Below are 144,179 nucleotides of genomic sequence, written 5' to 3'. Positions count from 1 at the left end.
GCAGTCTACAGAGATTCCACGTCTCAGAGCTCGTCCTATTGTTTTTGGTTATTGCCAGATCTCTGTATGTGCGCTGATTACTGCACGCTGTGTTGCCTGATTGCCAGCCATAACAGTACAAGGAGCCACACCAATGATTCCCAATAGAGGGAAAAAAGAAATCCTGACATCATTTTTTTTTCTTAGCTCTGTCTTCAGTCTTTTTTTTCCCCTAGACATTAGAGTGCTTCAGGACACAGCTGTGGACATGGATATTCAGGCTCTGTGCTCCTCAATGGATAATCTCGTTGTAAATGTACAAAAGATTCAAGATACTATTGATCAGAAATCGATGCTAGAACCAAGAATTCCGATTCCTGATTTGTTTTTTGGTGACAGAACTAAGTTCCTGAGCTTCAGAAATAATTGTAAGCTATTTTTGGCCTTGAAACCTCATTCTTCTGGTAATCCTATTCAACAGGTTTTGATTATTATTTCTTTTTTGCGCGGCGACCCACAGGACTGGGCGTTTTCTCTTGCACCAGGAGATTCTGCATTGAGTAATGTTGATGCATTTTTCCAGGCGCTGGGATTGCTTTACGATGAGCCTAATTCAGTGGATCAGGCTGAGAAAAAACTGCTGGCTTTATGCCAGGGTCAGGATGATGTAGAAGTATATTGTCAGAAATTTAGAAAGTGGTCAGTACTCACTCTGTGGAATGAATCTGCACTAGCGGCTTTGTTCAGAAAGGGTCTCTCTGAAGCTCTTAAGGATGTAATGGTGGGATTTCCTATGCCTGCTGGTTTGAATGAGTCTATGTCCTTGGCCATTCAGATCGGTCGTCGCTTGCGCGAGCGTAAATCTGTGCACCATCTGGCGGTATTGTCTGAGAGTAAACCTGAGCCTATGCAGTGCGACAGGACTATGACTAAAGTAGAACGGCAAGAACACAGACGTCTGAACAGACTGTGTTTCTATTGTGGTGATTCTACTCATGCTATTTCTAATTGTCCTAAACGCACTAGGCGGTTCGATAGCTCTGCCGTTATTGGTACTGTACAGTCCAAATTCCTTTTGTCCATTACCTTAATGTGCTCTTTGTCATCGTATTCTGTCATGGCATTTGTGGATTCAGGCGCTGCCCTGAATCTGATGGATTTGGATTATGCTAAACGTTGTGGATTTTTCTTGGAGCCTTTGCGGTGTCCTATTCCGTTGAGAGGAATTGATGCTACACCTTTGGCCAAGAATAAGCCTCAGTACTGGGCCCAGCTGACCATGTGCATGGCTCCTGCACATCAGGAGGTTATTCGCTTTCTGGTACTGCATAATTTGCATGATGTGGTCGTGTTGGGGTTGCCATGGCTACAAACCCATAATCCAGTATTGGATTGGAACTCTATGTCGGTAACCAGCTGGGGTTGTCAGGGAGTACATGGTGATGTTCCATTTTTGTCTATTTCGTCATCCATTCCTTCTGACATCCCAGAGTTCTTGTCGGACTTTCAGGATGTATTTGAAGAGTCCAAGTCTGATGCCCTACCTCCGCATAGGAATTGTGATTGTGCTATCGATTTGATTCCTGGTAGTAAATTCCCTAAGGGTCGTTTATTTAATTTGTCCGTACCTGAACACACCGCTATGCGCAGTTATGTGAAGGAGTCCCTGGAGAAGGGACATATTCGCCCATCGTCGTCACCATTGGGAGCAGGGTTCTTTTTTGTAGCCAAGAAGGATGGTTCGCTGAGACCGTGTATTGATTACCGCCTTCTTAATAAGATCACTGTTAAGTTTCAGTATCCCTTGCCATTGATTTCTGACTTGTTTGCTCGGATTAAGGGGGCTAGTTGGTTCACCAAGATAGATCTTCGTGGTGCGTATAATCTGGTGAGAATCAGGCAGGGAGATGAATGGAAAACGGCATTTAATACGCCCGAGGGTCATTTTGAGTATCTGGTGATGCCGTTCGGACTTGCCAATGCTCCATCTGTTTTTCAGTCTTTTATGCATGACATTTTCCGTGAGTATCTGGATAAATTCTTGATTGTTTACTTGGATGACATTTTGATCTTCTCAGATGATTGGGAGTCTCATGTGAAGCAAGTCAGAATGGTTTTCCAGGTACTGCGTGCTAATTCCTTGTTCGTGAAGGGATCAAAGTGTCTCTTCGGTGTGCAGAAAGTTTCATTTTTGGGGTTCATCTTTTCCCCTTCTACTATCGAGATGGATCCGGTTAAGGTTCAGGCCATCCAGGATTGGACTCAGCCGACATCTCTAAAAAGTCTGCAGAAATTCCTGGGCTTTGCTAATTTTTATCGTCGCTTCATCTGTAATTTTTCTAGCATTGCCAGACCATTGACCGATTTGACCAAGAAGGGTGCTGATTTGGTTAATTGGTCTTCTGCTGCCGTGGAAGCTTTTCAGGAGTTGAAGCGTCGTTTTTGCTGTGCCCCTGTGTTGTGTCAACCTGATGTTTCTCTTCCGTTCCAGGTCGAGGTTGATGCTTCTGAGATTGGTGCAGGGGCGGTTTTGTCACAGAGAGGTTCTGGTTGCTCAGTGTTCAAACCATGTGCTTTCTTTTCCAGGAAATTTTCTGCTGCTGAGCGTAATTATGATGTGGGCAACCGAGAGTTGCTGGCCATGAAGTGGGCATTCGAGGAGTGGCGTCATTGGCTTGAGGGTGCTAAGCATCGCGTGGTGGTTTTGACTGATCATAAGAACCTTACTTATCTTGAGTCTGCCAAGCGCTTGAATCCTAGACAGGCCCGTTGGTCGTTATTTTTTGCTCGTTTTGATTTTGTGATTTCATACCTTCCGGGCTCTAAAAATGTGAAGGCGGATGCTCTGTCTAGGAGTTTTGTGCCCGACTCTCCGGGGTTATCTGAGCCGGCGAGTATCCTCAAGGAAGGAGTCATTGTGTCTGCCATCTCCCCTGATTTGCGGAGAGTGTTGCAGAAATTTCAGGCTAATAAACCTGATCGTTGTCCGGCCGAGAAACTGTTCGTCCCTGATAGGTGGACTAGTAAAGTTATCTCTGAACTTCATTGTTCGGTGCTGGCTGGTCATCCAGGAATCTTTGGTACCAGGGAGTTGGTTGCTAGATCCTTCTGGTGGCCATCTCTGTCACGGGATGTGCGTGCTTTTGTGCAGTCCTGTGGAATTTGTGCTAGGGCTAAGCCCTGCTGTTCACGTGCCAGTGGGTTGCTTTTGCCCTTGCCGGTCCCGAAGAGGCCTTGGACACATATTTCGATGGATTTCATTTCTGACCTTCCCGTTTCTCAAAAAATGTCGGTCATTTGGGTGGTCTGTGATCGCTTTTCTAAAATGGTCCATCTGGTGCCCTTGGTTAAATTGCCTTCCTCCTCTGATTTGGTGCCTTTGTTCTTCCAGCATGTGGTTCGTTTACATGGCATTCCTGAGAATATTGTTTCTGACAGAGGTTCCCAGTTTGTCTCGAGGTTCTGGCGAGCCTTTTGTGGTAGGATGGGCATTGACCTATCTTTCTCCTCGGCCTTCCATCCTCAGACTAATGGCCAGACCGAACGAACCAATCAGACCTTGGAAACATATCTGAGATGTTTTGTTTCCGCTGACCAGGATGATTGGGTGTCATTTTTGCCGTTGGCTGAGTTCGCCCTTAATAATCGGGCCAGCTCGGCTACCTTGGTCTCTCCATTTTTCTGCAATTCTGGGTTCCATCCTCGTTTCTCTTCAGGACAGGTTGAGTCTTCGGACTGTCCTGGTGTGGATTCTGTGGTGGACAGGTTGCAGCAGATCTGGACTCAGGTAGTGGACAATTTGACCTTGTCCCAGGAGAAGGCTCAGCTTTTCGCTAATCGCAGACGCCGTGTGGGACCCCGACTTCGTGTTGGGGATCTGGTTTGGTTATCTTCTCGTCATATTCCTATGAAGGTTTCCTCTCCTAAATTTAAACCTCGTTTTATTGGTCCGTATAGGATTTCTGAGATTCTCAATCCGGTGTCTTTTCGTCTGACCCTCCCAGACTCCTTTTCCATACATAATGTATTCCATAGGTCGTTGTTGAGGAGATACGTGGCACCTATGGTTCCATCTGTGGAGCCTCTTGCCCCTGTTTTGGTGGAGGGGGAATTGGAGTATATTGTGGAGAAGATTTTGGATTCTCGTGTCTCTAGACGGAAACTCCAGTATCTGGTCAAATGGAAGGGTTATGCTCAGGAAGATAATTCCTGGGTTTTTGCCTCTGATGTCCATGCCCCAGATCTTGTTCGTGCCTTTCATGTGGCTCATCCTGGTCGGCCTGGGGGTTCTGGTGAGGGTTCGGTGACCCCTCCTCAAGGGGGGGGTACTGTTGTGAATTCTGTGGCTGAGTTCACTTCTGTGGTCACAAGTGGTATTGCAGTCTCTGGGCTTCCTCCCTCAGGTGTTTTGGTGAGCTCGTTGGCTGCCTTGCTATTTAGCTCCACCTGAGTCTGTCTTCCTTGCTCCTTGTCAATGTTCCAGTGTTGGATCTGAGCTACTGCATCTTTCCTTGGGCCTGCTGCTCTGCTAGATAAGTGCTTCTAGTTTGTTTTCTGTTTTTTCTGTCCAGCTTGCTATTAACTTTTGCTGGAAGCTCTGAGAAGCAAAGGGGTGCACCGCCGTGCTGTTAGTTCGGCACGGTGGGTCTTTTTGCCCCTTTGCGTGGTTTTCGTTTTAGGGTTTTCTGTAGACTGCATAGTTCTCTTTGCTATCCTCGCTCTGTCTAGAATATCGGGCCTCACTTTGCTGAATCTATTTCATTCCTACGTTTGTCTTTTCATCTTGCTAACAGTCATTATATGTGGGGGGCTGCCTATTCCTTTGGGGTATTTCTCTGAGGTAAGTCAGGCTTGTATTTCTATCTTCAGGCTAGTCAGCTCCTCAGGCAGTGCCGAGTTGCATAGGTAGTTATAGGCGCAATCCACTGCTGCTTATAGTTGTGTGAGGATAGATCAGGTACTGCAGTCTACAGAGATTCCACGTCTCAGAGCTCGTCCTATTGTTTTTGGTTATTGCCAGATCTCTGTATGTGCGCTGATTACTGCACGCTGTGTTGCCTGATTGCCAGCCATAACACTATCCCAAGCCAGACAAAAACAAGAGAGAGACTAAAACCAACGTGCTCTTGCAATTCCCTTGTCACCAGGTGAACAAGAGTTAAAGCGTAAAAGGAGAATGCACAAACTTGATGATCAGTGGGAAGCAGACACATACTGTATACCATCTTGCAGTCCAACTTTGATAATACTAAAGTCTGTCTTATCAGCAAAGATGGAGGAGAAACTTCAACTGCAGTATCCAGAGACCATCTCAAGAAATGCCCTGATAAACTGAGGAACAAAGAAACAGATCCAGGAACATCTCCACCCATGGAAACAGAAGAAAAGAAGATTCACACTGTTCTTGGAGATTTTCCTCAGTCTTGGACTCAAGTACATCAGGCCATAGAGATACCTGTCTTGACGTTTCCCCAACTGGAAATACCAGAACAAAATGTGATTCCAGACCATCCTGAACCAGAAGAGATTCTGCACCAACAGGTTCAAGCAGCAAATGTCACCCCAGCAGTGGAACCAGAAAATCCACCCTCTGCTATTGGTGAATCTGTCAGATCTATGGTAAATCTAAGAAGATGCAGACTCTTGCCCAACTTACCTATGTAATGCAGGCCTACAGATAGTACACACACTAGTGGGTCCATTAAAGTAACCGCAGACGTGTTAGACCAGGAACTGCGCAGGTCTACTCATAGTACCAAAGGTCAAATCCCAGCTCGTTACAGGGATTAAAAATGTCAATAATTGCTATTACATGTTTGAATTGCTTGCTTATCTTTGCTACAGGTTTAAAAAAAAATGGACATTGCGGTAATGGACAATGCTTACCCAAAGACTTTCCTTGTAAATAGTTTGGCACCCCCATGGTGCACACTGGTTCTGCCCACTTTGCCGACGTGGGTAGAGCCTTTCTTTGTTTCATCTGACCAAAGACTATACCAGATGTACTTTTATAAACATATTTTGCAACATTCAAGTGTCCTCACCTCCCATAAAAGGAAGCCTAAGTTTTATAATTGCTGAAATGTCTTTCAAAAATGTTCTTCAAAATGTTTGCATTTTTTAACTTGTAAATTGTTGTTTTCTTTTCCCAGTCCGGGAGTACTGGATTTAATGGGGTGAAGGGGAGTGCGGCGCCCCAGAGTCCTGGTCATCGCAGTGGTATTGCTTTCCTCTTGGGGAGAGTGATGCTACGTTTGGAGGCAAAGAAGCATAACTGCACCCAGGTACCACAAACATGCAACATGTTCACACTCCAGACCAAAAGGGGGAGCTCTAAGCCTGTTTAAGGTGAACTCCCCTATAAGAACATCCTGATCTGGAGGGAAAGAGTTCAGTTCCTAACAGAGGGACAGAGGGAAAGGAAGCAGAGGAGCCGTGTAGCCTAAAGTGCTACAGCTCCTGGAAAGAGACATTGAAAGGCATAACTGTATTGCAGCGAGCGTGAAGGAAGTCAGAGCAAAGGAGAGGATACCAGAAGGGGATCAGCCCTGCACAGGCTGCCTCCTTCTGAGGCGCAGAATCCCGGTAGCCGGAACACCGAGGGAGTAAGGACCTTTATGCTTTACTTCAGAGACCGGCAGGACAGCTAATTGCCAGTTACCTGTCCGCACCAACACCCAGGAGTCACGGTGGCACCTCTCAGAGGCCGGGGCATGCTAGAGTCCCTATAAACAGCCTCAAGCCACCAGTCATACGGGTTTTGTCCTATTGGACTACGGGGGACAGAGAGAGAGAGAGACACCACGTCTGTGAGACCCTTATGTGAAGCCATAGGCAGTAAGGGACTACACCATTGCAGCGCAAGGGAAGGCTACTGATTTCCAAATGGACAAGGGGACTCTGGACTTGCCTCCAAACCGGACGGACTCTGCCTGCCCTGTGATCTGGTGCCCTGGACTGTGGATGCTGAAGTCTTCAGTAAAGGTAAAGAGACTGCAACCTTGTGTCCTCGTTCTTCTCTGTGCCTCTCACCATACCACCATCTACACACTGGGGATATACTTCACCTGTGGGAAGGTATACCATCTAGCTGCCATAACATCACCCCAGCGGACCCCTTAACCCCTTTCTGCCAGCTGACGGAATAGTACATCAGCTGGCAGATCCCCTGCTTTGAGGTGGGCTCCAGCGGTGAGCCCACCTCAAAGCCGCGACATGTCAGCTGTTTTGTACAGCTGACATGTGCGCGCAATGAGCGCGAGCGGAATCGCGATCCGCCCGCGCCCATTAACTAGTTAAATGCCGCCGTCAAGCGCTGACAGCGGCATTTAACTAGCGCTCCCGGCCGCGCGGCCGGAAGTACTCGCACTGCGGACCCCCGTCACATGATCAGGGGTCAGCAGTGCATCGCCATAACAACCAGAGGTCTCCTTGAGACCTCTATGGTTGTTGATGGCCGATTGCTTTGAGCGCCACCCTGTGGTCGGCGTTCAAAGCAACCCTGCATTTCTGCTACATAGAGGTGATCTGTACTTCACCTCTATGTAGCAGAGCCGATCGAGTTATGCATGCTTCTAGCCTCCTATGGAGGCTATTGAAGCATGCCAAAATTTTAAAAAAAGTGATTAAAAATATAAAAAAAATAAAAAATATATAAAAGTTCAAATCACCCCCCTTTCGCCCCAATCAAAATAAAACAATTAAAAAAAATTCAAACATACACATATTTGGTATCGCCGCGTTCAGAATCGCCCGATCTATCAATAAAAACAAAGGATTAACCTGACCGCTAAATGACGTAGCGAGAAAAAAAATCAAAACGCCAAAATTAAGTTTTTTTGGTCGCCACGACATTGCATATTTTAGCAATAACGGGTGATCAAAAGAACGTATCTACACCAAAATGGTATCATTAAAACGCCAGCTCGGCACGCAAAAAATAAGCCCTCACCTGACCCCAGATCACGAAAATTGGAGACGCTACGGGTATCGGAAAATCGCGCATTTTTTTTTTTTAGCAAAATTTGGAATTTTTTTTCACCACTTAGATAAAAAATAACCTAGACATGTTTGGTGTCTATGAACTCGTAATGACCTGGAGAATCATAATGGCAGGTTAGTTTTAGCATTTAGTGAACCTAGCAAAAAAGCCAAACAAAAAACAAGTGTGAGATTGCACTTTTTTTGCAATTTCATCACACTTGGAATTTTTTTTCCCATTTTCTGTTACATGGCATGGTAAAATCAATGGTATCTTTCAAAAGTACATCTCGTCCCGCAAAAAATAAGCCCTCACATGGCCATATTGACAGAAAAACAAAAAAGTTATGGCTCTGGGAAGGAGGGGAGCAAAAAACGAAAATGAAAAAGCGGAAAAAGCTCCGGGGGTGAAGGGGTTAAAGCAGCGTCGGTCACCCTGACCAAATACCACAGGTGGCGTCATGAACATAAACTCTATCCCTTTAAAAACCTTTCCCTTTTACATGGACGCCCCAGGGCCACGGACCCGGTCAGCCACCATGACATCCCCCTGTGAACCGCAGAACCCGGTACCGAGTACCCCATGGCCCCATGGTGGCGATCCAACTTTAATGATCAAATCATCAACCATTAGGCTGTGTGCACACGTTATGTTAGTGCTGTGCTTTTTTTTTAGAGCAGATCTGTCACAAAACTTGAGAGATTTCCTGATGCCAGCAAAGTGAATGGGAATCCTTAGGTCTCATGAACATGTTGCTTATTTGTGATTTGCAGATTTGCGGCAGATTTAAATCTGAAGCAAGACAAGTCTTTTAGTGTTTTTTTGCTGTAGATTTCACCAGCAAAAACACGTTTTTTTTTTTGCCCCTGAATTTTTCCTACAAAGAAATGCAGATATGGTGCAGAAATGCACCAAATACTTCACGCGTGCACATACCCTTACAGTATAAATCACATTATATTAGGCAAACCTACCAATCATAAGGGTTTGTTTCAAAATTAAAAAAAAAAATCAAAATGCGCTGTTCCAAATTATTATACACAACAGCATTTCCAAACATTTTATAGGTTGTGTAAAACTGAAAATGGTCAGTGTTGAATTTGGAGCATTAAGAGGGAACATTTACTGAAATCAAAGGGTATGTGCACACGTTGCAGATTTGCCTGCAGAATTTTCTGCACTGAATCTGCATTTCTTGGCAGAAAACGCACGTGCATTTTTGACACTTTTTTTCATGCGTTTTTGAAATCTAAATAAAGATGTATTATTGAACAAAAAAATAAAAATTTGTGATGTAATTTCTTGTCCAACGTCCTCTTTTACATTTGTCCAACCCACACTCCATTACGCACACAGATAGATAGATAGCAATAAATATAGATAGATAATAGATCAATATTTAGATAGATAGATCTATAGATAGAAGGAATGAGATAGACAGATATAAATATAGGTAGAAGGAATGAGATAGATAGATGAGATAGATCTATAGATAGATAGATCTATGCATAGATCGATAAATATTATCTATCTATAGATCTATCTGTCATCTATCTATCTAGCTCATTCCTTCTATCTATCTATCTATCTATCTATCTACCTATTCTATCTATCTAATTCCTTCTATCTATCTATCTATCTCTCATTCCTTGTATCTATCTATATATATAATTGCCTAAGGGTTTTTCCGTCTGTCTGTCTGTCTGTCCTGGAAATCCCGCGTCTCTGATTGGTCGAGGCCGCCAGGCCTCGACGAATCAGCGACGGGCACAGCGACGATGATGTCATAAAGGACGTAGACATCCCGCGTCTGATTGGTCGAGGCCCGGCGGCCTCGACCAATCAGCAACGGGCACAGCAACGATGATGTCATAATGGTTGCCATGGCGACGATGATGTCATAAAGGTTGCCTCGACCAATCAGCGACGGGCACAGCGACGATGTCATAATGGTTGCCAAGGCGACGATGATGTCATAAAGGTTGCCTCGACCAATCAGCAACGGGCACAGCGACGATGATGTAACATACATAGTAACATAGTAACATAGTTAGTAAGGCCGAAAAAAGACATTTGTCCATCCAGTTCAGCCTATATTCCATCATAATAAATACCCAGATCTACGTCCTTCTACAGAACCTAATAATTGTATGATACAATATTGTTCTGCTCCAGGAAGACATCCAGGCCTCTCTTGAACCCCTCGACTGAGTTCGCCATCACCACCTCCTCAGGCAAGCAATTCCAGATTCTCACTGCCCTAACAGTAAAGAATCCTCTTCTATGTTGGTGGAAAAACCTTCTCTCCTCCAGACGCAAAGAATGCCCCCTTGTGCCAGTCACCTTCCTTGGTATAAACAGATCCTCAGCGAGATATTTGTATTGTCCCCTTATATACTTATACATGGTTATTAGATCGCCCCTCAGTCGTCTTTTTTCTAGACTAAATAATCCTAATTTCGCTAATCTATCTGGGTATTGTAGTTCTCCCATCCCCTTTATTAATTTTGTTGCCCTCCTTTGTACTCTCTCTAGTTCCATTATATCCTTCCTGAGCACCGGTGCCCAAAACTGGACACAGTACTCCATGTGCGGTCTAACTAGGGATTTGTACAGAGGCAGTATAATGCTCTCATCATGTGTATCCAGACCTCTTTTAATGCACCCCATGATCCTGTTTGCCTTGGCAGCTGCTGCCTGGCACTGGCTGCTCCAGGTAAGTTTATCATTAACTAGGATCCCCAAGTCCTTCTCCCTGTCAGATTTACCCAGTGGTTTCCCGTTCAGTGTGTAATGGTGATATTGATTCCCTCTTCCCATGTGTATAACCTTACATTTATCATTGTTAAACCTCATCTGCCACCTTTCAGCCCAAGTTTCCAACTTATCCAGATCCATCTGTAGCAGAATACTATCTTCTCTTGTATTAACTGCTTTACATAGTTTTGTATCATCTGCAAATATCGATATTTTACTGTGTAAACCTTCTACCAGATCATTAATGAATATGTTGAAGAGAACAGGTCCCAATACTGACCCCTGCGGTACCCCACTGGTCACAGCGACCCAGTTAGAAACTATACCATTTATAACCACCCTCTGCTTTCTATCACTAAGCCAGTTACTAACCCATTTACACACATTTTCCCCCAGACCAAGCATTCTCATTTTGTGTACCAACCTCTTGTGCGGCACGGTATCAAACGCTTTGGAAAAATCGAGATATACCACGTCCAATGACTCACCGTGGTCCAGTCTATAGCTTACCTCTTCATAAAAACTGATTAGATTGGTTTGACAGGAGCGATTTCTCATAAACCCATGCTGATATGGAGTTAAACAGTTATTCTCATTGAGATAATCCAGAATAACATCCCTCAGAAACCCTTCAAATATTTTACCAACAATAGAGGTTAGACTTACTGGCCTATAATTTCCAGGTTCACTTTTAGAGCCCTTTTTGAATATTGGCACCACATTTGCTATGCGCCAGTCCTGCGGAACAGACCCTGTCGCTATAGAGTCACTAAAAATAAGAAATAATGGTTTATCTATTACATTACTTAGTTCTCTTAGTACTCGTGGGTGTATGCCATCCGGACCCGGAGATTTATCTATTTTAATCTTATTTAGCCGGTTTCGCACCTCTTCTTGGGTTAGATTTGTGACCCTTAATATAGGGTTTTCATTGTTTCTTGGGATTTCACCTAGCATTTCATTTTCCACCGTGAATACCGTGGAGAAGAAGGTGTTTAATATGTTAGCTTTTTCCTCGTCATCTACAACCATTCTTTCCTCACTATTTTTTAAGGGGCCTACGTTTTCAGTTTTTATTCTTTTACTATTGATATAGTTGAAGAACAGTTTGGGATTAGTTTTACTCTCCTTAGCAATGTGCTTCTCTGTTTCCTTTTTGGCAGCTTTAATTAGTTTTTTAGATAAAGTATTTTTCTCCCTATAGTTTTTTAGAGCTTCAATGGTGCCATCCTGCTTTAGTAGTGCAAATGCTTTCTTTTTACTGTTAATTGCCTGTCTTACTTCTTTGTTTAGCCACATTGGGTTTTTCCTATTTCTAGTCCTTTTATTCCCACAAGGTATAAACCGCTTACACTGCCTATTTAGGATGTTCTTAAACATTTCCCATTTATTATCTGTATTCTCATTTCTGAGGATATTGTCCCAGTCTACCAGATTAAGGGCATCTCTAAGCTGTTCAAACTTTGCCTTCCTAAAGTTCAATGTTTTTGTGACTCCCTGACAAGTCCCCCTAGTGAAAGACAGGTGAAACTGCACAATATTGTGGTCGCTATTTCCTAAATGCCCAACCACCTGCAGATTTGTTATTCTGTCAGGTCTATTAGATAGTATTAGGTCTAAAAGTGCTGCTCCTCTGGTTGGATTCTGCACCAATTGTGAAAGATAATTTTTCTTGGTTATTAGCAGAAACCTGTTGCCTTTATGGGTTTCACAGGTTTCTGTTTCCCAGTTAATATCCGGGTAGTTAAAGTCCCCCATAACCAGGACCTCATTATGGGTTGCAGCTTCATCTATCTGCTTTAGAAGTAGACTTTCCATGCTTTCTGTTATATTTGGGGGTTTGTAACAGACCCCAATGAGAATTTTGTTACCATTTTTCCCTCCATGAATTTCAACCCATATGGACTCGACATCCTCATTCCCTTCGCTAATATCCTCCCTTAAAGTGGACTTTAGACAAGACTTTACATAGAGACAAACCCCTCCTCCTCTCCGATTTTTACGATCCTTTCTAAACAGACTGTAACCCTGTAAGTTAACTGCCCAGTCATAGCTTTCATCTAACCATGTCTCGGTTATTCCCACTATGTCAAAGTTACCTGTAGATATTTCTGCTTCTAGTTCTTCCATCTTGTTTGTCAGGCTTCTGGCGTTTGCGAGCATGCAGTTTAGAGGATTTTGTTTTGTTCCAATCTCCTCACTGTGGATTGTTTTAGAAATGTTCTTACCTCCCTTCTGAGTATGTTTTCCTGGGTCGTCTTTGTTCGAGTCTAATGTTTTTCTTCCCGTCCCCTCTTCTTCTAGTTTAACCATTAATGTCATAATGGTTGCCATGGTGACGATGATGTCATAAACATTGCCTCGACCAATCAGCGACGGGCACAGTCTGCCGCGAATTCTGGAATCATCATTGTCCATATACTACGGGGACATGCATATTCTAGAATACCCGATGCGTTAGAATCGGGCCACAATCTAGTCTATTATATCTATCATCTATCTCATTCCTTCTATCGATAGATAGATAGATGGAAGGAATGGGATAGATAGATACTGTAGAAGGAATGAGATAGATAGATGACAGATCTATACATAGATCAATATATATATTCTATCTATAGATCTATCTGTCATCTATCTATCTAGCTCATTCCTTCTATCTATTATATCGATCATGTATCTATCTATCTATCTATCTATCTCATTCCTTCTAATAGATAGATGGAAGGAATGGGATAGATAGATAGATAGATAGATAGATAGATAGATAGATAGATAGATAGATAGAAGGAATGAGAGATATATCTATCAAAAAACGGCCATCAGGCGCAATCTGGTGCTAATACAACTCTATGAGAAAAAAACTGATCCGGCAGAAAAAAAAACTGATCCGTTTTTTTCAAAACTCACTGGATTGTGCCTGACGGCAGAAACCTGTTGTATGAAAGTAGCCAGATAGATATATGGATATATCTATGTATCTTTAAATATATCTATAGATAGATATATCCATAGTTATATCTATAGATATATCCATAGATATCCATCTATTGATATATAGATTTATCCATTGATATACTGTATAATAGCAAGGCCGATGTTGATTAATGAACGTTTAAAAAAAAAAAAAAAAAACGGAAAAAAATGGCGTGGGCTCCCGTGCAATTTTCTGCGCCAGAGGGGAAAAGCCGACGGCCGGGGGTTAATATTTGTAGCCTGGGAAGGGGGTAATAATCATGGCCCCCTCCCAGGCTATGAATATCAGCCAGAAAGGCTACGCAGACAGCTGCGGGCTGATTTTCATAGCCTAGAGAGAGGCCATGGATATTCCCCCCCCCCAGCTACAAACACCAGCCCCCAGCCTCCCCAGAAATTACGCATCTGTAAGATGCGCCAATTCCGGCACTTAGCCCCTCTCTTCCCACTCCCCTGTAGCGGTGGGATATGGGTTAATAAGGGGTTAATGTCACTTTGCTAATGTAAGTAATGGAGAGGTGTCAAAAAGATGCCTATCCATTACTAATCCTATAGTAGTGAAAGAGTTAAATTTAAAAAGACACAGCCAGAAAAAGTATTTTAATATTCGTAATTTCACCATACTCGATCGCCTGCAAAAAATTAAAAATAATAAACCAACCGTATACTACCTTTCCACCATAGTCCAATTAATAACGAGTGTCCCACGACGATCTCCCCTATAGAACAGTGACATCGGGTTATGTCACTGCTCTATAGGGCCTCCAGTGACACACTGACAGGAGACAATGGCTCCTGCAGTGCATCACTGAAGAGGTTACCTGAGTTCATTAGTCTCTCTTTATGGGAATTTTCCCACACAGCAGTGCCACAAGTGAGAGTAGGAACTATTTCTCACAAAGGCGGAGGGATTCAGTGCGGAAGGATACCTTCCGTCATTGTATCCTGGAGCCCCTAGAGAGTGGTCGCATCAGCTGATGTGGCAGCTCTCCACGGGAGATCATCGTGTGACACTCATATTAATTGGTTTTCTGAGGATCTTGGAGTATATTGTTTGTTTATTATTTTAATATTTTTACAGGTGAGCAATGGCTTTGGGGAACAAGGTGATGGTGAGTAGGTACTGTATGTTGTATGTACTGTATGTGTTGTGTATATGTACTGTATGTTGTATGTACTGTAAGTGTTGTGTATATGTACTGTATGTTGTATGTACTGTATGTGTTGTGTATATGTACTCTATGTCTATATGTATATGTTGTATGAATGTACTGTATGTACTGTTGTATGTCATATGTTCTATGAACTGTTGTATGTACTGTATGTCATATGTTGTATGGACTATTGTATGTGCTATATGTTCTGTTGTATGTACTGTTTTCTGTACTGTATGTCATATGTTGTATGTAATGTTGTATGTTATTTGCTGTATGTTCTGTTGTATGTACGGTATGTACTGAATGTTGTATGTACTGTTGTGTGTTCTGTATGTCATATGTTGTATGTAGTATGCTTTGTATGCTGTATGTACTGTTGTATGTTCTGTATGTCATGTTGTATGTACTGTATTTATATCTTGTATGTACTGTCTTATATGTACTAGTTATGTTGTATGTACTGTATGTTATATGTACTTGTTATATGTTGTATGTACTGCATGTTATATGTACTTGTTATATGTTGTATGTACCGTATGCTATATGTTGTATGTACTGTATGTTGTATGTACTTGTTATATGTTGTATGTACTGTATGTTGTATGTACGTGTTATATGTTGTATGTACTGTATGCTGTATGTACTGTATGTGTTGGGTTTTTTTTACATTCAACACATTAGCCGGATGATGGGACTACTACTGTCCCATCATTGGCTAATGTGTCAATCACTGTCACAGGCATAGACCGATGGGAGTTGTAGTCCCATCGGACAATGCCTGCACGCACACACATACCCAAAAACACTCCCACACAGCTCCGCAGACCCCCGACAGCCCCACAGAGACCCCCAACAGACCCCTGACAGCCCAGGCAGCCCCACACAGACACAGCAGACCCCCAAGAGCCCCGCACAGACCCTCGACAGCCCCGCACAGATCCCCAACAGCCCTGCACATACCCCCGACAGCCCCTCAGACTCCTGACAGCCCCGCACAGACCACCAACAGCCCAGCACAGACCCTCGATAGCCCTGGAAGACCACCAACAGCCCCACACAGACCCCTCACAGCTCCGGCAGACCCCGACAGCCCTGCACAGACTCCTGACAGCCCCGCAGACCCACAAACAGCCCACAGACCCCGCCCACACACACATGCAGTCTCCGCCCACACACTTCCCGAAAAGAAAAGAAAGAAGATTTCCTCCTCCCGATCTGCAGCATTTCCACCGCAGCTAAACCACAGATCTTTCTTACATCTGCGGTTTTGCTGCGCATGTGCCCGACTCAATGCAAGTCTATGGGTGCAGAAACACTCGAGATCCTCACAAAGAATTGACATGCTGCCGAAAACACAACGCTGCGTTCCCGCACGTTTTTTTCCGCAGCATGTGCACAACGGATTTGGTTTTCCATAGGTTAACATGCTACTGTTAAATGCATGGAAAACTGCTGCAGATCCGCAGCATCGAAAACGCTGTGGATCCGTGGGAAAATCCGCAACGTGTGCACATGTCCAAAAGCTTTTTACATTTGACACTTTTCAACAGCAGAGAGATCCTTTTTCTTTCCCATATTGCTTGAATTCTGTGGCCAAATAAATAATGTGGAACAACCTTCTTAAGTATTTTTCCTTTAATTGGAGGCACCTGGCAAACTAATAGTCACAGGTGTTTGAGATTGATTTCAGTGATCCAAATAGCCGAGCCACAATATCATCCATGAATTTATTTGAAAAACAAAAGAAATTCATCTTTATGATACTTCAATCTAATTTACATTATAATTTGGAACGCAGTGTACAGTATATCACAAAGGTGAGTACATCCCTCAATTCTTTGTAAATATTTCATTATATCTTTTCATGAAACAACACTCAAGGTATGACAAGTTGATATAATTTAAAGTAGTCAGTGTACAGCTTGTAAACAGTGTAAATTTGGTGTGCCCTCTAACTCAACACACAGCTATTAATGTTTAACCCCTTTCTGACATTGGGCGTATTAGTACGCTTAGTCGCACTCCCTCCCTTTGATGTGGGCTCTGGCTGTGAGCCCACATTTTTCCTAGCACATATCAGCTGTTTTGAACAGCTGACATGTTGCCCAGAATAGCCGTGGGTGGAATCATGATCCACTCACGGCTATTAACCCCATAAATGCCGCAGACAGCGGCATTAAAATCGCACTTCCAGCAATCGCGCTGGAAATACGCACACTGGTGACCCCCATCACGTGATTGCGGGTCACCGGTGTGTTGGCATGACAACCGGAGGTCTCCTGGAGACCTCAATGGTTGTCAGTGCCAGCTTGCTGTGAGCGCCACCCAGTGGTCGGCGCTAACAGCAAGAGAGTAAATCTGAAATATAGAGGCGATCTGATCATCGTCTATTTGTAGCTGAGCCGATCGGGCTATGGCAGCTTCTAGTCTCCCATGGAGACTATTGAAGCATGCCAAAGTAAAAAAAAGTTTTTAAAAATATAAAAAATAATTAAAAAAAAATAAAAGTTCAAATCACTTCCCTTTCCCGCATTCAAAATAAAAATTAAATCAAACATACACATATTTGGTGTCGCCGCGTTAAGAATCACCCGATCTATCAACAACAAAAAAAGAATTAACCTAATCACTAATCGGCGTAGCGAGATAAAAAGTCAAAACACCAGAATTACGTTTTTTTGGTTGCCCCGACATTGCATTAAAATGTAATAATGGACAATCAAAAGATTGTATCTGCACCAATATAGTATCATTAAAAACATCAGCTCAGCACGTGAAAAATAAGCCCTCACCTAACCCGTGATCACAAAAATAGAGACGCTACGGGAATCGGAAAATGACACAATTTTTTTTCACCACTTAGATAAAAAAGAAACTAGGCATGTTTGGTGTCTATGAACTCATAATGACCTGGAGAATCACAATGGCAGGTCAGTTTTAGCATTTAGTGAACCTAGTAAAAAAACCAAATAAAAAACAAGTGTGGGATTGCACTTTTTTCGCAATTTCACAGCACTTGGAAATTTTTCCCTTTTCTAGTACATGACATCGGAAAAACAATGGTGTCATTCAAAAGTACAACTCGTCCCGCAAAAAACAAGCCCTCACATGGCCATATTGACAGAAAAATAAAAAAGTTATGGCTCTGGGAAAATGAGGAGCGGAAAAAAAACCGCAAGACCAAAAAAAGCTCCGGGGGTTAAGGTAGTCAGTGTACAGCTTGTACAACAGTGTAAATTTGGTGTGCCCTCTAACTCAACACACAGCTATTAATGTTTAACAGCTGGCAATAATAGTACACCCCTAATTGAAAATGGACAAATTGTGCCAAATTGACCCTCCCTGCTGTCATGTGACTTATAAGTGTTACAAGGTGTTACTGGTCACTGAAAATTCAACATGGCATCTCATGGCAAAGACCGTCTGAAAATCTGAAAAAAGAATTGTTGCTCTACATGAAGATGGTGTAGACTACAAGATTGCCAACACCCTGAGGCCGGCGTCACATTAGGCGTAGGGAAATACGGTCCGTATTTTACAGGCGTAATACGCAGAAATTACCCCAAAACAGTGTTCCGTATGTCATCCGTAGGCAGGGTGTAACTGCGTATTTTACAATTTAACCTCCGTATGTATCCGTACTGCATTTTTTTTTCACGCAACCTTACAAAATGGACATTTTAACGGTTTTGAGGCCTGAATAGAATTTAAATCATCAGCATAATCCTATTTAAGGCCTCTGCAACAGGTGGAACCCTCCCATACGGCCATTTTGTTGCTGTGCTTGTGTAGGTGTTTTGGTGGTGCTTGGGCAACATGTGTGACCTCCTGCAATTCACACCAACTCAGCAGGTGTTATTTAATTGGGTCTTGTCACGCCGCTTTGGCCAGCCATACCCCGTGATAGTTGATCCGCGTAGGAGAATGTGGGTGCGTCCACTTTTGCGGCAACGCCTCACTAAAGGGCATTTTCACAGGCTTTATTCAGCTCTGCGGACACATCCGGACAAATTCTTTCAGTACTGTCGCATGACAATACCCACCTTTGATATCTTGTTGGAGACAGTACGTCCAGGAATAACGTTATCAGGATACCAGGATGCGGAAATGCATATCCGCAGAGGAGCGTCTTCTCCTTACCTTACGGTATGTATTCACCATCCTCACATACTGTATGTTGATGTTGTTTTTTGTACTATTTTTTATTTTCATAGCATCTTATTTAAATTATATTAATACATTTTTACTAAATCCTATACAAATATGTATTAAATGTTAGCATCCAGTGTAAATTTATGAAGGTACACAGGTCTCCTGCCTTTTTATATCCTTATATTACTTTGGGTTACTAGGTTTTTTAAAAGCATTGTAACATAGCTAATTTTTCTTTTGTGTGCTTTCAGATTCCTGTCAACTGGATTATCTTATGCGGGAATACATCTTGAATTTCTAATAGGGAGGTCCACTATTTCAGGCATTGTGCGTAATACATGTGTTCAAATATGGAACAAACTACTGTACATGAACTTGTGATGTTGGAGCCCAGAATGGAGGATTGGCTGAAAATAGCCCATGGATTTTCTGACTGTTGTCAATTTCCACACTGCATAGGAGCCCTAGATGGGAAACATATCAGGGTGTGTATGCCCCCGAACTCGGGCACCCAATTCTATAATTATAAGCAGTTTTTCTCTGTAGGTCTGTTAGCTGTAGTTGACAGTAAATACAGGTTTATAATTGTAGATATTGGGGCCTATGGGCGAACTGGAGACTCTAGAGTCTTCAATGCGTCCATTATGGGTCAGCGGCCACGACAACTTAAAGGCTCCAATGCTGAAGCAGTCCCATACATACTTGTGGCAGATGAGGCCTTCCAATTGACCAGGCATGTAATGAGGCCTTATCCCCGGCGCAACCTGGACCACCGGCGGCGTGTCTTTAATGTCAGACTTTCACGGGCACGGCGACTGGTGGAGTGCGCCTTTGGCATTATGGCATTCAAGTGGCGTGTTCTCCAGTCTGCCATTCAGCTGAGTGAGGCAAATGTTAATGAAGTCATAAAAGCTTGTGTTGTTCTACACAACTTCACAAGAATTGATGAGTGCTCCTCAGCTGATAGTGGTGAAGGCATGTTGGCTAATGTGGGTAGGCCTACAACACAAGTCCTTCCTCAGCGGCATCCCTTTTCTGGCATAAAATTTAGGGATATTGTGACAAATTATTTTGTTTCTCCTCAGGGAGCTACTCCCTGGCAAGATAATGCTGTTTCTTTGTTGTAATTTTTTCATATATATCTATATATATTTTCAGAAAAAATGCATAAATTACTTAAATTACTTAACTATGTGTGTTTCATTGACTTATGTAACAGATGTTTATCAACCAAGTAATTGAGTATGATGTAATGATTGGTCCAACAATCTGAAATTGACTTTTGACTATATATTTTTTTGTTTTTACACACCATAATATCATGTTTTTTGTTTTTTTTCAAAAAAATGACAACCCATTTTGTAAGATAAATATAACAAAGTGCTATCACAGCAGAGTCAAACAAAAACATGTTTAGATCCAAAAAATAAAAATAATTATCATAAAACAATTCTCATTACAGATTTCTGTAAGTTGGTGGAGGTGTTTTGCAAAAGCTCAGGGCCCTGGTCAGGTGGCCTTTGTTGGGCTAATTGTCCATCATCCTGTGTGTATGATGTCTGTCCCTGCTCAAAATGATGCCCTTGCTCATATTGCCCAGTTGGGTATTGGCTATAATAAGGGTTTTGAGTATGGCCCTCATGAGGTTGAAAATAAGGCCTTGCCTCATAACCCCCCAATATGGCCATGCCGTCCAAACCCAGGTTTTGACCAGCCTCCACCACTGGGTCTGGACAAGTGGCCATATTGGGAAGCTTGATGGCATGACGGCATATGGTAATCTGCTGGCCTTGGTGGGTTTTGGGTGGGAACGGGTAGAGGTGTAGGCACACGTGGAGGGGGTGCTTCAAATACTTGTTGAGCATGCACCTGTTGAGAAGATGGAAGGCACAGGACGTTACTTGCTGACAGCTGCCACCTCTCAATGAACTCAAACAAATCATACGGTTCATTGGGGGGGTGCATGCACCAATAAGTATTTGAAAACACCCTCTCACACGTAGCCTCACCTCACGGGGTATGGGACAGAGGTACTGGGCCAGGCTCCTGGCAAAGGCCTCCTCACCATCATCCTGTGCAGCCCTGGACAAATAATTAAGGACTCCAGTGTCCACATTCCTGCGACTTTCTTGCAGCTCTCTCCTTCTGCGGCCACGGCGGGAAATGACAGCAGGCTGTGGGGATGTCTCCAGTGGAACAGTAGGGCTGTGTTATGATCTGGTGGATTAGGAACAACATTAGACAAGCTCTGAAGGAGGTGGTATCTATACTGACCGCAGACCCTGAACCAAGCAGCGCAACTAGAAATAGCTGTGGAGGGTACCTGGCGCTCCCTAGACCCCTCGGCACAGCCTAAGATCTAACTTCCCCTAAAGATGGAAACAGGAAACCTATCTTGCCTCAGAGAAAATCCCCAAAGGAAAGATAGCCCCCCACAAATATTGACGGTGAGAGGAGGGGAAAATAACATACGCAGAGATGAAATCAGATTTTAGCATCGGAGGCCAGTCTAGCTTGATAGGACAGGAAAGGATACTGTGCGGTCAGTATAAAAACTACAAAACAATCCACACAGAGTTTACAAAATCTCCACACCTGACTAAAGGTGTGGAAGGTAAATCTGCTTCCCAGAGCTTCCAGCTAACAGAAAAAATCCATAATGACAAGCTGGACAAAAATAGAATGCACCGAACAATAAGTCCACAACATGTGGACTGAAATGAGCAAAGCCAGAACTTATCTTTGCAGAACTGGTCAGGAAACCAGGAGAATCCAAGCAGAGATGTGAATCCAGCCTGAAAACATTGACAAGTGGCATAGGCTGAAGACTAGAGCCAGGTTAAATAGCAGAGCCAGGAGAGACGATTAGTGAAAGCAGCTGCTAAAGCTAAACCCAAGGAGCAGCAGTTCCACTCAAAACCACCAGAGGGAGCCCAAGGGCAGAATTCACAAAAGTGCCATTTACAATCACCGGAGGGAGCCCAAGAACGGAATTCACAACAGGGCTGCTACTGTTTCCAGGATCATCCTGGCTTATTACTGGAACTGGTGCTGCTGTGGGTGGTGGTGCAGCTTCTTGGCCTGTTCTTGCCGGATCTTGTGGTGCAACTGAAGATGTTGCAGGAGGGATGTCACTTGAAGGATGTGAAGATGGGCCAGCCACCCCTTCTCCTTCCCCAACCGGATCTATCAGGGCCTCCGAGTGTGAGCCGGTCTCCCTCTCAGTGAGGTTTGACTGTGTTCTGTTAGTAAAGTATGAGAATTATGTGTAATGTGTTTTGATGTTTTTACTTACAGTCTCAGATCCATACTGGGATCCAAAAAGGAGAGTTGGTCATAATAAATATATTTGCGCTTTTTTGCAGGCGCTGCTGACCCACTCCTGGCCCTCTGCTGCCTTTCTCTCCTATATTGGTCGCGTATGCTGCGCCATCGTCTCATAACATCTTCCACTGCAAGTGCCAGGAGCAGGTGAGTATAACGCAGTGCGCGATATTCACCGGCTCCCCGTTCCACCGCTGCGTCTTCCCCGTCTTCTGCACTGACGCTCAGGCCAGAGGGGGCGATGACGCGATTAGTGTGCGCGCCGCCCTCTGCCTGAACTTCAGTGCAGAGGACGCGGAAGACGGAGCGGCACCCGTCGCTGGAACGTGGAGCAGGTGAATACAGCAAGTGCCGGGGGCCTGAGAGGTATGTTTTTTTGTTTTATAATTGCAGCAACAGCATAAGGGTCAAATATCTGTATGGAGCATCTTATGTGGCCATGTGCAGCATATATATGGTGCAAATATCTGTATGGGGCCATGTGCAGCATTATATGGGGCAAATATCTGTATGGGGCCATGTGCAGCACTATATAGGGCAAATATCTGTATGGGGCCATGTGCAGCATTATATGGGGCAAATATCTGTATGCAGCATCTTATGGGGCCATGTGCAGCATTATATGGGGCAAATATCTGTATGGAGCATCTTATGGGTCCATGTGAAGCATTACATGGGGTAAATATCTGTATGGGGCCATATGCAGCACTATATGGGGCAATTATCTGTATGAAGCATCTTATGGGGCCATAATTAGCATTTGTGGAGCATCATACGGGGCAAGTGTGTCTTTGGAGCATCTTATGGGGCCATAATCAGCATTTGTGGAGCATTATATGGGGCAAATGTCTGTATGGAGCATCTTATGAGGCCATGATCAACATTTGTGCAGCATTATATGGGGCATATTTTAATATGGAGCATCTTATGGGGCCCATCATAAACTGTATGGAGCATTATATGGGGCGTATTTTGTATGGAGCATCTTATGGGGCCATCATGAACTGTATGGAGCATTATATGGGGCCCCTGATTCAATATGGATATTCAAAAACATTTAACCTACTGATGTCTCAATTAATTTTACTTTTATTGGTACCTATTTCCCCCCCCAAAAAAAAATGGGGGTGATTTGAACTTTTAGTTTTTTTTTTCAATATACTTTTTACTTGCTTCCCTTAGGAGACGCGAAGCTGCAATCTTGCAATAGCTTGTGATCAGCCCTGCTATGTGTAGCCGAAATTATCTCCTGGCCACAGGTCAGCTTTCATAGGAGATCTGCAATGACAAGAACAGGGGTCTTCTGCAGACCCCGGGTGCAATGCCAACCCATCGGCGCCCAACGACGTCATAGGTTGTGAAGGGGTTATTCACTGTGTGTTTAGTTATTTACAGAGCACACCAACTTTACACTGTTATACATGCTGTACACTGATTACTTTACATTGTATAAAAGTGTCAACTCTTCAATGCTGTCCCATGAGAAGATAAAATATTTACAAAAATGTGAGGGGTATGCTCACTTTTGTGATATACTGTATAGCATAAGAACATGAAAAATTATGTTCTTTCCACAAAAATTTTGTTTTAGTCCTTAATTTTTCAATTTCACAAGGGGAGTAGAAAAAAGTGGACCACACAACTTATAAATTAATTTATTTTCAGTACACGGATACCCCATTATGTAATCGAAAATTACTGCTTGGGTACATAGGGCTATGAAAGAAAGAAGTACTATTTGACTTTTGGAGAGCAATTTTGGCTGAAATAGATTATGTTTTATTCTACAAAAATACAGTGCCGGCAAAAAAAATCTTTACACTTGCACAGCAAAAAAAAACTTTACATGTAAAATCCACATCATAATTTCACTTTTTAAAAGTGTACACAATGGGGGACATAATAAAAAAACTGTCTAATATTAAAGCTGGCTTTGTTACAAATATCAACCAATCAACACTCAGTTTTCACTTCTCTGGTAAAGCGAAAGCTGCCCTCTGATTGGTTGTTATGTGCAGCTCAGCCAGTTTTGCTATTAAGCAGTCTTTTATTATCTCCCTCAGTTTTTTATTATCTCCCACAATGGGTCGAAAGAAGCTTAAAATGGAAGAGAAATCCCATGCCTTGACTCTGCTCGAGAAGGGGGATTTGGTGATTGCTGTAGCTAGAGATCTGCGAGTGTCAAGAGAAGCAATTTAGCAACTGAAGCGGTCGGCGGCATCATTGCCTCCTGGGATGGTACCGCAGAGGAAGTCAGGCTCTGGCGCACCTAAGAAGACTTCACCAAGGACTGATAAGCTTCTGAAGCGTGAAGTGATGTCACATCTATATATATACAGTTAGGTCCATATATATTTGGACAAAGACAACATTTTTCTAATTTCGGTTACAGACATTACCACAATGAATTTTAAACAAAACAATTCAGATGCAGTTGAAGTTCAGACTCTCGGCTTTCATTTGAGGGTATCCACATTAAAATTGGATGAAGGGTTTAGGATTTTCAGCTCCTTAACATGTGCCACCCTGTTTTTAAAGGGACCATAAGTAATTGGACAATTGACTCCAAGGCTATTTCATGGACAGGTGTGGGCAATCCCTTCATTATATCATTCTCAATTAAGCAGATAAAAGGCCTGGAATTGATTTGAGGTGTGGTTCTTGCATTTGGAAGGTTTTGCTGTGAAGTAAACATGCGGTCAAAGGAGCTCTCCATACAGGTGAAACAAGCCATCCTTAAGCTGCAAAAACAGAAAAAAAAACATCCGAGAAATTGCTACAATATTAGGAGTGGCAAAATCTACAGTTTGGTACATCCTGAGAAAGAAAGAAAGCACTGGTGAACTCATTAATGCAAAAAGACCTGGGCGCCCACGGAAGACAACAGTGGTGGATGATCGCAGAATGATCTCCATAGTGAAGAGAAACCCCTTCACAACAGCCAACCAAGTGAACAACACTCTCCAGGAGGTCGGCGTATCAATATCCAAATCTACCATAAAGAGAAGACTGCATGAAAGTAAATACAGAGGGTTCACTGCACGGTGCAAGCCACTCATAAGCATCAAGAATAAAAAGGCTAGACTGGACTATGCTAAAAAAACATCTAAAAAAGCCAGCACAGTTCTGGAAGAACATTCTTTGGACAGATGAAACCAAGATCAACCTCTACCAGAATGATGGAAAGAGAAAAGTATGGCGAAGGTGTGGTACAGCTCTTGATCCAAAGCATACCACATCATCTGTAAAACATGGCTGAGGCAGTGTGATTGCTTGGGCATGCATGGCTGCCAGTGGCACTGGGTCACTTGTGTTTATTGATGATGTGACACAGGACAGAAGCAGCCGAATGAATTCTGAGGTATTCAGAGACATACTGTGTGCTCAGATCCAGTCAAATGCAGCCAAACTGATTGGTCGTCATTTCATACTACAGATGGACAATGACCCAAAACATAAAGCCAAAGCAACCCAGGAGTTTGTTAAAGCAAAGAAGTGGAATATTCTTGAATGGCCAAGTCAGTCACCTGATCTCAACCCAATTGAGCATGCATTTCACTTGTTAAAGACTAAACTTCAGACAGAAAGGCCCACAAACAAACAGCAACTGAAAACCACAGTAGTGAAGGCGTGGCAGAGCATCAAAAAGGAGGAAACACAGCGTCTGGTGATGTCCATGAGTTCAAGACTTCAGGCAGTCATTGCCAACAAAGGGTTTTCAACCAAGTACTAAAAATGAGCATTTTAGTTAAAATTATTGAATCTGTCCAATTACTTTTGGTCCCTTTAAAAACAGGGTGGCACATGTTAAGGAGCTGAAACTCCTAAACCCTTCATCCAATTTTAATGTGGATACCCTCAAATGAAAGCTGAAAGACTGAACTTCAACTGTATCGGAATTGTTTTGTCTAAAATTCATTGTGGTAATATCTATAACCAAAATTAGAAAAATGTTGTCTCTGTCCAAATATATATGAACCTAACTGTAATTGCCTAAGGGTTTTTCCGTCTGTCTGTCTGTCTTTCTGTCTGTCCTGGAAATCCCGCGTCTCTGATTGGTCGAGGCCGCCAGGCCTCGACGAATCAGCGACGGGCACAGCGACGATGATGTCATAAAGGACGTAGACATCCCGCGTCTCTGATTGGTCGAGGCCCGGCGGCCTCGACCAATCAGCAACGGGCACAGCGACGATGATGTCATAATGGTTGCCATGGCGACGATGATGTCATAAAGGTTGCCTCGACCAATCAGCAACGGGCACAGCGACGATGATGTAGAATGTAAGCCCGCAAGGGCAGGGTCCTCGCCCCTCTGTATCAGTCCGTCATTGTTAGTTTGTTTACTGTATGTGATATTTGTAACTTGTATGTAACCCCTTCTCATGTACAGCACCATGGAATCAATGGTGCTATATAAATAAATAATAATAATGGTTGCCATGGCGACGATGATGTCATAAACATTGCCTCGACCAATCAGCGACGGGCACAGTCTGCCGCGAATTCTGGAATCATCATTGTCCATATACTACGGGGACATGCATATTCTAGAATACCCGATGCGTTAGAATCGGGCCACAATCTAGTCCTTCTATAACTGCTGTTGAACTAAAAAACAAGTACCCTATGCTCCTCCAGAACATCACAACTAGGACAATTCGTCACCGCCTGCAGAAGGACCTGGGTCTACCAAGCTGCCGTGCCGCAAAGAAGCCCCTGCTCACAGCAGCAATGAAGAAGAAAAGGCTTGCCTTCTGTAAGAAGTATCAAGATTGGACATCTGAAGAGTGGAAGAAAGTGATGTTTAGTGATGAGAGCACTTTCAGGCTGGTCAGGGGAGGCTCAAAGGTTGTGCGTCGTCCGAGTACCGTGTCACGGTATGACTCAAAATATACAGTTAAGACTGTTAAACACCCTGACAGTGTGATGGTGTGGGGTGCTGAATCCATGCCTAAACGACTGCAGATGGTGTTAAAATGTAAGGGTGACATGACAAAATACTAATTGTAATAAAATATCCACAATAAAACACTTGAATCCACTTGAATATTAAGATTTTGTGGTTTCATTGAACTTGTAAAGATTTTTTTTGCCGGCACTGTAATGTTTTAGCCCCAAATATTTCAATTTCATAAGGGGAGTAGGAAAAAGAAAACCACAGATTTTGTAGACACATTTCTGTTGAGTAAGCAGATGCCCCATTAAACTACTGTTTGGGCACAGTATAGCACAGAAGGGAAGGAGTACTATTTGACTTTCGAAGCCCAAATTTGGTTGGAATTGATTGTGGACTCCATGTCTTATCTGAGACAAGTTCCTGTCTTCTCTGCACTGCCTTAAGACTTGACAAGGGTTTCCTTATGTGTATGAATGGGGAGAGACCGGTCAGTCATGATGAGTTGAGCAGAGAAAAGCCACCAAGGAACTACTTGGGATAGGTCATCTAATACACCTAGTCCACAAGTGTCTTTTCAAAGTATGTTTTGTCTGCATACTGTCCAATTCATGTTGCCCATAATTCAGAAACCATGACTAGTGGACAGGTTGCTCTTAAAGGGAACCTGTCACCAGTTTTGTGACATAGCAGCTAAAAACATCACCTTATTCAGCGACTGCTATGCATTCCTTAAATGCTTATATAACCCCCCCCCCTGACTCCCTCTGTATACTCCCTAAAAACCTTTAATTTCTCCAGCACTGTATGGTAATCTCAGTCTGGTCCGATGGGTGTGGTTTCAGGTCTCTACATCACTCCCATCTGTTGTTGCTCAATGTCTTTCTTCATGGATGACGCTTCTTGCACCTGCTCAGAAATATTGTGTTTCGCACCTGCGCAGTATGCTTTGCTCAACTGCGGGCAAAGCCGAAAAACAGAAGTATCATGAGCCGACACACGCACTTCTGGCTCATGTACGAGAACTACATTTGCCAGCACATGCGCACTTCCGTTTTTCGGCTTTCTCCGCAGTTGGGTAAAAGCATACTGCGCAGGAGCAAAACGCAATATTTCTCAGCAGGCGCTATATGTCACATGGTGATGTGGATGGTTATCCATGTCAGGAGGATGGCGAGCAGAAGCCGGAGAGGATGGAGAGGCCCGAAACCACGCCCATAGGACCGGACTGAAAAGATTACCATACAGCGCGGGAGAAATTAAAAAGGTTTTTCAGGAGTATACAAGGGGAGTCAGGGGGTTATATAAGGATTTAGGGAATGCAGCGCAGACGCTGAATAAGGTGACATTTTTAGCTGCTATGTCACAAAACTGGTGACAGGTTTCCTTTAAATGTTGTATTGAATTAGGTGGGATGTGCACTTTGACTTTCAAGAATGATGTAATTTCACATACATTATGTCATTATCAATATACCAGAAGGTTTATATGTCATTTATTGAACATGTTGAGGATATTTTTGTATGCAAATTTCATGAAGCGACATATTTTTAGTGCTTGGCGCAATTTATGTCTTATTTATGTGTATTAAATGGTCTGAGAAAGGAGATGCTTCAGTGCTACTACCCTGTGTCCCGTATGTAGTATACAGTGATATATACAATACATGCTTGTGTTCAGGTAAAAAAATCCAATGGTAGTAACAATTGTTCTTCTCACTATTTATTACAACCAATAACACACAGAATTAAACTGTTTTCCTCTAACGCTTATATTTCACAAACGTGAAGAACAGTATGCCCAATGTAATAAGATATTATCTGGGGACATTTTAACATATTTGTTGAAGAGCAACATGACATTTGAAAAATAATCTTTAAGTGCATTTTTCCCAAGGGGAAATCCACCTAACGCAATCTTGTGACAGCGCTGGAGTATGTGAGCAGGTACTAAAAATGAGCAGATTTCTGTAAATCTCTCCTATGGTCTTAATAATGGCCATTCAATCAATGACTTATGGATGTATTGCAGCTCATGTCCAGTGGTTGTGAAGGGTTTAAAACTCATCTCTGTTCAGTTTTCCTTTTCAGAAACCTAAAAGTTAAAACATCAGCAAGTGACATTGCAGGACATAATAAACATGGCTGGTCCATAACGTGGACAATTAACGATATCATCTACAGCCAGCCCTTATAACATATTCCAAGTAGTGCCCTTATCTTCAGATGAACTGGACCTATGCTATTGATAAGTCTGCATACATCACACAATACACACCTTGCAGCTTCTACATTCTAGAAATATCAGTTATCAGCAGGACTGCACTATTACTATGCTATCCTGGAAGCAAAGCATAGTTTGCAAATTCCTAGGTGCCAGGAACCCTTTGCCCCTAAAAATGTATCGGCACTCTCTGGGCGCTCTTCTATTCATGAATATGAAAGTTCTTGCTGCCTGATTGCTTTGCTACTTAAAAACAAACTTGTTGCTCACAAAGTTAAACTGATTGATAGTATGGGAAAAATGCTATGTTATATCCTATACTACCAAACTGTTTAGCATCTGGTGTATAGACTTTGTCACATGTTGTATTATTACATGAATTAACAAAAAACAGTTAAAGAGGTAGTGTGGGAAAACTATAAGCTTGCCTGAATATCCCGTGCAGGCCGCTCCGTGCTCTGCACAAGAAGACATCACTGTTCCACGTCTGCTGTGACCTGTGATTGGCGGCAGTAGTCAGGTGACTTTGAGCAATCTGATCACTTGCTGCTCAAGTCACCTGACCACTGCAGTCAATCACAAGCTGCAGCAATCCAGAGGCTGGTGGAAAGGTGACAACTAGTGATGAGCGAGTATGCTCGTTACTCAAGATTTCCGAGTGCTCGGGGATTTAGTTTTCATCGCCGCAGCTGCATGATTGGTGGCTGCTGGACAGCCTGAATACATGTGGGGATTTCCTAACAAACAGGCAACTCCCACATGTATTCAGGCTGTCTAGCAGCTGCAAATCATGCAGCTGCGGGGACAAAAATTAAATCTCCGAGCATGCCCAAAATATTCGGCGAACACCCAGGCATGCTCGGAAATCTCGAGCAACGAGCACACTCGCTCATCACTAGTGACACCTCCATTACCTGTGTCAGCACAGAACATGAAGTGGCCTCCACTGGATGCAGCTGGGTATTAATCAATTATTTTTACACATCAAGTCTCCGGGGCAAGCTTTTATTTAGCCCAGGCAAACCTTTTAAGCTGCTGTGCTTTCTTATCGCCATAAATTCTATATGACAATGAAACACAAATACTTGTATAAACAGAAATCTAACACGACCAAATTCATAATGGTCCAGATCTTCTTAAATTCAGTGACAAAACTCGTGGAGGGATATGTAAAGCATTTTTTTTTTAAAATGGCTTAATTACTTGCTATACTGCACAACAGCTTCAGGTCCCCTTCTATTTGTACTTTTACCTAATGTATGATAGGCTATTATTTTATGTATACAATGTAGAAAATTGGAGATGAACGACAAATGATTTAATATGTAATAATCAGTGCTAATTTATGCTTGTTTGCTATATGTATTTATTAATAAATGTAATTTTAAGCTTGTTTGCCATCCCTTTTGTATGTGCTCACACATTAAAGAGAACCTGTCATCAGGTCAAATGGGACAAGTTTTTTTTAATTTTGTTTTAGGGTTTTTCACATTGCGTACTGTGTCCCTGTCAGGGCATACGTCCGAAATCCCCCAGAAAACAGCTTCCAGATGGATGTTTATTCAGAACGCAATGTGAAAGCACCCTGAGTTTTCAGCCTTTTTATATTGTGCTAACTTTGATGGTCTTTAAAAAAGGAGGTTGCTCGCAGGATTTGTTGGGGACGTGTGTTTGGGCTGCTCTGTATTATGCTGTGAGCCATGCCTTCTTATAGATCAGAAACATTCGAATAATATAAAAGGGTCATATCTCTGAAATTGTATGGCAGATTTAATAAAAAATAATTAAAAATAATACTCAGGGAAGCAGTGGGAATAAAATAAGGCCAAAAGCTGTCCACTTCACCTGGTGACAGGTCATCTTTAATCATGTATAAATATCCTTAATTTATTTTGGGCCTCCTTCAAAAAAATTATTACTAGAAAATTCAAGGAAAATGTAAATGGAAATACACCTTCCATTATGAATGTCTCAAAAAGTTTCACAGATTCTTGACTTTTCCGGCCTCATCTGCTCAGCCCATTCAGATTTTGTGTTGTACAATAGCAGAGAACAAACCCGTATTTATAAAGTCATAAAAATGCATGAGCTATTAACCTAGAAAGCCTATTTAAAAGCTATGGTACTCATTAAATGTACAATAACATCTGAATATTAGGAAACCTGCTCTTAAATTGCTAAGATTTTATTCACGCTGGCAGTCAGAATAGCATTGAGTACTGCACTTTTCTGTCCCCCTAAAAAAGGGTTAAAATTAATAAAAAACTGAAACCTGACAAACCTATATGTCAGTTGAATCCATCAAGATTTCTTACAAAATAGTACTCTCTTATACACCAAGGATCCTTTAAAAAAGAATCCATGATGTCAATATGAATAAAGACATGAAACAGATATCTGGAGGTCTTGTAGCATTATCCTACAAATGCATGTATGAAAATAACAGTATAATTAAGACCAATTAAAGCTATAACAATACTGCTGAATGCAAGGGAACCAAAAATAAATTACATCAACAAAGACATGAAAACATAAGAAATGCATAACTGATCTAGAAATAAGAAGACTGATTAGGGACAAAAAGTCCTTGCTCCATGTGGCTTCCATTTGTGACGGACAATGTCGGTGACACTGAGTAGCTTGGGTAAGAATAAGGCCTGGATGTGAACGATGGCAAACTTGCTGATACAGGTGACTGAGCGCTGTTAACAGACTTCAGAGAACTGTGATGAAAGCTGTAGCCTGAAACCATAAAAAGACAGGAAAACAGACAGAATTAAAAAAATAATTTAAATAAAGTACAATGACTAAACAATAAGGGCAACCAGATAGGTAGGTTATATGTGATCATTTCTGCCTTAAGTATTATAAGAAAGCAGCGATATTCATTGATAAAATGTAGTTACAAAACTTCCTGGCTATACAAACTGTGTATTTCTGCTAGTAAAAACTCATGTAACAACATCTATCACAAGCAGGAGGAAGGGCTGATATTCTCTATGTGATGCAGCATCAGCCAAACCATGAGCCCACAATGCATGTTAACAGAAAGCAGTTCTGCCACTTATCCATCACTTGTAGGAGCGAGAGCAATGTGATGCAACTCTTCCTCCTCTTCAAAGCCAGGCAGGGCCTCATAGGAAATTGTAAACTGCAATAGGTTATATTATGCAACTCAAAAATTCAATGTAAACTATATGCAAAGTGCTTGCAGGAGAGCCGCCTTAATAAGGTTGACTAATAGAAAAAAATCCTGGTGGATACACCAGGAGAACATCCGTTTTTTGCACCTGTATGACTTTTATCATATGCATTTGGGGTCTGAATGCATGCCGCAGTGAACTGCAATGAGGTGTTGTGGATTTGGTGTCCTTACTAGTACAGTTGTCACGGAGTTACCGCAACAGAGTAGTGCCAGAAGACCGCAGCGTCTGCTTCGCAGCTCAGAAGCACGTCTCCGGTGTATTAAATGTGTTTCAGCAGGACAGGGGTTAATCGGCCATGTGGAAATCCCTGCAATCAGCTGTGCTCGGTTAGCCACTCCTCTCTCCTATAAAAGCTAGGCCTCCTGGCCAAGTCCTTGTCTGAGTTAGCACTTGCTACATAGACCCGGAGTGAGAGGAGCTGATGTGGATACGGAGAGCTGGAGGAGTTTACTGTGCGACTGTTGCTTGGTTTGTACGCTTGGAAATTCTTCATCCTTACCGGCCTTAATTTTTTCCCCCATCCATCACACCCTGCTGAATACCTGTTATTTGTGAGAGTATATTTTGTGTGAGTGGAATTTTCTTTTACCCTTGTCTTTGTTCCCCTGTCTGTCGGGTTGGTGTACTACAGTAAACAGTAGCGCCTCTCTTCCCCAAGTGGGAGAGGGGCACAGATGCAGGGCTGCAGCTATGAGACAGGGCAAGGGCAGAGGCCCCAGCATCCTCGCCATCTGAGGTATCCCGGTAACAGGGCGAGCTAGGGCGCCCCCTAGTGCTAGGGCCCCCCCCTAGTGCTAGGGCCCGGAAAGGTGCCACTGTTCCCAGTTTACTCACCAGCCCTATCGTGACAACAGTGGCATGTAAAAATGTGGGCACCCCTGGTCAATATTACTGTTATTGTAAACAGTTAACCAAGTTCAAAATGAAATTATCTCTTAAAGGCCTAAAGTTAAAGATGACACATTTACTTTGTATTTTAGTCTCTCTCTCTCTCTCTATATATATATTCATGTTTTACACTTTAAAAATTACAAAAAGGAAAATGGGGCAATGTAAAAGTTTGGGCACCCTGCTTGGTTAATACCTCTTTTTGAAAGTATCACAGCTTGTAAATCTTTTTGTCGCCAGACAAGAGTCATTCATTTTTTGTTTGAGGGATTTTCATCCATTCTTCCTTGGAAAATTCTTCCAGTTCTGAGAGATTCCTGGGTCGTCTTGCATGCACTGCTATTTTGAGGTCTAGCCACAGATTTTCAGTGATGTTCAGAAAAGGGGACTATGAGGGACATTGTAAAACCTTCAGCTTGCGTCTTTTGAGGTAGTCTATTGTGGAATTTGACGTGTTTTTAGGATCATTATCCATTTGTAAAAGCCATACTCTTTTCAACTTCAGCTTTTTTACAGATTGCATTATGTTTGCATCAAGAATTTGTTGAAATTTCATTGAATCCATCCTTCTCTCTACCTGTGAAATGTTCCCCATACCATTGGCAGCAACACAACACCAAAGCATAATTGATCCACCCCCATGCATAATGATTGGCAAGATGTTCTTTTTCTGAAATTCTGTGCTTTTTTCTCCACACATACCTTTGATCATTGTGACCAAAGAGTTCCAGTTTAACCTCATTTGTCCACATGACTTCTTTCCAAAATGCATCAGGCTTGTTTAGATGTTCTTTTGCATCGTTCTGATGCTGAATTTTATGGTGAAGGCGCAGAAGAGGTTTTTTTCTGATGACTCTTCAATGAAGGCCGTATTTGTGCAGGTGTTTCTGAACAATAGAACAATGTACCACAACTCCAGAATCTGCTAAATGTTTCTGAAGGTCTTTTGCAATCAAGCATCTGATTTGCCTCTATAGCAATCCTACAAGCAGCTGTTACTGAAATTTTGCTTGGTCTTTCAGACCTTATCTTGACATCCTTTAGAACTGAGGAAAGGGCAACTTGAAAACACTTTGCAATCATCTTATAGACTTCTCCTGCTTTGTTGGCCTCCTTTGTTGGCCTTTACCATTTTCATTTTCAGAGTGCTAAGCAGTTGCTTAGAAGAACCCACTGCTGCTGTTTTTTCACACAAGGTTAGAAAAGGCTGGCTTTTTAAAAAATCTGGGAAATGTGCAGAATCTGGCCTTTCCTACCGATGATAGTGAACAAGCCATTACCCTAACAGGCTAATTAAGGTCTGAAACCTTGGTCAAAGTTACAATATCTAAGCACAAAAACAAGGGTGCACAAGTGTTTGCATTGACCCATTTTCCTTTTAGTAAGTTTTATAATGAGAAAATTTTTTAATTAATATTATTATTTATTATTTCTGACTGCAAAAGTTATGTTTTTTTTATGTGTACTTCATTTCAAAATGGTGGTGGTTTCACTGGTCTTATCAGTAAACAAGTAATTATCTAGTATTATCCACTTGCTGTTTGTGAGAGAGGAGACTGGTTGACTGTCATTCAAAGGCTGGGAGACAGAAGATGATGTCCCACAGGAAATAATGTCTGAAGAGGAGGACCACATAAGCGAGATGGAAAGCAATGTTGAAAATTCGGATTCTGAAGTGGAGTATGAAGAGGAACATGATACCCAGACGACTAGCCGGATGCAAGAAATCCCTTCTAAAAACAAGTGTGCAATTTGGAACTTGCAGCCTAGTCAGGCTGGTAGATTGTCCTCTGAAAATATCATAAAAGCTACTCCTGGTCCTACAAGGTACGCTACATCGAGAATATCTGATATAGGATCAGCATTCGCATTGTTCCTAAATATGACTATCCTAAATATTATAATATAAATGACAAACATTGAGGGACAAGTAGTTTATGATGATAAATGGAAAAAATGAGATGTGACAGCTCTAAATGCTTATATTGGTTTACTTCTTTTAGCGGCAGTATACAAATCTTATGGTGAATCAACTAAAAGTTTGTGGAATTGCGAAACCGGTCGCCACATATTTAGAGCTACAATGTGTCTTGAAAGGTTTCATGAAATTTCTAGAGTACTGCGGTTTGATTCTAAAACAGATAGAATGGAAAGAAGAGCTAAAGATAAACTAGCACCTATAAATGTTTGGAATCAATGGGTAGAGATTCTACCAAAATTGTATAATAGTGGTGAAAATGTAACTGTTGATGAGCAACTGGTGGCATTCCGAGGTAGGTGCCCATTCAGACAATATATACCAAGTAAGCAAGCAAAATACGGTATCAAGATCTGGACACTTTTGCGACAGCAAAAGTTCATATGCTCTAAATGTTCAAGTGTATACAGGAAAAACCCCTGGTGAAAGACCTGAAAAAAATCAGGGTATGCGTGTTGTTCTCGATTTGACTCATGGACTAAAAGGACAAAATGTCACATGTGACAACTTTTTTACATCCTATCAACTAAGCCAGATGTTGAAGAAAAAACAACTTACCATGCTGGGTACTATAAGAAAAAACAAACCTGAACTACCACAAGGTTTCCTTAGCAAGAGAGAGGTGTACAGTTCTCCTTTTTTTTTCTGGAAATACAACTGTTGTTTCTTATGTTCCAAAAAAAACCAAGCAGGTAATTCTACTGAGCACAATGCACCATGACAATGCCGTAAGTGATAGAGAAGACAGAAAGCCTGACATTATTTTGGATTATAATGCCACAAAGGGAGCAGTTGATACTTTAGACCAAGCAATATCAACATATACATGCAAACGCAAAACCAATCGGTGGCCAATGATTTTATTTTATAACATACTGGACGTTTCTGCATACAATGCATTTGTCTTATGGAGAGAAATCGACCCCGATTGGAACCGGAATAAGCTGCATAAAAGAAGATTATTTCTTGAGGAATTGGGCAAATCCCTGGTTAGGCCATATAATGAGAGCAGAAAAGTGACCCCCAGAAGTGAAGGAGCAGCAGCCATTGTAAAAAGTGTCCAGCATGCTCAAGAAAGAGACTCCACATCCACGGCCTCCACCAGCACAGCTACCAGCAGCACAGCTACCAGCAAAAAAAGGAAGAGATATCCATCTTCCTGTGACAATAAGACTAATCTGACATGTGCTGGATGTTCAAAATATCTGTGTAAAGGACATAAAAAGGTTGAAGTTTTTATGATTTTTCATTTGTTTATGATCAACCATGTTCACATACAGTATAATAATGAAAAAAGTATTCAAATAAAACACTTAGAGTAGCTAAAAATCAAGAATTAATAGGTCGGGTCATATTGACCCGGGAACAGTACAAGTGTATAGCAAATGCAAACAGAACAGCAGGGTTAACCCCTTTACCACCTTGGGTTTTTCAGTTTTCGTTTTTTTTGCTCCGCTGCTTCTTGCCAGAGCAATGACTTTATTTTCCTATCAATATGGCCATGGAGGGCTTGTTTTTGCAGGACAAGTTGTACATTTGAACGACACCATTGATTTTACCATATAGTGTACTGCGTAACGGGGAAACAAAAATCCTAACGCGGTGGAATTGCAAAAAAATTGCAATTCCACAATTGTTGAGGCTTTTTGCCATGTCCACTATATGCTAAAACTGAATTGCCATTATTGTTGTCCAGGCTTTTATGAATTCGTAGATTCAGTGTCTATGCAAAATATACATCAGCCTCAGTGTCTCATATGTGATGTACACACCAGCCTCAGCGTCTCCTGATATACACACCAGCCTCAGTGTCTTCTATATAATGTACACACCAGCCTCAGTGTCTCCTATAGGATATACACACAAGCCTCAGTATCCCAATGTGATTTACACACCAGCCTCAGTGTCTCCCATGTAATTTATACACTAGCCTCAGTTTCCTATGTGATGGGAAGCACTGAGGCTGATGTGTACATGTGTATACACTGGCCTCAGTGTTTCCTATGTGATGTACACACCAGCTTCAGTGTCTCCCATGTAATTTATACACTAGCCTCAGTGTTTCCTATGTGATGGGAAGCACTGAGGCTGATGTGTACATGTGTATACACTGGCCTCAGTGTTTCCTATGTGATGTACACACCAACTTCATTTTCTCCTATGTGAGTACACACAAGCCTCAGTGTCTGTGATGGAGACACCATCCCTCAGTGTCTCCCATGTGATATATACACTAGCCTCTTCAATGTCACACGTGTGATGCATCTTCATTTGTTGATAAAGAATCAGCATAGTTATAACACATTACCGTATTTTTGGACTATAAGATGCACCGGCCCATAAGACGCACCTAGGTTTTAGAGGAGGAAATTAGGGGAAAAAATTGAAGCAAAAACATAGTCAATTCTGTACTGTAATATCCCCTATCCTGGTATATATGGTCCCCTCATCCCTATCCTGGTATGCATGGCCCCCTCATCCCTATCCTGGTGTGCATAGTTACTAAGGTTGAAGGAAAACTATAAGTCCATCTAGTTCAACCCATAGCCTAACCTAACATGCCCTAACATGTTGATCCAGAGGAAGGCAAAAAAAAACCCATGTGGCAAAGACTAAGCTCCACATTGGGGAAAAAAATTCCTTCCCGACTCCACATACGGCAATCAGACTAGTTCCCTGGATCAACGCCCTATCGAGGAATCTAGTATATATACCCTGTAACATTATACTTTTCCAGAAAGGTATCCAGTCCCCTCTTAAATTTAAGTAATGAATCACTCATTACAACATCATACAGCAGCGAGTTCCATAGTCTCACTGCTCTTACAGTAAAGAATCCGCGTCTGTTATTATGCCTAAACCTTCTTTCCTCCAGACGTAGAGGATGCCCCCTTGTCCCCGTTTCAGGTCTATGATTAAAAAGATCATCAGAAAGGTCTTTGTACTGTCCCCTCATATATTTATACATTAAAATAAGATCACCCCTTAGTCTTCGTTTTTCCAAACTAAATAGCCCCAAGTGTAATAACCTATCTTGGTATTGCACACACCCCAGTCCTCTAATAACCTTGGTCGCTCTTCTCTGCACCCGCTCTAGTTCAACTATGTCTTTCTTATACACCGGAGACCAGAACTGTGAACAGTATTCTAAGTGTGGTCGAACTAGTGACTTGTATAGAGGTAAAATTATGTTCTCCTCATGAGCATCTATGCCTCTTTTCATGCATCCCATTATTTTATTTGCCTTTGTAGCAGCTGCCTGACACTGGCCACTGAATATGAGTTTGTCATCCACCCAGGTCTTTTTCATTGACGATTTTGCCCAGAGTTTTAGAATTAAGCACATAATTATACATCTTATTACTTCTACCCAAGTGCATGACCTTACATTTATCCCCATTAAAGCTCATTTGCCATTTATCAGCCCAAGCTTCTAGTTTACATAAATCATCCTGTAATATAAAATTGTCCTCCTCTGTATTGATTACCCTGCAGAGTTTACTGTCATCTGCAAATAATGAAATTCTACTCTGAATGCCCCCTACAAGGTCATTAATAAATATGTTAAAAAGAAGAGGGCCCAATACTGACCCCTGTGGTACCCCACTGCTAACCGCTACCCAGTCCAAGTGTGCTCCACTAATAACCACCCTTTGTTTCCTATCCCTGAGCCAGCTCTCAACCCACTTACACATATTTTCCCCTATCCCCATTATTCTCATTTTATGTATCAAGCTTTTGTGTGGCACCGTATCAAAAGCTTTTGAAAAGTCCATATACACTACATCCACTGGGTTCGCTTGGTCCAATCTGGAACTTACCTCTTCATAGAAACTGATCAAATTAGTCTGACATGAACGGTCCCTAGTAAACCCGTGCTGATACTGGGTCATGAGATTATTCCTCTTCAGATACTCCAGTATAGCATGGCCCCATCCTTATCCTGGTATGATTGGCACCATCACGGTCCTTGTTTGATTGTCCCCATCATTTTTCTGGTATAATTATCCTTATCCCGGTCCTGGTATGATTAGCCCCATCCTTTTTTTTTTATAACTGGCCCCATCCCGGTCCTGGTTTGATTGGCCCCATCCTTTTTCTGGTATAATTGTCCCCATCCCGTTCCTGGTATGATTGGTCCAATCCTTTTTTCCTTTATAATTGGCCCCATCAGGAAAGATTATAAAAAAAAAACATTACACTCACCAACACAGCGCTCCCTCGCAGCGTCCTGCTCCGGTGCCAGCAGATGCTTAATGCTTGTAAGCAGTGTATGGCAGGGACGTCATGCGCTGCTCACAAGCAGAGCACAGCTGCCAGAATACTCACCGGGATCGTTCATCGCAGAGAGCATTGAGTATCCATTCCTATTCAGTAGCGCGCAGTGTCAGCCAGTCCGGAGCTTTCCTGCTGCGGTCGGCGGTCACATGTGCCGATACTTAAGAGAAATGAATATTCTGTGGACAGATGAGGTTAAAATAGAACTCTTTGGCCATAATGATCAAAGGTATATGTGGAGAAATAAGGGCACAGAATTACAGAGAAAGAAAATCTCGCCAACTATTAGGCATGGAGTGCCAATGGCACTGGGAATATTTCTCGGTTAGGGGAAGAAAGAATTCACTGAAATTTCTAAAAATTCTTGATGCAAACCTAACACCATCTGTATAAAAGTTGAAACTGAAAAGAGGATGGCATCTAAACACGTCAAAATCCAGAAAAGACTACCTCAAAAGGTGCAAGCTGAAGGTATGACAATGGCCCTCACAGTCCCGACATGAACCTCATTAAAATCTGTGGATAGACATCAAATTAGCAGTGCATGCAATTTTCCAAAGAAGAATGGACGAAAATCACTCAAACAGGAATTGGAAGACTGTTAGCTAGGCTACAAAAGCTTTTACAAACTGTGATACTTGCAAAAGGACAAATGAAGAAAAGAAAAATAAGTGTGTAAACTATGGCAAGGATCACCTTGATAAACAAAAATACATAAGGTTTATTGAGACTGAAAAAAAACAAGAAAAACAAAAAAACACACATTTTAAAAACAATTAAAAAAGCCATAAGACTAGGTGTAAATATCTGCCAGAGGACCGTGTGAGTTCCAACCAGACTCCTCCACTGTGTGCACCGAGGTTTGCTTAACCCCTTTCTGAAATTAAACGTACTATCCCATCTGACCACCGACGGGATAGTACGTCTAACCCGATCAGACGCGATCAGCTGCGCTCATGGGGGGAGCGCGGCCAAGTGTCAGCAGACTATCATAGCTGACATCCGGCACTATGTGCCAGGAGCGGCCACGGACCGCTCCTGGCACATTAGCCCCCGGAACACTGCGATCAAACATGATTAATAAAACATATAGATCCTTCTATAGAACTCCATATTTAGGATCAAGAAGTGTTTTCTAGACCACAATATTAAAACAATAAATTTATTATTTCAACAAATATAAACCACTAGATGGTGGCCCGATTCTAACGCATCGGGTATTCTAGAATATGTATTTATGTATGTATATAGCAGCCACATAGTATATAGCACATGCCACGTAGTATATAGGAGCCATGTAGTATATAGCAGACAAATACTACGTGGCCTGTGCTATATACTATGTGGCTGCTATATACATACTGTTAGGGCTAGCAGAACGCACCAAATACAAAGACAGAGTATGGTGCGTTCGCAGCCCGGGGTCCACCGTGCAGAGATGGAACCTGCTGCCAAGTAATGACGGACTATATGGCGGTACTCATAAGTATACACACGTGGGTTAAACTTCACCCAGCGTGAAGGAAGCGATCCTGTTGCGTCACAGGATCGCGGTACCGCACATAGAGCGCGAGCAAGTAGTCAGCGAACTCAACCCCAACTAGGATTGAAGTCCGATTAGACCCTTGCTGGCACAACACCGCAACTGGGTGTGTAAGGAAGCTGAATAACAATATTAGGGCACAAGAGTGCATGCGGTGCCACACTGACGAACGCCACTAACCACCCAGGCTTGGGTAAGGAAAGCACAGAGGAAGTGCACGGCGCCGTACTGGCGGTCACAGCAACTGGACGCTGTAATGTGTGATTCGTGCTGTAGGATAAGTCGGGCGCTAGATAGCAACCATACACCTTCCGCGAACAGACATTCAATAGGGAAGGGGTATCCAAGGACGACTTGCACTCACAACAAACACACATATGCAAATGTACACTAGCGCATGGCCGTGCGGTCATGCGCAGTTTATATAGTTGCAGCACAGGAAGTGGCCACAGAAACTTTGCCCTTCCAAGACCTGCCAAGTGGACCAATGGAATGTGCTGCAGGGCCTGAGCACATGACCCTCGATCTCCAATGGGAGATCTTGCCCTGGGCATGCTCAGTGTGTGCAGACAAGGACTTAGTCCCAGAGAAGTCCGCTCGCTGCTGACCAGCACTGGCTTTAATGGCAGAAGCTGAAGAAGCAGCAGTAACTCTCTGTACAGAGTGAGACTGAGCAAGACGCTGGGACCGACGTCCCTGCTGAGCAGACTCCACTGCGGCTGGATAAGAATGGGAGACCGCAGCGGAGATGGCTCGAGATTCCCCCTGTGCAGAAGCGGGAACTCGAGACCTAACATTACCCCCCCCTCCTAGGGCCCCCCCCTCCTTGGGCCTCGCCACGCTCGAAGGCAGCAATGAGCTGTGGGGCCCAAATGTTTTCAGCAGGCTCCCATGACCTGTCCTCTGGGCCATAACCCTTCCAATCCACCAGATAGAACTTTTTGCCGCGTACCACCTTGCACCCCAAAATAGCGTTCACCTCGCAATCGTCCGTAGACGAACCTGATGTCCCGGCAGATGACTCGGAAAACCGGGACATGTATACGGGTTTCAAGAGGGACACATGAAAGGTGTCGGTGATACCCAAGCGTGGAGGAAGAGCCAAACGGTAGACCACAGGATTAACCTGTTCGAGAACCTTGAAGGGACCCAAGTAGCGAGGAGCAAACTTAGTGGACTCAACTCGCAGCCTGATGTTACGGGCGGAGAGCCACACCAAGTCGCCAGGAGCAAAGGTCGGAGCGGGGCGCCGATGAACATCGGCGGAAGACCTCATTCTCTCCTTGGAGGCCCGAATGGCATCCTGCGTGCAGTCCCAAATGTCCCGTGCCTCCACAGCCCAGTCTGCCACCCTGGAGTCAGCAGAAGACACAGGCATGGGCACAGGAACACGCGGATGCTGGCCGTAATTTAGGAGGAATGGAGTCTGACCGGTGGAGTCGGCTACGCCATTGTTAAGTGCAAGCTCTGCCCACGGTAGCAAGGATGCCCAGTCATCCTGCCTGGCAGAAACAAAATGTCGTAAATATGTGACCAAGGTCTGGTTGGCCCTCTCTACCAACCCATTCGTCTCGGGATGATATGCCGAAGAGAGATTCAACTCAATACTGAGTAGACGACAAAGCTCTCTCCAGAATCGAGACGCAAACTGGGGACCCCGGTCACTAACAATTTTGTCTGGCATACCGTGTAGGCGAAAGATATGCTTGACGAACAAGACAGCCAACGCCCGTGTAGAAGGTAGCCGTGGAAGAAGCACCAAGTGCACCATTTTGGAAAAATGGTCGGTGATCACCCAGATAATGGTGCAGTTACGAGACTTGGGTAAGCCCACCACAAAGTCCATCCCGACCATCTCCCAGGGCCTGTCCGCCACCGGCAGAGGATAAAGCAAACCAGCTGGCCGTTGCCGAGGAGTCTTGTTCTTGGCGCAAGAGACACACGCCCGAACATACTCTGCGACATCACGAGCCATATGCGGCCACCAGTATGTCCTCGCCAGTAACTCAGATGTCCTTTTGGTACCAAAATGTCCACCCACCCTGGACGAGTGTGCCCAAGAGAGAACCTCCGGTCACAAACTGGATGGTACAAAAGTCTTGCCCGGAGGCAGACTCTAGCGAAACCGGGGCTACAGTTCTCAAGCTCTCGGTGGGGACAATAAGCCGAGGCTCCTCCTCCTCAGATGACACAACGGAGCGAGAGAGAGCGTCGGCCCGAATGTTCTTCTCCCCAGAAAGAAAATGGAGGGTGAAATGAAACCGGGAGAAGAATAAGGACCATCTGGCCTGGCGAGAATTCAACCGCTGGGCTGTCTGCAGGTACACCAAATTTTTATGGTCTGTGAAGACTTGGAAGGGAAAACGTGCTCCCTCCAAGAGATGTCTCCACTCCGAGAAAGCCAACTTCATGGCTAGCAACTCCCTGTCCCCGATGGAATAATTCCTCTCTGCTGGTGAGAAGGTCTTGGAGAAAAAGAAGCAAGGATGCTTCCGACCTTGAGCATCCTTTTGGAAGAGGACTGCTCCAGCACCAACAGAAGAGGCATCCACCTCCATGATAAATGGCTTATCAACATCGGGGCGATGTAGGATGGGAGCGCTAGCGAAGTGTGACTTTATAGAGTTAAAGGCCTTGGAGACCTCCTCAGACCACAATTTGGGATTCGCCCCCTTCTTGGTGAGGGCAACCAAGGGAGCTACCAAAGTTGAGAAGTGCGGAATGAACTGGCGATAATAATTAATGAACCCCATAAAGCGCTGCACCGCTTTAAGAGAATGGGGTTCCTGCCAGTCCATCACAGCCTGTAGTTTGGCAGGATCCATAGCCAATCCCTGGGCAGAGATGATGTAGCCTAGGAAAGGTAAGGACTCCTGCTCAAACATACACTTCTCCAACTTGGCATAGAGGGAGTTTGCCCGTAGGAGGTCGAAGACTTTGCAAACATCTCTCCGGTGGGAGTCAATATCTGGAGAGTAGATGAGAATATCATCCAGATAGACTACGACCGAGGTGGAAAGCATATCCCGGAAGATATCGTTCACAAAGTCTTGGAAAACGGCTGGGGCATTACAGAGCCCGAAGGGCATCACCAGATATTCATAGTGCCCATCCCTGGTGTTAAAAGCCGTCTTCCATTCGTCCCCCTCACGGATGCGAATCAGGTTGTAAGCACCCCGCAGATCTAGTTTAGTAAATACCCTTGCTCCCCGAAGCCTATCGAAGAGCTCAGATATCAAGGGCAAAGGATACTTATTTTTAACGGTGATGGCATTAAGACCCCTGTAGTCTATGCATGGACGCAATTCCCCATTCTTCTTCTGCACGAAGAAGAACCCTGCCCCAGCAGGTGACACTGACTTCCTAATGAATCCTCTTGCCAGATTTTCCTGGATGTACTGTGACATTGCCTCCGTCTCCGGGAGAGATAACGGATAGACTCGACCCCGGGGAGGCTCAGCACCAGGCAAGAGATCAATAGGACAGTCATAGGGGCGATGGGGCGGAAGGATCTCCGCCGCCTTTTTGGAGAACACGTCTGCATAAGACCAATACTGCTTGGGGAGAGAGGAAAGATCTGCGGGTACCTCTGTAGTAGCAACCTGAACGCACTCCCTCTGACACCTACCCCCACAAGATTCGCCCCATCCCAGGATTCTGCCAGAGGACCACTCAATATGAGGAGAGTGGTACCGTAGCCAAGGTATTCCCAACAGGACCTCATCAATTCCCTCAGGAATGACGAGCAGAGATATAATCTCCTGATGAGATGGCGACATGGACAGAGAAAACGGGATGGTCTGGTGTGTAATCTGTGAGGGCAGTGTCGACCCATTCACCACTCGTACTGTTACTGGTTGAGCTAGCATAACCAGGGGTATTGCGTGACGTTGGGCGAAGGCAGAAGACATAAAATTGCCCTCCGCCCCAGAATCCACGCAGAGCTCTACCAAGTGGGAGAATGAGCCTATAGTAATTGTCCCCTTAAAGGACAATTTAGAGGCAAACGTCGCCGTGTCTAGTGTACCTCCAGCTACTACCACTAGACGCTGACGTTTCCTCGACCGCTGAGGACATCTAGTGGCTAGATGTCCTGACTGCTGGCAAACATGACAGACCTTGAGTGCACAAGCGGTCCGGAACTTAGATCCCGCTTGTGACACTTCCCTGGCCTCATGTGACTCAGGAACCAGGACCGGAGATTCCAGAGGTTTGGCGAAGGTAGGAGCCAGCCGAAACCTCTGCCTACACTGGGCTCGCTCTAACCTCCGCTCGTTAAAACGGAGGTCAATTCGAGTGGAGACAGTTATTAACTCCTCCAGTGTGGCAGGAATCTCCCTAGTAGCCAGACCGTCCTTAACGTGGTCAGCCAGGCCCCTCCAAAATATGGGGATAAGAGCTTTATCCGACCAATCCAGCTCAGAAGCTAAAGTGCGGAATTGGACGGCAAACTGACTGACCAAGGACTCACCCTGAGTTAATGCCAGCAGTTGGAGCGCAGTATCATGGGTGACTTGAGGTCCTAAAAAGACCTGTTTCAGAGTGCTCAGAAACAGCGGAGCACTCTGCACCACATGATCGCCACGCTCCCACAGCGGCGTAGCCCATTCCAACGCCCTGTCCAACAAGAGAGACACTATAAATCCCACCTTAGCCCGCTCTGTGGGAAAACGTACAGCCAGGAGCTCGAGGTGAATAGAGCACTGACTCACAAATCCCCTACAAAATTTGCTATCACCAGAAAATTTTTCTGGCAGCGGGAGGCGAGAAAATGTCGGAGCAGGGGTGGCAATGGACAGGGTTGCTGCAGCCACGCTAGCAGCCTGTACAGCAACTGCGGTAACATCCACAGCTGAGGTTGCGCTCTCAAGAGCCACCAACCTACCCTCCAGCTGCTGGATATACCGCAAGGATTGCTGTTTGTCCGTCATTACTAGCCAGACCCTGGCGCTAGTGTAATGTTAGGGCTAGCGGAACGCACCAAATACAAAGACAGTCTGTCCACCGTGCAGAGATGGAACCTGCTGCCAAGTAATGACGGACTATATGGCGGTACTAAGTATACACACGTGGGTTAAACTTCACCCAGCGTGAAGGAAGCGATCCTGTTGCGTCACAGGATCGCGGTACCGCACATAGAGCGCGAGCAAGTAGTCAGCGAACTCAACCCCAACTAGGATTGAAGTCCGATTAGACCCTTGCTGGCACAACACCGCAACTGGGTGTGTAAGGAAGCTGAATAACAATATTAGGGCACAAGAGTGCATGCGGTGCCGCACTGACGAACGCCACTAACCACACAGGCTTGGGTAAGGAAAGCACAGAGGAAGTGCACGGCGCCGTACTGGCGGTCACAGCAACTGGACGCTGTAATGTGTGATTCGTGCTGTAGGATAAGTCGGGCGCTAGATAGCAACCATACACCTTCCGCGAACAGACATTCAATAGGGAAGGGGTATCCAAGGACGACTTGCACTCACAACAAACACACATATGCAAATGTACACTAGCGCATGGCCGTGCGGTCATGCGCAGTTTATATAGTTGCAGCACAGGAAGTGGCCACAGAAACTTTGCCCTTCCAAGACCTGCCAAGAGGACCAATGGAATGTGCTGCAGGGCCTGAGCACATGACCCTCGATCTCCAACGGGAGATCTTGCCCTGGGCATGCTCAGTGTGTGCAGACAAGGACTTAGTCCCAGAGAAGTCCGCTCGCTGCTGACCAGCACTGGCTTTAATGGCAGAAGCTGAAGAAGCAGCAGTAACTCTCTGTACAGAGTGAGACTGAGCAAGACGCTGGGACCGACGTCCCTGCTGAGCAGACTCCACTGCGGCTGGATAAGAATGGGAGACCGCAGCGGAGATGGCTCGAGATTCCCCCTGTGCAGAAGCGGGAACTCGAGACCTAACACATACATTGTAGAATACCCGATGCGTTAATACAGGCCACACAATATATAACAGTGGCCACGCAGTATATAACACAGCCCACGCAGTATATAGCAGCCACGCAGTATATAACACAGGCCACGCAGTATATAACACTGGCCACTTAATATATAGCACAGCTCACGCAGTATATAGCTGCCACGTAGTATATAACACTGCCCACGCAGTATATAGCAGCCACGTATAGGCAGCAATAATAGTAAAAAAGTTGGTCACACAGGGTTAATAGCAGTGGTTATGGAGTGCGTTATCCGCGGCATAACGCGGTCCGTTACCGCCGGCATTAACCCTGTGTGAGCGGTAACTGGAGGGGAGTATGCGGGTGCCGGGCACTGACTGCGGGGAATAAGGAGCTGCCATTTTCTTCCGGACTGTGCCCGTCGCTAATTGGTCGTGGCTGTTTTGCCACGACCAATCAGCAACTTGGATGACAGACAAGAGGCCGCGACAAATGAATATCTGTGACAGAAAGACGGAAGTGACCCTTAGACAATTATATAGTAGATACAAAAATAGAATAGATTGGTGCCTCAGACAAAGCAAAAAGAGAGGCCAGCATAGTATAAGGGGCCAAAAAAGTTATTATACAATTTCTTCACTATATCAAAATGTCTTTTAGGTGATATTAAAGTGCATATATATATATATATATATATATATATATATATATATATATATACTCAAACAAAGTATTACATATTATCAGTCAAAAGGAATAATCCAGTATTTGCTAAATACTATCTGTGTTATTAGTATGGATCAGAAAATATCCACAACTCCCAAGCACATGCTAAGGGCACGCTTATGCCAACAATAGAAAACACATAGTCCCTACAGCTGTGGTGTTCCTTCACATACCCACATACACACAAATGACAATTCACCTATCAATCCACATATTACCTGTCCACCAAACAATTCACTGTCAAGTGACAGGCTGGTCCTCCGAACCCCAACGCGCGTTTCGCGGTTGCTTCTTCCTGGGGGCGTGTCTATGGACGGATGTCATATGACTAATACAGTCAAGCGGCCAATCAAACGTAAGTAGGAGTTACACAATCATAGCACCAATGCATGTACAAGGGTGTGTCTATAGGCGGACGTCATTTGACTCATACTCAGGCAGCCAATCAGATTTGAATGGGCGGAGCTACACCGTCATAACATTAAGTATATACTGGTATATCTAAGAAAGAGCATCATACGACTCATATCATCAAGCGGCCAACAGATTCGAACGGGCGGAGCTACACCGTCATAACAACAATAAGTGCATACTGGTATCTCTATAGACGGGCGTCATATGACTCACACCATCAAGTGGCCAATAAGATTTAAGTGGGAGGAGCTACACCGTCATAGCCCCAGTGAATACACACCGATGTATCTATAGACGGGCATCATATGACTCATATCATCAGGCGGCCAATCAGATTTAAATGAGAGGAGCTATACCGTCATGAAACCAATGAATACAGGCAAGAGAAATGGCAAATCAGGATGCTTCACAAAGAAAGTGAGAAAGGATTAAAGCCCAAACAGATCAATCTATACAGCGAGTGAGAAATCAGATTAAAAAAATAAATAAATTATGGGCATTTATATCACAGGCTACAAAAAAGAGAGCAACCCTCAAAAACAAAAAAAGTGAAAGGAAATCTAAACTACGCAATTACACATATCATCACACATTCATAGCTTAAATAGCAAAAACACCAGGTAAACACATACCAGCGACTGTCTTAGCACACAGCTTAAAATTGAAGTTCCATTTAAAAAGTGATATACACAGCCACCCACTATAGGCAAACCGGACACAAATATATATTCCAATAATAGCAAGAATACACCTGCAGTGAATCCAGGAATAAAAGTGACAAGTGCAAAAGTGAACTTAGAACATAGAGTTTATAAAAAATGCCATGTAGCATAAAAGTTAAAGTGGCTAGTGCCTACAATAATTAAATAAACACTCATACTATATAAGAGTGGAACCCGTGAGAGGTGAACCCATGCCAAAATCAAACTAGAGTGAGAACCGAAAGCGTCCCCCCCCCCCCCCTCCTCTTCTGCAGGACAGGGGACAGCCATTCATGAACATCACCTGGCAGAATTCAGCATAGGAAAACTGTAAACGTGAATATATTAAAGTGACACTAATATTTACAGAAGTAATACTAAAATGTTCATTTAAAAGAACAATGCAAATGTGAAGTATTAAAGAAACAAAATTATATGTAGAGAGAAAATAGTTGTCAGTATTCCGGGTTTTCCAAGTCACCTTGTGAATGATTTTGCCCTTTGTTAAGATGGAGTTTGCTGTTTTTGTCTGCCCTACTTCCTGTTCGTTTGTTTAAAACCCGGCTCAGGTGTCGGCCTCTTTGCTGGAGTATTCTGCTTCTGTTTCCCCTTCAGCTCAGCTGCTTGTTCTACTGTGCTTCTACCCGTGGTTCTGGATATTCTCTGCCTATGTAAGCTACACTCTCAGTTATCCTTAATCTGTTGATTTTGGAACTTAACCCTTGGTTCACTCCTCCTGGTAAGAACTCTGTTTTTGAACTGTGTTTTAATAATAATAATAATAATAATAATCTTTATTTATAAAGCGCCAACATATTCCGCAGCGCTTTACAGTTTTAACAGTTTCAAACACAAAAGTCATAAGTAACAACGTTAACAATACAATAATTAAAGCGAAATAAGATGACCCTGCTCGTGAGAGCTTACAATCTACAATGAGGAGGAGGAGATACAAAGTACAGGTGTGTATTTACAATGATGTATTTACAATGATGGTCCAGCCATCTTCAGGGGGTGGGGGGTAGATGGAGATAGTGAATGGGCTACACACACATACACAAACATAAAATGACTTTGAACGTGATAGGCCGCTCTGAACAAATGTGTTTTGAGCGAGCGCCTAAAACTATGCAATTGTGTCCTAATATCTTGGGGTAGAGCATTCCAGAGGATCGGCGCAGCACAGGAGAAGTCTTGAAGTCGGGAGTGGGAGGTACGGATTAGTGCAGAGGTTAGTCGAAAGTCATTTGCAGAGCGCAGTGGTCTGTTAGGCCGATAGACAGAAATGAGGGAGGAGATGTAAGGGGGTGCCGCACTGTGGAGAGCTTTGTGGGTGAGAACAAGTACTTTGAATTGTATCCTGTAATGAATGGGTAGCCAGTGTTTTGGAACTATGTTGCTGGACTGTGTTTTTGCTACTTAATCCTTCATTTACTCCCCCGGTGGGAGCTACTGGAATCTACACCAGTATAATACTTTAATGTGAACTTGTTCTGGACTTACCCGTGTTTATGCCACAACTGAGATCAACTTGAGAACTTGTTTCTGGACTTACCCGTGTTCATGCCACACCTGGGATTAACCTGAGGACTTGTTCTGGACTTCCCTGTGTTTACTACATACCTGGATTTGACTCTTTCTGCACCAACAGTGTTTTGGATCTGCACCACGTCACCCGTCACACTCACCTTGCCGAGGACTCTGCCCTAAGAACTCTGCCGATTTGCTGTATATGGTTAAGGGACTTGTTTCATTGCGGGTTATCAGTATATTGTTTTGGGTGTTATTGCTGTTGTACAAATACACTATTTGCACTAAAGAAACCCGGCTCTGTCTGTTCATTGCCCCACGCTACCAGAATCCTAGAGTTCCTACAATAGTATTACAATAGTGAAAGTTATTTTAATAACTGTGGCACTGTGAAACTGTGCATAAATATAAAAGAAAGGTGCACATATAGAATAATAGTATTTTAATTAGCACTATATAAAAGGAACAGAGTGCAAGAAGCAAGATACACCCCAATCAAGATAGATACGTATTAACAATCCGATGTCAGTCTTCAACATCAATAACCATATGGATAGAAAAGAAAATAGTTTCCCACAAACTAAAAAGCTAATTAGGTTGTCCCAAGATATCCAAATCAACAATCTCACCTATATAAATAATAATAACAACAAATACCCACCCATTATATCATAAACAGTAAGACCAAATAGGAAGACCCAAACCCCACATAGACATTATTAGGGGAACATAAACATTTTAGATCCCGAAGGTAGAATATCAACAACCGACATCAGTCCATGTAGTCTACTAAAGACGTCTGCTTAACATTAGTCCAAAAATGAAACTGTGATGTTCCCTTGATTCGAGAACAGATAAAAATAACAAAATCCATATAGTGGTATCATCCGGCTTCCTACTCCACGATATCAGATTGGAATCAATGGAAGTCCAGCCGAACACATATGAACAATGGTTCAATAGTATACACTTCATCATCAGTCCATGTAGTCCTCTCCAAAGATCTGCTGGATATTACTCCACAAGAAGATCGTGGTATTTGATACTTTCAAAGACTGAAGAACGTATATCAAATGTAAAGAAATCCATAAAATGGTATCATCAGGTCTCCTGCTCCACGATATCCAATAAAAATCAGTTGAAACTCCAGCCAATCGTAGACACACACTAATTCAGCGATGTAACATTCCTACAACACAAACATGAGTTAAAACATAGCTTAAAATCAAGACAAAATAACAAACCCTACCATAAACACTAAAAAACAAAAATTAAAAAATTAAAAGAGAGACAAGTATATTTTTTCAAATTAGGTTAAAGACATTCACTGAAGCCAAGGTTCTCATTGAGACCATTGGGGGCCAAAGTACCCAGACGGTATATCCACCGACTCTCAACCTGGGCGAGAGCTTTTCCCAAATCTCCTCCCCTGGCTCCCAAAGAGACCAAATCAATACCCTTTACCTTCATGAGATATGGATCACAGTTGTGGAATTTCTTATAATGCCTTGGAATTGTCTTTAAACTAGAGATATCATTCACAGTTTTAGCCTTTTCAATATCCAGATGATGTTCACGGATTCGAATTTTCAACTCCCTTGTGGTGAGGCCTATATAGACCTTACCACATGGGCAACTGGCATGATACGACTCCCTTGGACGTACACGTAATAAATCTTCTTATTTCATATCTTTTCAATCCATCAAAATTTGAAAAAGACTGGGCTTTCACACAACTAGCACAGGCCTTACATCTACCACAGGGGTAAAATCCAGCCATTTCTTGATGTAAGTTGTTATTTTTAGTCGGTTTATAATGGCTATGTACCAGGATATCCTGAAGATTCCTGGATCTCTTAGCCACTATAGACGGAGAGGGAGGTAAGATCTGTCTCAGGATTGGATCCGTAAATAGGACGGGCCAATGTTTATTCACAATTTTTTTTAAGTTGGTACCACTTATTATGAAATCCGGTAATGAATCGGACTTGATTGTTGTTTACATTGTTAGCATTCTTTTTGATTCTGTTGTCATAAAGTAACGCATTTCTAGATGTATGCTTGGCCCATAGATACCCCCTCTGTATCACCCCTGAATTATATACCGGTTCCAATAATCTCTCAGCCAATTCTTTTGATTGTACCTCAAAGTCATGATTGTTAGAGCAAATACGCCTGACTCGCAGGAATTGTCCCACCGGGATCCCATTAATTGTGGTTTAAATGTGCCGATTGTGCATGGAGTACCGAATTGGTTGCTGTTTTTTGCAAAAAAACCTTTGTGGTAATGCTCCCACTGGGCAGGGCACGTATCTGCAAATCCAAAAAATCAACACATCTGCCAGAGCTAAACGTTAGCTTAATGTTGAGGTTGTTGCGATGAAGGGTATTTAGTAGTTCGTTCAAACTTTCATGTCCTCCCTCCCATACAAACCAAATATCATCTATATATCTCATCCACTCCTGGATGAGATGACTCTGGGGGGTGGGATTACAGATGAAAAGTTCTCTCTCCCATGCCCCCAGAAACAGATTTGCATAGGAGGGAACGCAACAAGCCACTATGGCAGTTCCCTGTAACTGCAGATAAGTGTCCCGCCCAAACAGGAATACATTACGCGTAAGCAAAAACTCAAGCAGTTCCAACAGCAAGGTGCACAAATCCTTTTCCAGATTGCTGGACTCAAGGTATAAGGCCACAGCTTTAATACCATCCACATGCCTGATAGAAGTGTACAACAATTCAACGTCTGCTGTCACCATAACACTATTTGGGCTTAACATGATTGCAGCGTTCCGGCGGCATAGGGAAGCATCGCGCAGGGAGGGGGCTCCCTGCGTGCTTCCCTGAGACCCTCGGAGCAACGCGATGTGATCCGAGCGTCTCCTCCATCCTCCTCCCTGCAAGCCCCGGATCCAAGATGGTCGCGGGGCTCCTTCCGGGTCCTGCAGGGAGGTGGCTTGCAAGCACCTGCTCAGAGCAGGCGCCAGGAAGCCTCCTGCCGTGGCTGTCAGATCGCTGATCTGACACAGTGCATTGCGAAGTGTCAGATCGCTGATCTGACACTTTACCATGATGTCCCACACTGGGACTTTTTTCAAAAGTACTCGTTATACTGGAAAAGATTTATTGATGACGTGTTTCTAATATGGGGGGTGACGAAGTCTCCTTAATTCACAATTTCCAAAAACCAGCGGAGTGTGAATTTTCTAGACACGTTAGTAACAATTAAAGTGAACCTGTCACCTGAATTTGGCGGGACCGGTTTTCGGTCATATGGGCGGAGTTTTCGGGTGTTTGATTCACCCTTTCCTTCCCGCTGGCTGCATGCTGGCCGCAATATTGGATTGAAGTTCATTCTATGTCCTCCGTAGTACACGCCTGCGCAAGGCAAGTCCCGCCAAATGCAGGTGACAGGTTCCCTTTAAAGATGATGGTTCCCTTGAAATTGATTTAAATACTAAACCTACGGATAGGAACGATTTGTTGCTTTTCTCCAGTTGTCACCCCACCCACGTCAAACAATCACTACCTAAATCCCAGATACGAGTTCAACGTATTGTTACGAACTCTAATTTGAAACAACAACGGATTACGGAATTGAGTAAAAAATTCTCTGATCGCGGTTACCCACCATTGGTCTTACAGAAAGCCTTACAACATACTTCTCGGCGGGAGGAGAACCTCAAGAGGATAGCATTTGTCACTACATTTCACCCATACACTAATTTTTTTAAGAAGTGCATATTCAAACATTGGCCTATATTGGGTAAGGCCTATCCCTCTATTTCTGAGTTCTCTATCCCTCCTTATGTCCTTGCGGTCTCGGGTATGTTGGGGAGACAACCCAGCATATCCGGGACCGCATATCCCAACATAAGTCTACCATTCGGTGTAACGCATGATGTTACCTGTCCCCTTTCATTTTATTTCAGCAGGGCATTCGGTTGCCCAATTGAGATTTCAGGTACTTGAATGTATTTCCTCCCCTAGACGTGGTGGTAACAGAATTCAAAAATTAAAGGAAAGGGAGGCTTTTTGGATATATACGCTTCAGACACTCCACCTACGTGGGATGAATAGGGAATATGATGCCCTACAGAGATAGATTGCTTTAGTACAATTCGACAGATTCCAGTTGTTATAATGTATATTATTATAGGATGCATGATAGCTGATTCACATTAACCTTATGTTCTCTGGTTCTTCTTTTTTAGATACCCCTGTGGCCTCGACACTCCTTCTCAAGGCTGTTCTTCTACTGGGTGACATCCCTCCCCTCTCTATTCCTATTACTTCACCTTTGAACCGGGAAGCTAATTGCTACTAAGTGTCATGTTTTTTTCTTTTTTTTTTTTTCTTTTAGTTGTTCTTTCTCTATTTATTCTACTTTTTGTAAATAAGATGCTCCGTATAGTATAGTATTTACTCTATCTAATGTTTATTACATTTTGTAACATTAAGGAGACTAGTATGTAGAGCCCTAGAGTCTCTTTTTTCGTGGTACGATCCTTGCAACACATTGCGCATGCGCCCGTTTTATCTGGCGATAGCAACCGCTATGTGAACATAATCGCTGACCTGATTTTTTGCGCATGTGCGCACTTTCGTTTTTCCTTCGGGTCTTTCCGGTTTACTTACGAATCGTACACTGGAAGTGACATAATCTTTTTACAGCATTTATACCCGGTTTCCAGCCACAGTGCGCACACTGCCTCCTGAGATCACCAGATACACGTCAGACGCTTACACCGCTACAGGTATACCATACTGTCTCCTTTTTTGTCAGCGGTCCATCTATTTGGACATGATACTATTTATTTTCCATATACTTACGGATTTTTGTTTTTAAAGCACCATTATAATTATTAGCCTGATGGTTATTGATATATCTTAAGCATTAGTTTCTTCATACAGGTACCTATTGTTTGTGTCTCCTTCTAGTGACCCTTAGTTTAATCTATTTTAGACCCTATATGTTAATATGGAGCACTAATGGTACCTTCACTCTGAGCAACTTTAGAACGATAACGATAGCGATCTGTGACGTTGCAGCGTCCTGGATAGCGATATCGTTGTGTTTGACACGCAGCAGCGATCAGGATCCTGCTGAGACATCGCTTGTCGGAGCTAGAAGGCCAGAACTTTATTTCGTCGCTGGATCACCCGCTGACATCGCTGAATTGGCAGCTTCCCTGCACTGTGTCAGCGCCGGCCAGCCGTAAAGCAGAGCACAGCGGTGACGTCACCGCTCTGCTTTACGGCCGGCGCTTACACAGTGCAGGGAAGCTGACGCATGGAACGCGACAGACACCGGAATGTAAGTATGTAGTGTTTTTTTACATTTACAATGGTAACCAGGGTAAACATCAGGTTACTAAGCGTGGCCCTTCACTTAGTAACCCGATGTTTACCCTGGTTACCCGGGGACTTCGGCATCGTTGGTTGCTGGAGAGCTGTCTGTGTGACAGCTCTCCAGCGACCACACAACGACTAAACAGCGACGCTGCAGCGATTGGCATCGTTGTCTATATCGCTGCAGCGTCGCTTAATGTGACGGTACCTTCAGTATATGTATTGACAGTTGGTATGGGATTTCTCTTTATTGTCTAGTTTCCTTTATTCACTTCCCTGTGGTTTATGAGAGTTTGCTACATTTAGTTTGAGGAAGAAAGAGTCTCCTTGTTCTCTCACCAGTTTACTCTTATGTGTTATTTCCGGGTTTCAGGTCCACTTTTCACTAATGTATTACTAAATTTCTGGCTTTACTTTTATCACTGATTTTCATTCAGCCACACATCCTGGATGGACTTCTTTGTGTTTTTTTACTTCAGCCTTTGATGTTGAGTATTTTCTATTATGCTATTGTTCATTTTGGTTTCTTCTAATATTATAGACTTCCTTGAAAAAGGCAGAACTTGCCGAAACGTCGGATTGTCTTGATGTCTGTTGTTCAATAATACCGGCTGAGTGTTAAGAATAATAGATACTTCTTCAAAGTGAAGCTATTGTGAACTATTTTTGAGTGTCAAAGGTTATTTTTCTTCAATGAAGTACAATATGTCACGAGAAAACAGTGTCAGAATCACTGGGATCAGTTGAAGCGTTCCAGAGTTATAACCTCATGATGGGACTGTGGTCAGAATTGAAAAAATTGGCCCGGTCATTAACATGCAAACCACCCTTGGGAGTAAAGGGGTTAAAGGGAAAGTGCCATCAAAAAAATTTTTTTACAGCAATTGAAAAAATTTAAAGAATTAATGTTTAAATTTTGTTAAAAAATATCATCATTTGTTTATGATTTAGTAAAATATGAAAAATAATTTAGTATTTCCACTTTTAAACACTAGGGGGAGCAGCTACTGAAATTTGACACAAAAACCTAGTGCACAATTAGCTCACATTACGACTGCAGTAAATATGGGCTAAATCTGCTTACATGTGTGTGATGTCACTTCTCTCCTCCCGTTCTAGGTGTTTGCTAAGGGATAAGAGAGGATGAGATTTAGAAATACAGTGAGGAGCCATTTTGATGGTGACTGCAAAGTTATACTGACAAGTAGACGGTCACCAAGGATGGCAGGCAGCAACGATTCTGTTAGTTGGTGCTGCTCGCTGCATCGTAAACTGGGAAATACACATGCACGCTCACAACCACACACACATGCACGCTCACACAGAAAAATACACATGCATGCTCAGACACATGCACGCTCACACACATGAAGTATGGGAAAATAAAGTATAATGACCCCTGTTGCCTGACAGACATGGTCCCCCCCCAGCCAGCCAGCCCGCCATACATGTCCCTAAGACAGCCTGCCATACAAGGCCCCCAGACAGCCTGCAATACAAGGCCCCCAGACAAACAGCCAGCCTGGCACACATGGCCCCCAGCCAGCCAGACATGCTCCCCAGCCAGCCTGGGGGGCTCCCCCACAGCTAGCCAGCCTGGCATACACGGCCCCCTAGCCAGCCTGACATACACGGCCCCTCCAGCCAGCTTGGCATACATCCACCCCCCAGCCAGCCAACCTGGCACACATGGCCCTCCATCAATACAATGCATAGGGGAAAAAAAAACTTTCTCACGCTCGCGGTGCCCTTAGGCCTCTTTCACACTTTCGTCTTTCTGCTCCCATCACAATCCGTCGTTTTTTTGAGAATGCAGGATCCTGCACTTTCCCATAGACTTGTATTAGCGACGGATTGTGACGGATGGCCATCCGTTTCATCCGTCGTGCACTGGATCCGTCAGTAAATAGCGGTCCGTCGTGCGGAGAAAACGTTCAGAGGAACGTTTTTTCTGCACGTTGCAAAATCAGACACGTTCTCTCTCTCGACATGATTCCCAGCAATTTCCCCATTCAAATTGTGGCAACAGAACAAACGAGGCATCCGTCATTACACTGGATGCGTCACACACGGCTTTCCCTCTTTTCGGGACGTACGTCGAAACGTCATTTTACTGCACAACGACGTACAGCAGAACACGGAAGTGTGAAAGAGACCTTAGCACACGCTGCTCAGTGTCTGCTGGATGACAGGCTGCATGGTCGCATCATGCAGCCTGCCAGCTACATGTAGCAGAGCTGGACCCGTCGTGGGACAAATGGATTTAAAGCATCTCGGCGGAAAGGTGAGGAATACTGTTGTTTGTTTTTATTTTAACCTCTTTTACAGATTACGAGGTCATCAGGGGAGTAGGCAAGGTCGTGAGTATGGTTTAATTAAGAATATTAAAGGAGTCTGTCTTTCTTTCAAATAAAGGACTTTTTCTGGGTGTCTGTTTCTTCAAACAATGCGAATATGGGGTTAGTAATGGGGGCGCCTTATTGACCCCTCCCCCATTACTAACCTCGGGGCTTAATGTCACCTGACGGTGATATCAACCCCCCAACCCGCTGCAGGGCAAGTGGGAAGAGCGAGGCTGTCAGAATTGGCGCATCTTAGAGATGTTTTTAGCAAGGGGGGGGGGGGGGGTCGGGAGAGACCGTATCCATGACCCCTTCCTAGGCTATTAATATCAGCCCTCTGTCTGCAGACTTTGCTGGGTATTAATTATAGGGGGAACCTATATCATTTTCTTTAGGGTGCCCCATTATAATAGCCAGTAAAGGCTAATTTATACAGCTGTGAGCTGATATTAATAGCCTGGGAAGCTCCAGGGGTATTACCAGGCTATAAACATCTGCCGCCAGCCGTCGGCTTCACCTCTGCTGGTTATATAAATTGAGCAGAAGCCCACGCCAGGTTTTACAAAAAATAATCCTTTAATAAATACTTGTCCACTAATTTGCACATAATAATATAAATACAAAAAAAGTTGTTTCAGCTCACCCATTAGAAGTGAGATCACTGTGGTATCATCCGAGCACGGAAAAGACATCTCTGCCAAGACGTAGAAAATATGTGTAGAAAAAAATGTAGGAGTCCAGCTCCAGGATGTAAAATATCAAAAAGATTATTCAAACATTAAAAATTGGAACAAGGGCATACAAATGACCAGCAAAAATAGTTAGGGAGCAGCCATGAGCGAAAAATCTTTAAATGAGAAGGTGTGTCCAAACGTTTGCTCTGTACTGTGTATATATATATGTGCTCATTCAGGGATTTATTTTTATTTTTTATTTTCCTGAAATCTGAAATCAGTTGATTTTACTAAAAGAGAAGAACAAAATCCCTTATCTCAATCACTCTGCCTGATTCAGCTCAAAGTGAGTTGAATAATGTTCTTCAGTCACATACAGAGGACCACACCTAACGGAACCCCTCATCAATCAGGGACTTATTTATGTGTATCCCTTAGGCCGGCCTCACACTCAGCGTATAACAATACGGTCCGTAATTTACGGTCGTAATACGCAGAAAAGTCCCCAAAATAGTGGTCCGTGTCTCATCCGTAGGCAGGGTGTATCAGCGTATTTTGCGCATGGCATCCTCCGTATGTAATCCGTATGGCATCCGTACAGCGAGATTTTATCGCAGGCTTGCAAAACCGACATACGGACATACAATGGATCCATGTTCTCAAAAAATCGTAAAAGCATATATACTATATATATATATATATATATATATATATATATATATATATATATATATATATATATACACACATAAATATATATATATATATATATATATATATATATATATATATGTCAGTGAGACATATATATATTAATATATCATACAGCACTAGATAGCTTAAAAGATGGTAATTCAATTGCCGGCTTTTGCTATCTCCTTCCCAAACCCGACATGATATGAGACATGGTTTACATACAGTAAACCATCTCATATCCCTTTTTTTTTTGCATATTCCACACTACTGTTAGTAGTGTGTATGTGCAAAATTTGGGCGCTCTAGCTATTAATTTAAAGGGTTAAATCGCTGAAAAAATTGGCGTGGGCTCCCGCGCAATTTTCTCAGCCAGTGACTGAGGGCAGATATTAATAGCCTAGAGAGGGTCCATGGTTATTGCCCCCCTACCCCAGAAAAGGCACATCTGGAGGATACATCTACTCTGGCACTTGGCCACTCTCTTCCCACTCCGTGTAGCGGTGGGATATGGGGTAATGAAGGGTTAATGTCACCTTGCTATTGTATTAAGCCAGATTATTAATGGAGAGGCATCAATTGTGACACCTATCCATTATTAATCCAATTGTATGAAATGGTTAAAAAACACACACATTATTACAAAGTCTTTTAATGAAATAAATACACAGGTTGTTGGAATAGTTTATTATAGTGGTAATCCACCTGAAGACCCTCGCTCTGTAAAAAAAGGTAAAATAAAAAAACAACAATATCCCATACCTTCCGATGATCAGTCTCGTCCCACGCTGTAAAGCTATCTGAAGGGGTTAACTAATTTTACACCCAGGAGCTCTGCTAATGCAGCTGTGCTGCCAGTAAAACCCGAGCGAATGAATGGAATGTAGGTCAATGACCTGTAGTTACCTTCAGTTGCGGTGAGGCGCCCTCTGCTGGATTACTTTGTAATAATGTGTGTGTGTGTGTGTGTGTGTGTGTGTGTGTGTGTGTGTGTGTGTGTGTGTGTTTTAACCATTTCATACTATTGGATTAATAATGGATAGGTGTCATAATTGACGCCTCTCCATTATTAATCTGGCTTAATGTCACCTTACAATAGCAAGGTGACATTAACCCTTCATTACCCCATATCCCACCACTACACGGGAATGGGAAGAGAGTGGCCAAGTGCCAGAATAGGCGCATCTTCCATTTGTGCCTTTTCTGGGGTGGCTGGGGCAGATATTTTTAGCCAGGGGGGGACAATAACCGTGGACCCTCTCTAGGCTATTAATATCTGACCTCAGTCACTGGCTTTACCATTCTGGCGGAGAAAATTGCGCGGGAGCCCACGCCAATTTTTCCCGCGATTTAACTCTTTAAATTAATAGCTAGAGCGCCCAAATTTTGCACATACACACTACTAACATTAGTAGTGTGGAATATGCAAAAAAAAGGGATATGAGATGGTTTACTGTATGTAAACCATGTCTCATATCATGTCGGGTTTGGAAAGGAGATAGCAAAAGCCGGCAATTGAATTACCGGCTTTTAAGCTATCTAGCGCTGTATGAAATATTAATATATATATACAGTACATATATGTGTCTCACTGACATATACAGTATATATATATACACCCCTATACTATGTGTAGACATTTATTTTAGCTATTCTATTGTAACCTGTCAGTGTGATTTTACTGTACACCGCACTGAATTGCCAGCTTTTCTATAGAACACCGCTGTGTATTTCTCGCAAGTCACACTGCTGGTCCGTGTGTAATCCGTATTTTTCTGGCCCCCATAGACTTTCATTGGCGGATTTTTTGCGCAATACGGTGACAAACGCAGCATGCTGCGATTTTCTACGGCCGTAGAACACCGTATAATACGGATCAGTAAAATACGGCAGATAGGAGGTGGGGCATAGAGAAGCATTGTACCGTATGCAATCCGTATTTTCAGCACCTCTCTTACATCCGTAAAACACGCTAGTGTGAGGCCGGCCTCATACTCATCACTCATGTCATTCAGAGGTTCTCATATACATACATACATACAAGGACTCGCATAGCCTGCCTACTGTACCTTGGAATTTGCACAACTTACGAAAACTGCAGCAGTGCCCACTGACACTCTGAGAACACCGAAGCCAACTACATAAACCACAGAAACACCACCCTATACAATGTACTGACAATCTAATATGACCAAAAGACCAAAACTGCAGAGTATGTCCCAGCTGGACCCTATACAACCAAATACAGATAACAATCATCATCTTACGGACACAAACAGACAAAAATCACAAAACTCACTGGTGATGTTGGTTCTTGAACCGTGTTCACAGCCTTTACCCAGAGATATGGAGAAATCCAGAAGAGAGATTGCAAGTGCAAAACAAAGTGTAAGAATAACATGTTTTACCTTGCTGCAGCTGGATTTTGCATGTCCAATCTCCCAGGAAACTCCCACATACGGATTCCGAATAGGCTGGTTACCATGGCCTCGCGTTGGGCGCCAAAACTGTTGTAGCTGTTTGCGTTCTGACCCAAAGTCAGATATGCCAGATCACCAGTGAGGCCGAATTAAGAGGTTATGCCCCAGGCAATGAGCTCGGATAAAAGCACGCACACAGGTTGTGAGCAAATCACTTTCCTGGTTTAATACAAGAGGCAGTGTTTTATACCATTTACAGCAAATGTAAGGCTATGTGCACACATATTTAGGTCCACTGTGGATTTTTCTGCAGTGGATTTGATAAATCTGCAGTGGAAAACCGCTGCGGATTTACCGCGGTTTTTCTGCGGATTTCACAACTGCGGATTTCTATTGGAGCAGTTGCAAAACCGCTGCGGAATCCGCAGAAAGAAGTGAGATGCTGCGGAATGTAAACCGCTGCGTTTCCGCGCGTTTTTTTCCGCAGCATGTGCACAGCGTTTTTTCTTTCCCATAGGTTTACATTGTACTGTTAACTCATGGGATACTGCTGCGGACTGCTGTGCATTGTGTGCACATACCCTAACTCAATGTAAGTCATGTAGCCCCCACCCCCCCGATACCCAGGATCATACTTTATTTACCTTAAACCCAGAACATGTTGTCGCTGACTATTAAAAACATACAAGATAATAAATATAAAATACTTGAATCAGTGACTACAAGACTGTTACATTATAAGAACAAATTCTAGCAATGAAAAGGAAAAACATAAACCCTTCTATTTCAATAGCAATCGCACTGCACTCGGATGTAAATAGGATGTTAGGTGTGAAAAATCAGATTATACTTGTAGGACACTCGCATTACACTCGTGCGACTCTCGGCAGGGAGACTCTGCCCAATTTTCCATACGGTAAGTATGACGCCGGCCTTACCATAAATTACAGTGTGCCATGAAAAAAAAATCTAAAAATCATTGGGATTTTTTGAACCATTACAGAGTTATTACTACATAAAGGGACACTGGTCAGATTTAAAAAATCACTAAGGGGTTAAACCTTGGTGCACACAGTGGAGGAGTCTGGTTTGCAATATTATTCGGCCCCTTTAACGTAATACTTTGTTGCGCCACCTTTTGCTGCGATTACAGCTGCAAGTCGCTTGGGGTATGTCTCTATCAGTTTTGTACATCGAGAGACTGAAATTCTTGCCCGTTCTTCCTTGGCAAACAGCTCGAGCTCAGTGAGGTTTGATGGAGATCGTTTGTGAACAGCAGTTTTCAGCTCTTTCCACAGATTCTCGATTGGATTGAGGTCTGGACTTTAACTTGGCCATTCTAACACCTGGATACGTTTATTTGTGAACCATTCCATTGTAGATTTTGCTTTATGTTTGGGATCATTGTCTTGTTGGAAGACAAATCTCCTTCCCAGTCTCAGGTCTTTTGCAGACTCCAACAGGTTTTCTTCAAGAATGGTCCTGTATTTGGCTCCATCCATCTTGTGGGAAAAGGTTGAAAAGTTCCAGGGATCCGAATACTTTTGCAAGGCACTGTATCTATACGTATTTGTAGTGCCCTCAGCTTGTTTTCATTAATACTTGCAAAAGGAGGCGCTACTAGGTACTAACCATGCAGGGTGCCCAAACTTTTGCAATGGCCCATTCTCCTTTTTGTAGTTTATAAAAATGTAAAAAATTACAATATATATTTTGTTTGCCTAAAAGACAAAAAAAGTGTCATATTTAACTTTAAGCGTTTTAAAGATCATTTCATATTCAACTTGCTTAACTGCTCACTAGAACAGTAATTTGGACCAGGGTTGCCCAAACCCTTACATGTCACTATAATGTATGTACCAGCCTCGATGTCTTCCATATAATGTACACACCAGCCTCAGTGTCTCCTATGTGATGTACACACCAGCCTCAGTGTCTATGATGTACACACCAGCCTCAGTGTCTCCTATGTGATGTACACACCAGCCTAAGTGTCTCCCATATGATGTATACACTAGCCTATGTAATGCATACACCAGCCCCAGTGTCTGCCATGTGACGTTCACACCAGCCTTGAGAAAGGCGACGAATCTCCGAAACGCGCGTCGGGGAGGACGCCCGCAGCATTTACTAACTCCATAGGTAACTATACAGCTATTATGGCTGCTCCAACTTAGGTGGTTATCATACCGTGTATGGGGTATATTATGCTTTAGACCTATTGGGTTGAGTGCGCAATAGATGGATGTCACTATTTGTGCAGGGTATATCTATTTATAATTGCGTTACTGTGGGCGTCTTTTTCTGAACACGTGCGAGTGGGTGTTCTGTTCCCCTCCTCCGTGTGGTACCTGTATTGGATTTTAGTAATAAAATTTATATTTTTTTCATACATTGTACTTTGGAAGTCTTTTGTTGTATGTTTTTTTCTTTGTTGTGTTCTATATTGCGACATTCCTTGTTATGTCCAGAAGCAATCACAGTTATTTTAATATTTAAAATCTATGTTATTACTACTGTGATATGCGTATTCATGAGGTGTTCTAAAAACACCAGTGTCAGTGTCTATGTCATTTATACACCAGCATCATTGCCTTCTATTTGATGTACACACCCTTCTGTGTCTCTTATGTGATGTATATACACCAGCCTCAGTGTCTCCCATGTGATGTACACAACAGCCTCAGTGATTATGTAATGTATACACCAGCATCAGTGTCTCCTATGTGATGTAAGACAAAAAAAGGCAAAGCGCTCCTTGTGTAAATCTGTGTATCTAGCTTCAAGACCAACTCTGTGACCATTCTTGACCTATACCCAACTGATCATCTCTGTAAAGACCTGAAAATGGCTGTCCACCAACGTTCACCATCCAACCTGACGGAACTGGAGAGGATCTGCAAGGAAGAATGGCAGAGGATCCCCAAATCCTGATGTGAAAAACTTGTTGCATCATTTCCAAGATGACTCATGGCTGTATTAGCTCAAAAGTGTGCTTCTACTCAATGCTGAGCAAAGGGTCTGAATACTTATGACCATGTGATATTTCAGTTTTTCTTTTTTTAATTAAATTTGCAAAAATTTCTACATTTGTTTTTTTTTAGTCAAAATGGGGTGCAGAGTGTACAGTAATGAGGAAAAAAAATGAACCTTTTTGAATTTACCAAATGGCTGCAATGAAACAAAGAGTGAAAAATGTAAAGGGGTCGGAATACTTTCTGTACCCACTGTATGTCATAAGAGTATTTTTTGTTAACATTTTACCCATGTGGAATCAAAGGAAAAATGTTAAAATGCATTTCTGAAAAATCAATATATTAAATTTGAAAAAAAAAATCACATGTGCCGCCTATCCTCCTAGCCAAATCTGTACCAAAATTCAATTTGGCCTCTCAATGTGATTATACATATAACAGTGCCAATTCAAAAATCTGGTGCATGTTTTCCAAATAAAAAACTCATGTGTTTTTAGATGTCGGGAGGGTGGGACAAATGCTTCGGCTGCTTCTACACGACAAACAGCTAAGGCTACTTTCACACCAGCGTCGGAATTTCCCCGTCGCAATGCGTCGGGGAGAGATTCCAACGCTAGCGTTTAACGTACTGCACAATGGAGGCAGCGGATGCATTTCTCCGGCGCATCCGCTGCCCCATTGTAAGGTGCGGGGAGGTGGGGGCGGAGTTCCGGCTGTGCATGCGCGGTCGGAAAAAGCGGTCCGTCAGGAGCAAAAAACGTTACATGTAGCGTTTTTTGCTCCCGACAGGTCCACAAAAGCACGACGCATCCGTCGCTCGACGGATGCGACGTGTGGCAAATCGTCGAAAATGCGTCGTCAATACAAGTCTATGGGGAAAAAACGCATCCTGCAAGCACTTTTGCAGGATGCGTTTTTTCTGCAAAACGACGCATTGTGACGGATTGCAGAAAACGCTAGTGTGAAAGTAGCCTAACTGGACCGTGAGATGAGCTTCATAAACACTCAAATCGTCTCGCTCCCACTGCTCTCCACCAATCCGGTCACATATCCAAGGTCTGCCCAGTAATGGAGACAACCCGAGCAGATTCTAGGAAGGTGAGTACCACAAGCACACCCCAAATGGGGTGTGGAATATAGCAATAATTAAACTAGAAAAGGAACAAATGAATAAATACCTGAATACTGACAGAAGTGAAGTATTATTTTTCCATTGAGTGAAACAGGAATAAAAACAAGGGTTTTTTTCATTCAGCAACGAAAGGAAATTCATGAATTGACTGAAGGCGGCACAAGATTGGCAATGGATGACAAAACTGATTATGTAACCTGTGAATATGATCGTAATGTACTCTCCAAAGACCGTGCTAATAAAGAAGTAGAAGTGATTTTTTTGAATCCTTCTGGAACATCACTGTTCTTTGTGTATCCAAGAAAACCAGACATATTAAAAGTAATCAAAAATCAGATATAACTCAGGTGGGCCCAAACACCATAACATGCCATACAGACTCTGACACAGAAGGAAATAAAAACGTTATCAAACCGCAAAAAAAAGCATACAATAAGTATCCCATCATTTAGAATGAATTCCGCATGTTTTGTGCACATGATGCGGTTTTTTTCCGCAAAAAACGCAGCATGTTCATTAATTTTGCGGATTTCCCACTATAGAATGCATTGGGAAATGTCCGGAAAAAACCGCATCAAAAACGCGCAAAAAATGCATGCAGATTTCTTGCAGAAAATTTCAGGTTTTTCTCAGGAATTTTCTGCAAGAAATCCTGAACGTGTGCACATAGCCTTAGGTATGTTTCCACGGTCAGGATTGCATCAGGATTTGACGCAGGTAAAATCTGCACCAAATCTGCACCTGAGGTCACTGGCAGGTCACCTCCGTTTTTTTATGCGTTTTTCATGCGTCTTTTTGATGCGGAATTGTGTGTGTTTTTGTAAGCTAAATAAAGATATACAAAAAAAAAAAAAAGAGTTGTGATGTCATTTCTTGTCCAACCTCTTCATTTACATACTCCATTGAAGAATATACACACACAGCTAGATAGATAAGATACGTTAGATGGATACAATAGATAGATACGATAGATATCTATCGTATCTATCTATCTATCAATGGATCTATCTATCGTACTTATCTATGGTATCTATCTACCGATATATCTAATATATAATTGCCTAGAATACTACTTCCTGCAATTTGTGCCAACTTCCGTGGCTTTGTCCGGAGCTAATGTCCGGAGCTAATGTCCGGAGCTAATGTGCGGAGCTAATGTGCGGAGCTAATGTCCGGAGCTAATGTCCGGAGATAAGTGACGTCAACAGTGTCCAGTGTCTGATTGGTTGCCGCCTGCTGCGAGCGACCAATCAGAAACGTGCCGTACTGTGACACACTCCGCCCGCCATTTTGGTGTGATTTTTGAATTTTTACCTCACAGCAAGATTCTACTGCGTGGAGGCGGCCCAGTGACGTTGCTCTTCAAGCTCCTGCCGAATTTCGTCAAAAAAATGATAATACCATTTACCAAAACTATATATATTTAGTTGTGAAGTGGTTCAGTGACATTTTCACACCAATTTTGAACTTTTGTTTGGTGTTTTCTCCATATACTGCCTATTATTTTTGTTCTTTCTTACTATTATTTATTAATTGTATTATTCTTACATTTGAATAAATAAAGTATATATGGATTCTAGACTCCCAATTCTTTAGAATCGGGCTGCCATCTAGTCTATCTATAACTATATCTATATATAGATATATTGATAGATAATAGATAGATAATAGATAAATAGATACGATAGATAGATGGATACAATAGATATCTATCTATCATATCTATTGTATCCATCTAACATATCTATCATATCTATCAATTGTATCCATCTATCGTATCTATCTATCGATATACCTATCTATAACTATATCTATCTATATATAGATATATATCGATAGATAGCTAGATAATAGATAAGTATTTAATAGACTAGATGGTGGCCCGATTCTAACGCATCGGGTATTCTAGAATATGCATGTCCACATAATATATTTACCAGCCACGTAGTATATTGCCCAGCCACGTAGTATATTGCCCAGTCACGTAGTATATTGCCCAGCCACATAGTATATTGCCCAGCCACGTAGTATATTGCCCAGCCACGTAGTATATTGCCCAGCCACGTAGTATATTGCCAAGTCACGTAGTATATTGCCCAGTCACGTAGTATATTGCCCAGCCACGTAGTATATTGCCCAGCCACGTAGTATATTGCCCAGTCACGTAGTATATTGCCCAGTCACATAGTATATTGCCCAGTCACGTAGTATATTGCCCAGCCACGTAGTATATTGCCCAGTCACATAGTATATTGCCCAGCCACGTAGTATATTGCCCAGCCACGTAGTATATTGCCCAGCCACGTAGTATATTGTCCAGCCACGTAGTATATTGCCCAGCCACGTAGTATATTGCCCAGTCACGTAGTATATTGCCCAGTCACATAGTATATTGCCCAGTCACGTAGTATATTGCCCAGCCACATAGTATATTGCCCAGCCACGTAGTATATTGCCCAGTCACGTAGTATATTGCCCAGTCACGTAGTATATTGCCCAGTCACGTAGTATATTGCCCAGCCACGTAGTATATTGCCCAGTCACGTAGTATATTGCCCAGTCACGTAGTATATTGCCCAGTCACGTAGTATATTGCCCAGCCACGTAGTATATTGCCCAGTCACGTAGTATATTGCCCAGTCACATAGTATATTGCCCAGCCACATAGTATATTGCCCAGCCACGTAGTATATTGCCCAGTCACGTAGTATATTGCCCAGTCACATAGTATATTGCCCAGCCACATAGTATATTTCCCAGCCACGTAGTATATTGCCCAGCCACGTATATTGCCCAGCCACATAGTATATTGCCCAGCCACGTAGTATATTGTGCAGCCACTTAGTATATTGCCCAGCCACGTAGTATATTGCCCAGCCACGTAGTATATTGCCCAGTCACGTAGTATATTGCCCAGTCACATAGTGTATTGCCCAGCCACGTAGTATATTGCGCAGCCACGTAGTATATTGCCAAGGCACGTAGTATATTGCCCAGTCACGTAGTATATTGCCCAGTCACGTAGTATATTGCCCAGCCACATAGTATATTTCCCAGCCACGTAGTATATTGCCCAGCCACGTAGTATATTGCCCAGTTACGTAGTATATTGCCCAGCCACGTAGTATATTGCCCAGTCACGTAGTATATTTCCCAGCCACGTAGTATATTGCCCAGTTACGTAGTATATTGCCCAGCCACGTAGTATATTGCCCAGTCACATAGTATATTGCCCAGTCACATAGTATATTGCCCAGCCACGTAGTATATTGCGCAGCCACGTAGTATATTGCCCAGCCACGTAGTATATTGCCCAGCCACGTAGTATATTGCCCAGTCACGTAGTATATTGCCCGGTCACATAGTATATTGCCCAGCCACGCAGTATATTGCCCAGCCACGCAGTATATTGCCCAGTCACATAGTATATTGCCCAGTCACATAGTATATTGCCCAGCCACATAGTATATTGCCCAGCCACGTAGTATATTGCCCAGTCACGTAGTATATTGCCCAGCCACGTATATTGCCCAGCAACGTAGTATATTGCCGAGTCACGTAGTATATTGCCCAGCCACATAGTATACTGCCCAGCTACGTAGTATATACAGCACAGAGCCACGTAGTATATTGCCCAGCCACGTAGTATATTGCCCAGTTACGTAGTATATTGCCCAGCCACGTAGTATATTGCCCAGTCACGTAGTATATTTCCCAGCCACGTAGTATATTGCCCAGTTACGTAGTATATTGCCCAGCCACGTAGTATATTGCCCAGTCACATAGTATATTGCCCAGTCACATAGTATATTGCCCAGCCACGTAGTATGTTGCCCAGTCACGTAGTATATTGCCCGGTCACATAGTATATTGCCCAGCCACGCAGTATATTGCCCAGCCACGCAGTATATTGCCCAGCCACGTAGTATATTGCCCAGTCACATAGTATATTGCCCAGTCACATAGTATATTGCCCAGCCACATAGTATATTGCCCAGTCACGTAGTATATTGCCCAGCCACGTATATTGCCCAGCAACGTAGTATATTGCCCAGTCACGTAGTATATTGCCCAGCCACATAGTATATTGCCCAGCTACGTAGTATATACAGCACAGAGCCACGTAGTATATTGCCCAGCCACGTAGTATATTGCACAACCATGTAGTATATTGCCCAGTCACGTAGTATATTGCCCAGCCACATAGTATATTGCCCAGTCACGTAGTATATTGCCCAGCCACATAGTATATTGCCCAGCCACGTAGTATATTGCGCAGCCACGTAGTATATTGCCCAGCCACGTAGTATAGTAACATAGTAACATAGTTAGTAAGGCCGAAAAAAGACATTTGTCCATCCAGTTCAGCCTATATTCCATCATAATAAAATACCCAGATCTACGTCCTTCTACAGAACCTAATAATTGTATGATACAATATTGTTCTGCTCCAGGAAGACATCAAGGCCTCTCTTGAACCCCTCGACTGAGTTCGCCATCACCACCTCCTCAGGCAAGCAATTCCAGATTCTCACTGCCCTAACAGTAAAGAATCCTCTTCTATGTTGGTGGAAAAACCTTCTCTGCTCCAGACGCAAAGAATGCCCCCTTGTGCCCGTCACCTTCCTTGGTATAAACAGATCCTCAGCGAGATATTTGTATTGTCCCCTTATATACTTATACATGGTTATTAGATCGCCCCTCAGTCGTCTTTTTTCTAGACTAAATAATCCTAATTTCGCTAATCTATCTGGGTATTGTAGTTCTCCCATCCCCTTTATTAATTTTGTTGCCCTCCTTTGTACTCTCTCTAGTTCCATTATATCCTTCCTGAGCACCGGTGCCCAAAACTGGACACAGTACTCCATGTGCGGTCTAACTAGGGATTTGTACAGAGGCAGTATAATGCTCTCATCATGTGTATCCAGACCTCTTTTAATGCACCCCATGATCCTGTTTGCCTTGGCAGCTGCTGCCTGGCACTGGCTGCTCCAGGTAAGTTTATCATTAACTAGGATCCCCAAGTCCTTCTCCCTGTCAGATTTACCCAGTGGTTTCCCGTTCAGTGTGTAATGGTGATATTGATTCCCTCTTCCCATGTGTATAACCTTACATTTATCATTGTTAAACCTCATCTGCCACCTTTCAGCCCAAGTTTCCAACTTATCCAGATCCATCTGTAGCAGAATACTATCTTCTCTTGTATTAACTGCTTTACATAGTTTTGTATCATCTGCAAATATCGATATTTTACTGTGTAAACCTTCTACCAGATCATTAATGAATATGTTGAAGAGAACAGGTCCCAATACTGACCCCTGCGGTACCCCACTGGTCACAGCGACCCAGTTAGAGACTATACCATTTATAACCACCCTCTGCTTTCTATCACTAAGCCAGTTACTAACCCATTTACACACATTTTCCCCCAGACCAAGCATTCTCATTTTGTGTACCAACCTCTTGTGCGGCACGGTATCGAACGCTTTGGAAAAATCGAGATATACCACGTCCAATGACTCACCGTGGTCCAGCCTATAGCTTACCTCTTCATAAAAACTGATTAGATTGGTTTGACAGGAGCGATTTCTCATAAACCCATGCTGATATGGAGTTAAACAGTTATTCTCATTGAGATAATCCAGAATAACATCCCTCAGAAACCCTTCAAATATTTTACCAACAATAGAGGTTAGACTTACTGGCCTATAATTTCCAGGTTCACTTTTAGAGCCCTTTTTGAATATTGGCACCACATTTGCTATGCGCCAGTCCTGCGGAACAGACCCTGTCGCTATAGAGTCACTAAAAATAAGAAATAATGGTTTATCTATTACATTACTTAGTTCTCTTAGTACTCGTGGGTGTATGCCATCCGGACCCGGAGATTTATCTATTTTAATCTTATTTAGCCGGTTTCGCACCTCTTCTTGGGTTAGATTGGTGACCCTTAATATAGGGTTTTCATTGTTTCTTGGGATTTCACCTAGCATTTCATTTTCCACCGTGAATACCGTGGAGAAGAAGGTGTTTAATATGTTAGCTTTTTCCTCGTCATCTACAACCATTCTTTCCTCACTATTTTTTAAGGGGCCTACATTTTCAGTTTTTATTCTTTTACTATTGATATAGTTGAAGAACAGTTTGGGATTAGTTTTACTCTCCTTAGCAATGTGCTTCTCTGTTTCCTTTTTGGCAGCTTTAATTAGTTTTTTAGATAAAGTATTTTTCTCCCTATAGTTTTTTAGAGCTTCAATGGTGCCATCCTGCTTTAGTAGTGCAAATGCTTTCTTTTTACTGTTAATTGCCTGTCTTACTTCTTTGTTTAGCCACATTGGGTTTTTCCTATTTCTAGTCCTTTTATTCCCACAAGGTATAAACCGCTTACACTGCCTATTTAGGATGTTCTTAAACATTTCCCATTTATTATCTGTATTCTCATTTCTGAGGATATTGTCCCAGTCTACCAGATTAAGGGCATCTCTAAGCTGTTCAAACTTTGCCTTCCTAAAGTTCAATGTTTTTGTGACTCCCTGACAAGTCCCCCTAGTGAAAGACAGGTGAAACTGCACAATATTGTGGTCGCTATTTCCTAAATGCCCAACCACCTGCAAATTTGTTATTCTGTCAGGTCTATTAGATAGTATTAGGTCTAAAAGTGCTGCTCCTCTGGTTGGATTCTGCACCAATTGTAACATAGTAACATAGTTAGTAAGGCCGAAAAAAGACATTTGTCCATCCAGTTCAGCCTATATTCCATCATAATAAATACCCAGATCTACGTCCTTCTACAGAACCTAATAATTGTATGATACAATATTGTTCTGCTCCAGGAAGACATCCAGGCCTCTCTTGAACCCCTCGACTGAGTTCGCCATCACCACCTCCTCAGGCAAGCAATTCCAGATTCTCACTGCCCTAACAGTAAAGAATCCTCTTCTATGTTGGTGGAAAAACCTTCTCTCCTCCAGACGCAAAGAATGCCCCCTTGTGCCCGTCACTTTCCTTGGTATAAACAGATCCTCAGCGAGATATTTGTATTGTCCCCTTATATACTTATACATGGTTATTAGATCGCCCCTCAGTCGTCTTTTTTCTAGACTAAATAATCCTAATTTCGCTAATCTATCTGGGTATTGTAGTTCTTCCATCCCCTTTATTAATTTTGTTGCCCTCCTTTGTACTCTCTCTAGTTCCATTATATCCTTCCTGAGCACCGGTGCCCAAAACTGGACACAGTACTCCATGTGCGGTCTAACTAGGGATTTGTACAGAGGCAGTATAATGCTCTCATCATGTGTATCCAGACCTCTTTTAATGCACCCCATGATCCTGTTTGCCTTGGCAGCTGCTGCCTGGCACTGGCTGCTCCAGGTAAGTTTATCATTAACTAGGATCCCCAAGTCCTTCTCCCTGTCAGATTTACCCAGTGGTTTCCCGTTCAGTGTGTAATGGTGATATTGATTCCCTCTTCCCATGTGTATAACCTTACATTTATCATTGTTAAACCTCATCTGCCACCTTTCAGCCCAAGTTTCCAACTTATCCAGATCCATCTGTAGCAGAATACTATCTTCTCTTGTATTAACTGCTTTACATAGTTTTGTATCATCTGCAAATATCGATATTTTACTGTGTAAACCTTCTACCAGATCATTAATGAATATGTTGAAGAGAACAGGTCCCAATACTGACCCCTGCGGTACCCCACTGGTCACAGCGACCCAGTTAGAGACTATACCATTTATAACCACCCTCTGCTTTCTATCACTAAGCCAGTTACTAACCCATTTACACACATTTTCCCCCAGACCAAGCATTCTCATTTTGTGTACCAACCTCTTGTGCGGCACGGTATCAAACGCTTTGGAAAAATCGAGATATACCACGTCCAATGACTCACCGTGGTCCAGTCTATAGCAATAGTATATTGCCCAGCCACGTAGTATATTGCCCAGTCACGTAGTATATTGCCCGGTCACATAGTATATTGCCCAGCCACGCAGTATATTGCCCAGCCACGTAGTATATTGCCCAGTCACATAGTATATTGCCCAGTCACATAGTATATTGCCCAGCCACATAGTATATTGCCCAGCCACATAGTATATTGCCCAGCCACTTAGTATATTGCCCAGTCACGTAGTATATTGCCCAGCCACGTATATTGCCCAGCAACGTAGTATATTGCCCAGTCACGTAGTATATTGCCCAGCCACATAGTATATTGCCCAGCTACGTAGTATATACAGCACAGAGCCACGTAGTATATTGCCCAGCCACGTAGTATATTGCACAACCATGTAGTATATTGCCCAGTCACGTAGTATATTGCCCAGCCACATAGTATATTGCCCAGTCACGTAGTATATTGCCCAGCCACATAGTATATTGCCCAGTCACGTAGTATATTGCCCAGCCACATAGTAAATTGCACAGTGACATAGTATACAGCACAGACGCGTAGTATATTGCCCAGCTACATAGTATATTGCCCAGTCACGTAGTATATTGGCCAGCCACGAAGTATATTGCCCAGCCATGAAGTATATTGCCCACTCACGAAGTATATTGCCCAGCGACGTAGTATACAGCACAGAGCCACGTAGTATATTGCCCAGTCTTGTAGTATATTGCCCAGTCACGAAGTATATTGCCCAGCGACGTAGCATACAGCACAGAGCAACGTAGTATACAGCAGAGCCACGTATGATACAGCAGAGCCACGTAGTATATTGTCCAGTCACGTAGTATATAATACTGCCCACACAGTATATAACAGTGGCCACGTAATATCTAGCACAGCCCACAGAGTATATCATACTGCCCATGTAGTATATAGCACAGGCCACGGAGTATATCACACAGCCCACGGAGTATATCACACAGCCCACGGAGTATATCACACAGCCCACGGAGTATATCACACTGCCAATGTAGTATATAGCAGCCATGCGGTATCTAACATAGCCCACGTAGTATACAGCAGTGTGGCCACATATCCCTGTTAAAAAAAATAATTAAAATAAAAAAATAGTTATACACTTACCCCCTAGGATCCACCGAAGCTCCGGCGATAGGCACGCGGCTGCCGCCATCTTTCGTTCCCAGGATGCATTGCGAAATTACCCAGATGACTTCGCAGTCTCGTGAGACCGCTAAGTCTTCTTCGTAATTTCGCAATGCATCGCCCGGGAACGGAAGATGGCAGCAGGCGCGAGCGGCTCGGCGGACAACGGAGGGCGAGTATAGCAGGTTTTTTGCGGTTTTATTATTTTTAACATTACATTTTTTTACTATTGATGCCGCATAGTGCTTGCACAGTGAACAAGTCTGTATGATCATGTTCACACACCACCAAGAAACCTGAAGACACAAAAGAGAATAGTAGAACCAAAAACACTCAGTTTGAAAAAATGTTGCAGTAATCCGCAAGTGCTAGTAAAAGATGTAAAAAACAGGGGCACATTATAAAAGCGATTATTTCAGCGTTTGCAGGGACCCAAACTAAGAGCCACCTTGACAGAATGCAGCATTAGTGCTGCACAAGGTGGCTCCTTTAGTTAAAAACGCTCGGGGGTTGGGGGGGGGGGGGGGGTGACAGGTTCCCTTTAAGGGTACTTGTGCCTCAGCGCTGCTTTTTAATGGCTGAGAAATAAGTGTATAACGCCCCTCAGCGTCGGAATTTCTCTGGAGTAGCTGAGACCACGAAGAACATGATTTGGGTCGGTTTTTACGGAAAAAAAACATGGAAAAAAAAAGTAGTCCGATTTCACAAAGTAAATTTTTGTGAAAAAAGTAAAATGTTTATTTTTTCCTTCCACATTGCATTAGTCCTCGTGAAGCACCTGAAGGGTTAAAAAACTTCTTGAATGTGGTATTGCGCACCTTGAGGGGTACAGTTTTTGGAATGGTGTCACTTTTGAATATTTTCTGTTAATTAACCCCCCCAAACTCACTTCAAATGTGAGGTGGTCCCTAAAAAAATGGTTTTGTAAATTTTGTTGGAAAAATGAGACAGCACTGGTCAATTATAACGTCCTAACAAAAAAAAATTATGTTTCCAAAATTGTGCTGATGTAAAGTAGACATGTGGCAAATGTTACTTATTAACCGGCATCAGGGGCTTATCTACAGCATTCTGTAATGCTGTAGATAAGCCGTGACGTAACCTGAAAGGTGAGAAAAAGAGGTTATATTATACTCACCCAGGGGCGGTCCCGGTCCGGTTGTGGTTAGATGGGCGTCGCGCTCCGGCACAGGCGTACTTTATCTGCTCTGTTGAGGGCAGAGCAAAGTACTGCTGTGCGCAGGCGCCGGGAAAGGTCAGAGAGGCCCGGCATCTGCGCACTGCAGTACTTTGCTCTGCCCTCAACAGAGCAGATAAAGTACGCCTGTGCCGGAGCTGCGGCGTGAAGACAAGAGGACGTCATCGTAAGAAGATGGGAGGCCCCGAACCGGACTGCCCGCCCAGGTGAGTATAAAATAATCTTTTTCTCATCTTTCAGGATACATTGGGGGCTTATCTGCAGCATTCCAGAATGCTGCAGATAAGCCCCTGATGCCAGTGGGCTTAGCTCACCTTCGATTTTGGGGGTGACAGGTTCCCTTTAAGTATTTTGTGTGACACCACTCTCTGATTTAAGGGTACAAAAATTAAAAGTTTAAAAATTGCTAACTTTTTGCAAAATTTCCGTTTCTTTCATAAATAAACGCAAATTATATCGAAGAAATGTTACCACTTACATGAAGTACCATATGTCCCGAAAAAACAACCTCAGAATCAGTGGAATACGTTGAAGCTTTCCAGAGCTATAACCTCAAAGTGACAGTGGTCAGAATTGTAAACATTGGCCCGGTCATTAAGCACCAAATTGGCTCTGTCACTAAGGGGTTAAAGCTTGATGATTTAACTACTATACTTTGTTTAAAAATTTGAAAAAAGACATGCCTAGTGTCCTAATAATAATTTTAAAAAATGATACACGTATATTGGAATATTTAATATTGTTTCTTTTACATTAGTATTAACCCCTTAGTGACAGAGCCAATTTGGTACTTAATGACCGAGCCAATTTTTGCAATTCTGACCACTGTCACTTTATGAGGTTATAACTCTGGAACGCTTCAACGGATCCCGCTGATTCTGAGATTGTTTTTTCGTGACATATTGTACTTCATGTTAGTGGTAACATTTCTTCGATATTACTTGCGATTATTTATGAAAAAAACGGAAATATGGCGAAAATTTTTAAAATTTTGCAATTTTCAAACTTTGTATTTTTATGCCCTTAAATCAGAGAGATATGTCACGAAAAATAGTTAATAAATAACATTTCCCACATGTCTACTTTACATCAGCACAATTTTGGAAACAAAATTTTTTTTTGTTAGGGAGTTATAAGGGTTAAAAGTTGACCAGCAATTTCTCATTTTTACAACACCATTTTTTTTTAGGGACCACATCACATTTGAAGTCATTTTGAGGGGTCTATATGATAGAAAATAATGAAGTGTGACACCATTCTAAAAACTACACCCCTCAAGGTTCTCAAAACCACATTCAAGAAGTTTATTAACCCTTTACGTGCTTCACAGGAACTGAAACAATGTGGAAGGAAAAAATGAACATTTAACTTTTTTTTGCAAACATCTTAATTCAGAACCATTTTTTTTATTTTCACAAGTGTAAAAACAGAAATGTAACCATAAATTTTGTTATGCAATTTCTCCTGAATACGCCAATACCCCATATGTGGGGGTAAACCACTGTTAGGGCGCACCGCAGAACTTAGAAGTGAAGGAGCGCCGTTTGACTTTTTCAATGCAGAATTGGCTGGAATTGAGATCGGACGCCATGTCACGTTTAGAGAGCCCCTGATGTGCCTAAACAGTGGAAACCCCCCACAAGTGACACCATTTTGGAAACTAGACCCCTTAAGGAACTTATCTAGATGTGTGGCGAGCACTTTGAACCCCCATGTGCTTCACAGAAGTTTATAACGTAGAGCCGTGAAAAAAAAAAAAATCGCATTTTTTCTACAAAAATGATCTTTTTGCCCACAAATTTTTATTTTCACAAGGGTAACAGGAGAAATTAGACCACAAAAGTTGTTGTGCAATTTCTCCTGAGTACGCTGATACCCAATATGTGGGGGTAAACCACTGCTAGGGCGCACCGCAGAGCTTGGAAGAGAAGGAGTGCCGTTTTACTTTTTCAATGTAGAATTGGCTGGAATTGAGATCGGACGCCATGTCGCGTTTGGAGAGCCCCTGATGTGCCTAAACAGTAGAAATCCCCCACAAGTGACCCCATTTTGGAAACTAGACCCCCCATGGAACTTATCTAGATGTGTGATGAGAACCTTGAATGCCCAAGTGCTTCACAGAAGTTTATAATGCAGAGCCGTGAAAATAAAAAATATTTTTTTTTTCCACAAAAAAGATATTGTAGCCCCCAAGTTTTTATTTTTACAAGGGTAACAAGAGAAATTGGACCCCAAAAGTTGTTGTCCAATTTGTCTTGAGTATGCTGGTACCCCATATGTGGGGGTAAACCACTGTTTGGGCGCACGGCAGAGCTCGGAAGGAAGGAGCGCCGTTTTGGAATGCAGACTTTGATAGAATGGTCTGCGGGTATTATGTTGCATTTGCAGAGCCCCTGATGTACCTAACCAGTAGAAACCCTCCACAAGTGACCCCATTTTGGAAACTAGACCCCCCAAGGAACTTATCTAGATGTGTGGTGAGAACTTTGAATGCCCAAGTGCTTCACAGAAGTTTAGAATGCAGAGTCGTGAAAATAAAAAATATTTTTTTTTTTCACAAAAAAGATTTTGTAGCCCCCAAGTTTTTATTTTCACAAGGGTAACAGGAGAAATTGGACTGCAATAGTTGTTGTCCAATTTATCCCGAGTACGCTGATGTGCCATATGTGGGGGTAAACCACTGTTTGGGCGCACGGCAGAGCTCGGAAGGGAAGGAGCGCCTTTTTGGAATGCAGACTTTGATAGAATGGTCTGTGGGCATTATGTTGCGATTGCAGAGCCCCTGATATACCTAAACTGTAGTAACCCCCCACAAGTGACCCCATTTTGGAAACTAGACCCCCCAAGGAACTTATCTAGATGTGTGGTGAGAACTTTGAATGCCCAAGTGCTTCACAGAAGTTTAGAATGCAGAGTCGTGAAAATAAAAAATATTTTTTTTTTTCACAAAAAAGATTTTGTAGCCCCCAAGTTTTTATTTTCACAAGGGTAACAAGAGAAATTGGACCCCAGAAGTTGTTGTCCAATTTATCCCGAGTACGCTGATGCCCCATATGTGGGGGTAACCCACTGTTTGGGCGCACGGCAGAGCTCAGAAGGGAGGGAGCACCATTTGACTTTTTGAGCGCAAAATTGGCTGTCGTGTTTGGAGACCCCCTGATGTACCTAAACAGTGGAAACCCCCCAATTCTAGCTCCAACCCCTAACCCTAATCCCAACCTGATCCATAATCCTAATCACTAACCCTAACCATAATCACAACCCTTACCCCAAAACAACCCTAATGTCAACCCTAACCATAACCCTAATCAAAACCCTAAATCCAACACACCCCTAATCCTAATCTCAACCCTAACCCTAATCCCAGTACACCCCTAATCACAACCCTAACCTTAACCCTAATCCCAAACCTAACCCTAATCCCAAGCGTAACCCTAATGCCAACCCTAACCCTAATACCAACCCTAATCCAAACCCTAAACCTAATCCCAGCTCTAACCCTAACTTTAGCCCCAACCCTAGCCCTAACTTTAGCCCCAACCCTAACCCTAGCCCTAAGGCTACTTTCACACTTGCGTTGTTTGGCATTCCGTCGCAATCCGTCGTTTTGGACAAGAAACGGATCCTGCAAATGTGCCCGCAGGATGCGTTTTTTGCCCATAGTATTGCCGACGGATCGTGACGGATGGCCACACGTCGCGTCCGTCGTGCACTGGATCAGTTGTGTTTTGGCGGAGCGTCGGCACAAAAAAACGTTCAATGAAACGTTTTTTTGTACGTCGCATCCGCCATTTCTGACCGCACATGCGTGGCCGTAACTCCGCCCCCTCCTCCCCAGGACATAGATTGGGCAGCGGATGCGTTGAAAAACTACAGCTGCTGCCCACGTTGTGCACAATTTTCACAACGTGCGTCGGTATGTCGGGCCGACGCATTGCGACGGCCCCGTACCGACGTAAGTGTGAAAGAAGCATAACCCTAAATTTAGCCCCAACCCTAACCCTAAATTTAGCCCCAACCCTAACCCTAAATTTAGCCCCAACCCTACCCCTAACCCTACCCCTACCCCTAACCCTAGCCGTAACCCTACCCCTAACCTAACCCTACCCCTAACCTAACCCTAGCCGTAACCCTACCCCTAACCTAACCCTAGCCCTAACCCTACCCTAACCCTACCCCTAACCCTACCCCTAACCCTACCCCTAACCTAACCCTAACCCTACCCCTAACCCTAACCCTACCCCTAACCTAACCCTAACCCTACCCCTAACCTAACCCTAACCCTACCCCTAACCCTACCCCTAACCCTACCCCTAACCCTACCCCTAACCTAACCCTAACCCTAACCCTACCCCTAACCCTACCCCTAACCTTAACCCTAATTTTAGCCCTAACTGCTGTTCTCCTGCCGGCCGGCAGATGGAGACAGATGGCGGGCGCACTGGGCATGCGTCCGCCATGTTCTTCTGCCGGCGGCCAGGAGGAGCAGCAAGAGGATCCAGGGACCTAGGTGAGTATGCTAGGGTCCCCGAATCCCCCTATTTCTCTGTCCTCTGATGTGCGATCACATCAGAGGACAGAGAATTACACTTTACTTTTTTTTTTTTTTTTTTTGCGGTCGCCGGTAAACAGTTAATTACCGGCGATCGCAAAACAGGGGTCGCTAAAACCGACCCCCGATCATGCTCTTTGGGGTCTCGGCTACCCCAGGCAGCCGAGACCCCAAAGATTCTCCCGGTGCCGGCCGGCGGGCGCACTGCGCATGCGCCCGCCATTTTGAAGATGGCGGCGCCCACCGGGAGACACGAGGAGCATCGGGGGAGCTAGGTGAGTATTGGGGGGCCACCTGGGACCCCTTTTCTCTGTCCTCCGATGTGCGATCACATCGGAGGACAGAGAAATTAAAAAGAGATCGCTTTTTTTTTTTTTTTTTTTTTGCGATCGCCGGTAAACGGTTAATTACCGGCGATCGCAAATGCGGGGAGGGTTAAAAACCCCCCGAATCATGTTCTCTGGGGTCTCAGCTACCCTCGGCAGCCGAGACCCCGGAGAAAATCGGCCTGTGGGGGGCGCTATACACTTTTTCCACAGCGCCGTTAATTAACGGCGCTGTGGTTTAAGTACCCTTAGCGGCCGCCGTTAAAAGGCGTATCGGCGGTCGCTAAGGGGTTAAACATATGGTTAGGATGAGACTGTAGAAAATCACACTTCAAAATATGATTCAAAGGAAAGTCCAACTTGAATCTTTGTGCAAATGTAAACTAAAACTCAAGTAATACATATGCCTTTTTTAAAAATGTTATAACATTGTTTTTTTCAAAATTGTGCATCAAAATTTTGAATTGTACTCCAATCAAAATATCAACAAACATACTCCTGTGACAGACCTCTCCCATCTCTTTATCAGGCATAATCTGTACAAATCTGCTGAGGAACAACCTGAAATTATTTGAAGAGGAAAATACAAACAACACAAGCAAATAAGGGGGTTGCCACTGTATGAGTATCTAGCGTATATGTGGGGAAATAGGCCAGCTACATTGTCCTGAAGAAAATCTTGATTATGATGTGAGGCGTGCAGAGCATAAGGAAGTGCTACACTAATATGGCGTATAGGGTACAATGCTCTGGACGATGGTATTACTATATGGATAAATATTAATAGTACGCTGCAAAATTACCAGAAAGAACAATGTCACTATGAAAGTCAAGTCACAAACCAGGATGTCCATGCTTCAGTAATTTCAAACAGACTGCATTGCTATTGGATACTACCTGAGTAAGTGTACTGTAAGTAGCAGCTACCGTATTTTTCGTATTATAATAAGCACGTTTTTCCGAAAAAAAAATTTGGGGAAAATGAGGGTGCGTCTTATAATGCAGCTATACCTTATCGGAACCGTTGCTGCAGGCCGAAGGCTGGGATGAGGGGTTGTCCAGCGTTGCTGCGGGTGTCCGGTGCTGCTGTGGGTCAGCGCTGAGATCTCGTCTCCCGACATCGTGGTGCCGAGAATTCCATCTGCGCATGCGCCGGCCCCCGGATGCCATTTTCCCAGAGTCCACCGCAGAGGAAAACATGGAACTGCGAGGGTGGGTCTGGCCTTCCACAAAATGCCGGCAGAGCCCCCGCAGCAGCACCGGACACCTCCGCAGCACCCCTTGACACCCCCGCAGCACCGGAAACCCACAGCAGCACTGGACACCCAAAGCGGCACATCGTACATCGGAACGGAACACCCCCTCATCACAGCCTGCAGCATCACCCCACTCCTGCTTCCTCCAGCAGCGACCCTGGGACCCCGCTTCACCGCAGCCACCACCCCCGGTAAGCAATAAGACACATGGATTATAAGAAGCACCACCATTTTATTAAAAAAAAAAATCCTATTTTTCTCCTTAAAATGTGGGGTGCATCTTATAATCCAGAGCGTCTTATAATCCGAAAAATACGGTATGTTTAAAAATGATGTAACATATAGTAAGTAGAAGTAATTCAAGTTATTTTCCACTCACCTAAATGCATCAATGCAAATTGTGCTGCCAATTCCTTGGCATCTTCCAATGATGTACACAACTTGTCAGGCATGAAGTAACTGAAGAAGACATTTCCAAATGATGGAAGAACAACCTTATATATGAGAAGCATTTTCCCATCCTGGCTGCTAGTTGAATACAAATAGTATTCGGGAAGCTCTATGTTATTCTTGTGACAGTAATACTCTAAATGCATGACAGCAGAGTGGAACTGATTTGGCCTTAAAGAAAGCATGTTTGTTGGCGTAAGCTTTGTTCCCGAGTAGAAAGGGTAGGTGCGTCTTTCTGGATCTGAAGTGGGGGAACTGTACGGACCACAGAGAACTGCAGGAGAACTTGAACATCTTCCTTTAGATTTCCGACATCCTTCCTCATCATTTAGAAATGGAAGCGAGCTTTCAGTATTGTAATCCAATTGGCCAAAGAACTGTTGTCGAAAGTTAGTTTCCTTATTCACAGGTTTAGCCAAGGTCACTTCAATGTTGGCTCCATCAATGCACCTGCCATTCATTACAGACATTGCTGTAACTGCATCCTCTCTTTGAAAAAAATGAACAAATGCATAATCCCGCAATTTCTTAACACGGTCAACAGCTCCAGGCTTGAATTTGCTGAATTCAGCTTTAATAGTTTCCTCAGTTGTGGATATCATCAAATTCCTAACATACAATACTTTCACTCTCTGCATTGTTTCTTCATCAACTTCTTTCTCTGGATCGGCCCAATCCACCTGGATAGTTTGGCCCCATAACTGTAGAGTTCCTAGAATGGAAAGTTCAAGAAAGTTTATGGAAACTGAACATGTGTATGCAAATCACCTTATGGTACAGGTTAGCTTAACTTCCCACTAGGCCTTTTTTCAGTGTTTTTTGTTCTGCCGCAAAATCCGATCTCTTGGCAGGAAAGAAGCTACAGAAAAATAGCATGTTTTTTAATGCATTTATGATGCATTTTTTGCAGCAGTTTTGGCATGCTAGATTCGTCTCTTGTGCACGCTGTGGCCGGCGTCACACTTGCGAGTTTTACGGACGTAAGAAGAAAACCCCGGGGAATGAAGCTAAATATAGGTCAATGATCTATATTTAGCTTCATTTGCGGTGAGGCGCCCTCTGCTGGCTGTTCATAGATCGTGGGAACTTTCCTAGAAAGCCTGGGAGCTTTCAAGGAAAGTTCCCACGATCTATGAACAGCCAGCAGAGGGCGCCTCACCGCAAATGAAGCTAAATATAGATCATTGACCTATATTCATTCCCCGGGGTTTTGCAGCAAGGAGCAGCCTGCATTAGCGGAACTCCTTGCTGCAAAATGTTTTAACCCCTTCAGAAGGATTTACATCGTTGGACTTTACAGATCTGCGGAAGGTAAGTATATTGTTGGTTTATTATGTTTTTTCTTTTACAGAACGAGGGTCTTCAGTGATTGGATTGGGCGTTAAATAAAATATTACAACAACCTTTGTTTTTATTTCATTAAAATAATTTTTAATAATGTGTGGTTTTTTTAACCCTTTCATTCAATTGGATTAATAATGGATAGGTGTCATAATTGACGCCTCTCCATTATTAATTTGGCTTAATGTCACCTTACAATAGCAAGGTGGCATTAACCCTTCATTACCCCATATCCCACCGCTACATGGGAATGGGAAGAGAGTGGCCAAGTGCCAGAATAGGCGCATCTTCCAGATGTGCCTTTTCTGGGGTGGCTGGGGGCAGATGTTTTTAGCCAGGGGGGGGGCAATAACCATGGACCCTCTCCAGGCTATTAATATCTGCCCTCAGTCACTGGCTTTACTACTCTGGCGGAGAAAATTGTGCGGGAGCCCACGCCAATTTTTTCCGCCATTTAACCCTTTAATTTAGTAGATAGAACGGCCAAATTTTGCAGATACACACTACTGACATTAGTAGTGTGGAATCTGCAAAAAAAAAGGAGAGAAGACATGGTTTACTGTATGTAAACCATGTCTGAAATCATGTCGGGTTTAGGAAGGAGAAAGCAAAAGCCGGTAATTGAATTACCAACTTTTCTGCTATCTAGCGCTGCATTAAATAAATATATATATATATATATATATATATATATATATATATGTATATATATATATATACCTATTCTATGTGTATATATATATTCTATCTTTTCTATTCTAATCTTTCAGTGTGATTTTACTGTACACAGCACTGATTTGCCGGCTTTTCAAAGGACACCGGTGCGTAAAAAATCGCACAGCAATAAGGATGCCATACGGATGTCACGATAAAAAATTGCGTGACACTTGCATGACAATCGCATGATTTACCTCCGTTTTTTCGGTCCGTAAATCGGACCGTTTTTTTTCTCTCAAGTGGAAATGAGCCCTTAGAGCATGAATCTAAGGGGCTTTTGTCAGCAGCACTGACACTTATAAAGCATAGCAATATATCTATCAGCAATCAGAGCAATGAAAGTGAAAGTCCCATGGAGGGACTAAGTAAAAAAGTAGAATAAAAAAAATTGTAAAATTCTTAAAAAAAAACACAAATACATTGTACCCATAAATAAGTATTTTTATGCAAAAAAAATAAATACATAGACAAAAAGTACACATATTTGGCATCGCCGTGTCTGGAAAAACCTGTCCAATAAAACTCTCACACTAGTTAGCCCCTTCAGTGAATACAGTAAAAAAAAAAAGGGAAAAAATGTGATCAAAAAGACTATTGTAAATAATAATTTTATTGCTGGAAACGTCATCTTGTTCTGCAAAAAACAAGCTGCCATTCAGTTCGATAAGCGGAAAAAAATCTATAGCTCTCACAATACAGTGATGCAAAAATATTTTTTTCTTTAACCCCTTTCTGCCATCGGACACAATCAAAGCCCGCACCAAGCCGAGACATGTCAGCTGTTTTGTATAGCTGACATGTGTCCGCAATAGCGGCGGGTGGACTCGCGATCCAGAATCAGAATTTGACAGCGGCATTTAACAAGTGCTTCTGGCCATCGGGCCGGAAATGCACGCATCGCTGACCCCCGTCACGTGATCGGGGATCAGCGGTGCGTTGGAATAACAACCAGAGGTCTCCTGCAGACCTCTATAGTTGTTGATGCCAGATTGCTGTGAGCGCCACCCTGTGGTCGGCGCTCATAGCAAAGCAGCAATTCTGTTATATAGAGGCAATCTGAGCTTCACTCCTATGCAGCAGAAGCAATCGAGTAGTGGATGCTTCTAGCCTATTGAAGCATGGCAAAAGTAAAAAAAACAAAAAAACAAATGTGTTTAAAAATATGAAAAAAATCAAAAAAATCTAAAAAGCTCAAATCACCCCCCTTTCGCCCCATTCAAAATAAAACAATAAGAAAAAATCAAACATACACATATTTGGTATCGCCGCGTTTAGAATCGCCCGATCTATCAATAGAAAAAAAAGATTAACCTGAACGCTAAACAGCGAGAAAAAAAAATCAAACCGCCAGAAGTACGTTTTTTTGGTAGCCGCGACATTGCATTAAAATGCAATAAGGGGCGATCAAAAGATTGTATCTGCACCAAAATGGTGTCACTAAAAACGTCAGCTCCGTGCACAAAAAATAAGCCCTCACCCGACCCGAGATCCCGAAAAATGGAGACACTGTGGGTCTCGGAAAATTGCCCAAATTTTTTTTTTTTTTTTTTTAGCAAATTTGGGGTTTTTTTTTCACCACTTAGATAAAAAAAAAAAAGACAGACATGTTTGGTGTCTATGAACTCGTAATGACCTGGAGAATCATAATTTCAGGTCAATTTTGGCATTTACTGAACCTAGCAAAAAAGCCAAACAAAAAACTAGCATGGGGTTGCAATTTCACCGCACTAGGATTTTTTTTCACATTTTTATAGTACACAACATGTTAAAACCAATGGTGTCGTTCAAAAGTACAACTCGTCCCTCAAAAAATAAGCCTTCACATGGCCATATTGATGGAAAAATAAAAAAGCTATGGCTCTGGGAAGGAGGGGAGTGAAAAACGAAAACGCAAAACTGAATAAAAGCTCAGGGGGTTAAGGGGATAAAATTGTTTTTATTGTGTAAAAGCACCACAACATAAAAAATGATATAAACATAGTATCACTGTAATCGTACTGACCCGAAGAAGTAAACTGCCTCATCAATTTTACAACATGCCGAACGGCATAAAAACAATCCCAAAAAACTATATATGAATTGCTGTTTTTTGTTCATTCTCCCTCCCAAAAATCGGAAGAGAGTGATCAAAAAAAGTCATATGCCCGAAAATGGTACAAAAAAAAACATCAACTCGTTCCGCAAAACATAGCTATGCATAAACTAGTTTTTGCACAAAAAAAAAAGGGGTCTTTTAGTGTGTGACAGCAGCCAAACATAAACACCTGATATAAATCTGATATCGCTGCATTCGCACCCACCCGTAGATTAAAGTCATCTAATCACTAAGGCCGGAGTCACACTACAGCGAGATACGGTGGAGTCTCGCAGATTAAAAACAAGCTCTGGCACCGGGACTACGGAGCGGAGCGTGCGGCTCCATGTATTGCTATGCGGCCGCACGCTCCGCTCCAGAGTGCCGGTGCCAGAGCTTGGTTTTAACCTGCGACTCAGCCGTATCTCTCTGAGAATTGTCACGATTCCCCTGACCGCGGTCACCAATTGGTCAGGATTCACACCGTGACCGTCACCCCTACGTCACGGATTGAGGTGACTTTAGGCCAACAGACGGCTATCACATGTGCAGGGGGGCTTATCTTAGTTATCCCTCCACTCCACGATGTGATGAAAAACCACACACAAGGCTATTGACCTCTTAGCTTACAGCAGGGGCTTATTCTAGGTATCCCACTGCTTTCAATATACCACAACCTGCAGGGATTTATGTATATCCCGCTTACAGTTCCACTTAACACTTGCAGCTCTCTGGCGCCCCCCTTACTCTCAGGTCAGATTAGGTACTGCACCCTGGGTAATTAGTCGCCAGAAAGGCTGCCTGCTATGTACTGGCTATTGGGCACGCTGCAGCGACGCGATAACTACTCCCACTCAGGCAGGAACAATAATTATTAACGCCGCAGCCGCTACAACATAACCCAAAAGTCTGCACACTTCTCGCTGGCACCAGCTTCGATTAAACGGGTCCGAAGCTAACCCAACACAGTAGCGTATTTCCCTTCAGAAGACAGGGTAAGTTTAGAGCAGGATGAACGAACTAATATGAAATATTATATCCCATAAAAATAATTAGGCAGTGCTTTATCAAAAAATAGTTTATAAAGATGTTACAAATGAGACAATTGCAAATATGTACAATATAACATAAAGGGAATAAATGAGAAAAAGCAACACTTACATGTTCAAAGCATGACAGGCAACCGACCTACAACTGCACGAGTAACGGCATAAAAAATAAATAAAATTAATTATTCAGCTACTGTTGATTTGTTAAGTCTGCCTCTCAAAGATCAAAGTAAAGGCTCATATCCATATGCGAGAAAAAAAACGGTCCGTAATCTGGACCGAACAAACGGACGAGTGCTATGCGAGTACAATGCAATTTTTCTCACATAGCATCCGTATGACATACGTATGTAATGCGTTTTTTTCTCGGCAACTTTTTCTACAATCATTTACAGGACCATTTACAGTGCTCTATGCCACAGAATGATAAGGTATCTGTAAAAAACGGACGGCATACGGATGGTCGGTGTGATTTTTTTTCTCGGACCCATTGATTTGCATTGGCGAGTCTCGTCCGAGATACGCAACAAATCGCAGCATGCTGCGATTTTTTTTCTCCGTCAGATTTTTCAGCTGAGAAAAAAAAATCGCAGATGAGATGTAACTCATTGAATAACATTGGCCAGAGTGCAATCTGATTTTTTTTATCGTATTGCAATCGTCCGTTTTTCTCGCAAATGGGTATGAGCCCTAACTGCTCATACTCACATGAGATAAACTCGGATGAGTCTCACACGTCAATACCCGGCACTGCACCTGGCACTCAGGAGTGGAGCGTGCGGCCGCACAGCAATACATGCGCTGAATGCTCCGCTCCTGAGTGCTGGGTATTGACGTGCGAGACTCATCTGAGTTTCTCGCATTTGAGTATGAGCCGTAAGGCCCAGCTCACATTTATCCTGCGCTCTGTGCTTACATCGGGGTTTCCGAGCAAATCTCTGAAATACTTGATTCAAACTGAACCCTTGGTGGAAGATTCCCTATAATGAAGCTGATGGAGGTACTGTGGAAGCCATAGGACCTGTGATCTAGCAATGTCCAGTTATTTAAGCATGGATAAAAACGAGGTCGACCACAGTTTTGTAAACTTCTGAAAAGAAGGACAATGAAGAACAGAGGCAAGACGGAGTCCAGAGTAAGGCTGCCAACACACTAGCAGTATTTGGTCAGTATTTTACATCAGTATTTGTAAGCCAAAACCAGGAGTGGAACAAATAGAGGAAAAGTATAATAGAAACATATGCACCACTTTTGCATTTATCACCCACTCCTGGTTTTGGCTTACAAATACTGATGGAAAATACTGACCAAATACTGCTAGTGTGACGGCAGCCTAACTCTGCTGCCACATTATAGTGAATGGGTCCTTCACTGGTTTCAACAAAAAAATAGAGATTAGAAAAAATAAACCAAGAATACAGCAGAAAGTTCAAAAACACATATAAATATGTGAGGCATTGGTCGATATTTTGGCCAAAATATCGACCAATGCCTCACATATTTAGGCCGGTGTCACACTCAGCGTATAAAAATACGGTCCGTAATTTACGGCCGCAATACGCAGAGAAGTCCCCAAAATAGTGGTCCGTAGCTCCTCCGTAGGCAGGGTGTATCAGCGTATTTTGCGCATGGCATCCTCCGTATGTAATCCGTATGGCATCCGTACTGGGAGATTTTCTCGCAGGCTTGCAAAACCGACATACGGACATACAATGGATGCATGTTCTCAAAAAATCGTAAAAACATATATACTGTCTGTCTATATATATATATATATATATATATATATATATATATATATATATATATATATATATATATATATGTCAGTAGACACAAACATGTATATATATTAATATTTCATCCAGCATGAGATAGCTTAAAAGCCGGTAATTCAATTACCGGCTTTTGCTATCTCCTTCCAAAACCCGACATGATATGAGACATGGTTTACATACAGTAAACCATCTCATATTCCCATTTTTTTTTGCATATTCCACTAATGTTAGTAGTGTGTATGTGCAAAATTTGGGCGCTCTAGCTATTAAATTAAAGGGATAATTGGCGGAAAAAATTGGCGTGGGCTCCCGCGCAATTTTCTCCACCAGAGTAGTAAAGCCAGTGACTGAGGGCAGATATTAATAGCCTGGAGAGGGTTCATGGTTATTGCCCCCCCCCCCCCCCCCCGGCTAAAAACATCTGCCCCCAGCCACCCCAGAAAAGGCACATCTGGAACCTGTCAGTGTGATTTTACTGTACACCGCACTGAATTGCCGGCTTTTCTCTCTAAGGGTGGTTTCATACTTGCGTTTTTGTCTGCAGCGTTTTTTTTTTTTTTTTTTTACAAAAAACGCATGCGTTTTTTCCCTATATTTAACATTGAAAACGCATGCGTTTTTGGTGGTACGCGTTTGGTCGCGTTTTGAAACGCATGCGTTTTTTTACTGCATGCGTTCATTTTCCAAAATGCAACTTGTAGTATTTTTGAGGGGCGTTTTTTGGACACAAAAAAACGCATGCGTTTTCATGCGTTTTTTTTTGGACCAAAAATGCATTGGCGTCAATGGGGACGCATGCATTTTTTTGTGCATGCGTTTTTTTGACGCATGCGTTTTTTTTAACAAAGGTTGAATAGACTGTAGATAAGGCTGTCTAGACACTGATAAGCCTCCCCCATAGCAGCAGGGTTATAAAAGGAAGGTTGGGGGAAGTTTCTGGTCACTTCTCATCAGACTCCAAAGAAGACAAGACCCTGCTCGGACGCATTGGTGGACAAGACCCAGAGCAATGTGAGTATATCCTAGCCAATGCATTTATTTTTAATTTTTTGGATCTACATGTCCTAATTTCTTCTTTTTTTTTTCAACATGCATCAGAATGTCTTCTGCGGAGTCTTCATCTGATGAGGAGTTTGAGCCACGTCAGTCAGAAGTGGAGCACGTCAGTGAGGTTAGTTTTTTGTCCTTCAGCTTGGTAAGTATTGACTGTCGCATCGACACATGAGACAATTTGATTTTTTTTTTTTTTTATAGAGCACTTCAACTGAGGGACAGAGAGGGACGGAGCAGCGGAGTCAAGGTCCGGTGGGAAGACGTCAGCGGGTATGTATAGAAGGCAGACTGTCCTCACTGTAATATTCTTGAATCTTCCTTTCTGTACCCTTGATTTTCTTTTAATTTTTCTTGTATGATCCTTTTCTGAAAGTTGACTTTCATATTCCTGCCCTTTCTCATCTTTTTTTTTTCTTTTTTCCCAATGTGATTGAGCAAACTTATATGATTTTCTTTTACTTTTAGGTTTCACAACGGGACGACGACCGGATCGATAATGACCTCCTGATCACTCTGGTCCAGGAGCGAGTCCCGTTGTGGGACGGCCGGGATACACAGCACGCCGTCAATAGTACACTACGTCGGTTGTGGAGTGAGGTGGCCCAAGCGTTGTGGGATGGCTGGGAGAATGCCCCGCCACGGGTCCGTAATGCGTTTGGTAAGTATTGCACTGCAGTGTGAAGCAGCAGAGACCTTGGCCGGGCTCTCTTGACTGTGTGTGATGAAAGAAACTTTTTGGAGTTTCTGTCATCACACACAGTCAAGAGAGCACGGCCAAAAGTACTTTTTCTGACCATTATATGTTTTTGTTTTTTCACAGTGGACAAAATAAGAACACGTTGGCGTTCCATGAAGGACCGCTTCAACAAGGACCTTCATGCAGAGAATCGTGCAGCTAGTGGTTCCGGAGCAGGGCACCGGCTCTACAAATACCACCGTGTGCTGGCCTTTTTAAGACCGGTCCTTCTCATCAGAACGTAAGTATTTCTCACATGCTTCCGGTTGTATTGCATTGACAATGTGTAATTTTAAATTCCACAGGATGTACCGTCTTGCTATATTTTGGTATTAATTTTCTGTGTTCTTTTTTCACAGCACACACTGCACGACTGTCGCACCAGGTTCTGGAGCGGTCCTTCAGCCGGCAGCCACGGACCCATCCCAGCCATCCAGCAGCGCAGCACCAGGTGGGTCTTCCACACTCACTGGAGACCAGGGGGCTGGCCCATCAGGTCTTCCCCTTTCGCAGTCCTCTTTCGCTGCACCTATTTTTGCGGGCTCATCCCGGCAGCGACAGAGGGCTTCGGATAGGTCCCTCATGCCCGAGTTTTTGCACTTGAGCTCGGTTTTACACGAAGCTATCAAGGCTTTAGGTGACAGAATGGATGTGTCCCATAACCTCTTAGATTGCCGCATCCAGGATGTCGCCAAAAGCGTTGATCAAGTGAAAGCCGACCTCCAGAAGCCAGCTCATCATTTTTTTAATCAAATCCAACAGGGCATGTCGGAACACCTTAGCCCTGATCTCCAGCCGAGTGTGATGCAGGCCTGCAATGTAGCTTTTGTGCAGGCTATGCAGCAGAGTCAGAGTCGTAATGTGGCGGCATATCCAACTGTGCCGTCACTGTCACTATTAAACACCATTCCTACCTCTGCTGCATACCACTGCACCGCCACCTCTATTCCATCCACAGGTGTACTCCACTACAGCGCCAACACGATGACGAGTGCTGTTGGACATCCCACCGCCACCACCGTGACAACCGCTGCTCCGGCTTGGACCTCCTCCGCTGACACCACGATGACGCAGGACCCTGGCGTGGCTTATCGGCCCGGCCCCCTCCCGATGCAGCAGGACCCATCCATGGCATATCGGACCGGCCCACCCCCGATGCAGCAGGACCGAGGCCTGGCATATCGGACCGCCCTCCCTCCCCCCACCCCACCCTGATGCAGCAGGACCGAGGCATTGCTTTCCGGGCAGGACACCCCCCGATGCAGCAGGACCCAGGCCAGGCGTATAGGACGGCCCACCCCCCCATGCAGCAGGACCCAGGCATGGCGTATCGCACCGGCCCCCCCATTATGCAGCAGGACCAAGCCATACCTTTCTGGGCAGGACCCACCCCGATGCAGCAGGACCCTGCCACGGCTTTATGTTCCCCCCCACCAGCAATGCAGCAGGACACTGGTATGGGCTTTGTTTCCCCCCCCCCAACAACGATGCACCAGGACCCTGGGAGGGTTTTATGTTCCCCCCCAACGAGGCACCAGGACCCTGGGAGGGTTTTATGTTCCCCCCCCCCCCCCCCCCCCAACGAGGCACCAGGATCCTGGGAGGGTTTTAGTTCCCCCCCCCCAACGAGGCACCAGGACCCAGGCGGGACTTTATCTTTCCCCCCCACTACAATGGTGTTGGACTCAGACGTTGCCGAGCGCTCCACAATGGAGACGGACTGTGTTATTGTGGAGCCGGGTCCTGACGTGTCTCCCGCCCACACTCGACAACCTAGCCCAAGAAGACATCCCCCAACCAGGAAAACCCAAAGGAAAACCGGCAAAACTCAAAAAACAAAAAACTCTGATTATTCCTCCCCCATCACCTACCGATGTGTCTCTATTGTCTGTTGTGTCTCACCCTTCCAGTGTGTCTCAAGCCCCTCATGTTTTAAGCCCCATCCCCGAACTTCCAGACCCTTCCAGTTTTCTTGCCCCTTCTCCTGCCACCTCTGCCTCCTCCACGGTGAGTCAGGCTTCAGTTCTTAACACCCCCCACTTACGTCACTCAACCCCAAGCCGGCGCGGTACAACCCGTCGCGGTACAAAAAAATAAATTTGTTTTTGTTTACTCAATAAAAAAAAAGTTTATTTGCAACAATTATGCTTGGTTTATTGTGTCTTTCACCGCTCTCAATACACACCAATAAACTTCGCCACACACTTATTTTTTTGGCCAAAACATATCTCCAGTAGTATAAAATACAAGACAACGTCTATATGTGTTTCTTTAGTATACAGATATGAGTTGGCCAAAAAAATAGTAGTTATTTCGATACTCTTATTTTTGTACCTAGTGTAGTGTCACTGTACAAAGAGAAAATGGTGGAAATCAAGTTCAGAACTCAACTGAACCGGTCAGATGTCAAAATAGACACCTGACCTACTTAGTTGATTACTGCCTTGTATATTCACCATATTCTATATAGCACATTATGTGACAATGGTTGTCAAACTGATTGGACAATGGTTGTCACACGCTACATATCTATGCTCACCTGGCCAGGTGTAAGAAATTGTGAATTCATGATCATGTATATGTTTAGCATGAATTCATTATTTCTTACACTTGACTTGATGGGTATAGAGAGCGTGACAGTCTTGACGCAATGACATCAACAAGATTACCAATAAATCAACATGGTTACCAATAAATCAACATTTTTTCCATTATTATAAGTATGCGGCCAGTGTTTTATATCATTATTTGTAAAGCAAAATAGGGAGTGCAACAGAGGTCAATTATGATGAAAAAATAAAAATTATTACCTCATCAACTATCACCCACTCCTGGTTTTGGATTACAAAATATGATATACATATCTACTGCCCATCTTTGGTCAACCTTTGTTTAGAGAGGAAAAAGGAGACATGGTCAACACAACCAACACTAAAGTTTATTAATTAGAAAAATTTGTATCAGTATTTAATAATTGGTAAACATAAACATACAACAGGACATTTACACAACATTGTCCTGCCATGACACCCGTCCAATATCGGACACAAAATAGGCCGCAAATTGGTCCCGCATAAGACCAACGGCTGCAGTTGACCGCATCGGGTGATGCTGAAAATCAGGCAATGGGTGTGAAACTGGTTCATCAAGTTCAATGTGGGGTCACTCCTTAGCCATTATATAATTGTGTAGAACCACACAGGCTTTGACCACCTCGTCCACTGTTTCAACTTTTAGATTGATGGCTGTTGCAAGAATGCGCCATTTAGCAACCAGAATGCCAAAGCTGCACTCTACGGTTCTTCTGGCCCTGGACAGTCTGTAGTTGAATATTCTTCTAGTGTGGTCCAAGTCCCTACTAGAATAGGGCTTCAGGAGATTTTCACACATCTGGAAGGCCTCATCCCCAACCATAACAAATGGCAGCGGTGGGCCTTGAGTGTTGGGGAGAGGCTGTGGAGGGGGAAAATTAAAATTGTTGCCATACACCCGACGGCCCATATTCGAGCTCTTGAAGGTCTGGGAATCATTGCCACGGCCAAAACCTCCAATATCCACGGCGATGAAGCGACACTCCGCATCCGCTATTGCCATGAGCACTACCGAAAAATATTTTTTATAATTGTAAAACTCAGATCCGGTTCTGGCAGGTTTGACAATGCGGATGTGCTTTCCATCCACCGCCCCTAAACAGTTGGGGAAATCACACACGTTCAAAAATGTATTTGAAATTTCCCGCCACATGTCCACGGTAGGTACGGGTATAAACTCCTCACGGAGTACATTCCATAACGCACGACAGGTTTCCACAACAATTCCGGACAGGGTTGATATTCCAAGGCGGTATTGGAAGTGCAGGGAAGATAAACTCTCTCCTGTGGCAAGAAATCTAGAAGAAAAAGAAACAAAAAAAAACATTTAAAATCGGCTCTTAATGGTGTGTTTAAATAAGAAAAACAAAAAAAACAACAAAAAATACATGTCATAACCAAAAAATTGGACTGTCATTGGTTTAGTTTTGGAACGTACCGTAATGTCACTAACAGACGTTCCTCGGGTGGAATTGCTCTACAGAGCCGTGTGTCCTGTCGCCGTATGGAACCTTCTTCATGAGACAGTAAATCCCAGAAAGATTCTTGAGACATTCTCGTGTAATCCTGGAATTTCTCTGGGTTGGCATTCAGCTCCGCATAGAGCGTGCGACATGCTCCACGGGTCTCACGCACTTCAATGATGGGGAGCCTCCAAAAACGCAGACGCTGTCTCCTTCTCCATCTTTGGTGGTTTCGGTCTTGCTCCCAAGCAAAAACACAGGCAAGGAAAATCTTGAAGCTGAACTCCAGTTTGAAATAAAAGTTCTCCATTGAAAGATCCATCATGACACCGGAAACAGTAGCAAGCTCTGAAAATTTCTGTACCCCTAGGGTCTATATATTGAGAGCCAATCATATACGCCCTCTCTATTCCCATTGGTTGTGTCTGGTAACCTTTTTTTTTAATTTTTTTGAAAAATGCTCAAAAAAACGCAAACGCATGCAAAAACGCATGTAAACGCGTGTAAACGCAGCGTTTTTTTGACGCACGCGTTAAACGCGTGCGTAAAAAACGCAGCGTTTACACGCGTTTTTGCACCATGCGTTTTTGTTAAAAAACGCATGCGTTCAAAAACGCAAGTGTGAAACCAGCCTAACACCGCTGCGTATTTCTCGCAAGTCACACTGCTGGTCCGTGTGTAATCCGTATTTTTCTGGCTTCCATAGACTTTCATTGGTGATTTTTTTGCGCAATACGGTGACAAACGCAGCATGCTGCGATTTTCTACGGCCGTAGAAGCCCGTATAATACGGATCAGTAAAATACGGCAGATAGGAGCTTGGCCATAGAGATGCATTGTACCGTATGCAATCCGTATTTTCTGCACCTCTCTTACGTCCGTAAAACTCGCTAGTGTGAGGCCGGCCTTATAAGTATTTTTTGCACTTTATTTTTCAGGGTGCAGATAAGCCCAGCACTTCCCACGTCTGTTCACATGGGATGCATTGGTGCTGGGCAGCCTGCCTGATCAAATAGTATGGGCGTCACCTATAGGATGCCAAACACGGAGACATGTCAGTGTTCGTGGGAGCGCACGTTTTACACAGACCCATTAAAGTCAATGGGTCCGTGTAAAACACGTACCGCACACGGACGTTGTCCGTGTGTAGTCCGTGTGCCGTGCAGGAGACAGCGCTACATTAAGCGGACCTGACGCACAAAAAAAGTTACATCGACCGTTTTTGTGCGTCGTGGCTACCAAATGCACGACGGATGCGACGTATCGCTAATGCAAGTCTATGGATAAAAAACGCATCCTGCGGGCAACTTTGCAGGATGCGTTTTTTCTCCAAAACGACGCATTGTGACGTCTGTCACATGACGCTAGTGTGAAAGTAGCCTTACCTGCCCAGGTCTCCAAACCAATGCACTATCAAGATGCAGCAAAACCATGTAGTAAAGATGGCGGCAACACAGGTGCAAAATGTTCATAAGATAACCACTCACAGCCTACCAATTCATGTAGTGGGTGACTGCTTAGTATATGACTGCACAAAAAAAGGCTTGTATAGGGCACTGTTTAAGGCCTGTTTCACACGTCAGTGTCTCCGGTACGTGAGGTGACAGTTTCCTCACTTACCGGAGACACTGACACACGTAGACACATAAAAATCAATGCATCTGTGCAGATGTCATTGATTTTTTGCGGACCGTGTCTCCGTGTGCCAAACACGGAGACATGTCAGTGTTCGTGGGAGCGCACGTTTTACACGGACCTATTAAAGTCAATGGGTCCGTGTAAAACACGTACCGCACACGGACGTTGTCCGTGTGCAGTCCGTGTGCCGTGCAGGAGACAGCGCTACATTAAGCGCTGCCCCCCCCCCCCACTGGTGCTGAAGCCGCCATTCATATCTTCCCTGCAGCAGCGTTTGCTGCAGAGAAGATATGAATAATAGTGTTTAAAATAAAGATCTATGTGCCCCCCGCCCTCCCACCCCCTGTGCGCCCCCCCGCTGTTCTGAAAATACTCACCCGGCTCCCTCGTTGGCTGTCGCTGCTTCCTGTTCTGGCCGCATCTTCTCCTGTATGCGGTCACGTGGGGCCGCCGATTACAGTAATGAATATGCGGCTCCACCCCTATGGGAGGTGGAGCCGCATATTCATTACTGTAAATGAGCGGCCCCACGTGACCGCATACAGGAGAAGATGCGGCCATAACAGGAAGCAGCAACAGCCAACGAGGGAGCCGGGTGAGTATTTTCAGAACAGCGGGCGGGCGCACAGGGGGTGGGAACATAGATCTTTATTTTAAACAATATTATTCATATCTTCTCTGCAGCAAACGCTGCTGCAGGGAAGATATGAATGGCGGCTTCAGCACCAGTGGGGGGGGGGGGGGGGGGGGGGGACAGCGCTTAATGTAGCGCTGTCTCCTGCACGGCACACGGACGGCACACGGACAACGTCCGTGTGCGGTACGTGTTTTACACGGACCCATTGACTTTAATAGGTCCGTGTAAAACGTGCGCTCCCACGAACACTGACATGTCTCCGTGTTTGGCACACGGAGACACTGTCCGCAAAAAATCAATGACATCTGCACAGATGCATTGATTTTTATGTGTCTACGTGTGTCAGTGTCTCCGGTAAGTGAGGAAACTGTCACCTCACGTACCGGAGACACTGACGTGTGAAACAGGCCTTAAACAGTGCCCTATACAAGCCTTTTTTTGTGCAGTCATATACTAAGCAGTCACCCACTACATGAATTGGTAGGCTGTGAGTGGTTATCTTATGAACATTTTGCACCTGTGTTGCCGCCATCTCTACTACATGGTTTTGCTGCATCTTGATAGTGCATTGGTTTGGAGACCTGGGCAGGTAAGGCTACTTTCACACTAGCGTCGTGTGACAGACGTCACAATGCGTCGTTTTGGAGAAAAAACGCATCCTGCAAAGTTGCCCGCAGGATGCGTTTTTTATCCATAGACTTGCATTAGCGATACGTCGCATCCGTCGTGCATTTGGTAGCCACGACGCACAAAAACGTTCGATGTAACTTTTTTTGTGCGTCGGGTCTGCCATTTTCGACCGCGCATGCGCGGCCGAAACTCCGCCCTTCCTCCCCAGCACTCACAACGCTGCATCCGCTGCCCACGTTGTGCTAATCAATCACACTGTCCGTCGGGTCGACGGTTTGCGATGGCCCGTACCGACGGACTAGTGTGAAAGTAGCCTAAGTGGTGCTGCCCCTTTTCTGCTGTATTAATTCTTGTATATTTAGAGGATTTTTAGTCCTCTTTTTGTGGCTTTGCTATTACGTTTAGTGTTAGGACTGGCAAGCGTAAGGACCCTTGCGGGTTGTGAGCTTGCAAATCTTGGCCAAAATATCGACCAATACCTCACATATTTATGTGTATTTTTTGCACTTTATTTTTTAAGGGTGCAGCCAAGCCCAGCACTTCTGGTTTTGTAATCTGGGGTGTTCACATGGGATGCATGTAGACAGTGCCGAGCAGCCCGCCTTATCGAATAGTATGGGCTTCACTAATAGGCTGTAAACCAGATACTGTGCATTACCTGTGTGTGAACAGCGCACTATACAAGCCTTTTTGTGCAAACACATAATAAGCAGGCACCCCCTCCATGCATTGGTAGGCTGTGAGTGGTTGCCTTATCAGTATTTTGCACCTGTGTTGCCGCCATCTTTACTACATGGGATTGCTGCATCCTGATAGTGCATTTGTTCAAAGACCTGGGCAGGTAAGCACTGCTGCTGTATTAATTCTTGAATATTTGGAGGATTTTTAGTCCTCTTTTTGTGGCTTTGCTATTAAGTTTAGAAAAATAAACCCAATCTAAAAGGGAATATGCAGATAATGTAACTAGTAAAGGATATTGTACACATTAGAGAAGACAACACCTATTGGAGGTACCACTGATCCTCTATGATAAATTATGTACCGATACTACAGCAACACATAGTTTAATGCCCTAAGGACCTGCAAATAGGCCACAGCATATCATGGATGTCAATATTCTAGCACCACTTTTTCATTGAGCCTCCAGTAGAACTATATGACGGAGGGGAAATGTGTCGTGGCTGTTTATATGAAAGAGGCTACAGATAAGTATCACTTTAATCTGGATGCCCTGTCATTTGTTTTTTGAGTTTATGCCTTCGTATTGTACATGAATGGGTGGTACAAATGATTACTTCCCTAATGTGATTTTATCACTTTGTATTTGATCCTCATGTCCCACCCGATTTAATTATTGGTAGCCTGCTCTGTTTGGTGTTACATCCGGTATGGCTTGAGTCTGTTATTTGTCTTTAACCCTCCGTCAGGGACAATATGTTTCATAACGAGTTTAGGGGCATTGCGCTTGTCCGGCACAGGCTAGAAAATTGCCTATATTTTCCTTTTTTAAAAATTTCAATGCTCTAAAAGGGATCAGTTACCTTAATAGGAATGTAATAAATGAGAATACACATAATCAGGTGTAAAAAAAAAATGTTTAATAACCAGAAAAGTATGGTGTTTCCCAGACAAACCACTGAAAATAAAGAAATGAAACTAAGTGAGCTGCGCCTGTCAGATCAGTTGCCTGACGGAGGGTTAATGGTTTACAGCAGTGCATAGACTGATTTGGTCTTTAACACCCTCTGCTTCCTTCATTATAATATTAAATGCTAGCAATTAACAGGATTTATCAGGGTCATCCGTCGGTGAGCAGCAGCGCCATTTTGCGCCAATCTTTGTGGCAAGGCATACTTCAGGGATCAGGGTTTGAGAAGAAACCGGAATATACATCACCATTTCTTTAGGTATTACTATTTGTTGTTGTGGTATCTATACATACCGTAATTTATCATAGAGGGTTAAAAATTAAATGTTAAATTTGAATGGGTATTTATTCTGGTAACCAAGTATATATTGACCCGATACTTGAGCAAGTCTATCCCTCAGGGATTTCATCTGAATTACGTCATCTGGTGATTTAGATGGATACCCCAAAGTTAGTGCTCAGCGTAAAGCACTGGATAAATGTGATCCCAAATGTTATTTAAAATGTTCCCAATAAAAGCTTAAAATAAAGCAAGTCCCTGCTCGGGTCCATCATCTGTGAACGGAAGTACAGGGGGCTTCCATGTTACTGGTAGCACAAAGGCTTTGGAAAAGCGCTATGGCTCTTAGCCTGCCCCCCAAAAAATATAGAAAATTCTGCGCTCCCAAATTCAAATGCCCTCTTCTGAGCCCCACAGTGTATCTAAACCACATTTAGCACTTCTGTAACTATGAGAGCCCGCCTAATTTAGGGGTACGCGTCTCCAGAAGCACAAGCTGGGCATAATCTATGGGCACTACAATAGCAGATATGCAATTTTTACTCAGCAACATCAATTGTTGCTTGTTTCTGGAAAATACCCTTTCTGGAAAACACCCATGGCGTCAAATCACTACAACTGTTGGTAAATTACCAAATTAGTACAATTTCCAAAATGGGGTCACTTGAGGGGAGTATTCTGCTCTTCTAGCACTAAGGGACTCTGTATATGGAGTTCGCAATCGATTCTAGGAAACAAATAGTGCTCCGTTCCTCCCGAGTCTCACCATATGGCTAAACAGTACTGTACAGCCACATATGGGGTATTTCTAAGTTCAGCAGAAATTGCGACCAATTTTGGTGTCATTTTTACCAATTTCCCCATATGAAAGCATTAAGCTACTTACTGGTAGCGGCCTTTTTCGGAGGCCCATGACAGCACTACGAGAGAGAGGATCCGCCCTTCAGGAACAGGAAACCTACAGATACAAAAGGGCGGCACCTCTCCCCATGCATCAGTTGTATTTCAGAGCTTGAGAGGACTACCGCGGTTAGTGGTACACAAATATACATTATATACAGTTTATATACAAAACAATCCATTGTATCGAACTAGATACCACTCGTGAAATCTATCATTATATACACTATAGGAAGTGCTACCCCCACGTGAATAGGGAGGGAACTAAGGGTGCTGTCATGGGCCTCCGAAAAATGCCGCTACCAGTAACTAGCTTAATGCTTTATTCGGACTCCCATGACAGCACTACGAGAGATTTACAGAGATGTAAGCTACCTAAGGGAGGGACTATAGTCTGTAGCACCCTTAACCCAAAGGAGAGATCAGAGGAGGACCCCAAATCCAACCGATAGTGTTTAAAGAAAGTGGAAGGAGATGACCAAGTGGCCGCCTTACATATTTGCTCCACTGACACTCCAGATCTCTCTGCCCAGGATGACGCCATGGCCCGGGTGGAATGTGCCTTTAGATTCTGCGGAGCTGGCCCCCCACCTGCTGTATAAGCTAGAGAGATAGTTTCCCTAATCCATTTGGCTAGTGAATATTTTGACACTCTAAATCCTTTCCTTGGACCTTGGAAGGAAAGAAACAGTGCTCCATCTTTCTTCCAATTATCAGTGGCTGAGATATACTGAAGGAGAGATCTCCTAACGTCTAACGTATGAAGCTCCTGCTCTTTAGGATTAGAGGGATTAGGAATAAAGGATGGCAAAACTATCTCCTGTGATCTATGGAAACGTGTCGCCCCCCCGACGTCACCCCTAGTCCACAGCGCTTCCTGTCAGCGCTGTGAACAGCGTGGGACGCCGAGACCATGCCGGGAGACTCCGAGGGCGCCCCCACAATGCCGCCGACCCCCCAGAGCCCCAAGGGAGGAGGACCTTTATACATACCACGCGCGGCTTCCGGAGACAGGACACCCCCTGGCGACCGCTCCACGCTGATCAGACACTGCCGTGCAGCCCTGCCAGAGCCACCGTGTCTGCTTCAGGTACCCCGCACCGGCCGAGGTAGGAGACCCCCTCGCTACCCGAATCGGTCCGGCCGGCCAGGAATCTGCTAGCAATCTTCTTGTAGGATCCAGTCCCTCCAGGAACAGGAAACCAACTGATGCATGGGGAGAGGTGCCGCCCTTTTGTATATGTAGGTTTCCTGTTCCTGAAGGGCGGATCCTCTCTCTCGTAGTGCTGTCATGGGAGTCCGAATAAAATGTAAATTCTGAGGCAACAACAACATTTTGGTGGTAAAAATGTAATTATTTTTTCGTCACTGCACACTGGTATAAAAGTCTTTGACACACCTGTGGTGTTAACATGTTCACTGAACCTCTAGAGGAATACATTGAGAGGTGTAGATTGTAAAATGGGGTCACTTATGGGTTTTTTGCTGCTCTGGCATCTCAGAGGCTCTTCAATGGTTCATGCCACTATAATATGGCACTCCTTCCCTTCTGAGCTTTGTACTGTGCCTCAAAAGTTTTTGCCGATTACATGTAGGGTATTGGTGCACTCAGGAGAAATTGCACAACAAACTGAAAGGTATAGTACATGCATTTTTCCTATTAGCCCTTAGCAAAAATTAAACTTGGGGCTAAAACATTTCAGTGATAAAAAATGTAATTATTCTCTCTTCACTGCCCAATGGTATAAATTTCTGTGAGGCACATGTGGTGTCAGCATGCTCACTGCACCCCTAGATGAATTCATTGTGGGGTGTAGTTTATAAAATGACATCACTTATGGGGGTTTCTGATGGTCTGCCATCTCAGGGGCTCTGCCAGTATGACATGGCACCTGCAAATCATTCCAGCAAAATCTGAACTCCAATATGGCGCTTCTTCCCATCTGTGCTTTGCTCTGTGCCTCAAAAGTAGTTTTGAACCACATGTGAGATATTCGTGTACTCAGGAGAGATTGCACAACAAACTTTGAGGTCCATTTTCTCCTACTATCCTTGTGAACATGAAAAATTTAGGGATTAAAAAAAACAAAAACATTTTTGTGGGATTATTTTTCATTTGGCCTAACCGACATTTTGTGAAAGCCCAAAGCCCCTGTACTTTTCATGCTTTTCAATTCTTCCCGAAAATGGACAACTTGTCGTTCAAAAAACAAACCCTCACATGACTCTGTGGGCCGAAATATAGCCATGCAAAAACTTCTTCTTGCTTAAAAAAAAAAAAAAAAAGCGTTTTAGTGTGTGACAGAAGCCAAACATAAAAAAAGATATCAATCTGGTACCGCTGTAATTGCACCAACCCGAAGAATAAAGTCACCTAATCACTTATACCATTCGAGGAACGTCGTAAAAGATAAATAAAACCAATTTTTCACTTGCTGTGGATTTTTCCATTCTGCCTCCAAAAGATCGCAGAAAGGCTTGGCGCACACTTAGGCCGGCTTCACACTCAGCGTATGAAAATACGGTCCGTATATTACGGCCGTAATACGCTGAAAAGTCCCGAAAATAGTGGTCCGTAGCTCCTCCGTAGGCAGGGTGTGTCAGCGTTTTTTGCGCATGGCATCCTCCGTATGTAATCCGTATGGCATCCGTACTGCGTAGTTTTCTCGCAGGCTTGCAAAACCAACATACCGCTATAGAAGTGATCCATGTGTCCCAAAAAGAAAAAAAAAAAAAAAAAATATATATATATATATATATATATAACGTCAGTAGACACATATATGTATATATATTAATATTTTTTCCAGCGCTACACAGCTTGAAAGCCGGTAATTCAATTACCGGCTTTTTCTTTCTCCTTCCTAAACCCGACATGATATGAGACCTGGTTTACATACAGTAAACCAGGTCTTCTCTCCTTTTTTTTTGCAGATTCCACACTACTAATGTCAGTAGTGTGTATCTGCAAAATTTGGCCGTTCTATCTACTAAATTAAAGGGTTAAATGGCGGAAAAAATTGGCGTGGGCTCCCGCACAATTTTCTCCGCCAGAGTAGTAAAGCCAGTGACTGAGGGCAGATATTAATAGCCTGGAGAGGGTCCACGGTTATTGGCCCCCCCCCTGGCTAAAAACATCTGCCCCCAGCCACCCCAGAAAAGGCACATCTGGAAGATGCGCCTATTCTGGCACTTGGCCACTCTCTTCCCATTCCCGTGTAGCGGTGGGATATGGGGTAATGAAGGGTTAATGCCACCTTGCTATTGTAAGGTGACATTAAACCTAATTAATAATGGAGAGGCGTCAATTATGACACCTATCCATTATTAATCCAATTGAATGAAAGGGTTAAAAAAAACACACATTATTAAAAATTATTTTAATGAAATAAAAACAAAGGTTGTTGTAATATTTTATTTAACGCCCAATCCAATCACTGAAGACCCTCGTTCTGTAAAAGAAGAAACATAATAAACCAACAATATCCTTACCCTCCGCAGATCTGTAACGTCCAACGATGTAAATCCATCTGAAGGGGTTAAAATATTTTGCAGCCACGAGCTTTGCTAATGCAATGATGCTCATGGCTGCAAAAACCCCGGAAAATGAAGGTAAAGTAGGTCAATGACCTATATTTAGCTTCATTTGCGGTGAGGCGCCCTCTGCTGGCTGTTCCTAGATCGTGGGAACTTTCCTAGAAAGCTCCCAGGCTTTCTAGGTAAGTTCCCACGATCTATGAACAGCCAGCAGAGGGCGCCTCACCGCAAATGAAACTAAATATAGATCATTGACCTATATTTAGCTTCATTCCCCGGGGTTTTGCAGCAAGGAGCAGCCTGCATTAGCGGAACTCCTTGCTGCAAAATGTTTTAACCCCTTCAGAAGGATTTACATCGTTGGACTTTACAGATCTGCGGAAGGTAAGTATATTGTTGATTTATTATGTTTCTTCTTTTACAGAACGAGGGTCTTCAGTGATTGGATTGGGCGTTAAATAAAATATTACAACAACCTTTGTTTTTATTTCATTAAAATAATTTTTAATAATGTGTGTTTTTTTTAACCCTTTCATTCAATTGGATTAATAATGGATAGGTGTCATAATTGACGCCTCTCCATTATTAATTAGGCTTAATGTCACCTTACAATAGCAAGGTGGCATTAACCCTTCATTACCCCATATCCCACCGCTACACGGGAATGGGAAGAGAGTGGCCAAGTGCCAGAATAGGCGCATCTTCCAGATGTGCCTTTTCTGGGGTGGCTGGGGGCAGGTGTTTTTAGCCAGGGGGGGGGGGGCCGATAACCGTGGACCCTCTCCAGGCTATTAATATCTGCCCTCAGTCACTGGCTTTACTACTCTGGCGGAGAAAATTGTGCGGGAGCCCACGCCAATTTTTTCCGACATTTAACCCTTTAATTTAGTAGATAGAACGGCCAAATTTTGCAGATACACACTACTGACATTAGTAGTGTGGAATCTGCAAAAAAAAATGGAGAGAAGACCTGGTTTACTGTATGTAAACCAGGTCTCATATCATGTCGGATTTTAGGAAGGAGAAAGCAAAAGCCGGTAATTGAATTACCGGCTTTCAAGCTGTATAGCGCTGGAATAAATATTAATATATATACATATGTGTCTCACTGACATTATATATATATATATATATATATATATATATATATATATATATATATATATACCTATTCTATGTGTACACATTTATTCTAACTATTGGACTGGAAGCTGTCAGTGTGATTTTACTGTACACCGCACTGAATTACCGGCTTTTCTCTTTAACACCGCTGCGTATTTCTCGCAAGTCACACTGCTTGTCCGTGTGTAATCCGTATGTTTCACGCTTCAATAGACTTTCATTGGCGTATATCTTGCGCAGTACGGTGACAAACGCAGCATGCTGCGATTTTGTACGGCCGTAGAAAGCCGTATAATACTGATCAGTAAAATACGGCAGATAGGAGCAGGGGCATAGAGAATAATTGTGCCGTATTTTTTGCGAGTTTTACGGACGTAGTTTCTGCGCTCTTACGTCCGTAAAACTCGCAAGTGTGAAGCCGGCCTTATCCTGCGCTCTACACCGAGCGCTTACACCGGGGTTTCCGTGTAAATCTCTGAAATACGCGATTCAGACAGAACCGCCGGCAGAAGATTCCCTATAATGAGGCCGATGGAGGCACTGTGGGAGACTGTGTCCGTCTTTTTAGGCGTGCATAAAAATGCGGTCCACCATAGTTTTGTGCACCTCTGAAAGGAAGGACACCACTGAACAGAGGCCAGAAGGAGTCCAGAGTAACTCTGCTTCTCATTATAGTGCTTGGATCCCTCGGGGGTTTCATCTGTCACGTCACTTGGGAGATTTAGATGGAAACCATAAAGTAAGTGCTCAGCGTAAGGCGCCGGATAAATGTGATCCCAAACGTTATGAAAAATGTTTCCAATAAAAGCTTTCAATCAACAAAAAAAAGCAAGTCCAGACTCGGGTTATTCATCTGTTAACAGAAATATAGGGGGCTTCCATGATACCGGTAGCACAAAGGCTCTGGAAAAGCAAAATGGCTCCTTGACCTCCAAAAGAAATTCAGCAAATTCTGCGCTCCCAAATCCAAATGCCCCCTTCTTGTCTGAGCCCCAATGTGCATAAACCACCTTTAACATTCACATTTGGCAGGGGTATCATTTCCAAAATGGGATCACTTGGGGGGGGGGATTTCCTGCTCTCTAGCACTTATGGGCTCTATATATGAAGTAGGCAAACTATTCTAGGAAAATCTGCGTTCCAGGAGGCAAATAGCGCTCCGTCCCTACCGAGACTTTCCGTATGGCTAAGCAGTACTGTAGACACACATTTCTATATCCAGCAAAAAATTGTGGGACAAGTTCTGGTGCCAATTTTACCCACTTCTTGGGTGAAAATGTTAAATCTGGGGCTAAACCAAAATTTTTGTGGTTGAAAATGTAATTATTCTTTCTTCACTGCCCAATGGCATGAAATCGGTGAGCCACCTCTGGTGTAAAAATGATCACTGCATCTCTAGATTAATCAAGAGGGTTTTGTAAAATGGGGTCACTTATGAGAAGTTCTGCTGTTCTGGCAGTGGCACCTCAGAGGCTCTCCCAGTGGGTAATGGCACCCTCAAACCATAATAGTAAAATCTGAACGCCACTATGGCGCTTCTTCCCTTCCGTGCTTTGCACTGTGCCTCAAAATTAGTTTTCACCCACACATAAGGTAATGGCACACTCAGGAGAACTTGCACAACAAATTTTGGGGGTCCATTTTCTCCTGTTACCCTTGAGAAAATGAAAAATTTTGTGAGAAAAATGTTTTTTTTTCTCTCTATTTGCTCTGTTATAAACTTCTGTAAAGCACCTGGTGGTTCAAGATGCTCACCACACATCTAGATAAGTTCCTTGATGGGTCTAGTTTCCAAAATTGTATCACTTGTGAGGGGTTTGCACTGTTTCGGCACATCATGGGTCCCTCTAAAAATGACATGGCGTCCGCTCTCAATTGCAGTCAATTTTGTGTTGAAAAAGTCAAACCTTGCGCTTTCCCTTCCGGGTCCTGCCGTGCTCCCAAACAGATGATTTTTGTGGGGAAAAAATGTCATTTTTAATTTTCATGGCTCTACGTTATAAATTTATTTGAAGCAAGTGGGGGTTCAGGGGGCTCACCAAACATCTAGATAAGTCCCCTGAGGGCCAATCTTGAGTTCAAAACATCACACAGTGCTCCTTCCCTTCCGAGCCCTGCCGTGAGCCCAAACAGTGGTCTTCCTTCACACATGGGGTATCAGCGTACTCAGGAGAAATTGCTCAACAAATATTGTGATTCATTTTCATTTTTTTTAACTCCACATTGCTTTAGTACTTGTCAAGCACCTGAAGGGTTAATAAACTTTTTAAATGTGGTTTTGAGCACCTTCAGGGGTATAGCTTTTAGAATGGTGTTACTTTTGGGTATTTTCTGTCACATAGGCCCCCAAAGTCACTTCAATTATGATGTGGTCCCTAAAAAAAAATAAATTATGTTGGAAAAATGAGTTTGCTGGTCAAATTTTAACCCTTAACTTCCCAACAAAAAAAAATGTTACAAAATTGTGCTGATGTAAAGTAGACTTGTGGGGAATGTTATTTATTAACTATTCTGTGTGACATAATGCTCTGATTTAGGGGCATAAAAATTAAATTTGAAAACTGACATTTTCAACATTTTTGGCAAATGTTACACTTTTTTTTCACAAATAAACACAAGTAATTTTGAAGAAAATTTTACCATTACCATAAAGTACAATGTGACAAAAAAAAACACTCTCCGAATCTGTGAGATCCGTTGAAGCGTTCCAGAGTTATAACCACATAAATTGAGTGCTCAGATTTCAAAATTAAGGCCTGGTTATTAACCTACAAAGTGGCTTGGTCGTTAAGGGGTTAAGGTCTCTGCCCCTACCTACAGAGGTCGGCCACTTTCTTGTTAGTGCAGCTTTCCTCACACACTGACCAGCATTTGTCCATACAATGGCTGCTAGTAGAGGAGCGTGTGACTAGACATGTCCATCAGCCTCCTCCAGTAGAAAGGCAGCTTTTCTCTTCACCACGACAGCACCCACTTGAGAGAGGGGATCTGCCCCTAGGAAAAGGAAACCGTATGGAGAGATAAAAGGGGCGGTCCCCCTCACTCCCACAGTTGGTTTCCTGTTCCTAAGGGAACTCGTGGAGAGAAGAGGATGCCTAGCCTGGATGCCGCTTGCGCAGTTACCTTGAGGACGGCAAGGGCTCCAGAGCTGGAAGCACCGTCGGGGGGCCTGTCGCAGCTCCCACCTCTGCTGGCAGGCACCGTGAGGCCAGGTTCGGGGACTCGCCTGGCTCACAAAGGATCAGCGTCTTCGCGTGGCCTGCGGAGGGCAAAGCACACGCAGGTAAGCTCGTCACCACGCCGTGCTCGGCGGACGTACGCGCGTTCGTGGACCCCAGTGTTTTTCCCCGGAAGTGAAGCAAAAGCTTCCGGGGTGAATCAGAAGAGACGGCGCTTGCGCTGGGGACAGCGGCAGTGCGCAGGCGCACACAATATGGCCGCGACCCGGAAGTGACAAGGACTTCGGGGTGCAACAGGAAGATGGTGGCCTCCATTATGAATGTACACCGGCGCTGATACTCCGGTGTCCAGCATGGCATCCCCTCAGGACTCAGCAGTGCCTTCCTTAGAAGACACAGCAAATGCACCTTGCAGCCGTACAAGCAGCAGAGGACCCTCCAAGCAGAGCAGATCCTCCACAAGGAGCGCCAAGGAAAAGAGACCCTATCGACCTACCTCTCAGCCTGGGCCTCTGTCTCCTCCTCTTCAGCCGGTACCTTGGCCGATAGCTTCACTGGGGTGAGTGTGTATCCCACCCTATTAAGCGGATTGTTGTTCCCTCTTCTTCTATGCACCCTAGGCAAAAAGAACCGAAAAATAAAAGCACAAACAATGTGCTTTATGTTGCCAGCCCCTCCCAGATAGTCATACAAAAAGAATGTGTCACACATGTATTGAATCCACCTTACATAAAGAATCCTCAGTAAGGTCAGAAGACATTAGGCAAATGATCAGAGAAGAGTTACGGGCCTTATGAGGTTCCGAGAGTATTCCTGAAAGTAAAAGCAGGAAAAAATATGATTCACCAAAATCTGACCATTCTACTGATGTTGAGGATAGGGATACAGACATTTCCCAAGAATACATTTCCTCAGAAGGTGAACAAAACACGTGCTTTCCAACAGAAAGCATTGATAATCTTGTTAAATCTGTCTGACACCATGGGTCTTAAGGTACCGTCACATTTAGCGACGCTGCAGCGATCTAGACAACGATGCCGATCGCTGCAGCGTCGCTGTGTGGTCGCTGGAGAGCTGTCACACAGACAGCTCTCCAGCGACCAACTATGCGAAGTCCCCTGGTAACCAGGGTAAACATCGGGTTACTAAGAGCAGGGCCGCGCTTAGTAACCCGATGTTTACCCTGGTTACCAGTGTAAATGTTAAAAAAAAACAAACAAACACTACATACTTACATTCCGGTGTGTGTCGCGTCCCCCGGCGTTCTGCTTCCCTGCACTGTGTGAGCGCCAGCCGTAAAGCAGAGCGGTGACGTCACCGCTGTGCTTTACGGCCAGCCGGCGCTCACAGTCAGTGCGGGAAGCAGAACGCCGGGGGACGCGACAGACACCGGAATTTAAGTATGTAGTGTTTGTTTTTTTTCACATTTACACTGGTAACCAGGGTAAACATCGGGTTACTAAGCGCGGCCCTGCGCTTAGTAACCCGATGTTTACCTTGGTTACCAGTGAAGACATCGCTGAATCGCCTTTCTGCTCCGACCAACGATGTCACAGCAGGATCCAGATCGCTGCTGCGTGTCAAACACAACGATATCGCTATCCAGGACGCTGCAACGTCACGGATCGCTAGCGATATCGTTGTTAAGTCGCTCAGTGTGAAGGTACCTTTAAGGACACCAAACACCCTAAAATGCCACAGGACATAATGTTCGCAGGCTTATCAGAGAGGAAAAGACCAACCTTTCCAGTAATTGTTAAAAAAGAATGGGAAAGCCCGGGTCAAAAACGGTTGCCATCATCATCAAAAAGGCGTTATCCCTTTAATGATGAGGATATATCTACATGGACAAAAGCCCCAAAGGTGGATGCGGCAGTAGCATCCATGTCCAGAAAGTCATTACTGCCAGTAGAGGATTCGGGTTCCTTACAAGACCCACTGGACCGTAAAGCTCTCTATTAAGAGGGCATGGGAATCATGTACAGGGGCATTTAAACCGCCTATATCAGCTATATGCACGGCAAGATCCATGTTAGTCTGGTTGAATGACCTAGAGGAAGGTTTAAAAAGCGGTATCCCCAGAGATAAACTAATCTCTTCTATAACCTTGATCAGAGGTGCCACAGCCTTCTTGGCGGATTCATCTGCTGACTATTGGGTTAGCAGCTAAATCAGCAGGCCTGGTTAACGCAGCACGCCAAGCTCTTTGGCTAAAGGGTTGGAAAGGAGATCCTCAAACAAAATATAAACTATGCGGCCTACCATGCCAGGGTGAGTACCTGTTTGGTACAAAACTAGATGAAATCCTGACCAAAGCGGGTGAGAGGAAAAAGGGATTCCCTAATAATTATTTTCCGTATTATAGGAGAGCATTCCGGAAGCCCGTATTTAACCCCTTCCCGACCTTTGAAGCCACGTAGGCGTCATGAAAGTCGGTGCCAATCCGACCCATGACGCCTATGTGGCGTCATGGAAAGATCGCGTCCCTGCAGATCCGGTGAAAGGGTTAACTCCCATTTCACCCGATCTGCAGGGACAGGGGGAGTGGTAGTTTAGCCCAGGGGGGGGTGGCTTCACCCCCTCGTGGCTACGATCGCTCTGATTGGCTGTTGAAAGTGAAACTGCCAATCAGAGCGATTTGTAATATTTCACCTATTATAACGGGTGAAATATTACAATCCAGCCATGGCCGATGCTGCAATATCATCGGCCATGGCTGGAAATACTAATGTGCCCCCACCCCACCCATCGCCCCCCCCAGCCCCCCGATTTGGCCGGTACACTGCTCCGGCTCCCCTCCATCCAGTGCTCCGCTCCCCCCCGTGCTCTTGTCCGCTCCCCCCGTGCTCCAATCACCCCCCCGTGCTCCAATCACCCCCCCTGCATTCCGATCCACCCCCCTCCCCATACTCCGTTCCAGCCCCCCCCGTGCTCCGTTCCACGCCTGCCGCGCTCCGATTCCCCCCATCCCCCCCCCCCCCCCGTGCTCCGATCCCCCCCCCATCATACTTACCGATCCTGCCGGGGTCCCGTCCGTCTTCTCCCTGGGCGCCGCCATCTTCCAAAATGGCGGGCGCATACGCAGTGCGCCCGCCGAATCTGCCGGCCGGCAGATTCGTTCCAAAGTGCATTTTGATCACTGAGATAGATTATATCTCAGTGATCAAAATAAAAAAAATAATAAATGACCCCCCCCTTTGTCACCCCCATAGGTAGGGACAATAAAAAAATAAAGAAATTTTTTTTTTCCACTAATGTTAGAATAGGGTTAGGGGTAGGGTTAGGGGTAGGGTTAGGGGTAGGCCTAGGGTTAGGGGTAGGGTTAGGGGTAGGGTTAGGGCTAGGGTTTCGGTATGTGCACACGTATTCTGGTCCTCTGCGGATTTTTCCGCTGCGGATTTGATAAATCCGCAGTGCTAAACCGCTGCGGATTTATGGCGGATTTATCGCGTTTTTTCTGCGCATTTCACTGCGGTTTTACAATTGCGATTTTCTATTTGAGCAGTTGTAAAACCGCTGCGGAATTCGCACAAAGAAGTGACATGCTGCGGAATGTAAACCGCTGCGTTTCCGTGCAGTTTTTCCGCAGCATGTGTACAGCGATTTTTGTTTCCCATAGGTCTACATTGAACTGTAAACTCATGGGAAACTGCTGCGGATCTGCAGCGTTTTCCGCAGTGTGCACATACCTTTAGAATTAGGCTATGTGCACACGGTGCGGATTTGGCTGCGGATTGGCCGCTGCGGATTCGCAGCAGTATTCCATCAGGTTTACAGTACCATGTAAACATATGAAAAACCAAATCCGCTGTGCCCATGGTGCAGAAAATACAGCGCGGAAACACTGCGTTGTATTTTCCGCAGCATGTCAATTCTTTGTGCGGATTCCGCGGCGTTTTACACCTGTTCCTCAATAGGAATCCGCACGTGAAATCCGCACAAAAAACACTGGAAATCCGCGGAAAATCCGCAGGTAAAACGCAGTGCCTTTTACCCGCGAATTTTTCAAAAATGGTGCAGAAATATCTCACACGAATCCGCAACGTGGGCACATAGCCTTAGGGTTAGGGTTGGAATTAGGGTTGTGGTTAGGGTTGTGATTAGGGTTATGGCTACAGTTGGGATTAGGGGTGTGTTGGGGTTAGTGTTGGAGTTAGAATTGAGCGGTTTCCACTGTTTAGGCACATCAGGGGTCTCCAAACGCAACATGGCGCCACCATTGATTCCAGCCAATCTCGTATTCAAAAAGTCAAATGGTGCTCCCTCACTTCCGAGCCCCGACGTGTGCCCAAACAGTGGTTTATCCCCACATATGGGGTATCAGTGTACTCAGGATAAACTGCGCAACAATTACTGGGGTCCAATTTCTCCTGTTACCCTTGTGAATCTAAAAAAATGCTTGCTAAAACATCATTTTTGAGGAAAGAAAAAGGATTTTTTATTTTCACGGCTCTGCGTTGTAAACGTCTGTGAAGCACTTGGGGGTTCAAAGTGCTCACCACATATCTAGATAAGTTCCTTGGGGGGTCTAGTTTCTGAAATGTGGTCACTTGTGGGGGGTTTCTACTGTTTAGGCACACCAGGGGCTCTGCAAACGCAATGTGACGCCCGCAGACCATTCCATCAGAGTCTGCATTTCAAAAGTCACTACTTCCCTTCTGAGCCCCGACGTGTGCCCAAACAGTGGTTTACCCCCACACATGGGGTATCAGCGTACTCAGGAGAAACTGGACAACAAATATTGGGGTCCAATTTCTCCTGTTACCCTTGGGAAAATAAAAAATTCTGGGCTAAATAATTATTTTTGAGGAAAGAAAACGTATTTATTATTTTCACGGCTCTGCATTATAAACTTCTATGAAGCACTTGGGGGTTCAAAGTGCTCACCACACATCTAGATAAGTTCCTTTCGGGGTCTAGTTTCCAAAATGGGGTCACTTGTGGGGGGTTTCTACTGTTAAGCCACATCAGGGGCTCTGTAAACGCAAAGTGACGCCCACAGAGCATTCCATCAAAGTCTGCATTTCAAAACGTCACTACTTCACTTCCGAGCCCCGGCATGTGCCCAAACAGTGATTTACCCCCACATATGGGGTATCAGCGTACTCAGGAGAAACTGGACAACAACTTTTGGGGTCAAATTTCTCCTGTTACCCTTGGGAAAATAAAAAATTGCAGGCTAAAAGATCATTTTTGAGAAAATAATTTTTTTTTTTTTTTTTCATGGCTCTGCGTTATAAACTTCTGTGAAGCACTTGGGGGTTCAAAGTCCTCACCACACATCTAGATTAGTTCCTTTGGGGGTCTAGTTTCCAAAATGGCGTCATTTCTGGGGGATCTCCAATGTTTAGGCACACAGGGGCTCTCCAAACGTGACATGGTGTCCGCTAATGATTGGAGCTAATTTTCCATTTAAAAAGCCAAATGGCGTGCCATCCCTTCCGAGCCCTGCCGTGCGCCCAAACAGTGGTTTACCCCCACATATGGGGTATCAGCGTACTCAGGACAAACTGGACAACAATATTTGGGGTCCAATTTCTCCTATTATCCTTGGCAAAATAGGAAATTCCAGGCTAAAAAAATCATTTTTGAGGAAAGAAAAATTATTTTTTATTTTCATGGCTCTGCGTTATAAACTTCTGTGAAGCACCTGGGGGTTTAAAGTGCTCAATATGCATCTAGATTAGTTCCTTGGGGGGTCTAGTTTCCAAAATGGGGTCACTTGTGGGGGAGCTCTAATGTTTAGGCACACAGGGGCTCTCCAAACGCGACATGGTGTCCGCTAACAATTGGAGCTAATTTTCCATTCAAAAAGTCAAATGGCGCGCCTTCCCTTCCGAGCCCTGCCGAGTGCCCAAACAGTGGTTTACCCCCACATATGAGGTATCGGCGTACTCGGGAGAAATTGCCCAACAAATTTTATGATCCATTTTATCCTACTGCCCATGTGAAAATGAAAAAATTGAGGCGAAAATAATTTTTTTGTGAAAAAAAAGTACTTTTTCATTTTTACAGATCAATTTGTGAAGCACCTGAGGGTTTAAAGTGCTCACTAGGCATCTAAATAAGTTCATTGGGGGGTCTAGTTTCCAAAATGGGGTCACTTGTGGGGGAGCGCCAATGTTTAGGCACACACGAGCTATCCAAACGCGACATGGTGTCCGCTAACGATGGAAATAATTTTTCATTCAAAAAGTCAAATGGCACTCCTTCCCTTCCGAGCCTTACCATATGCCCAAACAGTGGTTTACCCCCACATGTGAGGTATTGGTGTACTCAGGAGAAATTGCCCAACACATTTTAGGATCCATTTTATCCTGTTGCCCATGTGAAAATGAAAAAATTGAGGCTAAAAGAATTTTTTTGTGAAAAAAAAAGTACTTTTTCATTTTTACGGATCAATTTGTGAAGCACCTGGGGGTTCAAAGTGCTCACTATGCATCTAGATAAGTTCCTTGGGGCGTCTAGTTTCCAAAATGGGGTCACTTGTGGGGGAGCTCCAATTTTTAGGCACACGGGTGCTCTCCAAACTTGACATGGTGTCCGCTAAAGAGTGGAGCCAATTTTTGATTCAAAAAGTCAAATGGCGCTCCTTCCCTTCCAAGTCCTGCCATGCGCCCAAACAGTGGTTTACCCCCACATATGAGGTATCAGCGTACTCAGGACAAATTGGACAACAACTATCGTGGTTCAGTTTCTCCTTTTACCATTGGGAAAATAAAAAAATTGTTGCTAAAAGATAATTTTTGTGACTAAAAAGTTAAATGTTTATTTTTTCCTTCCATGTTGCTTCTGCTGCTGTGAAGCACCTGAAGGGTTAATAAACTTCTTGAATGTGGTTTTGAGTACCTTGAGGGGTGCAGTTTTTAGAATGGTGTCACTTTTGGGTATTTTCAGCCATATAGACCCCTCAAACTGACTTCAAATGTGAGGTGGTCCCTAAAAAAAAAGGTTTTGTAAATTTCGTTGTAAAAATGACAAATCGCTGGTCAAATTTTAACCCTTATAACATCCTAACAAAAAAAAATTTTGTTTCCAAAATTGTGCTGATGTAAAGTAAACATGTGGGAAATGTTTATCTCTCTGGTTTAACAGAATAAAAATTCAAAATGTAAAAATTGCGAAATTTTCAAAATTTTTGCCAAATTTCCGTTTTTATCACAAATAAACGCAGAATTTATTGACCTAAATTTACCACTAACATGAAGCCCAATATGTCACGAAAAAACAATCTCAGAACCGCTAGGATCCGTTGAAGCGTTCCTGAGTTATTACCTCATAAAGGGACACTGGTCAGAATTGCAAAAAACGGCAAGGTCTTTAAGGTCAAAATAGGCTGGGTCATGAAGGGGTTAATAAAAGAAAGGATTTTAAAAACCAGGACCGCTGGGCCAGTACAGATACCAAACAAAAAGGTGCATTTTTAGGAAAGCGCCCATTTAAAATGGAAGACAAACCACGTTAGGACAGATTTACCAGTAGGTGGTAGATTGTCTTTTTTCTCCAAACAATGGCGATAATAACTTCCAACTCTTGGGCAACTAGCCTCCTAACTTCAGGCCTAAAATTAAAATTTGCCCGAGTACCTCCGGACTCATTCCTGTTGACTTCTTTAAAGTCTCAATCTCAACGGGTTTTTGGAGCAGGAAATAATAAATCTCCTATCCAAAGGGGTATTAGTAGAAGTCCCATTTCATCAGAGGGGAAAGGGATTTTATTCCCCTTTATTTTTTATTCCAAAACCAGATGGGTCATATAGAACTTTAATAAATCTTAAGAAATTGAATATCTTCTTAGAAAACCAAACCTTCAAAATGGAGTCTATGCGATCCACTGTAAAACTTCTGCTTCCCAGTTGCTTTATGGCAGTCCCTGACCTAAAAGATGCATATTACCATCTACCAATTTTTATCGAACATCAGCAGTATCTTTGTGTGGCGGTCATGATGAAGGGACAAGTATGTCATTTTCAATATACAGCAATGCCCTTTGGACTGTCAATAGCTCCTAGAGTCTTTACCAAATTAATGTCAGAAGTGAAGTCATATTTAAGGTTAAAAGATACCCTCATAGTCCCATACTTAGATGACCTTTTAGTGGTGGGAAATTCCACTTCACCATGTCAGCAACGCCTGTTTGATACAATTTCATCCCTGCAGGAATTGGGATGGTTGATTAACTGGGAAAATTCCAGATTGTCTCCAACAACCCGCCAAACATTCCTAGGTCTTATCTTAGACTCTGTAAGTCAGAGGTGTTTTCTTCCAGAATCTAAACAGTTAACAATAAGAAACAAAGTACAATCAGTAGTTAATAACCCTATGATTTCCCTCAGAGAAGGCATGTCCCTTCTTGGTTCCTTCACATCATGCATTCCGGCTGTCTCATGGGCTCAATTCCATACTAGACGATTACAGTATACAATTTTACAGGAAGAAGAGAGACTACAGGGTCATTTAGGTAGTCGTCTATTCCTACCAATGGAAGTATTTGAATCCCTGACCTGGTGGCTAGAGCCGAATCACCTTGTAGGTGGGGTCCCTTGGGTGGTTAAACCCTCAAAAACAATTTTTACTCATGCCAGTCCTAGTGGTTGAGGAGCACATCTAGATCAGATACTTCAAGGTCAGTGGTCTATTAGGGAATCAAACGATTCATCTAATGAAAAGGAGCTAAAAGCCGTCTATCATGCCATGTGTAAATTCCTTCCGCAGCTAGGGTATGTGCCCACGCTGCGGATTTTGCTGCTGATTTTTCCGCAGCGGATTTGGAAAATCCGCAGTGCAAAACCACTGCGGATTTTATTGCGGGGTTCTTCTGCGGATTCCACTGCAGATTTTCAACTGCAGTTTCCTATTGGTGCAGTTGTAAAACCGTGCGGAATCCGCACAAAGAATGGACATGCTGCGGAAAATGATCCGCAGCATTTTCCGTGTGGATTTTTCCGCAGCATGTGCACAGCGGGTTTTTTCCCCATAGATTTACATGGGACTGTAAACTTAGGGAAAACTGCTGCGGATCCGCAGCGTCAAATCCGCTGCGGATCCGCAGCAAAATCTGCAGCGTGTGCACAAGCCCTTACACGGAACACACACAAGAATATTATCAGACAACATGACGTCCAGTGCATACATAAATCATCAAGGAGGAACGAGATCAGGAGCTCTCATGTCTATAGCAGACGACATCCTAACTATGGCCGAGAACCATCTTCTATCCTTGTCAGCACTGCATGTCAGAGGAGTAGACAAATGAAAGGCAGATTTTCTCAGCCGTCACACCCTCCACCAAGGAGAGTGGGTACTCAACCGTCATATCTTCACAATGATATCCGAGAAATGGGGCACACCCGAAATACATCTTTTCGCAACAAGGAGCAACAGACAAGGCAAAAACTTTGCTTCACTATTTCTGACTGACAATCCCAATATCCTCGATGCCCTTCAAGTTCCGTGGACATACCGGCAAGCATATGAATTTCCTCCATTGATACTTCTTCCAACCGTAATCAGGAAGATAAGGGAGGACAGAGCAAACGTGATTCTAATAGCACCATTTTGGCCCAAAAGACCATGGTTTTCCTGGCTCAGAGCCATGTCAATCTCAGATCCATGGATTCTCCCAGTGTAAGGATTCCGGACTTTCCTGGTGTCTGTTTGCCCTGATCCAAGATGGAGTCTTGGATCTCGCCCTGTCATGGAACTTCCTGTCTGTCCTGACTATTTAAGTCCGGGTCTTCTGTTCACCTGTGCTTGAGTATTTTGTGCTGCTGGCTCCTGAGCATCTGCTGCTCTCTACTCGGTGGTCTGCTTCACCCCATTCAGCTACCTCTCGCCTCTGGAACTGCTGCGACTTGCAGCACACCAGTGGAAGGATTTCCTTTGTGTACAAGACTTTTCCCAGTGTTGTGCCTCTTTGCACAACCACACCAGGTGAGCAAGATTCAAGCTGTGCTTTTCTTTCCAAGAAAGATGTACTCATCTACTACGCTTAGATAGCGCACTCCCTCTTTCTCCCTTCGTCCTCTCTTCTCCAGGACGTCATTCACATGACGCACCATCTGTGAACAATTGGACTCCTACTAACAAGTACTGTGCACACGTGTGAGCAAGTTTTGCTGGACTTCATCATTTAAGTACTGTGTGCATTTGCACTATAACTTTATTGGACTTCCTCGTTCAAGTGTCTTGTTTGCTTCCACATTATTTCCTTGCTGGACTGGTTCACATTAACGGTCGCGCCCCGCTTCTCAGTTTGCTGTGATTTTCTATATAGAGCTGAGGACCTCGTTACTATTGCAGGAATATCTGTACCATGTTTTGTTCGCTATTCTGTTTGCTGTGATTCTCTATATAGAGCTGAGGACCTCGTTACAATTGCAGAAATATCTGTTAGTTCTGTTTACATTTGTTTTTGAGTAAAGAGGGATTTTTGGTTCTTACCGTAAAATCTCTTTCTTGGAGCCTTCATTGGGGGACACAGGTAACCATGGGGTGTATGCTGCTGTCACTAGGAGGTTGACACTATGCAAATAAAGAAGTAACTCCTCCCCGGCAGTATACACCCTCCGACAGGCAACAGGCAACTCAGTTGGTGCAAAAGCAGTAGTAGGAACAGGTAATATAAAACTCAACCTATGTACCAACCCACAACAATGGCACGTTAGCCAACACAGTATAACTTCAAGGGAGGGTGCTGTCCCCCAAGAAGGAGATTTCCAATCTCCAAGAAGGAGATTTTATGGTAAGAACCAAAAATCCCTCTTTCTTTCTTTCTCGCTTCATTGGGGGACACAGGTAACTATGGGACATCCAAAAGCAGTCCCTAGGGCGGGTATTCTGCAGGAAAAAAAGGAGCTAGGTCGGCCGGTGAGAAACCGCCGCCTGCAGTATCCTCCCACCCAGGCTTGCGTCCGCGGAAGCCTGAGTATGCACCCCGTAGAATTTGACAACGGTGTGCATGGGTGACCACGTGGCGGCCTTGCAAACCTGCGAGGCTGAAGCTTGGTGACAAACTGCCCAGGAAGCTCCCACTGCCCGGGTAGAGTGAGCCTTCACCCCCGAAGAAGGCTGTTTGTCTTGGGCACGGTATGCCTCCAGAACCGCCGAACGGATCCAACGAGCAATCGTGGACTTGGAGGCAGGAAGACCCCTTCGACGCCCATCCGAGACGACGAACAGAGGATCGGCCTGACGAAAAGAGGCAGTTCTGGCAATGTAAATCCGGATAGCCCTGACTACATCCAGCTTGTGAAGGGATTTCTCCAATGGATGAAGCGGGGAAGGGCAAAAGGACGGGAGGACAATGTCCTCGTTGATATGAAAAAATGAGACAACCTTCGGTAAGAAGGAAGGAACCGGACAAAGAACCACCTTGTCCTGATGCAGGACTAGAAAGGGAGGACAGGATAATGCCGCCAGCTCTGAAACCCTTCTAATGGAGGTGATGGTGATGGCGACCAAAAAGGCTACCTTCAGGATAGAAGCAAGAATGAAACGTCCTGAAGCGGTTCAAAGGGCGCCCGCTGTAGGGCGTCTAAGACGAGGTTGAGATCCCAAGGCTCAACAGGAGAACGGTAGGGGGGAGCTATATGAGCGACCCCCTGGATGAAGGTCCTCACCTGAGGCAGGGAAGCCAGGTCTCTTTGAAAAAGAATTGATAGAGCAGAGATCTGACCCTTCAAGGTGCTAAGGGAAAGACCCGAATCTAGGCCCGTTTGAAGAAAGCTGAGAAGGGGAGGAAGGGAAAAGGTCATAGGAAACAGATTGTTATCCCGACACCATGGGAAAAAAGCCTTCCAACATCTGTGGTAGACACGCGAGGAAGCCGGTTTTCTCACTCTTCTCATAGTCTGGATGACGCTATGAGAAAAACCCGCGTTCTTCAGGACCGCGGCCTCAACGGCCATACCGTTAAATTCAGCAACTGAGAATTTGGGTGGAAGAGGGGCCCCTGCGAAAGAAGGTCCGGAAGATCCGGAAGTCTCCACGGAACGTCCAATAAAATGTTCATCAGCTCCGCGTACCAGGCCTTACGAGGCCAATCTGAAGCTACCAAGAGTACGGGGACCCCTTCTGACTTGATCTTCTTTACGGCCCTTGGGATCAGAGGGAGAGGCGGGAACAGATAGGGCATCCGAAACTGGGCCCAAGAGATCACGAGAGCGTCGCATCCGACGGCCATCGGGTCCCGAGATCTGGAGACGTACTGGGGAACCTTGTGGTTTGCCCGGGAGGCCATCAAGTCGACGTCTGGAACACCCCACCGCTGGCAAATCTGGCTGAAGATTGCGGGAAGAAGAGACCACTTGCCTGCCACGATGCCCTGGCGACTTAGAAAGTCGGCCTCCCAATTGTCCACCACTGGAATGTGGACGGCTGACAGAGAGGGAACGTGACCCTCTGCCCAGCGGAGAATTTTTGCTAGTTCCACCATGACTAGACTGCTGCGAGTCCCCCCTGGGTGGTTTATGTATGCCACGGCCGTGGCGTTGTCCGACTGAATGCGGACCGGCTTTCCCGAGAGGAGGGACTCCCAGCGGATGAGGGCTAGGAAGATGGCTCTGATTTCCAAGAGGTTGATCGAGAGGCATGCCTCTTGAGCAGTCCAGCGGCCCTGGGCCGTGAGGTGGAGAAAGACCGCTCCCCAACCCTGGAGACTGGCGTCGGTGGTAATCACCTGCCAGTGGGGAGGGAGAAATGACCTCCCGCGCAGAATGGAGGTGGACAGCGTCCACCAAGTGAGAGACTGCCTCACCCTGGGAGAGAGGCGAAACGGACGGTCCAGGGAAAGCGGGTTCCTGTCCCAGGCAGACAGAAGAGCCAGCTGGAGGGGACGAGAGTGGAACTGAGCATAGGGGACTGCTTCCATAGAAGTGACCATTTTCCCCAGAACCCTCATGGCGAGGCGGAGGGACAGAGGGTTCGGGCCCTTTAGCGCTCTGACACCCTGACGAAGAGAAAGAAACTTCTCCTTGGGAAAGAAGACCTGAGCCCGAAAAGTATCTAATTCCATGCCTAGGAACTCCAGCTGCTGGGTTGGAATCAAGGAAGACTTCTGGTAGTTGATCAACCAACCTAGGTGAACTAGGGTGTCCAGAGTAAGCTGGAGGCTCTGGCTGCAATCCCGCTGGGATGAGCCCTTGATCAAGAGGTCGTCAAGGTATGGGATTACCAGAATCTCTTTTGAATGCAGAATGGCCATGACAGCTGCCATGACCTTCGTAAAGACCCTGGGAGCAGATTCCAACCCGAAGGGGAGGACAGTGAACTGGTAATGATGCTCCCTGATTGCGAATCGGAGGAACCTCTGATGCTGTACGCAAATCGGAATGTGAAGGTACACATCCCGAATGTCTACTGAGCACAGAAACTCTCCCGGCTCCATGGACGCGATCACCGAGCGCAGAGATTCCATTTTGAAGTGTCGAATCCGAAGGTGGCGGTTCAAACGCTTGAGATCCAGAATCGGACGGAGAGAGCCGCCCTTTTTTGGAACCACGAACAGGTTTGAATAAAACCCGGAAAACCGCTGGCGAAAAGGCACCGGCATTACAACTCCCGAGGCGAGGAGCGAATCGACGGCCTGGAGAAGCCCTGGGAGATGAGAGGTCTGTTTGGGAGGACAAGAGAGCATGAAACGTCTTCCTGGGGGCGAAGAAAACTCTATTTTGTAGCCTGACGTGACAATCTCCCTGACCCAGGCGGCGTCAACTACTGAAAGCCAAACCTCTGAGAATAGAAGAAGGTGGCCTCCCAGCCTGGAAGGAGTTCCAGGTGGGGGCAACCCATCATTTATTAGAAAACCTGTGGCCCCGAGATCCCTATGGTTTTGCAGGGTGGCTCTTGGCTCTCCTGCGTCGCGGAGGCCTGAAAGAAGGTTTTCTTCGGTTCCCTTGTGAGGAGGAACGGTCCTGGACGGGGTTTCCTGAAGAGGCAAAAGACCGAAAGGGACGAAAGGAATGGGGGCCCCTCCTGTTGAAGGGACGTTTCGGCTTGGACTGGGGTAAGGAGGTACTCTTACCGCCAGTAGCGTCCGACATCATTTGATCTAGCTGCGAGCCGAAGAGTCTAGAACCCTGGAAGGCCAGACTAGTGAGGGATTTTTTAGAAGCGGGGTCAGCGTTCCACGCTTTTAGCCAGAGAATCCGGCGAATGGCTACAATGTTGCTGTTAGCCCTGGTGGAGCAGGCCGCTGCATCAAGGGACGCATTCATGAGGTATTTTCCCGCCAGCGAAATCTGATCCGCTAATTCAGACAGTTCTTCAGCAGGAGCAGAGGCCAAAATGCCCCTGCGCAGAGTCTTGGCCCAGGCTGATACAGCCTTGGCTACCCATGACGAGGCAAAACTAGGGCAAAGGGAGGCTCCGGAGGCCTCAAATGCCGATTTTGCTAGCGTCTCAATTTGTCTGTCCGTTTTGGTCCTTAAGGGAAGCAGTGTCCGGAATAGACAGAACTATCTGTGAGGATAGCCTGGACACAGGCGGATCGACCTTAGGAGACTCAGACCATTTGGAGACCAGGTCGGCGTGAAAAGGGTATAACACATCAAGCCGTTTCCTGCCGGGGAAACGCTTACCAGGGTTTTCCCAGTGAGTGGAGGTAGTGTTGTCAAACTCCTTGTGATTAGGAAAAACCCTAGAGGGACGTTTAATCCGTTTAAAACTGAGAGCTTGCCTCATCTTCCTTAAGATCAAGCGTCTGAACGATAGCTAAAATAAGGCTATCGACCATCTCCTGTGTTCCGGAAGTCTGATCTGCATCCGAGTCAGATTCCGACTGAGACGTTACGTCAGACCCGAGGTCCGCCTGTGAGGAGGGGGAACGGGCAGATAGGGGAATCCCAATGTGGTCTGGTGAACAGGAGGGAGATCTAGATAAGGTCCTCTTTCTGACTCTTTTGTCCGGTCTGCCTCTGTGAGGGTCTAGGACAGGTGCGAGCGAATCGCCGTGTAAGGCGTTCGTTGCACTGGTGGCATTAGAGAGAAGCGGGATGCGTTCAAGTGCCTGGACCAGAGACTGAGAAACCTTAGTCAGGTGGGACACTGATTGAGACATAGCAACAGCCCACTCCGGGGGAGGGGGGGGGTGCACTCATCCCGGGACCTAGGAGCTTCCTTGGGAGCTGACATGGTGGGAGGAACGCAGGACGGGCAGAAATGTGAAGGCTGACCTGAGGCCCACTTTTTGTTACAGTGAGCGTAGGCGTAATGGATGGCCATAGGGGCAAAGGCCGGGGTGGGGTCGGACATAGGTGGCTATTACCTTGTCCCCGGAGAATACTGCCAGGTGGAGTAGGTAGTAGCGCTGAGCCTGCTGACACAGCGATAGCGGAAGCCGCAGGTGCCTGTGTTCCCCCAAGAAATCCTGTGTCCCACACGGTGAGCAGACGCTGACAGGGAGCAGGAAGCAGGAGAAAAGAGCGCGAAGACAGTGCGACGCTGTGGGCGTGCACAGGACCGAAGGGGGGAAAGAAAAGAACGCCCCCTGTGAAACTGAAAGTGTACCGGCCGCTATACCGCCGGTCGCCACAAGAGGGCGCTCAAGCACCAAGAAAAGGGAAAAAGGGAGACGCTACACATCCCGGCTGCAATTACACCGGCCGCCACAAGAGGGCGCTCAAGCGCCAAGAAAGGGAAAAAAAGCCGGGAAAGCAGAGAGAAATGGCGGGCGCGCTGCAAGTTTGAATAAGGCCAGCGTTCCTGCTCCCATCCCTACGCTGGTAGCACATCCCGACGCCCGAATGTGGCCCACTCCCCTGTCAGATGCTCCCCTCTGGTAAGACGAGATCGGTCATTGGTGGGTGGAGGTAAGGGGGGGGTCGTTTGTTGATTGAAGGATCCCTACCTGCAGATGAGGAACCATCAGGATCCCTGGTAGAGAGAGAGGGTCCTGGAAGTAGTCCTCCTTCCCGCGCCACGACTCTCCGGCGCAGAAGACGGCATCGACCCCTAACCAGGGGGAGAGGGTCACTGGATGTGACCGCCGTCTTCCTCTCAGCCCTCTCCGAGGAGGGATGAGGAGGGGAAACGGGCAGGACTGACCACAGAAGAAAGGGTCACCCTGAACACCCAAAGGGTGACAGTCCTGCCCAGCGGGTCCGAGAGGGTGCGATGTGGGTGATATCACACTGCTCTCTCGGTCGCTCAAAGTGGGGAAAACAGGGTGAGAAAACTGCACCCTGTTACCCTGAAGAAGGTCTGAAAAAGAAAGGGGAAATGATTAATAACACACAACAAATTACTGGAAAAGAAAGGCGGATCTGGGGTTAGATCCAGGTCCGCCTCCTACAGACACTAAGCAAAAACTGGGTTGCCTGGTGCCTGTCGGAGGGTGTATACTGCCGGGGAGGAGTTACTTCTTCTTTATTTGCATAGTGTCAGCCTCCTAGTGACAGCAGCATACACCCCATGGTTACCTGTGTCCCCCAATGAAGCGACAAAGAAATACATCTTTTGTTGCAACTTTGCTCTCAGACTGGCTTTATCCCATGCTATCAGAATCCGTAGTACCCATATAATAATTACACCGAGAGATTCAGGATCTCCTCTCCCCGGGCCCCTTCAACCACCATGTGAAGGGCCTACGATTGACAGCCTGGAATTTGAGAGGCAGCTACTAAAGCTAAGAGGCTTTTCAGATAAATTAATTGATACCCTTCTACGAAGTAGAAAAAGGACTACAGCAACTATATATGTAACGGTATGGAGGAAATTTCTTAGTTTCTAACCAGCAGCTCTGTCAAAAGAAATTCCCATTCCCGCTATCTTAGTGTTTCTCCAAAGAGGGCGTGATTTAAGCCTATCAGTCAGTACTTTGAAAGTACAGGTTTCTGCTCTAGGGGCCTTATATAGTCACAATATTGCAGGAGATAGGTGGGTAACCCAATTTATTTCAGCATGCTAAAGGTCAGAACCAGTCCAAATTCCCCGCATACCGCCATGGGATCTTAATCTAGTCCTCAAAGCCTTGACAGGGCACCCATTCGAGCCACTACGCTCAGCCCACATAAAATACGTCTCCCTTAAGACAGCTCTTCTTGTCGCCTTGGTATCAGCAAGAAGAGTAAGTGACATTCAGGCATTATCAATAGAAGTAATTCACCGACTAAAGCACTAAATAAGCAAATAAATACAATACACTATAAAACGTAACATTTAATAATAATATAGATAAAAAATGACAACACTCACGACCTAAAAACGTCTACTGTAGGCTGACAAAAAGATACAGGGTGCACTCAGGTCCTAATATATAACTGTCTATACCCTACCTTGCCGCGGAGGTTGGCACCCTATAAACCCTGCGCAATGGCGCCCCCGCTCAACGTAGGCTCGCCCTAACTCGCCCTGGAAAACCCTCAAGTGAGGAAGATAGACACACAGCAGACCATACAGACAAACGAACAAAATAGAAAAGACCAACATACTATATAATTGGAGCAGCAAAGAATAAAGTGCACGTGTGCTATGGTAGATCAAATAATAGCGCACTCTTAGTACACAATTGCACATATCCCCATATGGCCTATAGCCTTCCTGTGGGGTTAAACTGTACCTAGATACATACTGCCTGCCTGCGGGGGTTGGCACCCTATAATCCTGCGCAAAATGGCGCCCCCGCTCCCGTCGTCTGGCCCTAATACGCCCTAACAATGCCAGATGGCAACAAAACCGAAAAAATACAAAAAGCAGGCCGCACGTACAGTCACCAAAAAAGGTGAACCATAACACCTAACCAAAAAAAAACAAATCCCCAATTACATAGATAAAACAAAAAAGTATACAAATCTCAATATGTGCATCTCAGTATACATATCTCAGTATGTTCAACTCGACGCGTTTCCCCGAAGTCGGTTCATCAGGAGACATACTAGAAAGATCTCACTTATCTGAGTGACGGGTAGAGGATGAATCACTCAAGGACGTGTGCGGTAGAGCAGTGGGGAACAATGTCCATCCCTGACCACAGGTTCCAATCAGCCTTGAACATAGCGATTCCACCATGCTTTAAATATACTCACACTCACCCCCCTCATGGTGCTCATCAACACTTCCTGACCCACGATGTACAGTCATGGCCAGAAGTTTTGAGAATGACACCAAAATTATATTTTCACATGATCTGCTGCTCTCTGGTTTTTATTAGTGTTTGTCTGATGTTTATATCACATACAGAAAAATAATTGCAATCGTATTATGAGCACCAATAGGTTATATTGACAGTTAGAATGAGTTAATGCAGCAAGTCAATATTTGCAGTGTTGACCCTTCTTCTTCAAGACCTCTGCAATTCTCCCTGGCATGCTCTCAATCAACTTCTGGACCAAATCATGACTGATAGCAGTCCATTCTTGCATAATCAATGCTTGCATTTTGCCAGAATTTGTTGGTTTTTGTTTGTCCACCCGTCTCTTGATGATTGACCACAAGTTCTCAATGGGATTAAGATCTGGGGAGTTTCCAGGCCATGGCCCAAAATCTCTATGTTTTGTTCCATGAGCCATTTATCACCTTTGCTTTATGGCAAGGTGCTCCATCATGCTGGAAAAGGCATTGTTGGGCGCCAAACTGCTCTTGGATGGTTGGGAGAAGTTGCTCTTGGAGGACATTCTGGTACCATTCTTTATTCATGGCTGTGTTTTTAGGCAAGACTGTGAGTGAGCCGATTCCCTTGGCTGAGAAGCAACCCCACACATGAATGGTTTCAGGATGCTTTACAGTTGGCATGAGACAAGACTGGTGGTAGCGCTCACCTCTTCTTCTCCGAATAAGCTGTTTTCCAGATGTCCCAAACAATCGAAAAGGGGATTCATCAGAGAAAATGACTTTGCCCCAGTCCTCAGCAGTCCACTCCCTGTACCTTTTGCAGAATATCAGTCGGTCCCTGATGTTTTTTCTGGAGAGAAGTGGCTTCTTTGCTGCCCTCCTTGAAACCAGGCCTTGCTCAAAGAGTGTCCGCCTCACAGTTCGTGCAGAAGCACTCACACCAGCCTGCTGCCATTCCTGAGCAAGCTCGGTACTGCTGGTAGTCCGATCCCGCAGCTGAAACAGTTTTAAGATACAGTCCTGGCACTTGCTGGTCTTTCTTGGGCGCTCTGGAGCCTTTTTGACAACAATGGAAGCTCTCTCCTTGAAGTTCTTGATGATGCGATAGATTGTTGACTGGGGTGCAATCTTTGTAGCTGCGATGCTCTTCCCTGTTAGGCCATTTTTGTGCAGTGCAATGATGGCTGCACGTGTTTCTTTAGAGATAACCATGGTTAACTGAAGAGAAACAATGATACCAAGCACCAGCCTCCTTTTAAAGTGTCCAGTAGTGTTGAGCATTCCGATACCGCAAGTATCGGAATTCCGATACCGAGATCCGATACTTTTGTGATATTGGGTATCGGTATCGGATCAATAGGGATGTGTAAAATAAAGAATTAAAATAAAAAATATTGATATGCTCACCTCTCCGGCGGCCCCTGGACCTCACGCTGGTAACCGGCCGGCTTCTTTGTTTAAAATGAGCGCCTTCAGGACCTGCGAATGACGTCGCGGGTTCTGATTGGTCGCGTGCCGCCCATGTGACCGGCACGCGACCAATCAGAAGCCGCGACGTCATTCTCATTCACAAAACTCCTAATTCTCGGAATTAAGGACCTGCGAATGACGTCGCGGCTTCTGATTGGTCGCGTGCCGGTCACATGGGCGGCACGCGACCAATCAGAACCCGCGACGTCATTCGCAGGTCCTGAAGGCGCTCATTTTAAACAAAGAAGCCGGCCGGTTACCAGCGTGATGTCCAGGGGCCGCCGGAGAGGTGAGCATATCAATATTTTTTATTTTAATTCTTTATTTTACACATCCCTATGGATCCCAGGGCCTGAAGGAGAGTTTCCTCTCCTTCAGACCCTGGGAACCATGAGAATACCTTCCGATACTTGATGTCCCATTGACTTGTATTGGTATCGGATATCAGTATCGGCGATATCCGATATTTTTCGGGTATCGGCCGATACTATCAGATACCGATACTTTCAAGTATCGGACGGTATCGCTCAACACTAGTGTCCAGTGATGTCATTCTTACTTAATCATGACTGATTGATTGCCAGCCCTGTCCTCATCAACACCCACACCTGTGTTAATGGATCAATCACTAAAACGATGTTCGCTGCTCCTTTTAAGGCAGGACTGCAATGATGCTGAAATGTGTTTTGGGGGTTAAAGTTCATTTTCTGGGCAAATATTGACTTTGCGAGTACAGTAATTGCTGTTAAGCTGATCATTCTGACATTCAGGAGTATATGCAAATTGCCATTAGAAAAAATGAAGCAGTAGACTTTGGAAAAATTAATATTTGTCTCATTCTCAAAACTTTTGGCCATGACTGTATGCAACAACTTCCGGGTCGTCCGACGCCTACAGGGTAACTAATCACTGCGCAAGTGTGTGGCGTCTTACGTCAGCGCCTCACCTGAAACGCAAATGCGCTTCAGCTCGCGCATGCTCCGTACATCTTACGGAGTCTGTGACGAGTGTCTCACTTGAAGCGCAAATGCGTCTCAAAATGCGCATGCCTCGTTCGTCTAAGAAGTACGTAATGAATGACGACGCAAGCACTACTACATAATCTGTCCGCGCCTGAAACATAACGCCCTATGGAACGCTAATACGTTCCACACAACGCATGCGCCCAAGCGCTACCAAAGCAGCGCACTTTTATGCAATTATGTAAAACTACCCAGAAACGCTGAAGCGCAAAAGCGCTAAATACAATGCCAGCGTTAGAGAAAATACAGGGCAGACACCGCTGCTACTTTCAGAGCAATAAGATGAAATAAAATAAAATAATTAGTTAACCCATTAGGAAGACACAAGCAAAAATTGGACAAAAAACAACATTATCAATAGATCCTCCTTTTCTGTCAATATTCCAGGATAGAATTGTCTTAACCCTCCGTCACATACAACTGATCTGACAGGCGCTTCTCTTTTACTTTCATTTCTCCTTCCTCACCAGATTGTGAGGAAACCCCCTCCCTCCAGGTAGTCTCCTGTCTCTTGAAGGTCTGTGAAACCTGATATCACAGTTGGATTTCAGAGCTTCAGGGGAGAGGATATAGCTGCACAGATCTCTCAGGCTCATTGTATGTGAATACGTCACATTCAGTAAGGTTGGTATTTTATGTTTTTATTCATCACAATAGTTTATTTAGCTTGTTTTATGAATGTATAGCACAAAATGTGAGGATATTTCATAGAAATAAGGGAGATTTTATAAAAGAAAGTGTGCTGCTCAGGCATATACAGTAGTTCCCTAACATATTCCTTCTCTTGCTTCAGATTATCTGCTGAAATGGAGAGGAAAATGTACAATTTATCCAAACAACTTGATGTTGAGGAAGTAACAAACATGCTGTTAGATGATAAGAGACCTCACACTGAATGAGGATTTAGGAGAGGAAAGTGAGATTGATTCTCATGATGAGGTGGAAGAATGTGTCCTGGATTCTGAAACAGAGCAAGATGGTGACAGTGGTGAGGATGAAGAAGTTGGATCATATTATATTGAAAAAGATAAAAATACTAAATGGAACAAGAAGCCATTCCAGAAAAAACGTAGGGAACCTTTAAACATTATTACTCACCTTCCTGCAGTAATAGGAACTGCACGTAATGCAAAAACTGCAGTTGAATGCTGGAACAGTATATTTACAGATGACATTCTGGACTCTATTGTCACATATACCAACCAATATATAGACATTATAAAGGACAAGTACATCTGCAACAGAACCATCAAGCCCACAGATGAAATAGAACTGCGTGCTTTTTTTGGATTACTGTACCTTGCAGGAGCTTATAGGGCAAATAGACAAAGTTTGGAGGAACTTTGGGGTAAAGATGGGGATGGAGTTGAAAAATGTAGCCTTGTTATGTCCATAAACAGATTCAAGATTCTAATTCGTTGCCTTCGGTTTGACGACAGAACTACCCGAACCGAACGCAAAACACATGACCGACTTGCTCCAATTCGTGATATATTTCAAAGATTTGTTGTAAACTGTAAACAAAGTTATTACCCTGGAGAGAATCTCACTATTGACGAAATGCTCCCTGGTTTTCGTGGTAGATGTGCCTTTCGTCAATATATTCCATCAAAGCCAAACAAATATGGAATAAAAATTTATGCCCTTGTTGATGCCAGTAAGACCTACACTTACAACCTGGAAGTTTATGCAGGAAAACAACCAGAAGGTCCTTACTGTGTGAGCAACAAACCCATTGATGTTGTAAAAAGACTAGCTGAACCCTTATTTGGATCGGGTCGCAATATTACAGCTGACAATTGGTTTACAAGTTGTGATCTGATTGATTATCTGAAAATTCAGAAGCTGTCATATGTGGGAACTGTAAGAAAAAACAAAAGGGAATTGCCGCCACAGTTTGTAAGTGTGAAAGAGAGACAACAGTACAGCAGTATGTTTGCATTCCATAATGGAAAGGCTTTAGTTTCCTATGTACCACATGCCAAAAAAATCGTACTTCTTCTATCAACACTTCATGATGATGCTGCCATCGATCCTGGGACTGGGGCAGAAAAAAAACCGGAGATAATTACATTTTACAATGCCACCAAAGGGGGTGTGGATACAGCAGATCAGATGTGCGCCACTTTCAACGTCAGCAGAAACATCAAACGCTGGCCAATGGTCATATTTTTTGCTATGTTGAATTTGGGTGGTATAAATTCACAAGTAATTTATCTTGAAAACAAGCTTGAACCACTCCGTAGACGATTGTATCTGAAAAAATTGGCCCATGAACTAGTACTTGGAGAGCTACGCAGGAGAAGCGTGAAAACAATCGGTATCCCCTCTCGCCTTCAAGTTCAGCTCAAAAGGTTCCACCCAGAAGATGATGGTGAAAAGTCACCATCTGCACCACCTCACAAAAGAAGGAGATGCACCACCTGCCAAACGGAAAGCGGAACCAGAAGGCTTTCAAATTATGAATGTCTCAAATGTCATAAAGCAATTTGCCTGACACATGCAAAAATGGTGTGTAATTCTTGCGATTTGCTCTGCAAGTGTGACTTTTCTGGGGAAACCTCAGCATCTACTTCTGATTGAATATGTTTTTAATAGTACTTAAGGTACCTTAAAATTAAGTTTGTATTCAAAAATTTTCTTTGTACATTTTTTTGAGAGAGTCGAACTGGGGACTATTTGGCGGGAGTTTTGAAAAGTTTGTATTTCATAGTTATTAGTTTTATGTTAAGTAAATGGTTTTTTTTTGCAACTGATTATGTGTAGTCTCTTTTATTACATCCCTATGAAGGTCACTGATCACTTTTAGAGCACTGAAATTGCAAACATTAGATATTATAGGTATTTTTCCAGCAGGCGCCTGACAGGCACATTGTATGTGAACTCGTTAGTCCGTTAGTGACGGAGGGTTAAAAACAGACCCTTTTTACTTACCTAAAGTAGGTACCAAATTCCACAGATCTCAAGAAATCTTCCTTCCTTCTATAGTAACCCCGCAAATCAGGAAGAGGGGGAAAAACGGTAATTAGACCTACCGGTAATTGTATTTCCAGGAATCCATCCTGACAGCACCATTGGAATACATCCTTCTTACCCTCAGTGGGACAGGAACAACAAGCGGTTAAATAGGCCCTCCCCAATCCACCCACCAGTGATTTTCCAAGTACCACATCTGGATGGATGCAAAAAAGAGTTTTTTCAACAAATATATACCAATGTTACATCACATTAGTTTATTAATACAAATTTGCAGTGGGAGGGAACTAGTAGTGCTGTCAGGATGGATTCCTGGAAATACAATTACCGGTAGGTCTAATTACCGTTTTCCAGTTCACTACCTGACAGCACCATTGGAGGAATACCAAAGAATGGAAACCTAGGGAGGGACTACTGCATGTAATACTTTTCTACCAAAGGCTAATTGCCCTGATGAGACATCTAGTTTATAGTGTCTGGCAAAAGTAGAAAGACTAGTCCAAGTCGCAGCCCTACATATCTGCTCTGCTGATGCTCCCCCTTTCTCTGCCCATGATGTAGCAATAGCACGGGTCGAGTGGGCTCTAAGGATATCTGGGGGATCCTTCCCCTGGGCTGTACACGCTAGGTTTACAGTATTCTTAATCCACCTAGCAATGGTTGACTTCGATGCCTTACAACTTTTATTTGGTCCCCCATACTGTATGAACAGGTTTGTGTCTCGTCTCCAACCTTCAGTCGCCCCTAGGTATTTCAGAACGTTCTCTCTAGCATCAAGGTTATGATAGACCCCTTCTTTCGTGTTTCTAGGGTGTCGGCAGAATGAGGGAAGAATTACTTATTGGTTTATGTTTGTAGAGGAGACTACCTTGGGGAGAAAGCCTGGATTAAGTCTTAAGACTATTCTGTCATCAAAGATCCAGAGATACGGATCCTGTATGGATAGAGCCTGCATTTCCCTCAATCGCTTAGCTGAAGTGATGGCCACTAGAAAGGCTGTTTTAAAAGAGAGATTGGCTATGTCCATGTCCTTTGATAGTGAATATGGGGATCTGCAGAGTGCATTAAGGACCAAATTCAGGTCCCAAGGAGAAGACTATTTCCTAACAAGAGGTCTCATTCTTTGTATGGCTCTAACAAATTTTGCTATCCAAGGATGGGAAGCTAATGATGAGTTAAAAAACACACTAAAGGCCGCAATCTGTACTTTTAAAGTACTAGGCCGGAAGCCTTTTTTTAAATCCAAGTTGTAAAAAGACTAGGATTTTAGGAATGTCTGGTTTTGAGGTATCTATAGGAATCTCTCCTAGGAAGAAACAAAATCGCTTCCAGATCTTGCTATAGATCGCTGAAGTCACCAGTTTCCTGCTTGCCTGGAGTGTGGTGATAACCTCTTCTGACAGGCCTCTGGAACTTAAGAGTCAGGCGTTCAGGATCCAGGCAGAGCGCTGTAGTGAATCCGGATTGCTGTGTAACACTGGACCTTGGCACAGAAGGTCCTGCCTCTTCGGTAGGATAGGTGTTTCTGTCGTCATTCTGGATAGAAGAGAAAACCAGCTCCTCTTGGGCCAAAATGGAACCACCAGGATTACGGTTGCTCTTTCCTCCTGTATCTTCCTGAGTGTTCTCGGGATCAGTGGCAGGGGTGGAAAAGCGTACAGAAGACCTTCTCCCCAATGTTGAGACAGTGCGTCGACTCCCGCTGATCCCTCTAGAGGATTAAGAGAGAAAAATGCTCTGGCCTTTGCATTTGATCTGGTGGCAAAGAGATCCACTAGATCCCCCACCGCTGGCACAGATTGCTGAACACTTCTGGATTCAATTCCCATTCTCTGGGATCTACTATCGTTCTGCTTAGAAAATCTGCTACCTGGTTTTTGGCACCCTCCAGGTGAACTGCTGAGATAGACCTGAATTGAAAATCTGGTCAGCCAAGTGCTGTAGAGATGGATGTCTTGCGCCTCCCTGGTGCCTTAGAAATGCCACTGCTGTTACGTTGTCGGACAGAATCCTCACGTGTCTGTCTTTGACCTGAGACTGGGCCTGGTAGAGTACTTTCCAAATTGCATACAGTTCTCTGAAGTTTGATGACTTGGCCGACACTTCTGGACTTCACTTCCCTTGGTAGTATGTCCTTCATATGTGTCCGCCCCATCCGCACTGACTTGCGTCTGTGGTAACGGTGACACAGGGATAGAGGATCCATGGAACTCCCACCTTCAGGTTTTCCGGGAGGGTCCACCAGGTTAGGGACTTCTTTACCAAAGGAGAAAGAATCATCTTCTTCTCCAGAGAATTTTGCCTTCTGTTCCAAGATTTCAGGATTTGCTTCTGTAACCCCCGTGAGTGAAATTGGCTCCATTTCACACAGGGAATACAGGCCGTCAGTAAACCTAAGACTCTCATTGATTCCCTTATAGAGGGAGTGCTTTTCCTGAACCGGTATATGTTCTTGATTAACGACTTCTCTTTCCCTTGGTAGAAAAGATGTTCTGGTATTGGAATCTAATATGACCCCCAAAAATTTTATTCTGGAATTTGGAACTAGGCATGACTTTTCCCAATTCACAATCCACCCCAGATCTTGTAAAATGGAGAGTGTGAAGTCGCGGTCGATCTTGAGAAGTTTCTCTGACCTCGCGATTATCAAAAAGTCGTCTAGGTATGGTACTATGGCAATACCTTGATTCCTTAGATAGGCGACTACTTCTGACATTAGTTTGATAAATATCCTTGGGGCCGAGGCTAGGCCGAAGGGGAGACTCTTGAACTGAAAGTGATAAACTACCGCTCGGTTCGTCACGGCGAATCTCAGGAATTTCTGGTAACAAGCGTGTATTGGGACATGGTAGTATGCACTCTTTAGATCCAAGGAGCACATCACCATGTCCTTGTCTATGAGAGGTATTGTGGACTTTATAGACTCCATCCTGAATCTCCTGTACCTTATCCACTTGTTCAGGGGTTTCAGATTTATAATCGTCCGGGAGTCTCCCGATGGATTTTTTTATTGAAAATGGGTGTGAATAATGGCCCTTGTCTCTCTCTGAGATGGGTACTGGGATGATTACTTCTATTTCTAACAACTCCTGGATGTCTGGCCACATAGGAGAGTTTAAGAGGGGAGAAGATTTGGTTACTACGAACCTTTCTGGAGGAGGACTGGTGAATTCTAATTTGTAACCATGAGCAATCACCTGCAGAATCCAACGGTTTTTGGATATTTTCTGCCAACTCCCCAGAAACCTTTTGTAATCGACCTCCCACTCTGATGTCACTTATTCGGTTTCCTGAACCTGAACCCTGGAAGATGGAGTCTCTACCTTTTCCACCTTTGGGATAGGACCATCTCCCAGGCTTCTCTTTCCCCCTGTAGTCTGTCTTCTGACTAGGCCGGGATCTACGAAAGGGCTGGTGTGTTTTAGCATTTTCCTCAGGGAACCCTTTCTTTTTGTCTGAGGCTTTTTCTAATATGTCGTCTAGAATAGGCCCAAACACTTTACCCCCTGAAAACGGAATCCCACAAAGTTTATTCTTTGAGTGAATTTCGCCTGACCAAGTCTTTAGCCAGATTACTCTTCTGGTTGCATTGGATAAAGATTTGCTTCTGGCGGCGAATCGTACAGATTCCGCTGAAGCGTCCGCCATGAAACCTGTTGCCAGTTTTAGTAATGGTAGGGATTTGAGGATAACATCTCTAGACGTTTTAGCCCTGAGATGTTCTTCCAGGTCATCCATCCATAAATGCATGGACCGGGCTACCGAGGTTGCTGCTATATTAGCATGTATTATTGCAGCCGAGGATTCCCAAGTTCTCCTCAACAGTCCATCTGCTTTGCGATCCATCGGATCCTTCAACGCGGAGGAGTCTTCAAACGGAATCGCCGTCTTCTTTGCCACTTTTGCTAATGGCACATCTATCTTAGGAACTTCATCCCAAACCTTTATATCATCTGGATTATAAGGTAAACGGAGTCTAAAGTCTCTAGGTACAACTAGCCTTTTCTCCGCCTCCTGCCATTCCTCTAATATCATAGAACGGATATGATTATTAACCGGGAAAACTTTCGTGAGTTGAGCATGCAGACCGCCAAACATCTCCTCTTGGATTGAGGTTTCCTCCTGAGTGTCCTGTAACTGCATGGTGTTACGTACTGCATGTAGGAGTTCATCCGTATCTGCTGCCGAGAAGAGGTATTTCTTTCCTCTTCCTAATGGTTCTTCCCTTTCTTCCTGATCTAACCCCTCCATATCTTCTTGGTCAGAAGAAGGGCTGGACTCCCTCGGTCTTTTCCGCGATGCTTGCAGTTCTGTCTGGCTGGTCTGGGGAAGATTCAGGCTCGAGATGGATGCTTGAACCTCCTGACGTATCATTGCTCTCATATTAGTTAATAATGAGGTCTGTTCTTCGCCAACGATTTTAGATGTGCATGATTTGCAGAGCGGTTTCCGCCAGTTCTCAGGAAATCTAGCTGCGCAAATAGGACATTTATTCTTCCCAGCCGCGGGGTTGGGAGGCTCTCCCTAAAATATACAGAGATCACCGATTAGGGGGGGTAGGGAATAGGCAGGAAGCATTGTAGCATGGCTTTGAATAGCCTACTCACTTGCCCCTGTGACAGCTCTGGCCCCTCAGGTCTGGCGGATTCCTCCATTATAGAGGTACAATAGCTGCGTGCTCCTTATCAGGATGACCGGCGGCACATAAATCCACATACCCCCTTTTATATTGTTCTTTACCGCGTCCCACGCGGTCTGACCGTGCTGGAAGGCCTCTCCTGCGGCTGGCACCGTCGCTGGCATCCCTCTGTCCAGTGCTTGTCGCAACCGGAAGTGATGCAGCCGTCGTCCGGAAGTGACGCGGCCGCCGGTCCTGGAGCCAGTAGCGGCTGCCGCGCTGAGAGCGCTTGCCGGGAATGGACGCGGCCGCATGCTGGGATCGGCCGCCGTGTTGGAGATGTCCCCCGCATACACCCCCCAGCAAACAGGCGCCCGGACTGAGAGCCCCCAGTATGGAGGAACAGATCCGACCCCAGGAGCAGCGCTACACTGGGGAGGCTGAGGGACCCCGCCCCCCCATCGCAGGTATCAGATGCAGATATCTTGCGGCAGGGAAGGGAAAGGATGGGCCCCCCGATCCCCACCATCTGCACAGCACCGTCGGAGGATAAGCTTGCCGTTCCTATCCACAGTGGGACAGGTAAAACACTGGTGGGTGGAGTGGGGAGGGTCCTTTTAACCGCTTGTTGTTCCTGTCCCACTGAGGGTAAGAAGGACGTCTTCCAATGGTGCTGTCAGGTGCTGAACTGGAAAATACCATACACTAGATGTGAAGGGCTATAATAGCTTACTTAGACAGAACTAGCCCCTGGAGGAAGAGCAGGGCTCTCTTTGTTTCCTTCCAGGGCCAAAAGAAAGGATCTGGAGTCACGAAAGGTACATTATCCCGGTGGATTCGGGATGCAATATGCCTGGCTTATTCATCAAAAGGGGAGAATCCACCTGAGATCGTAAAGGCACACTCCACCCGGGCGATAGCATCATCCTGGGCTGAAAGAGCGGAGATCCCAATAGAACTGATATGTTAAGGCCGCAACTTGGTCTTCTAATACTACCTTTTATAGTCATTATAGATTGAACTTGTCCTCCTCCACTGACTTATCTTTCAGTAGATCAGTTCTTAACACAGTGATCCTTCCCAAATGATTATCTCTGAAAGTCTCTCAAGTGGGTGCTGTCGTAGCAAAGAGAAAAAACCGCATTACTTACCGGTAATACTCTTTTATAAAGCCACGACAGTACCCCTTCACTTCCCTCCCTAATAAGTTATTTTGCATAAGAGCACTGATAAGGGTGAATAGTTCTTTAGTTACTCATACTTAAGTTAACTAAATTTAAATAACAATATTGGATTGCCTACTAAAACTGGTGGGCGGTTCCTCTCATTCTCTGTAACCCAACTGTGGGAACGAGGGGGACCGCCCCTTTTATCTCTCCATAGGGTTTCCTGTTCCTAGGGGCGGATCCCCTCTCTCAAGTGGGTGCTGTCGTGGCTCTATAAAAAAGTATTACCGATAAGTAATCCGGTTTTTCCCATGTACTGTATTTTACAACTGGAAGGAGCTGATTGCTCCGTCTTGTCACATGCTCCTCCACAAGCAGCCACTGTATGGACAGAAGTGAAAATTGGTTTATGAGGAAAATTGCACAAACGATAAAGTGGCCGGCCTTTGAAGGTAGATGCAGAAACTTTAATCCCAGTACAGGGTCACTTACTGGGTAACCCAAAAGAACATGGTCGCTTACTACAAAAGAACATGGTTAAACCCTCTAATGCAGCTCTTAAATGGTGCAATAAAAACCTGATGAACCTTCTGATCTCTCAGAAGCTAAAATTTACATTATAAAATACTGTCCTACAAATGATGTGGCCGAGTCATGATAACTACTGTTTAAGAACATGACATCAAAGCCGCATGCAGTTTCACAACAAGTATAGGCAAAGACCATGGGGCTGATTCATCAAGACTGACATACTGTACACTCGCGCTACGCAAGACTGGTTGGATTAGAAGGCAGAAAATTAATTCGAAGGTACACGCCACTTAAAGAATGAAGCACATCTTCTGAGTGGCATACACATCTTCTGAGTGGCATGCACCTCAACATTTCTGGCATACAAAACGTCAGCACATTTTTTATGAATTTGAAGGGAGTTTCAGGCCATGTCCCCATCTCGCCTCCTCTCCAGGTCCGCCAAGTTTGGCATAGTCGATTTACACTGTGTTGAAAACGTGAAGTCGCAACATTTTTGCATACCTAGCTGTTGTGCAAAAATTTAACAACTTTTCAAAGCTTGTACAACATTTTCCTGACATAAAAGCTTTGCTGAATCTGCCATATTTTATATGATTCACTTGTACTTGCCATCAAACCAGAGGTCAAAGAAAACCTTGTGGCTTTTCATTTGCTTTTATGAGACGTGCTGCAATTAATGCAGCGCAGTCACATTTTGTAGCCATACCATTTATTGCATATGGGTCACAGAAGAAAGTAATTACCTGGAATCAGTTTCCTTCTGGCCATGGCAGCCGCTCTGTGAGATTCAAACTCTACAAAGGCAAAGCCTCGGTTTTTGGTTTTGTCAGTGGCACTTGGGTACACAATGACATCCACTACTCCTTCTGTAACTTTCTTCATTTCTTCCAATATTTCCTCTTTCTTCTTTTCCTTTGGAATGGCACCTATAAAGAGTCTGCAGTTGTCCAAACTAACACAGACTCCGATGAACTTGCCAGGACGAATCTCATAATTATTCAGCATTCGAATAGCCAACAAGGCTTCGTCTTTATTTGTATACATAACAAAAGCATAACCTCGATTTTCGCCACTAAATTCCATCATTAGCCTAAATTCATAGATTTTTCCAGCTCTTTCAAATACAGGGACAAGTTCGTCTTCATACATGTCACGGGGAATTTTCCCAACAAACACTTCACAGCCCCGTGGTGGAGGAGGGCCTTCCCAACCTAAAATACAAAGTAAATCTCAAATTGTAATTCTAAACACCAGAATGAACTACAAACGATATTAATTTCTATGTTTTTGTCATACCATGTTGATAACCAGTATTTTTTTTATGGGTACTTGCTCTTTACACATCTACAACATATCCACAGGATATGCTAGAAAGATTAAATGTAAATGGAGATCTCTCCATCTGGTGAACTATGTACAAGTGTAGATTTAGGGAGACAGCCAACACTTATACCTGGAGGAGGACCACCAAACTTGCGCTGTCCATTCTCTTGTACTATATGGTATCCTGTCTTTTCCATTAATGCAAGCAATGCAGCTTCATTCTGCGTCTCGCTGTTAATAATTCCACATCCATTAAGAATATCTAAGTATTCTTCACTCATGGTTGCAAACTCATCTAGGAAAGAGGAAAACTATTAATATACTGGAACGTATGAAGATAAGGAAACACACATGCTTATTAGTGATGAGCGAATATACTTGTTACTCGAGATTTCCCAAGCACAATCAGGTGTCCTCCGAGTATTTTTTAGTGCTCGGAGATTGTTTTCCTCACCTCAGCTGAATGATTTACATCTGTTAGCCAGCATAAGTACATGTGGGGATTCCCTAGCAACCAGGCAACCCCCACATGTACTTATGCTGGCTAGCATATGTAAATCATTCAGCTGTGGCGCTGAAAACTAAATCTCCGAGCACTAAAAAATACTCGGTCATCCGAGTGTGCTCGGGAAATCTCGAGTAACGAGTAAATTTGCTGATCACTAAGGCTAGGTTCACACTTGTGTTGAGCAGTCCGTTCAACAAATCCGTTAAACGGACTGCACTAACGCAAGTGCCAACTTTGGCACTGCGATAGCGCAGATGGAGCATCTGCTAGCTCTGCGCTAGCAGTGCGCTACTAGTGACGGACCCGGAAACGCTGCAGCCCGCGTCTCGGGTCCGTCACTCAATGACGGCACATTGCTAGCGCACGCCCATTGTGGGCGTGCGCTAGCGATGCGTTCGCCATTGCCAGTAATGGCGGCGTTAATGGACTACGTTACACCGCGTTATGCCGCGGTGTAACGTAGTCCGTTAAACGGGTTCACACAACTCAGTTGGAACCCAGCCTTATGCTTATCATAAACATACAAACAAAAGCGTATTTTTAACAAGAACTATGAAAATCTTTATTTATACATTATAAAATACACACCGTATTTTCCGGCGTATAAGATGACTTTTTAACCCCTGAAAATCGTCTCAAAAGTTGGGGGTCGTCTTATACGTCTGGTACGGCGTGTGCAGGGAGCGATCCTGGATCGTTCCCAGGGTCTGAAGGAGACGAGACTCTCCTTCAGGCCCTGGGACCCATATTCATGTAAAAAATAAAGAAATATATAAAAAATATGGATATACCGTATTTTTCGCTTTGTAAGACGCTCCGGATTATAAGACGCACCCCAAATTTTGAGGAGAAAAATAGGAAAAAACTATTTTTTAATAAATTGGTGGGGCGTCTTATAATCCATGCGTCTTATTACTTACCAGGGGTTGTGGTTGTGGTGGATCAGGGTCCCAGGCTCGTTGCCGGAGGCAGGAGTGGAGCATTGCTGCAGGCTGGGATGAGGGGGTCTGCAGGGGGCTCCTGTGCTGCAGGGGGGCTCCTGTGCTGCAGCCTGGGATGAGGGGTCTGCAGGGGGCTCCTTTGCTGCAGGCTGGGATGAGGGGTCTGCAGGGGGCTCCTGTGCTGTAGGGCTGTCTCCGGTGCTGCGGGGGGCTCTGGCGACATTTTGTGAAAGACCAGAGCCCCCCGGCAGTTCTTCCATGCGTTCCAGTATGACTAATTCCGGGAAAATGGCCGCCGGAATCTCGAGAGATGAGATCTCAGCGCTGAAATCTCATCTCCCGAGATTCCGGCGGCCATTTTCCCGGAGTCAGTCATACTGGAACTAACTCCGGGAAAATGGCCGCCGGAATCTCGAGTGATGAGATCTCAGCGCTGAAATCTCATCTCCCGAGATTCCGGCGGCCATTTTCCCGGAATTAGTCATACTGGAACGCATGGAAGAACTGCCGGGGGGCTCTGGTCTTTCACAAAATGTCGCCAGAGCCCCCCGCAGCACCGGAGCCTTCAGCATCACCCGGGGCAGCAGCGGACAACCCCGGCAGTGGCGGCGGACGACAGCGGCGGCAGGCGGTAGCGGCGGCGGACACCCCCTCCTCCCAGCCTGTAATGGTAAGCGGTATATCCGCTTTGTTAGACGCACCCACATTTCCCCCCCAAATTTGGGGGAAATAAAGTGCGTCTTACAAAGCGGAAAATACGGTACTCGCCCTCTGACGGCCCCTGGCACTCAGCGACATCATCGCAGGTCCTACGCTCAATACATTCTTAGGAACGGAGGCTGCCGCTTGCAACGCTGAGAGCCAGGGGCCGTCAGAGGGTGAGTATATCAATATTTTTTTATTTTTATTCTCTATTTTTTACATGAATATGGATCCCAGGGCCTGAAGGAGTCTCCTCTCCTCCAGCCCCTGGGAACCATACGCACCGCACACACCGTATAAGATGACTGGGCGTAAAAGATGACCCTCGCCTTATACGGCGGGTATATCCCAAATTCCATATTTTATATGGAAAAGTTGGGGGTTGTCTTATACGCCCAGTCGTCTTATACACCAGAAAATACGGTAATGATAGATGTAGTGGCACCACCACAGAGCTGGCAATGCTGAAATCGCATCAGTACAACAAATAATCATCCAATGCAATGCACCTATGCAGCTGTAACACATCCAAAGGAAAAAACACACTGCTGATACCATCACATTAAATCATATCATTTGAACCATTTTGGCGTGCCTATGTTGCATAGCTATATATCATTTATCCATAGCGGTGCATAAACATTGATCAAGAAATGAAACTGGAAGTGAGAGTAGTAGTAACTTACCAATGCCCTGGTGATGGTGCCACTACCCCTACGCGCGTTTTGGCAGCGTGCCTTAGTCTGGGAAAAGTAAACCTCAATGATCCCTGCAGTGTAGTTCCAATGCTTACCCAGGCCCTGCTAGTCAACACATGCTAACAAATCCCATTATTCTTAAGTTCTTGAGTGGTGTTTTAACCCCTTAACGACCACCGATATGCCTTTTAACGGCGGCAGTTAAGGGTACTTATGGGTCATTCCATGTCAAGTGAACCAATGATTTTTACCACTATATTTTTAATTCTTTTGAGATTTTGATATTTGGTAACAGTGTGCCAGAGAATGCAAAATGTGAAGAAGAAAAAATTCTAGATATTTTTTTTTTATTGATTTTCAAAGTTTGGAAAAAGTGCGAATTTCGGTGTTGCCTGCCTTTACATTTCTCCCCATAACTCAGGCTAGAAAAGAGATAGAGAAACAAAATAAACACCATTCTACTCAGAACTGTACAGGCTTTCACCAGATATGTCAGAAGAGTATCTTTGATAATATTTTACCTATGCGAACGCAAGTGCAAAACTTTAAAACGCATTTCCGAAAAAAACGTTTAATTTAAAAATTTCAAAAACTGCACATGTGCCTGCTATGCTCCTATCCACATTTGTACCAAAATACAAGATGGGACCGTGATGGGATCATATTTTAAAAAATAAAACTATTACAGTGTCAGTTCAAAAATCTTCATTTCAGATCTGTTCAGCCTGTGGTCTAACAGTG

At 44.2% G+C, this 144,179-nt stretch overlaps 1 protein-coding gene across 2 annotated transcripts; it reads right to left on the bottom strand.

Annotated features, from left to right (window-relative positions):
• Nucleotides 1-31,994: 31,994 nt before the first annotated feature.
• Nucleotides 31,995-140,878, bottom strand: RBM46 (RNA binding motif protein 46). Of its 2 annotated transcripts, none has more exons than XM_069744108.1 (4): nucleotides 140,720-140,870; nucleotides 140,010-140,477; nucleotides 82,990-83,772; nucleotides 31,995-32,185 (listed from the first exon to the last, which is right to left on the bottom strand). In XM_069744108.1, exons 1-4 carry the CDS (start codon nucleotides 140,868-140,870, stop codon nucleotides 31,995-31,997), a joined length of 1,593 nt encoding a protein of 530 aa, XP_069600209.1. The 2 variants fall into 2 exon arrangements, with proteins under 2 accessions (XP_069600209.1, XP_069600210.1); XM_069744109.1 differs by lacking the exon at nucleotides 31,995-32,185 and adding an exon at nucleotides 51,044-51,805 and having other exon boundaries at nucleotides 140,720-140,878.
• Between the last annotated feature and the right edge of the window lie 3,301 nt (nucleotides 140,879-144,179).

Source organism: Ranitomeya imitator, chromosome 1, assembly GCF_032444005.1.
Source record: "Ranitomeya imitator isolate aRanImi1 chromosome 1, aRanImi1.pri, whole genome shotgun sequence".
In the NCBI taxonomy this organism is placed as follows: Eukaryota; Metazoa; Chordata; class Amphibia; order Anura; family Dendrobatidae; genus Ranitomeya; species Ranitomeya imitator.
The sequence above is the reverse complement of the archived record's forward strand: the minus strand, read 5'-3'. Positions and strand labels throughout refer to the sequence as shown.

Coding starts and splice junctions, on each gene's coding strand:
- RBM46 (XM_069744108.1), bottom strand. CDS start 140,870: ATGAGTGAAGAATACTTAGATATTCTTAATGGATGTGGAATTATTAAC. Junction 83,773..140,009: donor CAGAAGGAAACTGATTCCAG/GTAATTACTTTC, acceptor TTTCCATTCTAG/GAACTCTACAGTTATGGGGC. Junction 32,186..82,989: donor ATTTGCATTGATGCATTTAG/GTGAGTGGAAAA, acceptor TTATGGTTTCAG/GCTACAGCTTTCATCACAGT.